Below are 125,595 nucleotides of genomic sequence, written 5' to 3'. Positions count from 1 at the left end.
GTGAAAGGGGCACAAGGCATATTTTCTTCAGGGGCACTGATTCGAGAAAGGGCACTTACCCCGGGGGGGGGGGGGGCAGCCAAATGTATTGCTGTACACATGCGTGACTAAATTATTTCCAAACACCCCTAGACGAGTTTTTATTTCTCTGTGTGCAAAATAACCCCCTACACAAGTTTCTCGCTGGCTTTATTTACACATTTTGGCCCCTAAACAAGTTGACGCCAGAATATGACCCCGGGGAAAAGCTTGGGGAAAAACATACCCTAAACACGTTTGGCTAGTCTTTAAAAAGGAAAAGCTTTGGAAAAAACATAACCTAAATATTTTTGACCCCACGATTGACCATTGACCAGTCTTTCAAAACCACCCTTTTTCTTGGAAATCGGTGTTTTTTATACCCTTAACGAGTGCACGCGCGGCCCTTGTCCAAAACTGAAACAAGAAGGCAAAATAATGAGCACTTGCTCAGACATAAAATGGGTCCTTCTCAGTTGAAAGGGGCACAGAACAGGTTCATGGGGACAGGGCCGTAGCTAGGGGGGGGGGGGTATGGGGGGGTGTGACACCCCCCCAACATTCATGGCAGTCGGCAAAATCATGTACCAGTTGGCAAAATGGAGGATAGGGGAGAAAAAGAAAGAGGGAAAGAAAGGAAGAGAAAAAAAGAAAGAAGGAGAGAGAAAGAAAAAGAAAGAAAGAGAGAGGGGGAGAGAGAGAAAGAGAGAAAGAGAGAAAGAAAGAAAGAAAGAAAGAAAGAAAGAAAGAAAGAAAGAAAGAAAGAAAGAAAGAAAGAAAGAAAGAAAGAAAGAAAGAAAGAAAGAAAGAAAGAAAGAAAGAAAGAAAGAAAGAAAGAAAGAAAGAAAGAAAGAAAGAAAGAAAAAAAAAGGAAAGAAAAATAGGGGTACTAACTTCGAAGAAGGTTACCACTTTTAGAGTAAAGACAACCAGTTGGCAAATCCAAGTCCATGTAGCCAGGCTTAGAGCCCTACTAGTCAGCAAAATACAAAGGACAAAACAGATGGAGCTATAATAACACACAAAGTAAGCCCCCGGTCCTCCCCCAATATAAACAAGCTTGTGAGTTTGCAAATTATACCACAATTATTGACGATTTAACAAACACATTAATTTTGTAAAATTAGAGGCAAGACTAGGTAAATAAATATGGGGTGGGATGAATTTCCAAGGTTTAAGTTGAATAATCAAAGCCAAAGTATAGTTGGCAAATTATAAAGTGGGTCTATTAAAGTGGCAGAACACTATACGCTCTACCAGTCAGCAAAGTGATGTACAAGTACTGCCCCGTTTCAGCTCTCAAAAGAAAAGAACACAAGACTTAAAAAACTGGTAACTCTGCAGTTGGCAAATTCATGAAGACAAGTCTACAACTTGTAGACTTGTCTACAAGTTTGTAGATGGCAAAAACACAAAAATGTTCTAAGTTATTTTTACTAAATTGTGTCGCCGAAGATTTTTTTTATATTTATCGTGTCAGAATGTGCTTGGGGTGGGGATGGGTGGGAGTGGGGGCAGGTTGGGGTTGCATCATTCCTGGTGCTCGCATTGTCTGACTAATGAAATATATAGTCCTGTTGTATTTTAAGTCCATGAAGATTATGCACCAAATTATCTCCTCGCACTTCAAGTTATTATTGTTTTATGTAGTGACATATGCTTTTTTCATGACTATATACTTAAAGTGATTGCCCACTTTTAAGGCCTTAATAAAACATTTCCAGTCTGTGCTTACGTTCGCATTAGTGTGGACCGATATATATATACCGGGCTGGTGTTAAATCAACACTGGCGTTTTTGCAGTGCACGAATTCCTAAAGACAGTTCTTAAAATGTCCCCTTTTCTGATCTAATTACAACAAATTTTCAGCTCGCGTTTCGCGCTCGCATCCCTTAATTAGTGAAATAGTAAATTCCTACAAACAAGCCATAGAATGCCCCTCTTCAGGTCTGAATTTTAAAAATTATCAGCTCGCGCTTCTCGCCCGCAATATTTCATTAGTGAAATACGTATCATGTTCATGATTACAATGACCACAAAAAGTGCTTTATGTACCAGTGTAATTCTAACAGAATCAGCAAGCGCTTGGCGCTCGCATTAGATGACTATGATGAGATACGTACGCACTTCATCAATTCCAAAAGATAGTCCTTAAAATGTCCCTTTTTAGGGTTAAGTTATACAAAAAATTTCAGCTCGCGCTTCGCGCTCGCATTGTTTGTTTTGTGAGACAGGTACGTATCATGATTACAAAACTTTGCTTATAATGTCCCTTTTTAGGACTGAATATCAAACATTTTCAGCTCGCACTTCGCGCTCGCATTATTTGATCACTAAGATACATATCCGTTTAATGGCACAGTCCTTAAAATGTCTCTATTAGGTCAGTATACCTGGCAATTGAGCGCGCTTCGCGCGCCCACTTAATGACTCAAAATTTTTACTGGTGCCCCCCCCCCCTGCCGTGACCCACGGTACGCCACTGTTAGCAGTAGCACTCTTGAAATTTTAGTTGAGACATCTTGCACAGAAGGTCAATAAAAAATTAACAAATCTTTGATTTTGATATCATCAATGCATATAGGGTATATCATTATACTGCAAGTAAGCAACTACAGCACACTAGCCTTTCTATTTTGATCCAAAATGTTTATTTTTATAGTGCAAATATTTTTGTATATCTTTGTATAATTTACCTTAAAGTATTCACCAAATGCCACTAATTCAATTCTAAAAATTCAAAATCTTTTAGCATGTGATTATTGTAGGGGGGCACATACCCCATCAGACTCCCCCTGTGCTCACGTTGGCGCTGTCACGCCAAATTTAGTTGGCAAATTTAGCTGGTACACCCCCCCAACAAAATGCTTCTGGCTACGGCCCTGCATGGGGACACTTTGCTTAGGTAAAATGGGGCACTGATACGAGAAAGGGTGCCTATAAGATGACAAAAGGGCAGCTGCTAACAGTATAAGACCGTCCTTCCCATGTATAAGGGGCACAGGACATATGTTCTTCATGCAGGGGCAATTCGAGAAAGGGCGCTTACAAGAAAGCAAAGGAGCACTAATTGCTCAGAAATAAAATGGGTCCTTCTCAGGTGAAAGGGGCACAGAACACGTTCGTGGGGGCACTTTTCTTGGGTAAAAAAGGGCGCTGATAGAATTAAAGGGCACCGCCTATAAGATGGCAAGGGCACTTGCTAACGGAATTTTTACATAACATATTGTGCCTCTCAGGGCACGGGCTGACTTTGCCCCCCTCCTGGATCCGCCAGTGCCTGAAAGTTTCGCTTTTTTATTGTTCCCCTCCCTTATTTTCTTCACTTTTTTCTCCATTTTTGTTTGCTAAAATATCTGTTTTTCAATTTCATCACCGTTTCATTTCTTTTTCCTTCCCTCCTTTTATTTTTCTAAGTCTTATCTTTATTGTATCTCCTTAATTTTCCCCTTTATTTATTTTGTTTACTGCCATTTTTTTTTTGGGGGGGGGGCGGCGATGGACATATTGATCCCACAATGTTGCTTTTTTGCAGACTTATATTTTATTGTTTTGTCCCACTTTCTTTTTCCTAATTTCTTCCTTCATTTTATACTTGTCCTCTAGCTCTATTTTTGCTATCCGATTGCTATACTGCCCGAGAAGGGGGGGGGGGGGGGGGAGTGTGACGTACCGTACGTACTCTAGTCCTGCCCGCAGCCCCGCATAATGATTGATTGATTTTATTTGGCAAGTCACCATAACATATAATATACAGTAGCATTAAAACAACAGGCTTGAACAGGATGACCCACGAAAGCTCGAAAGCTTATTTCCAGTGGGGTCCTCGACATACAGAATTAAGATAATAAAATGGTAAAATTAAACTATTTACATATTAAGAAAGTGAAGAAAAAAAATCAGAATTTACTATTACCAATAAATAAGATATATAGATAATATATACCAGAATATAACGAAGAAGAAGAAGAGGAGGAGGAATAGAAGAAGAAAGGGGAGGAGGAGGAGAAGGAGGAGAAGGAGACGGAAGAAAAGGATGAGGAAGAAAAATAATAAAGAGAAGAACAACACCAAAAACGGCGACAACAATAACAACACGAAGAGGAGAATAGAAGGAAGAGATCAAAGAAATAGAAATAATAGAAGAAAGGACATATCGAAGCTTCAATCAAACTATGTAAAATAAATAATAATACCTGGTAGAGAAGAGAAAAGAACGTGGTCAGTATTCAGGCTAAATCAACCGTATTACATATCATTTGCATCTTCTCTTTGACTCTCAAGTGAAAGATATTCTTTCAATTTCCTCTTAAAACGCAAAAAGTTTCCTATTTCCTTTATATCATTGGGAAGGGAATTTCAATGATTTATCAGCATTGTAATAAAAGGAGTTACCAATACTACCAACCCTTTCTGGTAAGCAAAAGTTGAAATGACTGTTTCTTGTATTATAGTTATGTAATTCGGTAACTAGATTAAAGTTTGATCCAATGTATGATTCGATCTATTGTGATAGATTTTATGCACGTGGTGCAAAATAAGCTGTTTTGATCTTTTGTTGACTTCAAGAAAACCTGCTCTAGAGAGTTCGGTGTATCCAACATGGGTTCTGGGACCAGAACAGTTAATGAATCTAACCATTTTATTCTGTATAATTTTCAACTTCTTTTTATCGAGTTCGCTTATGCCACTAAACCAAGCAGAGTTAGCATAGTCAAATAAACTCTGAATAAGAGCAAAACAAAGAATACGCCTTGCTTTTTGATCCATACAACTTTGATACCTGTACAGAAATTTCAAACGGGCATTCGCCTTTTTCACGATTGATTCTACTAAAGATGAAAATGAAAGGGATCTAGTCAACTCAATGCCTAAATACTTTACAGATTCTTTCCTCTGAATTATCTTATTATTGTATGATACTTCAAATTCAAATGAAGTTTTATAATTACTTTTAGAACAAAACAGAATGCTCTCGGTTTTGCCTAAGTGTAACGATAATCTATTATCAGTCATCCAATCGACACAAGTCATGTTGACAGCTGTTCGCTAAGTGTTTCCTCAACAAATTTTGGGTTGGAATTTGAACAAAGTAGTACGCTATCATCTGCATACAATAATAATTTACAGTCAGCTTTTATACAAATAGACATGTCATTGATATAAGTTGAAAATAGAATTGGGCCTAAAATACTTCCCTGTGGAACTCCACACGTTATAGGCATAATTTTGGAACGAATATCGCGAATAGCCACTACTTGATGTCGACTCGACACGTATAGGATTTGAACCATGCTACAGTAGCCTGGTTAAAACCCATTATTTGTATTTTTTTCAATAAGATGCCATGATTAACTGTATCAAATGCTTTTTGAAGATCTAGGAGTACCATCCCAACAAATTGTCCCTTAGAAATATTAGTTCTCAGATAATCAGTCAAGTGAATAAGGCATGTCTCAGTCGAATAGTCATGTCGAAAACCAGACTGATATTCGTAAATCATATAATTTTCTTTAAAATATTTTTCGATCTGAACACATACCGCCTTTTCTAGAATTTTGGATACTATGCTTAAAACACTGATAGGTCTATAGTTTTCAACAGCAGTTTTATCTTTCTTCTTATGAATAGGAGTTACTTTTGCAATTTTCATATCCTCTGGGAAAGTGCTAGTAAAGATAGATAGATTTATCAAAAAATGTAATGGTTTGTACAAACTCTTTGCTCCTTCTTTTAGAAATTTAGCAGGGATCAAATCTAACCCAGTGCTTTTTGATACATTTAATTTACGCAACTCATTAAAAATGAATTGATCACTAACAGGTAATAATTCAAATTTATCTTGGCTTATACCTTTTTTTTCATAAAATTCACGAATGTTCTCACTGTCTGCACTGAAAATGTCTTTGCAAGATCAAAGTATATCTACCAACGTAGCTGCGACATTTGTAAAATAGGAATTGAATTCATTGGAAATAGTTAACTTATCATGACATACGGTAATTCTCCGTCAATTGAAACGACTAATTCTTTGTCCTTTCCATTTTTCTTTTTTAATCCCAAACTTTTTAGATTCTGCCAAAGTCTTTTAGAATCATTTTTATTTTCTTCTATTTTATTTTGTAGGTATTCTAATTTGGCCTTTTTCACCTCTCTTTGAACCATATTTCTTAATTTCTTGTAATAATTACATAGCTATAATTTTCATTGCTAGTATTTTTCTTTTCGTTTATCCTTTTCTATTCATTATTATTTTTTGGTACCCTTGGCCTTTCCTTTCCCTTTTTTCCACCTTCCTCCAACTTTCCTCCCCTTTTATTCTTATCCCCGCCCCTCCCACATTTTGCTGAAAGTTAGACTTTTACGAAGCGTTTCGAGTATAGTATTTCAATTGAAGAAAACAAAAGTGACCCGGAAGAACATTGTCGTCATTTTTAAAGGGCGATTGATTTGTTAAACGCGAAAGCCGGCCGTGCGGTGAGAAAGAAAAACGTTGTTATTTCAGTTTTTGACACAAATCTCTGCTGTTTTCACGTTGAAATTGTAACAGCAATGCAGCTATGACAGCCTCGTCAGAAGATATAGCAGGATTGCCTCCAGAAGTAATTTGGGAATATCAGTTTCGGTTGATTTTAGTCGGGGATTCCACTGTGGGAAAGAGTTCATTACTGCGCCGTTTCTGCGATGGGAAGTTTGTGGAGGTATCCGACCCCACGGTGGGAGTGGACTTCTACGCGAGGCTGATTGAGGTGAATGTAAACCCGAAGACCAGAGTCAAGCTGCAGCTGTGGGATACAGCTGGACAAGAAAGATTCAGGTAACAAAAATAAATGGTTGAGACTTGAGAGTTCATTGAAAAAGAATGTCACATCTAGTATAAAAAGTCTAACATTCATGAATAATCTAGTTCTAGATCTAACAACAAACGTTAGGCCTAATTATGGCAAGAATATTAAGAATAAATACCGGTACCGGTACCGGTAATGTGAAATTATGAAGAAAAAAAATGAAATGATTAATGATTCGTGAGCATGATGAAGTTGACTGATTAAAAGAAAGAAAAGCAGAACACAAAGAAGTTTTGAAAAGTTGAATATAGATGAAGATCTAATCACAATTAAGTAAATTAAGCCAAGGCAGAAGAGATTACATGTATGTAGTTAATAGTAGAGTTACCAAAAGGTCGGCCGATCCACTGAGCAAAATTGCTATGGGCAAATGAAAAGCCAATTGCAAGTGCGTAAACAGTGTGCATTGCCACCATCGTCTGTTCTCGACGGCAAAAATGAGCATTGAAATGCTTTTCCTCAGCAAATTAGTTCATCTTAGTGAAAAAAATTAGGCCCTGTGTTTTTTATATTTAAATTTACTTATGTGGGATGAAGTGTCTTACCTTCATGTGGTATCGAAAGTGACGTTTGGAGGTTAAATCCACGAGAAATCCACAGAGTTTCGTCGCGTGTATTCGCTATGGAGAAAAATGCGTGCGATCGCATGCGTTATTGCAAGCTCGAGACGGCGCTGTTGAACTTGGTCTGGAAATTCATAAAAAATAAACAAAAATCCTTGAGTAGGCTCACAATAAAATCATAAAAAATATGCTTTATGGCTAAAACGGTAGTTCTCTTGCCCACACATATCATACTTGTTGTTGCGTAAGAAGTCCTTTTTTCATGATAAAAATATAGCAATAAATGTTTTAAAAATTATGTTTTCCACATGGAATATGTTTGAAACATCTATATTAGAAGAAAAATGTTTTTTTTTAATGAATTCAAACTAAAATGAAGTTTATACATGCCTGTACTTTTTCATACTACTCAAAAAACTAAATGGGCCGTCAATCAACGTTGGTTACCTCGGCAAGTAGGCGTGGTCTATCGTGAAGTTCGCTGGTGACGTACCTTTCTCGCTAGACTTTACTCAGCCGCCGAATTTAATTCATTCTCCGCGCACGTGCAACTGCAACTTATTATCGTCACTGCACTGCTGGTGTTTGCCGCATTGAGGACAGATGAAACAATTCAGATAGAGTTGCGCGTGTACAATGAGTGAAACAGCGCGATCGTTTCATGATCGAATGTAACAGTGTGCCTGTCGAGATAAAATTCATATGTCATGTTATTTTCTATCGTGTTTTATGCAACTGCAATTGATTTGTTATATAATTTTTTCTTTGATATTTCCTGTATATGTATGTATGAATTTTATTTGAAGTGAATGAATCATGCTGGTGTCCTTGCCATTGAGGACAGATGAAGATGAAACAACACTGATAGAGTTGTGCGTGTACAAGGAGTGAAACAGCGCGATTGTTTTATGATCGAATGAACAGTGTGCCTGTCGAGATAAAATTTATCTGTCATGTTATTTTCTATGATGTTTTATACAACTGCAATTAATTTTTTTTAAATTATTTTCTGTGATATTTTCCTGTTAATGTATGAATTTTATTTGAAGTGAATTATTATAAAGATTAATCCAAAACAAACCTAAATAATTGTCGGCTTCATTGTATTCGTGATGAACAAGTTAAGGTATCAAAAAATTATGCTAATTTTTTTATTTGAATGACTTTAAGTAAATTGGAATTGAAAAGGACGTTTAGTGTTTCCTGTTCAGTGCAATTTTTGTTTTCTTTTTTTCATTTCACATTCTCGGGATGCGAACCTCCACTATAATTATAATTAATGAATACCATTATAAACAAAAATATTTGAAAAATAAAGACTCGCAAAAATTTTAATACTAGTGCAACGGTGATTTTTTTATTTTGTTGTTTCATTTACTGGAAGGTACGACAGACAAATACCCGGTGTAGATCAAAATTTTGCTAATGGGGGGGGGGGACTACAATTTTTCTCCCCGATCTGCGCCGTAAAAAAAAAAAAAAAAAAATTCGCACCGCCAGCCAGTAGGAGGGGTTGCCGCCGCCCATAATTGGGTCCGGCACCTGGATCTGCCTATGGAATGGATGAGGAATAAGGAAAGGGGAGACAAATAAAGGTCCCCCCTCCCGTAATATATCAAATATTTGTTAGTGGATTTTGTCGTTCATTCTCAAGTGAGGACTTATTTTTCAACTTTTCCAAGGAATTTTGTGTATGGAATGATTTTTTCCTAGCATACTAGGTCTTGAATGCCCCCACTTTGGAAAATCCTGGATCAGCCCCTGTCAAAGTGTATATAGATGAAACTAAACTTGAATAGGGCTCCACATTAATGATTTTCAAAATTTAGCCATTTCCTATTTTCCCCGTTTAACACTGTGAGGTGAATAATTCAAATGCTTTCACCATCGCTACCATAGAAGGATCCAGGGGGCGGTCACCCCCCCCCCCTGTTGGCGGATTAAAGACCAAAAAATGGAGAAAGGAAGAAGAAACAGAAGGAAAAGAGAGTGGAAAAGGAAGAGGGGAAAAGGGAGGGAGAAAAGTGAATAAAATTAGGGAGGGGAGACTTTGATGATTTAAAAGAACATGCAAAATTGAAATTTTCGCTCGCGCTTCGCACTCGCATTGCTCATTTTCGATGAGTACATAATTATTGCTCAATAGGCTGATATATATGAGCTTGACATTTAAGCTTTGCAGTCAAAATACAAAACATATACTGTACGGTCAGCTAGGACATTGAACTTTCATTATTCTTTTTTATTTATACCTCGGTCACATTTGCTCTGCGGCGGCCGTACGGAGAGTCGAAACAGCCGTTTTATTCATTTTTATTCAAACCACCTATATTTAGCTGGCACAAAAAATGTTTAAACGACTGTTTTCTACTCGCCGTAGAAAAAGTGTGACCGAGGTATAACGAATCAATAAAAAAGTGCTTTGTAAAATATTCGTTTTATGATCTGAGTATCAACATTTTTAGCTCACGCTGTGCCCTAGCATTATTTCATTTGTGGAGTACCTATCCTCTTCATGTAGGCCCTATTCCATAAATTTATCAAAATATAACTTTTTAAGGTCTGATTGTCAAATCTTATCAGCTAGCATTGCACGCACGTGCTTAAATTGGTGAGTTATGTATACCTAAAATATATATAAATCAAAGTACTTAAAATCGCCTTTTCATGACAGTTTTTTGAGTAAGTTTATTAAATTAAAAATTTGCTCGCAATTGCCGTTCGCATTAATTTCTAAAAGTACGTTACCGGTAATTAATGCATCATATTCATAATTACAAAAGTGCTTATAATGTCCAGGGTTAACACTTTAATATCAACAAATTTAGAGCTCTCATTAGGCTTATTAGATTAGTAAATAAGATATTAATAACATTTCATTAATTCCTAATACCGTAATTAAGTTGTCACTTTTTCAAAATGGAAGATCGACATGTTTCTTTTTGCGCTTGGGAAGAGGAATCGGAAGACATTCATAATTATGATGAAAAAATGTCCTTAGAATGTCCCGGTCCTAGGCCAGAATAACTTCAGCTCATGCTTTGCATTCGCCTCATTTTTTAAGAGCAATCCATGTCCACTTTACGATTATTTTCCTGCACAGTGCAGTGCTTAATTTGACCTTTTCACATCGGAATATCCAATATTATCAGTTCGCGCTTCGCGCTCGCATTATTGATTTTCCGTGATAAAAAGTGTATTAAGAATGCACAAATTCTAGAACACGCATGTTTATTGAGACGGGCTGCTTATCCTTTATTGAAAACAGCATGCTTAAATTACATGTATCTCGCTTCAGATTAGAATATAAAAAAATTTCTTCTCGCTCTTGCATTATAAAATAATGTAAGACGGTAACCAATTACCCACCCTTTTCACGATTTAGAAAACATAAATATAAAATAGTGTTCCTTTTTAGGTCTATATATCTCAATTGTTATCCGCTCACGCTTCGTGCTCCCACTGTGTTCTGTTCATACACAAAGTGCTTGGAATGTCTATTTTTATGGTCAGAATTTCAAACATTTTAGCTCGAGCTTTGCGCTCGCATTATTTTGATTGAAATATGCATCGTCTTCTTGGCTAACTGTAAACCGCCATTAGCAAGTCCCTTTTCGATCAGGCCAGAACGTATATTTCTCTCTTTTCTTACTTACTTTTTTTTTTTGCTCCTTCGCGCTCGCAGCAATTTTAGTAAAATACGCATCTTGTTCCATTTCACAAACATTGCCCAGAATGTTCAATTTTGAGGATAAAAAACATGAAATTTCAAAAATATTTTAGCTCGCGCTTCGCACTTGCACTATAGGGGCTATGAGATTATTGTATATTGTGTTTTGTGTATGCTGTTTAATGAGAATAAAGAAGTGACTGTTTGGACTACCCCTATTAACTTTGAGCGGCTGATTGTGGAAAATACGGGTGCAAATATTTTTCGGCCCCTTCCCCGGTTTATTTCCAATTTGTCTAATTGCCAACTCGTCTACTATCGTTTGGTCCATCAGTTCGTCAACTCACCACATAGTCTTTTTTTTTCATTTAGTCTAATGCCATTCCGTCTAATGACCAGTGGACCCAAAAGCCATTTGGTCCATATACCATTTCATCTAATTGGACTATAAGTGTATTATTGTGCAAAATGAATGAAAATAAAATGGGTATTAGACCAACCGGTTATGAGACTAAATGGTCATAGACGAGATGGTTATTAGACGAAGTGATGATTGGACCAAATGGTTAATTGACCAATGACTGTTAGACGAAATGTTGATGGACAGATTGGCATTAGACTAAATGAAAGTAGACCATGTAATGAGTGGACAAGTTGGCCGCAGACGAATTGGCACCCCCCCCCCTATTGGCGATAGATCCGCCCATGCACTACTACTTCTTTCTTATCTCATTATGATCTCTCAGTTCCATATCCCCCCTCTCTCTCACTTTTTCTACGAGGACTCTTATATCGTATGCATATCTTCCTTCGATTTCCTCCCCCCTCTCTCTTTCCCTCTCCTGACTGCTGTTCCTTTATAGTTAATTCCCCTCTTTTCTCTCAAACCCCCTTTCTGTCTCAACATCTTTGCCCCCCCCCCTCGGCATCTCTCCCATTCGTGAATTTCATTCAATTATTCTACCCCTTTCAATATCTCCAACATGCTTCTATACTCCTCAATGTGCCATACACACCTTGAGAGAGAAAAAAAAAACCCTCAAGAGATATATGGGCAGAAATAGCATGGGTCAAAGAAAGAAGCATTAATGGTTCAAGATTATGGGATTCACAGAATTTAATGCATATGTAGAGTAAATACATGGTTATAATGTAGTAACATATTGATAATGGCAGTTAAAAGGAGGGTAATCCTTGTGACTTGGCCTTATAAAAATTTTGGCTCGCGACTTGCGCTCGCATAAACGGTTAAAAATATTACCTGATACATCATATTCATAATTACAAAAGTGCTTGAAATTTCCAGTTTTCATACCATGTTATCATCAGATTTCGCGCCTCATTAGGCATTTATAGATCAGATATTAATTTTAATGGCTAAATTGTCCTTTCTGTTTCATCTCGCTCTTAGCAAGAGGAATAGGAAGATATTCATCACTTTCATGTCCCGGTCCTTTGTCAAATCTATCAGCTCTTTATTAAGTGCGATCCAAATCCACCTCACAAAGTACTTGAGCTGAAATTGACCCCTTTTTCAGATCAGAATGTCAAATATTTTAAGGTCGCGCTTCGCGCTCGCTTTGATTTTCAATTTCATGTTAAAATATATATTCAGAATGCCTAGATTGTAGGCCTAAATCGGAAACACGCGAGCGCATGTCTATCTAGATACTCAACTTGTTAGTATTTCAACCATTATCCAGTTTCTGAAAAACAAAATTCTGCTAGCGCTTTGTGCTCGCATTTTTTATGTAGGAAGAACCCCTATTACTCATCCTTATTATACAAAACAGGAATAGAGTGTCCCATTTTTTAGGTCTAAATGTCAATTTTTTTCCGCTCGCGCTTCGCGCTCGCATTAATTGTTTTATAACGACGATCCTGTTCATGGTCACAATAATTGATTAAAATTGTCCATTCTTTATGTAGAAGTGTATAAAAAAAAATCGGCTCGCGCTTGCATTATTTTATTGTTGAAATATGTAACGTCTCCATGGCTAAGTGAAATAAGCACTCCTTAACAGGTACCTTTTTGATCAGTTCAAAACGTATACAAAAATCTTATGCTCGCGCTAATTTGCGCGAGCATTATTAAAGTAACAAAGATCGGCAATTTGACATCCTTTCCATGATGATTTAAAAGACATGACTAGACATGTCTCGTTTTTAGGTCTAAATCTTCCAATTTTGTGCTCGCGCTTCGCATCAATTGCTAATTGCAAAGTGCCTATGATTTCAATTCTGTTCGCACTTCGCGTTCTTAGTAATTATTTAGTTGCATACACATCTTTTTCATGATAAACATTGCCCAGAAATTTCAAACTTTGGGGAAAAAACATATTTTTTTAAATAAATTAGCTCGCACTATATAAAAAGGGTTATGATAGTATATATTTATGTTGATTTATAAGACAAAAGCTAAGAAGTGACATTTCTTCAAATAAACAAATATAAATCATATTCGCGCGGCCGATTGGGGAAAAATAATGGTGAAAAAAAATTTGCCCCCCCCCCCATTTGGCGAAAGCTGGATCCACCCCTTCATCCTATTTATTTCTCTCCTTCCGTCCATCTCTCCATTCTTCCAGGAGCCGCGGAACAGTTTTGAAAAATGTTTTTTCAAAACTTTTTTTTTGTATTTCTACCAATAAATTAATGAAAATAATGCGGTACAAAAATCAATGTCATTCTTCTTCCTGTTTTAAACTATATACGTGTACAAAAAACGCACCACCAGCTAAAAAAAAAAAAAAAAATTGGGGGTCACAACCCGAGCACCCCACTTCCCAGGGCCATATACAAGGATTCTAATTTATTAATTTTAACGAAAGCATGAGACATCATTTGTTGAAAAAAAATTAAAGAGAGCTATTAATGACTGCATGTGGTCCTACCGGTACGCTAGATCTGCGCACAAAACTGCTTTCATATGACACGCAAAAGGGATAAATCTTAGTGGAAAAGTGGGATAAAGCAAACAGAATTTAGAAACTGCCTTCGTTGGCGTTCAATAATATGGGTGGTATGATACAAATTCTGCTAGCTTATTCGTACTATTATTTCTGGCCATTGTACTTAGATCTATATTTTAATGTGGAAACATTTTTAAATTTTTTTTATGATACAAATCGAGCGAGGCAATTACAATGATATGGGGCAGAGTTCCAAGTCTTCATGCCCCAGACTGAATATATTTTGACATCAACTTACTCCAAAAACAAGTGTTATGTTTTATTTTGTATTATTCATTTTTTAAGTATAAGGTAAAATTAGAAGTCTCGGAGTGTCAGTTAATGCTGCAAAAGATGTATAAGGCCTACTCTTTTGCAGCACTATCCAGCTACCGCGGCGAGGACGCCCTCCGAGAAGGTAGCCATATCAAAACTCAAAACAAAAAATTCCACTTAGATTACTGGTGGATCCAAGGGGCATAATTATCGAGAGCCAAATTTGTAATTTGTAACATAAACATGCCCTTTTTACCCAAGCATGCCCCTTGAAAGTGAGGATATATATATATATATATATAGGTAAGTATATAGTGATATACTGCAATATCTAATAGTGCTCGACTGTGTAGGAGCTGAGTATAAATAATTTATTGGTTGGATTGCTTAACTAAGCTAGTCGTACAGACTGTTTCACCCTAAGGCTCATCAGCGACTGATTAGTATGAAGAACACAATTTTGGGACAGAATAAAGTATACAGAGCATGTGCATTAGGGTATAACATTGGGTTGACAGAGATGAAAGGGGTTACTGAAGGGGTACATGTGTATTGTTTATTACATCAGGGGTACTTAGGGGTCATTACTACATGTGAGGGGGGGGGGGGGGGCTGGTGGGGCTATCCATATCCAGCAAGGAGGAACTTTTTCTTATGTCTACAGGTAGACAACAGAAAAAAGCCGAGAAACCGAAAAGTGCAACTGCCGGAAAACAGAAGACTGCCCTCTACCAGGAAAATGCACAACAAAAAACGTGATCTACGAAGCCAAAGTTACCACCCCCCACGACGAAAAATCCTACATCGGACTGACCGCCACCACATTCAAAACCAGACATGCATCTCACAAAGCGTCATTTAAAGATAAAGAGAAGAGGCACAGCACCGAGCTCAGTAAGCATATCTGGAAACTGAAAGATGAGGGCACACCCCACAAGATAACATGGAGAATCGTACGCCATGCACAACCCTACTCTCCACTCACAAAACGCTGCAACCTCTGCCTATGGGAGAAATACTTCATCATCACAGCAAACAGAAACAACAATTTGAACTCTCGAACTGAACTCATATCTACCTGTAGACATAAGAAAAAGTTCCTCCTTGCTGGATATGGATAGCCCCACCAGCCCCCCCCCCCCTCACATGTAGTAATGACCCCTAAGTACCCCTGATGTAATAAACAATACACATGTACCCCTTCAGTAACCCCTTTCATCTCTGTCAACCCAATGTTATACCCTAATGCACATGCTCTGTATACTTTATTCTGTCCCAAAATTGTGTTCTTCATACTAATCAGTCGCTGATGAGCCTTAGGGTGAAACAGTCTGTACGACTAGCTTAGTTAAGCAATCCAACCAATAAATTATTTATATATATATATATTTATATATATATTATATAGGCCCTATTTTTTTTGCTTGTCAATTTTTAGGGACGAAATGACTTTGAATTTTTGGTAAAAACATTTTGTAATGCTTATCAAACTTGCAACGGGAAAATGTGCCCTCCATAGGCCCTGTCCCCCCTAAATCTGAGGTTGGGACCATTGGCAACGGAAAGAAAAAATTTAGGGGAGGGGGACCACCAAAATTTTGTGACAAGCCCCCCCCCCCCCAAAAAAAAAAAGGTTTATCAACCAAATTTTAGGGGAGACCCCATGAAATTTTTAGGGGGGTCCACTGAAATTTAGGGGGCACGCAGGAAAAAAAATTGACAAGCAAAAAGAAAAGGTTATCGACAAAAAAATTAGGAGGGGGGGGGGCGATTGTCCCCCACCTCAAATTTAGGGGAGACACGACCCCCCCCCGCTGCCTATGGGGGGACGTTGTTACCTTTTTTGGGGGCTAAATTTTTTTTTTCGGTCCCCCCCTTTGATAACCTTTTTTTGTCAAAAATTTTGGTGCCCCCCCTAAATTTTTTTGATTGCCGCCGCTAATAGTGCCCTCCCCCCTTTGGAAAATCCTGGACCCTCCCTTGCCTAGATATAGATGTTTAAAGAATTTATTATTTTGAAAGTCAGTGCCCCCGCCCCCCATGCTTTAGTTATCATGGCATAAAACTTATGTCATATCTAATCCTTATATCAGCAAGAGGTCAGAGCATACTATCCGTCACCAAACGACTGCATTTGAGCCATTTTTTTTTTCTCTTTTCTCTTCTTTCTATTTTTTGTTGTTATTTAATCATTGTTTATTTGGATAAGCTCGGATCCGAGACTAACTGGGACGGTGAACGCACTTTCGTTCGAGTTGTGTATTTGGGTAACAATAGGCCGAGGCGAGAAAGGACACGCCCACAATCCCTCGTTCAGTGCCGAGCTCTGTGCATACGTGTCGACGAAATTTCAAAATGAAATTTGTACACAAATCTGTCACAATTCGGACCCACTTTAGCCTCAGATTAACAGATAATTAGATCTCTTTGGAACACTAAAAGTCATTCACTTGGGTTTTTTTAATATGCTGATTCAGGTGAGGTACTTTTCAATGCTTTTAAACATAGATTTAAAAAATTAGATTTTCGTTTTGGGATCCCTATTAATAGTAGTTAAAAATTAGTGTGAACTGTGATGGATTGTAATTTCAAGTATTTTTTTTGTTAGTAAACTTTAATTAAGCCATGCCTTATTAATGCCAATGCCTGGTGCCAGAAACTTTAATTTATGAACTCTTGAGAAAAAAAGTGAAATCTGAAATGTCTGGTCTTAATTCAAATATTTTAATTTCTTTAAATAATTTGTTCTTTCTTTCCATTTTTTTCAGATCAATAACTACATCCTATTACAGGAATTCGGTAGGTGTGATGCTTGTCTATGACATTTCAAACAGACAAAGTTTTGAGAATCTGCAGGAGTGGCTGCTGGAAGCTCAGGAGAACGTTATCTACCCCCACAACACAACATACATGGTGGTGGGTCACAAAACGGACTTGGGAGAGGATATGAGAGAGGTACACAGAGAAGAAGGCGAACGCTTTGCCTTCGCCAACGGGATGAAATTTATAGAAACCTCGGCCAAGGCTTGCACTAACGTCGAAGCAGCGTTCTCGGTGATGGCAAAAGAGATCTATTCCAAATTGGAAGCAGGCGACCTGTGCATCAGGGAGGGATGGGACGGCATCAAGGGTGGATTCGCAATGCCACGGGAAACGTTGCGGCTAGAAGAACCTACGGAAAAACCCAGGATATGCTGCTAAGAATATGTTTATGTTTTATGTTATTTACGATAAAAATCAATAATTTGTTTTGAAATTATACTTGTGTGCATACAATCATTCATTGTAGTACCAACATGAGCAAGCAGTGTTAACCATTTGTAGAAAAATCCTCAAATTGCATTCATTGGAGTACCAACATGAACAAGCAGTCTTAACCATTTGTAGCAAAATCATCAAAATTGCATTCTTTATTGTAATGCTTAATAGAAGATTAAGAATAATATTTCATGAACAATGGAGTGAATTGATAAGGCACTATATGCTGGCATTAAATACATATATATATATCCCCTCCCCTAAATAAAGCAAATAAAATCAAACAAAATGTATACCGGTATATATATTTTTTCTTAATTGAAAAATCTGTAGTAATTTTGTCAAGAATGTTCTATGAATACTTTCATATAATGAAATGATAGTTAATAGAAACTTAGACAGTGTGTGTGATGATGATGCAAAATCCTTTTTATGAATCTTTCCTATTACCTGTAGGCCTATATGTATTTATACTGGAAGACATGTTTAAATATGATTTGGAAGAGAAAATTCAGGAAATTTAGCAGTTCATAAATTGAAGTTATACAAATGGTTAACACTGCATTTATTTACTATTGAAGTATAATTTTGCTATGTTTTGTACATACTGTACCTGTATTAGGGGTTTTTTTCTACACATTTATTTTGGTGTGTAGGTCCACAATCAATGTAGTGGCTTATACATGTAGTAACTGTACGTCTTTTTATCTACCCAGTCATAGCTTCGCCTAGATAAATAATTGCTAATGAAAATAACCACTTGAAGGAAATGGTACCCTGCTCATTGCTGTACAGGTAGTGTGAGTACTTACACACTGTAATATGTTTGACGTTTGTATGCAGAAAAAGAATATAATTATAAAAGAGGATTTTTGTTAAATCACAGGAAATGAATACCAGGGGTTATACATGTACACTTACAATTGTGTATGGCCCCCAAAATTTAATAGATATACACTGTATGGACAACTAAAACATTCCATGGATGGTTTGATCATTTTGTATTCAAATTCTTGATTCAAAACTGTTCCAAATAATCTAAAGTTTTTTTTTTAAATAAAAAAAAACCCCATATACATGTAGGCCTACTGGTACATATTTTGGTTTCTAAATCCATCTCGAACCAAATTCCAGATTTACACACCTGACACCATGAAATGAATACTCTAGTATTAAGTGGCTTTCTGATTTAGTTACACCTATCTTAATTTCCTTCAGCAAATTTTGCCATTGAGCTGACACGTTTCTTCAAAAGAAACATGTAATATGTGTGTGTAGATTTGTGGATATTCCAGACTTTCCAGCTCACTTGTCATCCATGTAAACGCAGTCAAAAGCGTAGTCCAATTTGTGATGTATTAAAAAAAAAAGAAAAACAGCGATTCATCCATTTAAGTCTGTACAGCGGTATGAAGGAAAGTAGTGCTTCGTGGTGTTTAACAGTAAGATGGAAGAAACCATAATACAGTTTGAAATGTTCATGACACCTGTGCTATCAATTTGCATTCTGAAACTATACATGTTCTGTTGAGTAAATTTGAAGTATTTATACCCAGTCACATTTCAGATGTACTGTATAGTGTGTACGTATCCATCCAGTGCATGCAATAACTTGCCGAATTATTCTAATGTACATGTACCCTTTCATTTACATTTTGAAATGCATCACGATTGTTCTCCTGGTGTACATGTGCATTCTTATTATTTCCATTTTAATTTTATCATCAACTTCAGTAGAAAGGCATTCTCCATCAATTATATTTTAAAATGGATGTACATGTCATTCATACACTGTATGCATATTTGCATATGCGTCGTGAGTTAGCCCAACCAGATGCCATGGTTACCCGTGACTGAGCTTCTTCCATGTATATTCTATATTCATATCCTTTTTTAATTGAAGCCAGGAGTATGTGTATGTCACTTTGCCAGGCATATTCTTGGTACATGTCTTTTATTAAAGGTCTGATGATTATGTTTTAAAAGCCTTGTAAAAAGATGAAAAGATTAATTTAATTTTTGATGCATATAGGTTTTTGCATTGTACGTGTACTTATTAATGATGATTACAATGCATATTGTGTGTTAGTATTTTATGTCATAAACCTGTATTGCACGTACATGTGCAAGTAGTGTTATTTTTAATGTCAGTTATTAGAGTGGTGTAATGCTTATAATTAAAGATGAAAGTGTTCAGTTTGGATTTAACAATGGGAATGTTTGCTGTTATATGAATTGAAATAAATGATATTGGTATTATACAATGATTTATGAAAATTGTGCAATACATACAGTTGGAGCAAAAAGTAATGTACAAACGGTTTATTCCCTGTAAATGATCACTTGCCAAGAACTTTGAACTCTTGACAGTAATATTTTGAAGAAATTAAACAAATGTGCAACCGTGACCGGTGATGTTTTGTGGAGTTGAGTTTAAATTAAAAACTGAATGCTTTACACATAATGTACAATGTACATCTAGAAAAGTTCATATTCAATGTTTGTGGTGAGAAATGATGAGCAAAAATATAATAATTTTGAATGTTTTACATGTACATGTACCTTTTAGTGTTTTAGCATTTAAACAAGTGTTTTTATGAAGCACATTTTTCACCTGAATAAACATGTATCAGTGGTCCTATTGGCAAGATATCAATGATTGTTTGATCATTATTCATGTTGCCCTGGTTACTTAAATAATTTCTCAAAATATAACATATTTTCTTGTTTAAAGTGAGCATTTTCATGGAATATTCCAGGTCTTCACTTTTGGCTCCAACTGAACGTGAACCATCCATAGGATAGTTGATCTGTATTTGTGCTTAAAAAGTATGTATTTATACCTTAGTCGTCAATATCTACCTTCTCGCATGTACCTTATTGCCTTTTAGGTTAACGTATGTGGGCATAACTGTATAATGTACGTAGGTTCATATTTAAAAATTTATTCAAAATTTGTCATGTACAGAGCAGGAAAGATGTAAATGCCACTTGATATTTTTGATGAATCAAACTTGTGTGAGTACATGTAGCTGAGCAATGCAAGGTAGACTGTGTTAACCCATTGCCGACTGGAACCAGATGGTCCCTGGACAAAAGGTATGGGAATTTTCACATTGATAAAAAAAAAATAGTATACTCATGAATGTAAATTGCACTTGTAGTAATGTACCAAAATGCAGAATGATAAAAATCAGTATTGCAGCAATTCTGTTTTCAACTGGTACTGAAATTGGGCTGTTCAGAAATTTTTTGAATTTCCTAAACCTTTCATAAATTTGATGTATATTTCATTGGAATGCCTACCTGTGTAACTAAATGTGAAACCATCTTAACCCCATGTGTATTAGAGTTGTAATTGTGAATAATAAGTAGATTTAAATGTTGCTATGATAAGGAATATTAAGGATAATTTCTAATTTGATAATTTTAACTCTTGATATAAATGGGATGCTTATATTTCATTTTAAAAATCACATCCGTACATGTATGTCGTAGAGATATAGCTCTTGTAGGAAGACAATCATGTGAGGTAAAATACCAAGTACGGTACACGTATGATTACACTCTTTTGCAAAGTAGTAATCCAAAAGCAGTGATCACGTCTTGGCATTCTGCCTGAAATTAAAATGAGGATGGATTACTCATTATTGTGTAATATTTCTAGTAAAGGTTAAAATATATTTTATATGCCTTATGTTTTAGAGCAATTATGTACAAATACTAATTGCTTCCTTAATTCAAATTAATACCCACAATGATTTTTAATCTAAATGGTAAATTCTAGGAGGAGTTGTGTATTGACATATTTTATGCCATCTAAGGGGGGGGGGGTGCACTTCCTAACTAAGGCAAATATATATTAGTACACCTAGCTCATTAACTTTACCAATTTAATTAGTTTTTTCCTTTGCCCCCCCCCTGCTCATGGTCACACAGGCTACATTGCTCAGAACAGAAAGAAAGAGAAGTCTCTAGACAGTCTTAAAAAAAGTCAGTATTTTCATACTGTACTGCACATTGTCAATTGAAACTTATAAAATGCTTGCATTGAAGTTTGTTTTGTGGAGTCACAGGCACTGTATGTAGTTCATAAACAGCTTCTCATCCTACAGTCAGTTTTACTTTCAGCTTAAATGTACACAAATGTACAAAGTAGTGATAAGAATTCTTTGCATTTGTTCTATTTTAAAATACCTTTGAAACTATTATTTTCTCTACCTCACCTGCTGCTTGTTATCTGTTAAAAAATGCATGCATCAAACTCTGAAAGTAATTTTTTTAGATGTGATCTATTTCACTTTATTCTTTTTGTTGTCTTTCTTGACAAATTATTTATGATATCCTGCTGCAGTATTTCATTTGTTAGAAGGTGTTTAGGACTTACATTTAAGTAGGACAAGAATGCATTTTCAATTTTTTGGTTTACTTTCCCCCCCATGTACATGTAGATTACTATATTGATTCTCTTATAAAAGTTGTGAACGAAAGTCAAAGTTATTAAGAATGCTCCATTTTCATTAAACTGAGGCTGAAATATAGTGTTGAGAATGTTTAATTTTAAATTCAATAGTTTATTGAAATTTGAATTGCATTTGATGATCATACTGATTTTATTACTGGCACATGATATGTGTAAATTCTATTTGATACAAAGAAAAACTAAAAGAAAAGTACAATCCTTGCCTATCCTGTATTAGAGCTACATGTACATATACCCACATAGTGTGTGTTTACTTCTGAGTTCAAATACTAGATTGTCTATAATACTACATGTACATGATGTCAACAAACCAGATGTACATGTACATGTACCTCTATGAAGCATATTGTTTCCTAGATTTTGAAAGGTGTTGCTATTATTCATGTACAAAACATTGTTTTTGTAGAGCATTTCAAGCCTATTTATTGAATTTCATTCCCTCCATCTGCCCATTGCAAGCCAACAACTCAAGAACACAGAGAAGTGAAGGGTTTGAATAAATTTTGAAGTTGACCCCCCCCCCCGAAAATAAAAATTACAGTGATTAATAGTTCAGGTCAGAAATTATTGCAAAATGACTTAAGTTTTTATACTTTTATTATGCATTATATTTGCCAATCTGAAGCAAAAATAAATACGCATACTATGATTGTATAGTTTTATTTGTTTTCATCTCCTCTGAAATAAAGACAAATGATATGATGCATGGATTTATGCTTAAACTGGTTAAATATTGATTGTCATTTTGAATCGGCAACTATGCATTTGCAACTGTAAGTATGTGATTCCCCATTCGATTTTTTTATTAAAGATTTTTCAACTACTCTTCATAATTTCATTTAAAGCTAGTAAATATGATTTGCTGCTTATTGCTTGTCATTTTTTATTTCATTTACTTGGAACTTTACACTTGCAAGGGATCTCAAGGCAGCATTTTCTGTGTGTGGGGAATGATTGCATTGGGAGATCTAGAATGGGACATGTGTCAATTTACAGATTTTTAATGTTTGATCCCTTTGATATAATATTGTTTTCGTCACTTTCCTGGATGTAAATAAGATATTTTTTAAAAACAGATGACACATTTTAATCTAATTGTATCATATTTCAGAAAAATATGATAAAGTGGTATTTTTTTTTAATTTGGTACCACTTTTGCATAGGTGGTTTTAAGTGCAGTTCAATATTACTAATATCATGTAAAAGTTAAAAGGTTTTGTGTGATATTTTTGAGGTAATGGTATATTGTTGTCTGGACTTGTGTGGTAATCCAATTCTTCCTATCATTTCCCCCCACTTTCCGCTTGCCCCAATGATAGAAATCACTGCTCTTGAGCTGAATATAGATATTTTCAATCAAAATACCGAGTTTTTACAAAGTGATCATTGCTAATATGTAACCATAGACTATATGTGAATCATTGTTAAGATGAAGATGCACCCATACCCCATAGAAGGAGAATGTTGCTAGTGTTCCCTTTAAGTTTAGCTCTTTTTTCTCTGTCAATTGGAGCATGAATTCCAGATTTACTTTACATATTGATGTGTCAACCTAATATCCTGTACAGAAATAATAAGCTGCAGTGTATAATAAGGGGACTGTGACACAAGACTTCATTGAACTGATTTTTACAACTGTGTGTGTAATGACTATAGTAATCAAATATGGACAGTTGCTAAGAATTGTGTTATGTGACCCAGGGCCCTACCAGTATTTAAAAATACAGTTTAAGAATATCAGTGACAAATGATCTGTGAGGAATTTGTCCTTGGCCAATCAGAGGGAATCATTTCAGTAGTTTATCACAGTAGCTAATAACTCACCATTTGATATGTTACTTTGTGAAACGGCCCCTAAAAGCCCCATGCACAAGGAATTCCATGTTTATAATGATCCTCATTCCTTTAATTCCCTGTACCACACACTTTGTTGAAGAGAAATATTAGAGATGATCACATTAAAAAAAAATGTTGCTGCTTTACTTACATTAATTACTGGTGATGCTTTATCTGTAAATGTAGGCAGGGAAATATTGTTAAAGGTTACAATTGCAAATAAAAATCAAGTGTGAAAACTCGACAAAGAATCTTTATACATCTCAAGCCCAAAACATGGTTTGTTTCAAAAGCAGCAACAATTAGGGTGTGTATTGAATAAATTTGGAAGGCTCTCTACTTGCATGAATATTTGTATATTACTAAAAAAATGTGGACATATTTGCTGTATGGATATTTCATGGGCTAGTTTATTTGCTTGAATTCATGATTGTTTAAAAAAACATTTTGATTTCAAGAAATGCAATTTACTCTGATCACATTTTGTAATTTATTAATTATTTTATAATGGTCTGCATGTGAACATGAATAACATGTTTTTGTTTTTAATTGCTACTTTTTGTTGGTGTTATGGGCGTATTATTTATGCCTTGTTCCCTTACATTAGGTTTTTTGCCCTGTCACTGCAACTTATATAATCATGTACAGTTATATTTACATCTTGATGTGCAGTATATATGATAATGTCAAAGTAAATTGTGAGCTAAACCAAATGTTTGTAAATTGATCCTGTCTTTTTTTCTTCTTTTAGACACGATTGAATGCCAGTGAGATGGAATCAGTGTGTGTGAGAGAGATAGAGAGAGAAGAGGGGAGGGAGAGAGGGGGGGGGAGGGAGGGGGAGAGAAAGAATGAAAGACAAAATAAAAGAGATAGAGAAAGAAAGAGAGGGGGAGAGAAAGGACGGAGGGGGGCAAGGGAAAAAAATGAGAAAGAAGATGGGGACGGGGGGGGGGGTGGATGTATTTCTTTGAAAGTGAATCCTCCCATAGAAAAGGAGGCTCCCTTCCTCCTCACAACTGATTTCTGAAGTATAGAGAGGACGATATTGAAATTCTTTTCAGTATGACTAGATACACAATATGTTGGCCTATATTCATCAGTATGCAAAATATGCACGTGAGAAGGTAATTAAGAACACCATATTCCTGAAACAATGGTTGTATATAGGCCTATATTTCTTATCACAAAGAGATAAAGTCCATATTTGGTTTTAAAGCATGATCCTTACATGATTAGTCATTGATACAATGTACGAAATGCGAGCAGTCTTGGGCATGACACATTTCTTCTACCCCGGCCCTGAACCCTATATGAACTTGAATAAATGAACAAATATGTTAATGGATAAGTAAATAAAAAAAAGTAGTGAATAAAGGAAGAAATGCAGCTATTCAGGCGAAATAAATTACTGAAATAAAAAATAAATGAATGGACTTAATATATTAAAGGTCAAGTCCACCCCAGGAAAATGCTGGCTTGAATAAATAGAGAAAAATCAAACTAGCATAGTGCTGAAAATTTCATCAAAATCGGATGTAAAATAAGAAAGTTATGACATTTCAAAGTTTCGCTCATTTTTCACAAAACAGTGGTATGCACAACTAGGTGAGTCAGTCGATGATGTCCATCACTCACTATTTCTTTTGTTTTTATTGTTTGAATTATACAATATTTCATTTTTTATAGATTTGACAATAAGGACCAACTTTACTGAACAATATAGTATTAAACAATGCTAATTCCACATGTTCAGGGAGGAATTAATCGTTGTATCACTTAACAATGAGGAGAAAATTAGAATATTTCATATAATAAAATACAAAAGAAATAGTGAGTGGATGACGTCATAGGCTCCTCATTGCATACCAGCCAGGATGTGCATATAACTGTTTTGCGAAATTAAGCGAAACTTTGAAATCTCATAACTTTCTTATTTTACATCAGATTTTAATGAAATTTTCAGTGTTATGCTTGTTGGATTTTTCTATTTTTATTCAAATCAACATTTGTTGGGGTAAACTTGTCCTTTAAGCATATATCAAAAAGAATGATGGACGGGTTGGTTTAATGAATGAATTACTACTGAGGGAAAATTATAAATAATGAATGGATAAATCAAAAGGCGCAAAATTAGTACAGGAATGAAAGAAGCTAATGATGGAACAATAATATATTCATAAGAAAGCTGCATGGGAGTGAAGACAAAATACATATTGAACGAATTTGACAAAATAATCTACATATACACATACATAAGTCTATCATATTTTTTATCGTATCTCAGTCATACAATGTGAAAGTATAAGCTAGCTTGCGAATGGGTAAATACCAAAAAGCCCCCCCCCCAAAAAAAAAAAAGAGAATAAAAAAAAAAAAATAAAATAAATAATCCCCCGGCTACAAACAAAATTAGTTTGAGCATGGACCTGGTTTGAGTCATGACCCCCAAAGCAAGGAGGTTTCCCATTTCCAAATAAAAGCCTCGATCTTTCGATAACACAACAAGGATATGAGATATATAATAGAGAATTTGAAAAAGGGATTTGGGAGCCTGTCTGAAATCGAACTCGTTTTTTTTTGTAGTCCGTAATTTGCTGCTTTGCTGGAAATTCAAACAGCAGTCAATTTCTCCATGCCTCAGAGCAGTTTTGCTGAGTGAACGCGAGTGTTTGTGCAAACTGGTGTATGCTAGCTGCGGAAAATGGCAATTGATTAAATTATGATGACCAAGAGCACTCGACGTTATGCAGCTCTCATGGCATATGTTGTAAAGACATCTTATTTTTTTTGGGTAAGAAGAAGAGAGAGAGAGAGAGAGGGGGGGGGGGGGGAGACTGATGAGGAGAGACAGAGAGAGACAGGGGCAGGGGCAGTGGGGGCGGGCTCGATTTTTCTCCTCCCAGTGCTCCAATATGGTTCCATTGCGAAAAAAAATGAAAAATATAGCAACAGTGGAAAGTTAAAGGGGAAGTTCACCGTCTGAAGAAATTGTAAAAATAGAAAAAAAAATAAAGATATTGGGGTTTGAGAGAAAATATTATAAAAAATTTAAGTTTGGGATTTGTGATGCCAAAGAGCAGCTGTCCCATATGTTTGTAATATATAATGCATAAATTTCAATTTTTCAATTGTTTGCGATGACTTATTTTTGTTTTCTTTTTGGGAACGGATGTGACATGATTTGTTTATTGATACACTGAAGGTGCGGCAAACGAACCATTTTCAATTTTCCGTGAATTTTTTTTTTTTTTTACTATACGATATGACATCAGCCTGACAATCAATTTCAATATTCTAATAACTCTTTTTTTTTCATTCTTTGATGGGTTTTTTGCAAACCTTCGGCAATATTTATTGTTACCTTGAACATACCTTGAAGTGCCACACTTCCATCTTCACGTAGATAGATATTAGTGTGGCAGGGTATAATACACAACAAAAAAAGTAAGTCCCCCCTTGAACAAACATCAATAATTTCCGAACCAATACGAGTTTTTGATATATTTTTACATGAGCGTGTAGGTAATTTTATGAGCTACCCTCTGAGTAAATGTTATGGATGTATTTTACGTCATGCTTCAGTGAGCACCGTCAGAAGGCAAAAATGTCACTTTTCAAAAGTCACAAGCCAAAAATCATGACTTTGATTCCATTTTATTGGAACTGAATCCACATTCTCATCATGAAAAATAGTCAGAAGGCTTGTAAAAGGTACTTTCTAAAAGACGATACATTTTTTTGGCTAAATTTCACGGTTGAATAAACACAAGTCCAAATTTGCTATAATTGGATTTTTTACACTTTTTCATCAATAAAAATGATAGAATATGATGACAGTTATTTTGGGGAAGAGTATCTTCAACAATATTCATCGTTTCACGGTTCAATGAACATTTATTGGAAACAAGAAATACGGTTTTCAAATATCATAGGCAAGTATTGTTTCATTTTGGTAACTGAAACTGATCTTTTATCAACTTTTTCGTTATTTTCATGACCAGTTAACACGCTTCAATGATTCAAAGGCGTTTAATTAAGCATTCACGCTTGAATGAACATGTGGAATGTGATTAGCTCCTTTTTACGTTATTGGAAAAAAATGCAATTTGTAACTATGGATATCTGTCACAAACCTCCTTGCATGGTTCATATGATTTGATTTTTATGAAAATCCCGATGTTTAATGCATCAGTGAGCACACAATATTCGAAAATTATGCAAATGAGAAGAAAGTTCAAGGCCTTGGCCCCACTCTGTGCCTATCGAATTGTTATTTTGGTGTGCGCACCTTTTGGATAGTGTTACTCTGAAGCCATGTGCGAAGTTTCATGAAATAACTGTTAGCAGAAGTAACAAAAACCGTCCATGAAACAAACCCCTTATTTCATATTTGTTAAAAGTTTGACTTCCTCTCTCATAGACTTGTGTACATTATGGGTGCATATGTTTAAGAATAAGTAACCCTTTATTCAATATGGTGGAACTTTTTTTCAAGGCTGTCTTTAGCAATGTCACTTGGCAGTAATGTTTATCAACCTATGGGCAGAATTCTGTGCAAAAATGAAATCGATTTGTTTATTTATGGATGAGTGAGCACGCATCAAAGTGGAAAAATGGGTATTTTCAATGTCACAGACTCATTTTAAAGGGTAATAAGGTGAATATTGGGGGCAAATTCGGTTTCAAATGTGACTTTAATTGCTGTTGTTTTTATCATCCATCATTTCTATCACCACACACTTTCCGAACTTTTAACATTTTCATGGTTGACCGAGCACATTCGAAAACTTAGGAATGAATACTCTTTATACTGCATAACTGTATTCTTTTCCTAACAATTTCTCATGATCAGTTTAATTTATGGACAAATCAGTGGTGGATCCAGAATTTAAAAATGGGGGAGGGGCTTATAATCGGGTGAGCCACCAACATTTTCAAATTTTAATATGACCTAACAAGTTGTAGAGGATACTACCAAAAACCCCTATGATGATACGTCACAATACAGGGGCCGCGGAACGGTTTTCAAAGTGTGGGGGAGGGGCTGAGACAAAAGTGGGGGGGGGGGGTGGGACTGACCATGCAAAAAATTACAATCGTATGGTAATTTTTACACTTTTGTACATGCTTTTGGAAAAAAGTGGGCCCCCACCCCGCTTCCGCGGCCCCTGCGATATTGTGCTCACTCAACCATGAACATACGATATCAAAATTGTGTGTGGAGTGGCTAAATGATGGATAGTAAAACAGCATAACACCATAAAATTCACCTAAAAACAACTTTTGCCCAACTTTGTATTTGCACAATCTGAAAAACGACTCTTGTGACTTTCGAAAATGGTCATTTTTAATTCAATCTTTAATTACTCATGCATGACTCAATCGATCAATCTCATTGTTCTCCGGGAGTTGCTTAATGAGTGTAGAAAACCACCTACGAAATATCATATCTCAAAATAACTCGGTTCAAAAGTTACAGCAATTTGATCTAGGGGGGACTTACTTTTTTTGTTGTGTATAGATCCCTTATTTTCTCCCTCTTTTTATTTTTCATATTGTTTCTTATTTCACCTTTCTTTCTTTTCTTTTATTTTTGCTCATTAATTCTAATAAATAAATAGATTAGTTTACAAATTTATGTAGTTATTAATTCATTTTTATTCATCTTTTTTTTTCCAACTATTTATTATTTTTTCATTTATTCATGGGGGGGGGGGCATATGCTTTAATTGGCTAATTATTCATTAGATATCTAACTTGATCACTCAATGATCGATATGATATCCTAACTTTTGTTCTATTCTTTTTTATTATCATTATTATTATAATAATAATAATAATAACGATAATGATGATAATAATAATAATGATAATAATAATCATGTTATAATCATTATTTTATTTTTTTATTGTTATTCATTTTTTTTTGGTTTTTTGATAGAGGGGGTGACATAAAGATATTTTGGTAAAGGGCCGGGGTATATTCCATCCTTTACCTTTATCCGAGATTCTGGAAGAGTGCTGATGATCCCAGCAGTCGTGCTTCCAGTTCAAGTCCTTCATCCTTCTCATTAGTTCATATGGGGTCACATAGATAAATTGGGGACATGTGAAAAAAATTGGTCATCTCGATAACGATATTATATTAATTTGGTCTAGATCATAATTGTCATTGATCTAAGCGAGACCCGGGGGGTGGGGGGGGGGGGGCAGTCAAATGTATTGCTGTACACACAAGTGGCCAAATTATTTCCAAACACCCCCTAAACGAGTTTTTCTGTGTGTGCAAAATCCCCCCCTAAACAAGTTTTTCGCGAGCTTTATTTACACATTTTGGCCCCTAAACAAGTTTTCGCCAGAATATGACCCCGGGGGAAAAAGCTTGGGGAAAAACGTTTGGCTAGTCTTAAAAAAAAAGCTTTGGAAAAAAAAACCATACAATACGTTTTTCACCCTGGGATTGTTGACCATTGACCAGTCTTTCAAAACTATCTCTTTTTTTTAAATCAGTGTTTTTGATACCCTTAACGAGTGCACGTGCGGCCCGTGTCCAAAACTGAAAAAAAAAACCCTTTATAAACGTGTTTTTTTGGTCACGCAGCCATGCATATGCATATTTGACTGCCCCGGCCCGCCCCCCCCCCCGGGGAGAGAGATACTGACTGATACTAATCAGGGGCTGCGGAAGCGGGGGGGGGGGGGGGCTGCAGTCCCCAATTTTTACAAAAACTGTGTTCAAAAACGTAAAAATGACCATATGATTGTGATATGTTTTGCATGGTCAGCCCCATATGGCATGCACGTTATCAACCCCCCCCCCCCACTTTGAAAACCGTTCCGCAGCCCCTGCTAATAATACAGATTATAAATATTTGTAATAGACCTATCTCTAGCTCTAATAAATCTGAGCTTTGAGTTTGATCTGAGTCATAGCTACAAAAAGTGTGGTCAGCCCCCCATTTATGGCTCATCCCCCCCCCCTTTGTAAACCGTTCCGCGGCCCCTGCCGAAAAAGAGATTAAGACTTAGTGGTAAGTCTGTATTATTAGAAACGCCACGGCTGAATCATGAATGTGGAAACTTTTGATATTCCACGAATATCAGCTCCATCTGACCAGGACTTCAGAGCAAACTACCTGCGAAAAGGTTTGTTATTTTCGATGTATGTTAAGTTCTAAATTAGTCGGTATTAAGTTCCATTCTCCAATACAGTCCCAGTCATATATATTCGTGTTGAGTCAGTGTGCATACTTTTTGTACAGACCCACATATACGCAATCCTGTTGGGTCTAACGTAAATACTCTTTGAGTGCTGAGCTGAGCACATCTTATTACTTTATTACCTTTATTATAGTAATGGTAGTAAAAATAATCCAAGACCAAGTCGAAACTGCGCTTGCACTTTGCAGTTGCAGTTGCACTTGATGTCTTGATTGAAGTTGAATCTTGAGTTGAATCTTGATTGATTTCTTCCAAATTCATGAACTGAATGAATTTCCAGGCAAAGTTTCTTTGACGTTGACTTTGCTATTTAACCTAAACTTTAAATTAAGTTTATTTTTTTCTCAGCATATATATCCATTGAGTGGAATCTGGAATTTGGGGCAATCTAAGCTATTTATGAAGAATAAATACCAATTTCAGTGAAAATATACAAAATTTACCCCCCAAAAAAATGATTGGTCAACTGAGGCTGAGCAACTAAAACTAGAGTTATTCTACTTTATTTCATGTCTCTACAACAAATGTTTTTATGAGAGTTAGAGTGAGGTGAGAGTGTGTATTTGCATCTTTCACCTTTGCTCTTTGTCAGTTTGTGATCAAAATTATTGCTTGCCAATGAAAATGCTGATATTTTCAGTAACACAAATTGGAGATTCTTCTCCTACAGTCCTACTACCAACAGCACTAGGATGTCGACCCAGTGCTTGGAGCCTTGGAATGTTCACTTTGCCCACATTCTCTGTCTTTTCAAACGGTTCACATTCCAATGTTGTCAAATCAATTTCTGTCCAAAAGTGTAGGACTTTCAAAGAGTAAAGAATTTGACAGAACAAGTAATATAAGATTTAGCATTGCAATTTAAATAAATATGTCACTTTTCTTTACAACATTAACACACAAACAAAAAGTAAGAAACAATAACAACTATATGTCTATGAGACAGATGGGTAGACATATACCTGGTTGCAAAAGAACCTGCAAGGTATTGGATAAGCACCACTAAAGCACTATACCCTTGTATCCAATGTTGTATAGGTGTTCCAGTTGTTATAACAGATGTAGCAGACAAATGGCCTGCATCACAATGGACTCTAGATGAGCTTTCAAGAAAGGCGGGACATAACAAGGCATTTATTAGGCAACAAACTGACAAGGAATCATATAAGGTATGCGTTGAGGGGGTAGATTTGGCAAACATATTTAACAACAAATGACATCCTACTTGGCATGCTGAAGGCAATGCTATTTAGGCAACAGACTGATATGCACGCCTAATTTAAATAAGTTTGCAATCCTATCAAGCCAATTGCATCGCTCATTTCTGACCACTATATGAAAATTGAACTAAGATATAAGATGGCTTGCTGGCCTGCCCTGGGGGTCCTATATCTGGTTGGTAAATTTACTAGGATTCAGCTTTGTACTTTTTGTGCTAACTACGGGTTGATTTATTTCAGCTTATTCATTTCATTCCTAATTATTTTCCACATTTTCAACATATAGAATTAAATAAATTTTGATTATTTATACTAAGTAATATATTATTGCCTGTCATAAGTTTATTGCTAGTGATTTGTAATAATCTAAATACTTTTTTTTGCTTTGGAAGTGTAACCTGTCTAGGCACATGTTTGGAAGATATCTCAGATATTGTGATTGATGCTTGAAGATGTCCCCACTGTCAGATCCTCCAAATCTAAAAGGGGTCCACCTTACAAAACAATGCCTCAGTCATACTAATGTAACCGACTCCAATTTGATCAATGGCATGCCATTGGAAAACAATGTCATAGCTCAGGGGTCTGTTTCATAAAACTTGTTTTAACAACAAATTTATAATAACAGTTAAAAGCTACTGAAATAATATAATCTGGTTGGCTGATTTGTTAGAAATTGTTTTCTGTTATTATAACAAGTCATTATGTAAGAGGACACTGGTCAGTCTGGAGTTGGTTTAAGTTAATTCAATGCAGATAACAGAAATTACGATTATTTATAAGAAACAAAGTGAAAACAGTAGTACTAACTACTTCTCTTTTCTTACGTATACTTTCTATTACAGGTTGGTAAATCATACAGCATAAGGGAAAGTCCCTTGAGGGAATACATTGATGACATCAGAGCTGAAAACAGCAGAGCGAGGAGTTCTTACCTGGCGGTGCAGAATATTCGCAGCACGTTTCCTGAGTTAGAGGTATACAATGAATATATTCTGATAGTTTCTTTGCCTTTTGGTGTTTTTGCTAATGTAAAGGTGGTATTGGTGGAGGATACTTGATTCATTTGCTATTTACTCCATTTAAAAGTTTATAGGGAAATTAATCACTTGGATCCATACTTGAATTATATTTGTTGTGGTTTGGGCAGGGATTACATTGAAGAATAAGAATATTTCATGTTCGTAGGTAATTAAGATATTTCTAGAGCAAATTGAGGGACTACAAGGGAAGGTTGCATAATTAGTTTACCAATGCTGATACAGATCCTTATTAATATATCAGACTAAATTGAAATTCCATTAATAAAAGTCACAGCTTTTTTTACCACAGCAAAAGTGACAGGATACAGCTAGTCTTCATATGCTGGCTCATGAAAGACTAGGTAAAACAAGTTAGTAACATCAAAAGCAAACCTTAGGAATGATAATTTACACCATCCTTATGAACAGTTACTACACTAGAAATGAGCTCTGGTCTTGAAAATACAAATCTAAGTTATTTTCCCACTGATTTAAACTGTCTTGGGGCCTATAACCAATAAAATCATACTGTATTTAATGGTTTCATACTTATAAGTTTTGTTTTCTTTATACTGATCTCTCCACAGGCAGATATCGACATACCCGGATACGTTGAAAAGTTACACGGCGGTCCATATCTCTGGATTGCCATGAAAGGACATTATGGTAATTATATAAATGTACAACATCTCCACACTATTTTAGCATTCAGATGATATACATGTATATCTCCGCTCCATTTTTGCATTCCATTTGAAACAATGTGACTAATTGAATGTTGAAGGCTTGCTTGGGAAAGTTGAATAATTTTAAGACACTTGTGGCTATCACCCAGTGAATTTGATCAAATGCTTGATCTGAAAATTTCTGCAACAGGCTCCTGCGCATAGAAATGCATGTATGGAAAACACACAAATGTTTCAGACATTTTGAGCTGATGTTTGTCATATTTGAATGTTTTTACAGTGGAAGAGCAGTCATTTGCATTGGATCCTTTATACTAAAATCTTTGTCCACAATGAAAATAAAAAAGAGCTTCAAAACTAATCATTGTTTTCACCATTCCCACAACAGTAGATTCTCTTTAAGTTTTTAACATACCATAGAATATGCTGCTCCATTGGCTGGAGCCCATTAGTCTGCTGTGCAAACCTTCACTTCCGTTACAATGACTTGTGTATTTCAGGCCCAAATTGAAACAGCAAGTTTAAATGTGCTAGTCTTTTGTGAAGACACACTTGATGATAAAAGTTTCAATCAGGGTCTCTGCCTGCAAACTAAGTGCCAGTCTGCTGCTTTGGCATGTTACCAGCAAATGCACTCTTCTTAATCAACTGAAATATTATTACTGTTTGATTTTGCCTTTTTATTCCTTACAGAATTCTGTCACTTTGATCCAGACGATGGTCTCCTTGTCATCTTGAATGGTTCTAAGAGGGTCAAGCTATATGGGTGTGACATTCAACCTTTGTACCCTAACCCGCTGGGGTCAAGAGGTCGTACTATTCAGGCACAGGTCAACTGTGACACACCGGACCTAGAAGCTTTTCCCAAGTTTAAAGGGGTGCAGTGTCACCAGTGTACTCTGAATGCTGGAGAAATGTAAGTATTCTCATTTCCAATAAATTGTTTATGAAATATGAAAAGTTATGAAAGCAAATGAAAGCAGTTGCAACAAACTCCAATTTCATGAGAAAGTCTGTAAAACCAAGGTTAATTGTCATTATACCTTCATAGATCTAGATCTTATACATTTCTGTTAACTGAAATTTGTGACATCATGAAATCTAAGCTTTATAACGATCATATATTCTTGCAGTTTCACATTTTCTCCATATATGAAATGATTTTAGTTCTTGCTGCAATCAATGTTCATTATATTCCAATTACATTTCCAAAGTTATCAAGCTGTCAAGTCAGAAAATCGCCTATGAAATAAAAATAAAAAATATTGGGGAAATTTTGTATTTCCCCAATTTTGTGGGTGCGTCGTGGTCTAGTGGTTCTGACTCTCGCCTTTCAAACAGAGGGTCGTGGGTTCAAATCCTAGCCATGGTGTGATTTCCTACAGCAAGAAATTTATCCACACTGCTGCACTCGACCCAGGTGAGGTAAATGGGTACCGGCAGGAAGTAAATTCCTCAAAAAAAGGTAGACTAATAAAGGAGCGCCTTGAGCACCTAGCAAGGTGGATACGTGCGCTATACAAATCCTGTATTATTTATTTGGTACCTTTTTTTGTCAAGTAATGCAAACTATTTTTCTTTTTCTCAGGTTATTTATTCCTGCTTTCTGGTGGCATCAAGTGACTTCTCTAGAAATGACCATCTCTATCAATTTCTTCTATGGGGATGCTGGAGACAATATCTACCTAACAAAGATTATGGTGAGATAATACATTTTTTTCCCTATCCATGGTAATGTGAAAGCTAGGGCTGCAAGATATGAAAATGATTTCATTATTATTGTGAATGTGAAATTCCTGTGGATAAACAATATTGGGTCCATGGTATAACGCCTATCATGATATTTTTTGCGATTGAGCTTTCAGCGTGTTTCAGACAAAAATTATTGCCTTGAGATGCAATAAGAGAAAGACATTGCCATTGCATAATTGTACTTCCTTCAAAATAACCAAGGACACACAGGAAAAGGTTCATTAAAGATGTCATTCCTAACTCATATTGTTATCTCACATCTCCATTCTGTCAGCTCTTTGTATTGATATCACAAAATATATCAAGCATTCCAGAGTATCACATAGCCATTTATACATGGCCTATGACCTGTAAGTGTTCTTGTGCTTATGAGATTCGCCAGCTTTTCCCAATCTTTTCAACAAAGTGGTGATGAATTTCCTAAGAACCTAATCACATTTTTGACAACCAATAAGCTTTTCATGATGGTGCTTATTAACAAGAATTTAAATCTATATGATAAAGATCATATTTTAACTTCAGCTGATGAAATAAAAATGGGAAGAGACAGATTGAGATTTGTTGAATGTTTCTGTGACTTTTGACTTTTTCCCCTTATTTTCTGATTTCAGGAGCCCATGAGATGGGAGGCCTTCTCCCACTGGTTCCTCAACATCGTGGAGCAGAACAGACCGTTTGAGTCCTTCCAGCGAGTCCTGGAGAACCTCACAGATAGCCTTAGGAGCTTCTTTCTCAAGACATGGCATGAGAAACCATCACAGGACCAGCTAGATAGACTAATGAAACTGGTCCTGGAACACCTGAACTTGGACTCTATCCCTGTAGGTTCAGTACGGACTAGTAAGCACCCGCCAGTGATGAAAATTAGGGGTCTACTCTGGCGGAAATGATAGATTATGGACTAATTAAGAGAGGCAATATTAGTACTGTCTGGTACTAGAACTCTCTCCATGGACTCTGCCCCTGAAGGCTCACTTTGGACTAGTAAACACCTGCCTGTGATGAAAGTCAGGGGTCCACTCTGGCGGAAATCAGGGCCCAGCCTTAATACAAGTTACGATGGATCCAATCAATCGTAACTCTATGGAAATCCACCAGGGTCATAATTTTTTCTACAGGAAATTTGCGCAATGTCTTTTGTAACCAAAGAGAAACACAGTGAATTTTTAAGAAAACGATGAATACATCATAGCTAGAAAATATTTTGAACAAACTTGCAACATAGATGTTGAGGTTGTTGAGCGTCCATAGTTGCGATTGATCGGATCAATTGCAACTCTTTGTAAGACGGGGCCTTGATGAATTCAGATGAGATGCAATATGTACAGATGTCATCTGCTGGTGGTTATTAGCTAGTCTGTCAACTTGGACACCAGTTGGAGTATCAGGATTGCCAAGTTAACAGCCCCAAGCATGAAGATTGCAGAATTGCCATTGGCTGATGGTGAAGCACTGTTGGGCTGTGGCAAATGATTATCTTGAAACTCAATGTATTAGCCAATGAAAGAGACATAATTGGTATTTTCAAGAACATCCACCTCACAGTTGTGAAGAATATTGTTAAAAAACTGCAGAACAACTCCTTTTAATTAAACATCAATATCAGTTCTGGTAGCGGTCTCAATTGGAGGTGAAACAAAATCCCAAAATTCAAAATCCGTAAAATGACCATACAAGCGTTTGTATGCATAAATAAAAAAATAATCAACAATCTTTAGATCAGTAGGTCTGGAACTCATTTCACAAAAAAGCTGCTATGATAGCAACTCTTGTTGGAATATCACCCAAGAGCCAATGAAAAAGCATAATTTTCTCTGTTGTCATGAAGTTGACATTTCAGTCAGTCTTGCTATCAGAGCAATTTTTTAATGAAGTGGAGCCCAGATTTCAAGGCTGTATGATCCAATTGTGATGAGTTGATATATATATTTTATGTTTGTAAAATTATAGCATCTGAAATAAATTTGAGATATCTACTTAACTTTTTTTTCCTTGTCATATACTTTACACTTACAAGCTTGTCTCAGTCTTCCATTTTAAGCAGTCACTCAAATGCCTCTTGATCCTTTCCCCACTCTTTTCCTCTTTCTCAGTTTTCTCTCTTTTATCTCTGTGAATATTTATTATAGTTCGCTTTGTATAAGTTGAATCAATTGGAACTAATGAGGCGATGAGTTGGCTAAATTAATTTATACAGGTGAAAACATAATGGAAAGTGATTAAAGACAGGTCTTATCAACATATCTTATTTTAAGACTGTTTTATCTCCAGTTTGTTTCACTAATGCAGAATTGACAGTTTTAATCAGTCATTCAAAAGGTTTCCCAATCAATATTCTGCCCGACAACCCGGACACCACAGGAGCAAACTTGCCGTTGGCATCTGCCTAGATTTTAATCATCCGTTGTACCATTATCATGTTTTTTTTTTCACCATGGGACAATCACACCATTGTAGATTGCCTAAATCTGCCCTCCATCTAGCTCAAATAGTCGGCTACCCTTGAGCACGTCTACCTCAAAGCATTATTTCAGACTATGCAAAACACGTGTGAAGTAAACTATGGTATTTATCATTTCAAGAAAATTTGTAATGATTGGAGTACCAAATGTGATGATAAATCAATCTAGTTATGGAGATTTGCATCACATTTGGCTCCTCATAGTGAAAACACGTTGGACTATTTAAATTGTATTTCAGAATACTTGGACAAAATAAGACAAAAATGTAAGATGAATTCTACTTACGGTAAATCTCTTGGAAGGACATAAATTTGTCCGGCAAATTACGACTTAGAAGAGGTAAATAACACATTCTTGATCTGTTATGAAAATTTTCTTTCACTTTGACGATTATTTGGCTTATGGCAGGTCTGTTTATGCACTCTACTGTATCTTCTAAGTGATGTTGATCTTACTGATAAGGTGATGAAGAATGGACAATGATGCTGAATGTTAAAGGCCAAATCCACACAAACAAAAAGTTTATTTTAATAAGTACAGAAAAATCAGACGACCACAGAGTACTGAAAATTTCATCAAAATCGGATGAAAATTGGATGTGTGAAGTTTAGACTTTATTTCACATCTGGGGGGTGTTTCACAAAGATTTAAGTATGACTCAAGAGTCGCACTGAAATGCCTAGCTGCATGCGTAAGAAAAGACATCACCGCATTGGCCAGATCATGCAAAGAGGACGCGCACCTCTGCGAATTGATCAATAAGATTGTGCGTTTCATATGTACGCGTTGACATTTAAGTGCGACTCTTAAGTCATACTTAAATCTTTGTGAAACACCCCGGATTTTTAAAAGATTTGTAAATTTCAGTGTTATAATTATTTTGTTTTCATTCTATTTATTAAACTTAACTTTTTGTTGGGAGGCCTAGACTTGACGTTTCAATTATGGTGATTGAAGGGAATGTCAACACTCAGTTAACTTATTTATTGGTAATTAGTGTAGTGCTAAAGAATTTCTTGCAGCAAGCAGGCAAACACATAGCAGATACAGAAAGTTGTTGAATGTCGAGAAGAAAATATGATGCATTTATTACAGAAATAAATTGAATGGAATGACAATAACTGACAAACTTATCCAACTGACCAAGGTTTTCAAAAAATGTCTCTTGATCAAAGAAAAGTAAAATACACATTAGGAAATAGTCTTAGTACAAGTACAATAAATTTCATATGGTTTGAAGACAAAAAAAAGGGAGAAAAATCACTGATCATTTTTTTTCTAGGATTGGGTAATGTGAATGTGTAAACTTTAGTTCAAATATCCTATACTTCTATAGGATAAACCAAAGCAATTCTTTTCAAATAATTAAGAAAATTGCAACGTGACATAAAAACAAGAGAATTCAGTATGGGACCATTTTATGATAGCTGTACACAATAAACGTCATTAACTGAGATTAACCTGTTACAGTCACTAACCTGGGATTCTTGGCCTATAAAAAAGCAAAGAAAATTGTTGGTCACCACATCCCTACACATTAAATTGACTTCTCTGATAGGATTTATTGTCAATCCATTGAGATATGAACAGTTTGAAAGCACTTTCTGTTTTGCAATACAAGATTTTAAAATTTATGACAAATCATACAATTATTGATGAAACATTTAGGTGATGATATATCAATATACATCTTTGTGTTGAAAATAGCAAAAAAAGAAAGGAAAAGTATACAGGAAAAGGTAATTTCAGATATCCCACATCGAAAAAATAAATGAAATCAAGACAAAAAAAATGCAAATTCAGATGAACTTATTTCAAGACTCAAACAGTCTAATGTCTGATTTCATGTTATTTTTTAAATTCCAAGAAATGAAACTAAATTTGCTCTGTGATTGACTGCTAAGCAGCTTTGTATAAAAGTGCTCTTAATTGATGAAAACGTGCTTATCCAGATATCTTTTGTCCAACCTCTATTACCCTTAGTTATCTCTTGGCCAGCTTCCTTTTTTTTTCTAGTTTACATCCTATCCACCAAAATGCCTCAAGTATTCATTTCATTTCAATTCATTTCAATGATAAACTCTCAAACAAAAGACACGATAACTGAAAATCATCTTTACCCAGGACACCATATAATAAATTTCAAATCTTATAGCCATTTTTTGACAGAATTGCTGTGGAACTCAATCATATCTAGGGAGTGTTTTTTCTCACAGTTGACAGTCGAGTGTGACTTAAGTTATGCTTAAAGGTAAAGTCAACCCCAGAAAAATGTTGATTTGAATCGATAAGAGAAAAATCAAACAAGTATAACGCTGAAACTTTCATCAAAATCGGAGGTAAAATAAGAAAGTTACAATGTTTTGAAGTTTTGCTTATTTTCCACAAAACGGTTATATGCAAAACTCAGTGATATGAACGGAGGAGTCGATGGTGTTCCTCACTTTATTGTTAAAATTATACAATATTTCAATTTTTACTAATTTGACAATATGGATCAAATTGAACGAACCATAAAAAGGAAAAACAATGGTAACACCAAATGCTCTGAGAGGAAAAAAACTTTGTTTCACATGGCAATGAGGAGAAAATTAGAATATTTCATATTTCATACAATTAAATACCAAAGAAATAGATAGTGCGTGACGTCATCAGTCCCCTCCTTTGCATACAGACCAGTATGTGCATATAACTGTTTTGTGAAATCAAGCGAAACTTAAAAATGTGATAACTTTCTTATTTTAAACAAGATTTTGATGAAATTTTCAGTGTTACGCTTGTTGGATTTTTCACTTTTTATTAAAATCAACTTTTTATTGGGGTGGACTTGTCCTTTTAATTGGAACAGGCACACAGTGTGCATAACCAATGCAACACAATGAGCCATCTGAGTATGATCTAATAACAAATATGAAAGTCAAAAGGGGCCTAAGCTTTCGATCATAGCAGAATCTTCGTCGGAGGCAAAAAAAAAATCAAATATTCATGAAATTATTATTGAAATATAACCGTAATGTGTTGCTGGTCCCAATAACCATTAGGATTTTTCCAACGGACAAAATGTAATACCATACATGTACCTTCAGAACATTGTACAATGTAGAGAAGTAATTTCAAAAGGATCATATAAGTTACTAATAACAGCGTGCGAATACTACATGTAACTTACATTCAATCCCCGGGGGGGGGGGGGGGGGGGGGGCCACTTCCATTCACGAGTGGATACCATGCGCGACCATAGGGTCTCGAAAAGCACCCTTAACACGTAATTTCCATATTCTGAAAATGCACCCCTTAACAAGTATTGGCGTGTGAAACCCTACCCTTAACAAGTATTGGAAACAAAACGATACTCTTGGCAAATATTCCCTGAAATGAACCCCTAAACAAGTACAGGAATGTTTTATTGTTACGGGTCCTTCGGTCGTCGGCTTTACCTTATTTGGTTTAGTACGACCCCACCTTCTACACCTCGCGCAAATCGGACTCTAAACACGAAGTGTTGGGGCAAAATGGACATCCTTTATAAAACATTTTAATTTTGTTTTATCATTCCCGCAAATTCGACCCTAAACACGTAATTTTCCTAGCGAAATAGACACCCTTTTTTCATTATTTTTGTGTTTTTGACACCCTTATCACGTTACGTACGTAACGTGCCCTATCGTGAAAAGGACATCCTTTTTACGTGTTTTTTGGGTCGCGCATGGTATCCACTCGTCAATGTAAGTGGCCCCCCCGGGATTCAATCTAGATGTTATTGACGTCAAAGCCACAATCTAGGATTATAATCAAGTAACTTAGTTGCAAACATGGAACGAATTCAACAAATAAAGCAACTATCATCAGGAAATTAAATGGTGGCACATAAAGTGGTTGTTGTTGAAGAGTTGCTTCCCCCCCCAGGAAGATGAAATCCTGGCTACGCCATCATGATGAAGAATGTGGGTTCGTCTGGTCTAAGATGGCAACCCTCCCTGGCTACGCGAGATCTGTTCTTTGAGTACCATGATACTAGCCCTCTGCTCTGCCGGAAGAAGGTTGATCTGCTCAGGTGATAGCTGTAACACTTGCATGATCAGGGCAGCCTACGAAAAGCAAATACACGTTAAGATATATTACTTTCCCACCCAAATTATTCAGGAGAATTAGAAAAGAAATTGCAGGGAAGTGTACATACTGATTCAAACCTTTCCTTTCAAAACAGTATTCAACACCATGCATTCATCACATGGCTTTTCTTTCAAAGAGCTTACAAACCTCACTATATAATGCACTATCACATTATTTGAGAAAAAAAAATATATATTACAAATAACTTCCCATTCTCCATGTGTGAATGGCTTAAAAATTCTACAGCTAAGAGTGATAATTATTGTAAGATAAAATAATGCATACGATTTTCATACCAGTGCTTTTTTTCATTTATGTATTCTTTTGCCTTTGAAATGCTCATTGTGCTCTCATGATGTAATGAAATATATGATAGATAGATTGAGTACATGATTGAGAATCCATACCTTTTCTTGATCTTGTTGAGTAGGCTGTGTCTGGGATAGGTTGATATTCTGGGCAAGCTGAGAAAGATTCTGGGAAAAAAAAATGAAACGACAAGAATATTTATACAGTGAAAACTAATTATATATCTCCGTTATGTGGAGATATGCGACTTCGGAAAAGTGTACTTTTAATTATACTTTTGATTTCACTGTACATCTATAATTCTAGTAGAAAATGTGTCATTGCTGAGAAATTAGAATAAGCATGGTATTCCTGCCAGGTGTAGAGTCTTTCCCCACACAATAGTATACACTGTACCACATGTACTTATTTGTGTTGGCAATCTTCAGTGTGCTTGTCTTTCAGATAAGATTTCAAAACTTAATGTAAGTTTTAAGAAATGTGGCAAGTCAAGATCTCTGATGAAGTGAAGTCAATCAACTTTGATTTGAATGACTTTTCATGAAATCATTGTTTGCTCCAAGTACAGGTAAACTTCCATTACGCAAATCCTCACCCACCTCAAGGCAATTTTCACACCAGGGCCCGTAACACAAAGGTTAGCGATTAATTGCTAAATGAAAAGGCCTATCAAGATCATCGTTGCATGCGCATTTAGCTCAGTAGACTGACGAGGAACCAATCAGAATTGCTCTTTCACACTGGCGATTAACCTCAAACCCGATTACGCAAAACGTGTTATAAACCTCTCCTAAGTCAAATTTTTCACAAGTCAACCACGAATCTGTGGTCCTAGAAGATTTGACTCCGGCAATGTTACCTGTTACATTAGTTCAGCTTTGAACTTTGATTGAACTTACAGATGCACTGAGGGTTGAGCGATCAGCTGCTCTTGGGTCGGCCATGCGTGGGTCACCACCACCACCACCACTACCACCACCACCACCTGCTGCCATTCCACCGGGCCTCATGCCCCCCATGCCATGGGTATCACCCCTCTCAAAGCCCCCTGCTCCGCCCGGTCCATCGGCTCGTGCTCCTGGTCCCCTGGGGTCCTGTCTCCGGGGATCATGGACCTCTGATGGTCCACCTCTTGGGCCTGGTCCCATACCACCACGGGTCATCTGCATTTCTGATAGAAAAAAAGAAAAAGAAAAAGAAGTAGGTTTTAAGTCATGGTGGCCTACAAAAATGGATAGTACAAGTTTTAATTAAATTGCACTTATGAGTTAAGTTTGTTAAGTCAATGATCTTTGTTTGAAGAGAAAAGTCCAATTGGCACAAGACTTTGAATATACGCCAATAAATGTACAAGGGGGTATCGCTAAGCAGTTTCCCTTTCCGTTAAGAGTTTCAAGACAGCAGCATAAAGAAACACTTAAGAACACAGCACAACATGCTACTCATAGTGTCGATATCACAGATGTGTGACAAAGAATTATGAACTACAAACATCTAAACATCTCTAAAATAGCAAGACACCTCTCATCATGTGTTTAAAAAAAAAAAAAATACAAATTTCGATTGATGTAAATTGAAAGTGCTTTTGAACTCACTTACTCCTTACGTCAAAGTCTGATGTATAGTATTTCACAACTCCAAGAAGATTTAACTGAAGGATACATGTAGTTAGAAATAATCCATCTTTAACTTACCTTGATTTATCATGTTTGGGCTCATTCCAGGTCCTCCTCCTCCTCCACCTGGACCCATGTTCATCCGACCCTGCTCCATTCCTCCATGCATCCTTCCTTGTGGACCCTGTCCAGGACCCATACCCCTGTTCATATCCGGCCCACCGCCTCGACCGACCTCATTCATACCCATCCCTGGCCTAGGACCTCCCATGCCCATTTCCTGTTGGCCCATGCCGCCGCGATTCATATCGCCAGGACCCATGCCGCCCCGGTTCATTTCACCCGGACCCATGCCACCGCGGTTCATTTCGCCTGGACCCCTGCCTTGATGGCCCATGTCTCCACGGCCCATCTCTCCTTGTCCCATTCCACCACGATTCATGTCCCCTGGGCCCATACCGCCTCTATTCATTTCTCCAGGGCCCATACCACCCCTGTTCATTTCTCCAGGGCCCATACCGCCCCTGTTCATTTCTCCAGGGCCCATACCGCCCCTGTTCATTTCTCCAGGGCCCATACCACCCCTGTTCATTTCACCCGGGCCCATACCGCCCCTGTTCATTTCTCCAGGGCCCATGCCACCCCTATTCATTTCACCTGGGCCCATACCACCCCTGTTCATTTCCCCTGGGCCCATGCCACCCCGATTCATCTCTCCCGAGCCCATGCCACCCCGATTCATTTCTCCCGGGCCCATACCACGATTCATTTCCCCCGGGCCCATTCCGCCCCGATTCATCTCTCCTTGGCCCATGCCACCACGGTTCATCTCTCCAGGACCCATTCCGCCCCGATTCATTTCACCTGGGCCCATGCCACCCCTCTGCATACCTCCCTGCATGTTCCTATCCTGTGGGCCCATACCACCCCTGCCCATATCTTGGTGTCCCATCCCTTGCGGACCCATCCCTCGTGGTCCCATGGGCCCCTGATTCATTCCTGGGCCCATATTAGGATTCATTCCTCTCGGCCCACCTGGACCCATCTGATGATCTGGTCTTGGTCCACCCATACCCATGCCTTGGTTCCCTCCCATCATTTGCTGGTTACCCTGAGGACCTGGTCCTTGGTGAGGTCCAGGACCTTGATTAGATTCAGGAGGGAACAGTGGTTGGGGTGCATCTGTTTGTCTGTGAAGCAAGGTCTGAAGCAAAAACAAAATTCAAGGAAGACATGAACAATCTGTAAAACTAATGGATAATTTGTTCTGTGTTGGTGTTGTGAGCTTGTAACGGTCTGTCAAACTTTAATTCAAACACTAAATGGAGTTTTACAAAATCGATACCGATTACATAATGTATAGTCAAATATTTTTTAAGGACAGATCCAGCACGAAAATCATTTCAAGTACTATGGTGTTGAAACTTGCAGCTGGTGACGAAATCATTCCAACAAAAACGCAAGCTGTCAATACCAAAATCTTAAAATCACAAAATATCTCAGAAGTTCATAGGTCCCTGTAATTATAATACCAACCAACTTTCATGACTGAATACTTTACTCACATTTATAATAAAAATCATGATCAATTTCAGACCTCCCAAATGATCAAACAGAAAAGTTAGGGTGATCTAGCTATTAAAAACGGAAAGGAGCATCACTGCCTTGGATTTGTTGCAAAATCATGAAAAAAACAAAACACCCCAACAGAGGAAGATCAGGGGAGCGTTTCATCAACATTTTTGTCCAACAAGTTGTCAGATCTTGAAATTGTCATAATTCAGATTCGTTCCCCCAAATTTAGAAAGGTGCGAAGGCTTGTGTTACTTGTACCACTGTCTCATGCCACGAGTCCATATGTGTCTCTTGAAAATGATCAAATATTTACAAAGGAACTTCTCTCACCATGGCAACATTTGGGTCCACGATGCGCATGACGACCTGGGCCTGAAGCAGAGCATAGGCAAGTTGAGGGTTCTGAAGGAGCATGTTACGAGCCTCAACTGGGTTGTTCTGAATCACAATCTTTAATTTAAAGAAAAATGAAAACAATGAATATCATCAGTTATGATGTCGTTTACTCTTGGAACTCCATTGACAAAACACTTGCTAGAGTACATGACAATATCCTTTGGAAGCTTTAATTGATCAGAGTCACTGGTTTATTGACCATTGCCCCCACATCTTTCATTACTACAAGAGGTATACAATTTGAACAGCATCTACAAAAAATACATGATACAATAACATAGGAAACTGACTTTCTATCTTTAATGGTTTTTTTTTTAAATATCAATTTTGCAATAATCATTCATCATTTCATGAAATTTTAATGTTTTCAAACTATGTACCATAAATAAAGTAACTATTTAGAATATGATGAGAGTAGGTTGATTACTAAGAACATTCTGTATCTGTACTGGACAACACTTAACGTTACAATAATAGATGATTTTTTTTCTGTAACATGAAAATTCTTGCACCAGGCAACATAGATATGTGGTTGAGCTACAAGTACAGTAAGGAGTTTTGAAAGACTTAATTTTACGAACAAACTACGGAGCAATATTTTTTTTTCACCTTCATTTGTTTCATGACCTCGTACATCTGCTCTGGAGGAAGGCTAGCCACAGCTCTAGAGATTGCTTCAGGGGCTTCCTGGGGCGCTACAGCATCACCATAAGGAGACTAAAATTGAAATGAGGATTATGAGTTCTCTTTGGCAATATCAGACAGCTATACATTCTCGAGTCTCGACACAACTTGCGGTTATATGGCAGAAATATTGTCAATGCTCTAATGCAGAGTAATAATATGCTGTACTTGGATAGTGCAAATCACTTCATCAACTTACATCTCTACATGAATATCTCTAGCCGTTTTTAATACTCAGGAATTTTTTTTCAGAGCTTTGAGACATAATGAAATTAGCAAAGATGCAAATTTTGAGCAAATCAAATAAAAAGTACCAGTATTTTTTTAAAAAGAAGTATTGTGAAAACAATAACAAGGTGGTTTTTATAGTTTTATAGTTTCCTAGATCACTAACAGATGTTTAAAAATATTCCCAACCCCCATAATCATTTAAGCTAATTAATGGTTTAAAGAAGGTTTTCAAAATGCACTTAAGGACGTTCCACAGTTATGTTTGTACGCATTATGATCTGCGCATAGTTTACACTCTGCGCGCTGACGTCACAATGGATGAACAGGTGATTAATTAGCTGCGGGTATGAGCTGATTTTTCTCATCTTCTGCACTTTAACTGCAGATCCGATACGTTATTTCATGAAGCTAAAAAATTGAATTATTCCATGGACCATTCAAAAAAAAATCTCTACAATTTCAAAATACTTTACTCTGCAGTGCTGCCAAGAATCACGAATATTACCCCGAGTTTGAATAAATGGTAGAGTGGTTTTGATTTTTTCTTCACATAGATACAAGGCATTCAGCGCATTTTTGGTGTTTTAAAAAGCACATTTGCTCTAATAAAAATGCTGATAGTTTAAAAACAAGCACATGAACCCCATTTTTTAATGTTTGTACCTCTTAGGTATACCCTCCTCTACAACTCTGCAAATTTTGGTGAAAATGACATGGATTTTAAATAAAGTGCAGCATTTGTTGTACGTTTGTAGTTTGTGGCTGAAATTTTACATTTTTTAGATTGGGATTTTGTTATCTTTTACGCCATTTTAAAGAACTGACAGTGCTGTTAAACTTAAAATTGCAAACAAATAGCACTTTAAATAGATTCTCTATTCTAAAGATACAATTATTAACTCTTTCGCGAAATTTGATGACTTTTTCATGTATTTTGACTGAGTAATACAGGTTTAAACTCATTGTAGTAAACTTGGGCGGTCTAAAAATGCCAAATTCTTTTGAATGTGCAATTCTAAAGAACATCAATTTGGGTGAACTTTGAAGCTCTATAGCAAAAATTCAAGCACATGGACCTATGTTAATTTTTGCATATTTCGAATATTAAGGTTCTTAATTATCTATGTGCAAAGTTTGGTGAAAATGACATGGATTTCACTTTAAATGTGGAACGTCCTTAAAGGGCACAAATGAAAAGGTCCAACATCATATGTTTTGGTTCATTTTCAATTTTTTTTTATTGGTGGTGGTAAAAAAGCAGTGGTGTAACCTCACTTTCCATTTTTTCCAAGTGGTGAGATTTAAAGACTTCTCAAACATTAAATATAAAGGGCTGAATGCACTCTAATTATTTACACCTCTCTAGCTTATACTTGTAGATAGATCTAAAGCGTTAAAAGACTATTCAGATTACTGGTGAAATCATAACATCTTTGACAAAAGCTTGGACTATTAAATCTAAGGGTCAATAAAAATGAGGTATTGAAACTTCTGTAAAATGGAGTTTTGAATGAATAAGACCAACAACCTTCATGACTGAGCATAGAACTGTTTATTATTATTATTATTATTTTTTTTTACAGTTGATTACATCTACCATAACATGAAAATAATCAAAAATGTTATGTTTCTAGAGTTGCAACTGTTTTAACTTTGCCATTATGGCAACTACCATGGTAACCTTGATTTTGATTGGCTGCTGAGCCCTGTTGCCATGGTAGTTGCCATAATGGAAAAGCTACAACAGTTGCAATTCTTGATGAAACAGGCCCCTGGACAATGAGTACTTACCTCAGGAGGAGGCTGACTCTGCTGCAGTGCAGCTAAAAGAAAATAAAAACAGAATATACATGTATTATACAAGTGGAATGACTCTGGCGGTCTCACCTGCATCATGGATTCAATATAGCAGCAGTGCTGACTTTGAAAACTACTATAACTCGCACAAGATGTTCAGTGATACTTGGTTACTCTTTTTTCCACCTTTTTATGAACTAGACCAATTACACTTTCAAATTTATGATGGTAATTCAACAGATACCCCCATTGTGGCCAAAGTTCATTGACCTTTGACCTTGGTCATGTGACCTAAAATGCGCACAGGATGTTCAGTGATACTTGATTACTCTTATGTCCAAGTTTTATGAACTAGACCAACATACTTTCAAACTTATGATGGTAATTCAACAAATACCCCCAATTTGGCCAAAGTTCATTGACCCTAAATGACCTTTGACCTTGATCATGTGACCTGAAACTCGCACAGGATGTTCAGTGATACTTGATTACTCTTATGTCCAAGTTTCACGAGTCAGATCCATACACTTTCAAAGTTATGATGGTAATTCAACAGATACCCCCATTGTGGCCAAAGTTCATTGACCTTTGACCTTGGTCATGTGACCTAAAATGCGCACAGGATGTTCAGTGATACTTGATTACTCTTATGTCCAAGTTTTATGAACTAGACCAACATACTTTCAAAGTTATGATGGTAATTCAACAAATACCCCCAATTTGGCCAAAGTTCATTGACCCTAAATGACCTTTGACCTTCATCATGTGACCTGAAACTTGCACAGGATGTTAAGTAATACTTGATAACTATCATGTCCAAGTTTCATGAATCAGATCAATAAACTATCAAAGTTATGATGGTAATTCAACAGATACCCCCAATTCGGCCAAAGTTCATTGACCCTAAACCTAAATGACCTTTGACCTTGGTCATGGGACGTGAAACTCATGCAGGATGTTCAATGATACTTGATTGACCTTATGTCCAAGTTTCATGAACTAGGTCCATATATTTTCTAAGTTATGATGACAATTCAAAAACCTAACCTTAGGTTAAGATTTTGATGTTGATTCCCCCAACATGGTCTAAGTTCATTGACCCTAAATGACCTTTGACCTTGGTCATGTGACATGAAACTCAGGCAGGATGTTCAGTAATACTTGATTAACCTTATGGCCAAGTTTCATGAACTAGGAAGTTATGCTGTCATTTCAAAAACTTAACCTTTGGTTAAGATTTGGTGTTGACGCCGCCGCCGCCGTCAGAAAAGCGGCGCCTGTAGTCTCACTCTGCTATGCAGGTGAGACAAATTGCAGGTATTTCATAAAATGAAATCAAGATAATATATTATGTAATGTAATAAGTTTTTAAACATAAACTTCATAGGAACACAATCGACCCTAGAAAAATTATTAATATGTACTTATATTTGATAATCTTTGTGAAGACAATAAAAGAATCATCATACATTCATAATTATGTAATTGCAATAATTTCTAGTCAAGTAAAGCAATAGTCTCTGAGATGAACATTTTGAAACTCTTTTACTTAATCAGTGATACCTTTCTTTAATAATTACAGTTAATAGGCCTTTGAAAAGCTGATAAATATTAATTTGCAATCATTTTAAACTGACGTTCAGGGATGCGTGGACAAGCATTTTTAGGAGGGGAAAGGGTTCACTTTATAAAAAGTGGATCTCACTGACAATGCCTCCCCCCCAAAAAAAAAGACCTTAAAGGTGGAATGGGTCAATATTTGCCTCTTAATTTCTTTGACAAGCAAAAAAAAATTAAAAATGGAAGATATTTGAAAGTTGATATCACTAAGTTAAATTTGCTATTTCGGGAATTAACTTTTCCAAGGAGTTCACCAAAACCCTGAATATCCCCTTTTTCTTATTCAACCCTGATACTTTATAGCGGTAAATACTAAAAAGCCAATTTGTCTACTGCAAAGTTGTCCACTCGCCACATGGTCTAAAGCCATTCTGTCTATCAACATTTCGTCTAACAACCATTTGGTCTAATCATCACTTTGTCTATTCACCATTTCATCCATGACCATTTCATCTCATAACCAGTTGGTCTAATATCCATTTCATTTTGAATTTTTCACACAATTAACACTTAGTCCAATTAGATCAAATGGTATATGGACTAAAAGGCTATTAGACAAACTAGTTATTAGACGAAATGGTGAGTAGACGAATTGGCAATTATACCATGTGGATAGTAGATGAATTGATGGTAGACCAAATGATAGTAGATGAGTTGGCAATTGGACGAATTAGCATTAGACGACTGGGAAATAAACCCTTTAGAGCTTTTGCTATTTAGATTGCATCAGAAGAAAAGGATACTCCCACAAAGAATAAACAGACGTTGTTAAACTCACTCTTTAGCTCCTCCCTGTTTTTCTCACTGGTAGCGTTGTCCACCCGAAGACTCCTCCCACTGAGCTCATAGCCATTCAGGTTCCTCATCGCAGAGAGAGCCGTCTCTTGATCCTGGTACTCGCAGAACCCATATCCCTTGGGTTTGCCGGTGTCCCGATCAAAGACCAGACGGAAGCTAATCACAGGGCCAACCTCTGAGAAGATATCTTTCAGTTTCTCTTCCGTTATCTCATATGGAATATTACCCACTGTAATCAAAATGACATAGTAACAGTAATTTTGTTGCAAGTGTTCCCACTGTGTACAGATCTACAGCAAAGCATGAAACGATTTAAGTTTATAGAACGGCAAAATTATGTGCAAAAATATATTATAAATAATGTCATACTTTGCCTATCATTTCTCTCATAACATCAACTTGATAATCATTAAAGGACAAGTCCATCCCAACAAAAAGTTGATTTGAATAAAAAGAGAAAAATCCAACAAGCAGTACACTGAAAATTTCAAAAAAATCGGATGTATTATAAGAAAGTTATGACATTTTAAAGTTTTGCTTTATTTCACAAACCAGTTATATGCACATCCTGGTGGGTATGCAAATTAGGAGACTGATGACGTCATCCACTCACTATTTCTTTTGTATTTTATTATATGAAATAGGCAATATTCTATTTTTCTCCTCATTGTCAAGTGAAACAAAGATTAATATCTCCCTGAACATGTAGAATGAGCATTGTTTAATACTATATGATTCAGTGAAGTTGGCCCTTATTGTCAAATCTATAAAAAATGAAATATTATATAATTCAAACAATACAAAACAAAAGAAAAAAGTGAGTGAGGGACATCATCGACTGTCTCATTTGAGTTGTGCATAAAACTGTGATGTGAAAAATAAGCAAAACTTTAAAATGTCATAACTTTCTTATTTTACATCCGATTCTGATGAAATTTTCAGCATTTTACTAGTTTGATTTTTCTATATTTATTCGAATCAACATTTTTCTGAGGTGGACTTGACCTTTAACAAATGTATAGAAATAACATAAAACAAACATGACAAAGAATTGGAATGACTGCAAGTTGTGTTAACATTGCGATTGGCAATATGGTAAAGGTATTCCAATATCATTACAGACTCTTCTGCAGAACATTGTAGATTGTAGAACGATCGCGAGCGGCGAGCCATCTGTGCAGTGACAGTGTACATGGAGAAAAAAAATGTTAAGACTCCTAAAAACAGAAGGTAGCAAGCTGTCTAAGCCTCTAGTCTAAGTATAGTCACGTATTGTATTACAGGACACTAAATGATTCCGGACGCGGATATTACTGCGTTCGAAAACAATTTCGTACCGTAAGACTTCCGCAATTTAATTTCACAGAGCAATACATAGAATAAGATTGCAAAAACATGGCGAAAAAATCAAACTTTTACCTTATTTATCTCTAAAATGACAGAAAATGCTTAAAATATCATATAAAATAGTTTTGCATTAACAATTGATATATTTTCTAACGGAAATATGGGCCTGATTTGCCGAATTTCAATCTCGTCCGCTCCTTCGATCGAATCGTGAGGTGTGGTGTATTGTGGGTGATCGTCGACGGCTAGTTCTCAATGTACCCGTGCGCGAGGTTTACCGTGAGTAGAGCCGTCGACGATCGCCGGGCAGCACATCGATAGAACTTGATGAACCGTGTCACCATACGAACGAGCATAATATTGGAAAGTTCCATGGAACGTGTAGCTAACAAGAAAAAATGAAATAAGTTATCAAACACGAATTTATTAGCAACATCTGCTCAGAATCAATATAAAAATGCAAACAAAACTTAGAATTTACTCATGTCATGATATGATATAAGAAGAAAAAAAATCACTCAAATTTGTTCTTACATCATTAATAATCAGGAATATCTTTAGCCGTCCAGCACGCGTCCGGAATCATGATGTAATTAGAGAGCCATGTAATTTGTCGCGCACGAAAATTATTAATAATTCAATTGTTTTTTCGTGGAGGGGTATGCGGCAAGTGCGATGCAAAGAAAATGGTAATGGTTGGTTAATTAAAATAATTTTTTATCATATTCATAATTTTCATAATATTTGGAATAGCAAGTGCGAATTTTTCTTGATTGTATTTCCTCTAGTTGTCATTTTAAAGCACTGAAATAAAGGTGTCCGGCAATAGGATACGCTGCCATACGTTTACGTCTACCGTCCCCGAGTCCAATTGCCGCCGAGCCGCGAGGGGAGCCGGCGGCATCGCATTCCCCGTATCAGTCGTCTACTCCTCGCCTCGGCCCCGCTATAGAAAAAAAAAAAAAAGTCAGCGGCGAGTTTCAACATCATCATTTTAGTTAATTCTGTGCAAATAATGGCTCATAAATTCCTTACCAAAGACAGAGCGGATGGATCTATCGGCAGCAGACATTTTGCATGTGTCAAGTCGTGGAAAAGCAAAGGTGAAAAGAGAAATTTTATAGAAGATTACAACGACTTCAACAAGCTTCGTCTTCAAGTTTAACATCGACGAGACAGCATGTAAAGTTCGTTGTGTAGCGCCATCTACAGTTCACTAGCATAGCAACTCGAGTAGGGTAAACAAATTCAGAATCAAGAACTAAAAATTGCTTTTCTACTGTAAGTATGATTAGTTTTACAATTTTTCCTGGAGAAATAGTTTGAAAGTTATTTTGTGGAACTGTTTCTCGGTTATTATCTTCTTGTGTGAAAGACATCTAACATTAATTCAAGGAGCTAGGAGCCTAACGTTAAATGTGCAAATTCCAGTTTGAGAAATGCCAGTCCCGTGCGTGCATTTATTTGTTTGTAGACTAGTCTAGACATATTACTACTAATACTAGGCCTAGTACTAGGCCTGGGTGTCTGGAGAAAAAAATTATTTTTCTTATTTCAATAAAATATCACATTTTCTCTGTGAATTTGAAATGCCGAGAAATGACCTTCAGACTGACAGAAATGTAACATTTTTGAAAAAAATCAAATTATTGGCTGCAAAAAAGAAAAATGAAATTAGGCCTACCCTAGGCTAGGTCAATTTTCAGCATTTTTCTGCCATAGATAGTCATGTAGGGGCCTAGTTAAGAAATGGACACACACAAATCCAAAGTTTTAGCTTCCGAGAGCTGTTATAAATTTATTATTAATGCCAAAAACTTGTCCATAAAGAGTCCAATAGGATTTTTTATGCTCTATCTGATGGTATGATTTTTATAAAGATTTGGAAACCAGATCACAATGAAAAATTGCGTCAAAGTGAAAAAAATTGTGCAAAACAGAAATTTCATTTTTCCATAGAAAACGCATGGAGAAATGGCAATCTCAACACACACAAAAATAAGGGTTTGCAATTTATCTCTAAATCCTTATTTAAAATGATCACATAAACTTGTCCTTACTGTCAAAAGAAGCCCCTGAATTTTCTCTTTCCATACATGCCAAACAGAAGTTAATAATAAATTCAGATCACATTTTTCTAGTAGCCTGAACTTCCCTGAAAAAATGTGCCATATTTTCCCCTAAATCAGCCTGTTTTATGCTGACACTTTTCAGTGTGGCTTCAGACACCCTAATATTACTGATCTCAAGTTTACGTTTGTTAAATTTTAGGGCCCAATCCACTCAAAAGTTCATTACATAATGAAATTACATTGAATATATAAACAAGAAAATTCTTACAAAATAAATGGTTGATCTGTTGATCAACAAATCACCTAATATAAATAAAAAAAAAAAAATAATAATGAAAAAGAGAATTTGTACCAAATTAATAGTTGATCTGTCAATTGACAGATCACCTAAATAGAAGTAATGAACATCTTGAGAGTAATGAACGATTGATTGGGAATGTTTTATAATTGTTTTGAAGTCCTAAGTTAACAAGTTAAAATATATTTTGCATATCAAGGCTCAACATTAACTTTAAAATCTTCATATAATATAATATAAAGAAAAACATTATCAATGAATTAATAAAAGTTTAAAACAAACTTCTAAAATACTAACTCTGCTGCCACGACCACTAAGTTACTTGTACTTTCACTATGTCTATGTGTATCTTGTATGTAAACCTTGTTTGCTGTTTTTATATTTTGCAAATTGATTTTTGGTAATATAATTTGTTTTATCATTGTAAATATGAAATGATTGAAAGAGAATAAATGAATTATATTGTTCCCAGGTTGTGTGGACTTAAAAAAAAAATCTAAACTTAATATCTAGACACACACTCGTAATGGTAAAGTAAATAAATTATGCATAACAAATTCAGATACAAAACAATAATTTTCCCTTTCTTTCTCTTTGAATCCCAAAACCTAGCGTATGGAGGGCCCAAATCCAGTTTATTTTTGTTTTCTCTGCCTTGCAGCATATTATAGCAGGAGAAAATCATGGATAAATATGCTGCAAAATTAGAACAATTCATAAAAGTAACAAACAAAAATAATTTTCAAAAAATATAATACAAAAAGAAAACAAAAATAATTAAAGAAAGAAGTGAAATAAGACCAAAAAAAATAAATGAAGAAAGAAAAAAGAGACAGGAAAAAATAAAAAAATAAAAGAAAAAAGAAAAACAAATGAACATGAAAGAAAAATGAATAAAAAAAAAATAAAAAAAATGGGGGAAAGGGTAAGAGAAGCGGGAAAAATTAAGAAGTCATAACAAATATTTTTTAACAGCTGTGGCAAAAGTCTATTCTGACTGGAATGCAATTAAAAGCCAAGCAAATAACTTTTACTTGCCTTTTTGGAATAGGGCATTTATATTTTTTATATCCTTTAGTTTGTATTATTATTTTTTTTGTCAGTAGCAACATATTCTTTAGTCAGGCAAAGTCAATGGGAAGAGGTATAAAGAGCTTAACCACTGTCAAAAAAAATGAAAGAGAAAAAATAACAATAAGGGAATGGCAAAAAAGTTCCTACCTGGAATAAAAATTGTGAGAAAAGCCCTTCCCTATATTTGCCAAAATGTTGGAAAATCCACATTTCATATCAATGAAATGCCTTCCCAAAGTATTTAATTTCTCAAGAGTGGGTTCAAAAGTCATTTAATAAACAATAAAGAAAGAAATTATCTGTTTGATTTTGGCTAGAAAAGACAGCTGCGAAAGAAACTAAGTATCAACACACATACAAATGCACATGTGGGACGGCAATGTACTCACCTATGGGTTTTTGTGTGTATTTAATAATTCAAAATTCTGTTTTTTTTAGTCTAAAGAGAGGTCATAATTGCTCCTTCGAATGCTTGCAAATAATCAGGGTACACAAGATTTTAGCAATATGGACTGTAGAAGGGTATTTCATTGGTGTTAAACTTAAATGCGACTTTGACTTAGATTTTCAAAGTTCTGTGGAAGATTTCTTAGCAACATTTTGTATGCAGCTCCTCAAGTCTGTAGGCTGCCAGTTGCAATGGCTTAGTCATACTTATGTATGGTTATGATAAATGCTATTACTACAACTACTACTAAAACTTCTACTTTATGAATTATTTTGAATAAATCAAATTTCATAATGAATTTATGTTGATAATATTATTAATGATGATGTCAATCTTCGTTATAATTTATCATTGTTTTTAGATGTCTTTTTCACTATTTGATACATTTAAAAATTCTGTTTTATTTCATAATCAAACCTTCTAAACATTCTACGGCCTTCCTAAATAAAGAGCATTTGTAATGAGCATCCAACGGGACTATCATTGGTCTTTATAATAGCAATGGCAACAAAGCAAGAGGATCTAGAAGGGCCACTCCCTCCAGCGGGGGTCAGTTCCCGCCCACTGAGAGATGTCATGGAGGGCATCTTTCAGGAGCAGAAGTATGACATCTTACTTCGAACCAAGGGTCACCTGAATCACAACCGCCTTGCGAAGCCCCCCGAGCTGGCAACCCACAAGCCCTGGGAGAGCTCAGGCAAGGAAGTACCCCTGCTGCTTGCTCCGAGCAAGCTACCTTCACCAAGAAGGGCTCAGGTAAATATGAAGTAATATCAATGAACTAGGAAACAATTATTCCTTACAACTCAATATAATAAAGCCTTATTGCTTTTTGTCAGAGGAGAAATGCAGACCTGCCAACCTCTGGGAATGAAAAACTGTATTCTGTGATAAAAAAAAAATGTATTTTTCCCCCCAAAAAGTGTATTTCATAATAAAATGCTTGGCGCACTCGCTCATCGCGGCGCTCAAGCTGCATGCAAGCTAAAATGCGCACTGCTCTTGCAGATGAAAAAAAACCCATTAAAACATGTGTATATCTTCACCCTGGTTTGAACAAAATGATTGAAAAAAAAACAAGTTACCTGAAATTACATTGATCTAATAACCATATTTGTGCACGTTTTATGAAATAGAGACATATAGAGATTATTTTTCTCAATAAATTACGATTTAGTTAAAAAAAAACAAAAAAAAACGTATTTTTCAAAGAAAAAACGTACTGCCGTATTTTGGTTGCAAAAACGTACTAAATACGGCTAAAACGTACTGGTTGGCAGGTCTGGAAATGGATGGGAATCTTACAGAGTACTTGTGAGGCCATAATGTTAATTGGAATTACATGTAGGTGTCTTTATTTCATCCATGGAAAAACAAAATCCAGCATCTACCACAGATGCATGCTTTATACCAAATTTCAGAGAATGCACCTGATTATAATTATGAAATAAATAACATTTCATTTTATGTACATTATGCAAAATGACTCACACCAGAAAGTGACAAAATTTGCCTTGATAAAGCAATATTTGTAACAAAACATTCAACATGTTCATTACCTACATAGCAATGTATTTTGGCCTTTCCTCTTACAGAGTAAAGAAGAAGAAATGGTACAGGCCTTATATCACTTCAGCACTGGGACAGCAGGGAGCATGCCCCACCCCACCCCAGCGGACTTGCTAACGGACCAGAGAACGGCAAAAACATCCTCCAGTAGTCCTCGCTTTGCTAGCAGAGCCCGATCCCATGGAGCATCCAATTCAGATGCCAGGGTGGATTCCCCAGCTTCGTACATTGACGATGGTGTTTGCATTGAAGAGCTGGCCATGCCCGAAATCATGCTCCCAGTCTCTCGACAAAAAACAACCCGGGGGATCTCGCGGACTCAGTCTCCCCCTCACAGGCTGCCTCCATTCGAGAAGAGGGAGGATAGGAGCGCTGGAGGGAGGGACTTGCATAAGCAACAATTCGTACAAAGTCATCTGGCTGGAATAACCAAAAAAGATCAGCTGAATAGGTTTCTGGACTTTCAGAAGAATGTACTTAGGAAAGAAGAGATGTATGAGAAAGGGGTCTTAACAGGAAGAAAGGCAGTTGAACATTTGGAGAGAAAATTATATGAGGTGAGGGACACCAGAAAGGATTTGCAATTGAAAAAGGATAGAAACTACTTTCATGATTATTCAAACTGTAGCTCATTTTATTTTATAGATGCATTTAACTATTGAGAATCTGTTTTCTTACCTTCTTTGCTCAGAAGTGATATTTGAAAATCAAGATGAAGTCAAATGTTTGGCATTATTATTTCCTTCAAATTAGTGAACATTTTATCAAATGATTCACTTGGCTTCATATCAGATATCTTCTGGATAGTGTTTCTTCTTTATATGCCAATAGGTACTTGTTATCTGATGCAAGTATCATTGATTATCTGATTTGAAATATAAATTTTGATTGAACATCCAACTTGTAGAAACTGCAGGAGCTGAGTGTTGAGACGAGGTTCAGTGCACCCAACTTCCATCGGTTGCAGATCTACAGTGATGTCTGGGATGAACTCATAGAAGAAACACCTACCTTTGCAAGGGTTCTCCAAGACATCAAGGTAAGATCTATCATAGATGAAGGGCTACAGGAAGCAGGCTTATTGGTCACTTAAGACACTTTGCTTGAGTAGGAATTTACAACCAAGCAAAAGTATTGCTTTGTATACTCTTTCTTTGTAGTACATGTTCTGCTAAAACCTGTAAATTATGAATGTTTTTTTTAAATGCATGGATAATTGTATGGAAGTGGAAATTTAAACCCATAACCATAGTCTTGAAATCATTGGGGTGTCCAGTCTTAGATAAAGAAAAAGGGGAAAAAACTTGCCCATCAGAAAAAAGTTCTGGATAGATGGGCATGACTGACTGAGACGGGGAAGGAATAAAATCTTATATCCTCTTTGCTATTTTGTCTAATGATTTATTTGAGACATATTTTTACTTCATTAAAAAAAAAATATAAGTATTGCTTCAACAACTTCAACAACAACAGCAACTGCAACAACAACAACAACAACAGCACCAACAACAACAATGGCAGCAATTTTCATTTTTGTTAGAAAATAGTATTATTGCTACAACAATAACAACAGTGCATGTAGTATTGCTTCAACAGTCATGACAATTAAGACCACATTTTTTCAGTTTCAGTTCTGTTTCAGTTCAATATTCTTTTCTTTGCTATGTTCTTTCCCCAATGTAGAGTGAGTTTGACCTGTACATGGGGTCCCTACTGGACACACAGCCTCACAAACACAGTGAGATCCTAAGCCAACAGGTCAGAGGACTGACCGCTAGTGGTGTGGTCCTGCCTGGTGAGCTGACCATTGGTCAAGAAGTGGTGAAGAAGATGGAGAAACAGACCAAAGATCTGCTTGAAGAGAATGAAAGGTAACGATGATATAATTTGAAGAGGAATCCAAGTCAAATAGAAACATTACAATTTTGCCCAACTTGTAGTGGAATGTAAGTCACCAGTCTATCAGTTTCATTTTGAATTATTTTGAATAAACGTCATGCTTGTTTGGTTTTTGGTCTTGACTTGAGTAGAGTGGAATTTGTCATTGATTATCGTGATACTGTCTTTTAATAGGTTTTTAATAAAATCATTACTTAAAATCATTACTGTATGATTTTGTTTCAGCGTATAATTCTGATCGCTCTATGATAATAGTTGTGAAATTCTCTTTTTGAAAAAGATTGTACTATGTTTTTACAAATGTTTTGCTTATTTGCTTGAAAAAAAAAGAAAAAAAAATAGGGTAAAAACTTTTTGTTTTACAACCCAGTACACCCACTTCATAACCTAAATATGCTCATATACATATGCATTTAAAAAGGTTGACATCTTTGCAAATATTCCTCTTAATATTTTTCTTGTGTTAATTATGTTTTAAATTGATCTTTATTGCTTACGTTTATATGCTTGAAGTGGATAAGTATTTGAAACTCAATTTGTATTTATCTGTACCATTTGTTATACAGTTTATGAAAAAAAATGCAAAATATCCCTGTACTTAGGACAATACATTACATATAAAATTTAAACTTGACTAATTTACTAATCATAATCAGGTTACGTGAGAAACTGCGACAAGAGCAATACGCAGTTGCCCGTCTCCCGCAAGTCATTGTCAACACTGACCCCTACGCCAAGAGTGCTAATTCCAAGGAGGAGCACATAGTCCTGGGCCATGGCGATCAGGTCCTGGAATACCATAACGAGATCCTGGCCTTGCAGGAAGAGATAGAGGAGCTGACCGAGGACCTCCACAAGCATCATGTTCCTCGGTCTATCTGCGATCACATGGAAGGCTGTTTGAGGGATACTGAGGCTGAGGTGTTGAAACTACTATCAACCAATGAGTACTTGGAGAAGACAATACAGGTGATTATTTTTTTGTGATTCTGAAGAGAAAGAAAGAGAGAGAGAGAGAGAAAGAAAAGGGGTGAAAGAAGTGTGGACAAAAGAGAGGCCTGGATTTTGTAAGTCTATATTTCCCAAAGGCTGTAATCCACATAAGGGGGAAAATAATCAGCTATGGTTGATCTTGCTCCACTAATCAAAATACCCTGGCGCTACCCCCGATTGACTAGTATGTGAAAGTATTTATAACAAGCCTTCTCTTTGGTACTTCATGACGTTCTGTATTAGTTTCCTTAAGGTAAAATATCAAGCATTTGTATAAAACGAGCTGAAAAGCACAACTAAAGAAATAACAGCTCAGTAAATATTATCACAAAGCATATATTAAAATCTAGTGAATGAAGTATGAGATGACAAATCATTGTCAATATGGAAGGAATTCAAAAGACTACACTCCCTAATTATCTATTGCTTTTTTTTTTTAGTCATTTGGGTCAAATCTATTAAAGCAAAAATACAAATTGTGAATATGTAGAAGTCAGATTTAATAGATATCTTATGTGAAAAGCGCAGATCTGTTTTAGAATGAGTGAATTTTTTTTCTCTCTTCTCACTTATTTTTATAGGCATTTGTTCAGATATATGCATTTCATTTTATTACGTGGTCACTAATGTATTAATCTTTTCATTGCAGGGTCTTGGGGTGGACGTCGATAAGCTTCTTGAGAGATATGATGCACCAGATACAGATATAAGGTGAGTTACCATTAGCTTATTATGATTATCAAATCATTCATCCATTCTTTCAGGTTACGATAAACCACATCCGTGAATCACAAAAGGATAGGTTCACCATTTTATGAATAAAGGGGGTTATTTTCATGAATGGTCAGGGTTTATGAGTACAAGGACTGACAATATTAGCCTACATATTAGTCTAATGATTTTAAAAAAGTATAAATTTAAGGGATGTTCTCAGATGGTCGAGCCGACCTTTTGCAAGTAACAACCTGCAACAGGGTTGGGCTCAATTACAAAGTAATTGATCAGTTATGTCATTTCCAAATTTTTAAAGGGAAAGTAATTGTAATTGTAATTGAAATTTAATTTAAATTACTGTCAATTACTTTTAATTACATTCAATACATAACTTTTATTACTCAATTTATTCTGGATTGCTTATTTCTCTTTTCCCTTTAAGTGCGTCTCACACTATGCGGTTCGTTGCGATCCGAATTTCAAATTAATTGTGATAACATTTGATATGGATAATCCAACTAATAAAATATTACGGATCAGGGTTCAGAATAGTGGTCGGACTACTGAAATCGAAATTCAGTCCAGTTAGAGCCTCCCTGAATAAATAAAAACAAATTCAATTCCAAATCGTAATGACATCATCATTAGCTGCAACTTGAAGCCGATTTGGACTATACTCCAACCATAGGGCTTGTCGAAAAGTAAAAATATCATTTTAGTTTCCTAATATGCCAAACTTTAACTCTTTGCACGCCACGTACACTATCCCCCCTGCGCCACATTAATTTTGGGGTGCCACATTCAGAGGGGGTTTGCGTGCACTGTCTTATTCAACTCGCAATAACTTTTTACTGGTTTGTCGTATTGAAAAAAATTGTGTAGCAAAGTTTTAGAGAAATTAATACTCTTGCCAATGGTATCATTATTGCTATGTATAAAATCATAAATTTTGAGAATTTTAACTTTACATTCTGTTTCCAATTTTTCGTTTAGGAGGGTATTTTGTACAGGTCTCTTATATTTAATACTTCCTAATGAAGGTTAAATTTCTAAGTTAGTCCATTGAAAAGATGTGTTCTTTAGCTTTCATTACATACCAAATCCATGTCTTTATGGTCACTATGAGCTAAGCAGTTTAGGATTGAAATGGGGCATTTAAAAAGAGTAAACTGACAATGAACTAAACTCTTCTATTGAAATTGACCCTGGCTACTTCTCAATAGACTTCCCGTCCTGGGAGACTTCCCATCTATTGATACTTTGATCCCCTTATTGTTATAGGGAGGTGGCAATTTGTATCATTCTTTTATTACAAGGAAAGCAGTGCAAGCTATTGAAAACTCATCGAAATATATCCTAAAGCAGTTAAAAAAACTCAATTTTACGCGAAAAATCTCTATGTAAACAACGTCGGCGAAAGCTATAACACGAAAGCTAGATTCGTAAACAATGCAATACACGCGTCGCTATTGTATGTGTGTGCACACAATTACAATTAAATGCGTTCCGTATGCATTGTGTGCGAACTGTGACTTGAGTCGTCGTTGGCAGTCCGCTGTATGTGCCGCGAGTCGTCCGTGGCGGGCAAAGAGTTAAATAAAATAAATTTACTTCTTAGAACTTTCATATTTAATGCAAAATGAGATTCTTGAAAAATTGCGTTCAATCAGATCGCATAGTGTGAGCCAGGCTTTAAGTTTACATGTTGTACGATATGATTTTTACAAATGAAGCATGCAAATCTACATATTTTTGAGAATGTCAATTAATTTTAGCATTAAAGGGAGCGATAGGCAGGTTAGGCAGGATCAATGCTCTCTAAACTAAATATTCCTTTTGTCAGTTTCTCTCTAGCTTGAAATAATGTTGAAATGGGTGCGCTACATACAAAGTATAGATTGATTTAATTTATGGCTTTTTAGAAAGTAATTGAATAGTAAATGTAATTGACAAAAGTAATTGGCAATTGTAATTGAAAAAAATGTAATTGAATGGAAAAGTTATCATAGTTGAACATTTCTTCAATTACAATAACGTAATTGAAGTAATTGAGCCCAACCCTGACCTGCGATGATTTCATAAAAGGTCAATTTACGGGATTATCACAGCCAACGGCAACGTGCTGCTTCTATTTGAGCCACCAATATGTTTATACTTGTTTATATAGCACCTAATCCTTCTTTATCCCTGGCGGCTGGCCTTAAGGCTTAGCCAACATACTATTACGCGCTTTGAGCGTTGCAAGGTACACATTTACCTCCCCAGGATCGAGTGCATCACCATGTGGTTTAATTTCTTGCTGAAGTTAATTATGCTTGGCTGAGATACAAATCCACGACCCTGTTTCAAAGTCTGGAAACTAATTCACTGGGCAACGATGCTCCACATATTATCATTGGAAAATAATCTAGTAGAAAAATTCTTGATCTTGAACTGGGATTTGTAACTATATGTAAGTTCGAGAGCAGTATCCTGCAATTTGGTTTCCTGGTTCTGGGGGTGTTGAGTGGAAATTGGTTAGCGATACACTTATTTTCTCTTTTTCTATATTTCAATATTTTAAAAAGAAATTATAGGAGAGCAATAGGCTTGGAATGAGGATGGAGGATACTTTGTATTGGGCAAAGTCATAGGGGAGGGGATAAGGTACCTTGTAAAAAGTCTGTGCTGCATCTTTTGGCTGAAATCCAACTATAAAGACACTTTACGTCTTTTCATCTTGGCTTTCCTGCATTCCCAATTCTTTTGTCTATGATGTTGGTTGAAATTTACATATGATGTTGGTTGAAAGATGCAGTTTTTACTTTTGACAAGTTACCTAAGGGCAACTCCACATGAGGTAAATTTAGCCACCTCCGCCCGTGGGAACAAAGCTGGAGTCAAGACATTGGATTACTACTACTACTACTACCATACACTTGTAATGTTATCTTACAGTATGTTTTTAAACAAATGATCTCATTTTCCCTTTGCAGAGCCATCTGGAAGAGCATCAACACTGTAGGGTCAGCACCATTTCCTGGTGTATTCTGAGTGTTCCAGGAGACATGCTGTCACCTGTCCCAAGATGCTGAGGTACTGACCATCTCTAAGGATTTGTTTTGAAAGGATGAATTGAACAGTGAGAACTCGATCATCAGTATGCATTCTCCATGTATTTCTGTTGCAACATCCCACCGACTCCGAACACTGTATTCTTAGCCATCTTTGGGATTATGGAGTATCCTTACAGCATTCCACGTAATGCAGCATGTGTTTACTAGAGCATTGACTGTATCAAGGAAACATGGTCCCTTGTATTAGCTTTAATGAGCAGCACACCTCACACTGACTCCAGAACACTGTATTCTTGGCCTTTTGTTTGTATTATCATCATTCCAACAGTTCATCTTGTTGTGGTTCATGAATTCTGAACTGCTTTTTGTAGAACCAATGGCAGCACACCTCACACCATGTACAGTCCATTCTTGGCCATCTTGTTAGGAATAGAGTATGCCTGAACATTCCAGAAGGTGCAGCATGAGATGACTAAAGCCGACCAGGGAACATCAAGTCTCATGGATGAATTCCACCTCAGAACAATACCCCAGCTTTATAAAATAGGGATAAAAACCTCTTCATTTGATCATGCAATGAGCCAAGTGCATTGCCATGTCAGTTCATACTTTATCTTTTGTTAAGCATACTTGAAGCCCCAGTTAGAAATTACCATAAATAACAGAACTCAACTGACTTGGTCAATGTTATTCAACTTTGAAAACCCTATAGGTAGCAGGGGCCGTGGAATAGTTTTCAAAGTGGGGGGCTGACCATGCAAAAAAAGTGCCCTGCTTCCACGTCCCCTGGGTAGTTAGCCTGTACTAGTTTTAGTCAGGTCACCACAGGCCAGTAGATTCGTGGCTACTTTTTTAGTAATGGTATATCCTGAAACATACATGCATTTTTGTCAGGCAATATCCTCTTTGACACCATTTGTCTAGTAAGTGTTCAATGAGCCATGTTTGAAGAAAAACAAAAACATTCCAGAAGAGAGTGCTAGATACCTTAAAAATTCAAAATTGAATTTTTACTATGGTTTTACTAAGGATTTTCTATGGATTTTTAATTGTATCCAAAGAAGAGTCAATGGCCACTTCAATGATTGGAATGATAAAGTTGGGATGTTAAGGCCCTTGAAACTTAGTCACAGATGTGTAGCGAACAGGTTATTGAAATCGTCTTCTTTCTATTTAAACCCACCATAAATATTTGTGCTATTTAATGATCTTCTAGATTGTTTTTTTTTCAAGAATGTATTTCATATGTACAGTATTTATAGTCTGCTGAGAGCATGAAGTGTACCAGAATATATTTTTTCTTGATTTTCATTTTTTGTCAAGCAATACAGTTCAAGAAAATGAAGCCTTCTGCACACCTTATGATCCAACCATATTGACTTTTGGAACAGTCAACTGTTGTGGATTTTTATTCACTGATTGGGTTAAAAACATTGGATATGACAAAGGTCTTGTGAACGAAATCCTGAACTTTGTCATGTGTTGTATATGTCATGTACTTATCATATGGATTGGATGAAACAGCTATGAAGAAAAAGTCTAATTTCTCTGCCAGAGGTTATAATTGTAAAAACACATGCAGTATATGGAATGAATTGGGATGATATGTTTGGTCCTTTGGCGAATTTTCAATTTTTGAATGACTAAATACTGATTTTCAGGTGCAATTGTTCACAGGGCTTCGTTTATACAACATGTCACTGACAAAGTTACAGCTAAGATTTAAAAAAGGTCAAATGGATGTTAACGAATGTCGTGAAGACAAGTCTTCACAAATTGTAATTTTTGTTTTCTAAAATCAGATAGGAGACAGATTTTCTCTTCCAAACTTCAGAGGATTTGGTAGCTAATCTCTTCCAAAGTGAATGATTTAGATTATTGAAACGGATTTTCAATTGTATCATAATCAGAGGTGAAACTCTTATACATTTATATTTATTCAATTATAATTATTGATTTATCTTCCAACCTCCAAGAAAAATGTATGTTACATATATGTTTTGTCAATCAAATTAAAATTATATATAGATTTGTGAATTGATTTCCTCTTTCATTCATGCATTTGCTCAATAGACATGACAAAATCAACCATTTTCATGGATGTCTGCTGTAGTGATGTTTATTAATGGAAATATGTACAATGATAATCACTTCTGTACATCTACACACACAAATTCAAATGAAATCAGACAATTAAGAATTTAAAATGAATCAGAAAATTAAGACTTTACAGTTTCATTTACAATCCTCAAGGTACAGCCACTCTGAGTATCCTGCACTACAAGAAAATGGAGACCACATAAAAATATGGAAGATCTTTTGTAGTCTAGGGCTTCACTGCTTAAAAGGTATTCATGCACATTTTAATTGGGGACATCAATAACAATTCAACTTTATACCGTGAAATTAATTGTATGTCTTGTAATTGTTTGCTGTACCAAACTGTGCCTTTTAATTATTGGGGCATGGAAACCTTGTTTGATATGCTGCCGAGTCCTGTTACATGTACATGGAGTTAATAATACATCGAATAGCCAAGTTACCATAACTATAAATTCTTAATGCATAATGACCCTGCTCCATTTCGTTTCAACCATGGTAGCTGCATGCTTTAAATTTTTGATCAGATTTTAGCACAACTGTCGGGTCATTTCTATAATACAGCACAAATTGAAAACTCAAATTAAAGGGCATATCAGAGGCCCGTTTCATAAAGATCTTATTACTATTGTAACTTTGCCATTATGGCAACTACCATGGTAACAGTACTCAGCAGCCAATCATAATCAAGGTTACCATGGTAGTTGCCATAATGGCAAAGTTACAACAGATGTAACTCTTAATATGAAATGGGCCCCAGAACTCCAAAGGTCAATTGGAGGGGAACTGAGCACAGTGGAAATTTCATCAACAGCCATGGCTTTGATGGCCTTCAATCATGGATAAATCATTGGATGCAATGGTGCCTGAATTGCAATTGATCCGATCAATCACAACTATGGACGGCCAGCAACGTCAACATCTATTACGCACGTTCGTTCAAAATATTTTCTAACTATGATGTATAATCTTGCATTCATTGTTTTCTTTAAAATTCACTGTGCTTCTCTTTGTTTTCAAAGCTCATGATGCAAATTTCCTGTAGAAAAAATTATGACACTGATGGATTTCCATAGAATCACGACTGATTGGATCAAACGTAACTCTTTGTAAGACGGGGCCCAGGACCATTTTAATACAAATTGTAATTAATGATTGTTACCACAGCGGGTGGGTGTTTAATAAAGCTGTTCGTAAGTTTTGAGTGATTTAAAACAAAAGACCCTAAATTAGGAACTAACCCAGCGCCAATGGAGATCAGGGCTCCGTAACACAAAGGTTTGCCATGAACTGCAAATATGAAAGAACCGCACTCATTGGCTCCCGGTCAGTATGTTAAACAGAGTATGCATGCAACGATGATCTTGATTGGTCATTGGTATTCAGCGATTGATTACAAACCATTGTGTTACGGAGCCCTGGGCCCCATCTTACAAAGAGTTACGATTGATCCAATCAATCACAACTATGGAAAGCCAGCAACGCCAACATCTAAAATACATGTTTCTTCAAAATATTTTCTAGTTATTGGTATATTTATACATTTACTGTTTTCTTGACAATTCAGTATGCTTCTCTTTTTTTTCAAAGGACATTGTGCAAAAGTCCTGTAGAAAAATTATGACACTGATGGATTTCCATAGAGTTACGATTGATTGGATCAATCGTAACTCTTTGTAATACGGGGGCCCTGGTGTTGACCGCTTGCCACAAGGAAGGATCACCAATCGTTCTTAAAGTCAGTCATAGCCTGCAAACAGGTTTATGAAACTCCCACCAGCAGTGATTCTGTGTAAATCAATATCAAGGATATCAAAATCTCACCATGAATACTCCGAACATTACTTCAGTGTGTCTCATAAAGCTCTCATAAGTTATGCATGACTGCTATCCTTCTCTTGTGCGAAATCAGATTGATGGGTCATAGAAAGTTAGATCTATACCAATTAGGTTAAAACAGAAAAAACTCATTGAGCACAAGGATTACCAGTCACTCGTAAAAGCATTTGGGCATTTTCACGGTAACTGACGTTACACGGCACAATTTTACACACCTTTTCACAATGAAAGGTGTAAAATTGTGCCGTGTAACGTCAGTTACCATGAAAATGCCCATTTGTAACTAACAGTTTTATGGTACATGTATGGCTCCCTTGAGGCTGAATTTTTCAAAAAGGGAATCAATTCATGATAATATTAATGAAATGTTTAAAAGTGAACTTAGCATCTGGATGCTGGTCAATAATTTCAAACAAAATAACCGAGTCTTGTTTATTACCATGTTCCCAACATGTGTAATGTCATGTGTAACTGATTTTAGCTCTATAAACCATCCTAAGAACCCAATTCTACAAGGATAGGATAGCAAGATACTCTTGTAACCTCAGTTTAAAGGGGTGCTCTGGGCTGAAGATTTATCAGATTTCATCGTAACTTTGTTATATCAAATAATGAAGTTATTGAATTTTAAATTTTTCAATATTTTGTGAAAACAGATCGTCATGAATATTAATTAGGTGGGCTGATGACATCTCCATTTTCCCTTTTCTTATGTTATTACATGAAATCACAATTGTTTCAATATTTTGATTCATGTGTGAATGATATGTCTCCCTTATAATGAAATAAATTGCAGCAATGAATATCTAATGCACTGAATCAGTTGTCAGTTTAACTGTTTTTTAATTCTTAGAGGAAAAAAAAGAATAAACCTAATTTCAAACAATAAAATACAAAAGAACAAGAGAGATATTTCATCATCAGTTTGCTCATTGAATATTTATAAAGACATTCCTAGAACTGTTTCATTAGAATAATGCAAATCTTTAAAATGCCATAACTTTGTTATTCATTGTCTGATTCTGATCGAATGATCAGTGTTTTGTCTGATTTTTCTTTATCTGTTCAAATCATATGATGTTAAACCTTGAGTACCCCTTTAAATGAATTAAATTATGAACTGGGACCAAAACTTACATTCTATAAAGAAATCAGATGAAAATAATTCATGCTTACACAAAGTAATATTCCAAGTCACAGCTTTTTACCTATGACTTTCGACTTTCTTTACATAACCGGGAGGGGGGGGGGGGGGATGTTGGTCACAAAGAAATAACTTCAAATAAGTGTGAATTAGAGTCGTGCAGAAATGCCGCCGTGCACATGATATGTTGTGCACAATCTTATTGATTAGTACGCAGTAGCGCGCATCCTCTTAGCACGAGTTTCTTTTGGCAATCTACACTTAAAAGCCGATTTATCAGCTCTTGTCTTGAATGGCTTCCGTTTTATGTGCCCACAGAACATGCTTTTCATCCGTATTGAACCTCTTGACTTGTTTACAATCTAAGCATGTCACTACCACGTGCTTCTGCCTACGACCTTTGACCCTGACAGTAGCAGTGACCCCAGGGATCAAAAGGGAACTGCACTTTTTGCATATAGTACGCTTGATATGAGGATCAAGTCTTAGCACGAGCTTTGCTGCTACATTCTTCATGGTCTCGATGTAGAACCTGGCCAGCTGAGTGTTCCCAGGGTTCTGTGCCAGGGTGCAGTGGGCTGCTTGGTACAGGTAGTTCATTCGCTGGTGACCCGCGTCACCTTTGCATCTTTTCACCATCCTCGGCAAGGCTGATCCTTCGAAGGTTCCGAATCTAAGGATGTCATCAAGAAATGCAGCGATAAATATGTACTGCAAGCCACTGTATCGTAACCTTTATATAGTTTCCACACCAATAAAACAAACTCCTACATGTAATACTATCTCGCTGTATTTCAGTTCTTACAATTCACAGCTGTCGAATCACCAGAAAAATTATCTAAGATATGGGTCCTTTGCTCAGTTTCCTAAAGTAGCGGAACTTCCGTCCTAGTACCCATATCATCTTCTATGATTGACAGTTCAACAGGACATTTTCACTAATAATTGGCTTCGTCAAATGCCTTCCTAGCTTTCTTGAGTTCTTCATTCATCAGTAGAAGCTGTTTGATTCTGGAATACTTGCGAGGGTCTTTCCTGATGAGAAAGATGATATCCTCTACTTGAACTCTGCCTTGTCGGCCTACCTGGGTTGACTTCAGGGTCTGATTGAAAAGAACATGAAGGAAGAGAATGAGATGCTGCATGGAATTATTATTTACTCTACTGCATGCAGTACTTTCCAAAAGTCAATAACAATTTAAAGTAATTTTAAGGGCGGATAATGCAAAACATGTATTGTACCTCTGAAAAGACAAGCATAGTCTAGTTACTAAAATAAATCTGTATAGTTCTTACAGACTAAAGAAAAAAGTTGGCAAGCTTTCCTGGGTAATGCATATCTTTATAAATATAATTTGAAAATTTATTCAAGTACATGTAGTTATTACTCTCTTGGCTTATTAAAGCAAAGACCGTTGCATCTAAATTACAGACATTCTAATTTAAAGGTCAAGTCCACCCCAGAAAAATGTTGATTTGAATAAATAGAGAAAAATCCAAACATAATGCTGAAAACTTCATCAAAATCAGATGTACATGTATAATAAAAAGTTACATTTTGAAGTTTCGCTTATTTTTCACAAAACAGTGATATGCACAACTCAGTGACATGCAAATGGGCCAGTCGATGATGTCCATCTATTTCTTTTGTTTTTTATTGTTTGAATTATACAATATTTCATTATTTATGTTTTTGACAATAAGGACCAACTTGACTGAACCATATAGTATTGAACAATGCTCATTCCACAAGTTCAGGGAGGAATTGGTCGTTGTTTCCCTTGACAATGAGAAAATTAGAATATTTCATATTTTGTATCATAAAATACAAAAGAAATAGTGAGTGGATGATGTCATCAGTCTCCTCATTTGCATACCGACCAGGATGTGCATATAACTGTTTTGTGAAATTATGCACAACTTTCTTTTTTTACATCCGATTTTGATGAAATTTTTAGCGTTATGCTTGTTTGATTTTTCTCTACTTACATGTATTCAAATCAACATTTTTCTGGGGTGGACTTGACCTTTAAATACGATGACTATTAATACCATCATTATCACGTTTAGTAGGCCTATATACTTGTAAAAATCTACCTTCAACATTTGTGGAATATGCACTTTATCCACACTCAGGGGTGTGAGTGGTCACAAATAAAAAGATCTGAAAAAAGCTGAAGAGTGTTGAAAAAGTCTGAAAAAGAAAGAGCTCCCATACTTTTTGCACAGAGGAAAGCCAAAAATAAGCTGAAATTAAGCTGAAAATAAAAACCAAAAAAAAAAAAAATCGGAAATCAGATAAAAATCTGAACTCTCACACCCCTGTCCACACTTCTTTCTTTTCTATTTATTTTCAAAAGCAACATGCATAGCACACTTACTATATCTGTAATAAAGCCAAGAACTAAATCTTCTAGTAGATCCACAGTTTCAGCATATGGGTTCTGATCATCACCAAAGCCATACATCATACATCTCACTGCACAGTAAGATTAAAGAAGAAAAAAGAACGAGATGTAAACATTGCTTTTTTGTAATATGATAAAAAAATATATATGGATATATGATTTATACTTTGATACCTCCTAGAGACTGGCAAATACTATCTCAATCTTGAAAAATTCAGTTCTCTCCAATTTGATATATATACATAAATAGACAAATATATATATATATATATTCCATATGCTGAAGCAGACTATTTCTATATATAATGTTTTAAAAGTATGGAATATCCAGCATATCCAGGTGGGGCAAGTTAGCCATGTGCCCTAGAGGATGTACATGTAAATTAGAAAAAAAAGGTGGATACATGACCTAAGCTTTAAGTTTATCTGCTAAATTGGGTTCTTCAGTTATCTTGCGAACTAAAACAGGATGGAAAGCCTGAAAAAAGTCTTACATTCTTTGTTGAAGAACCTTTTTTTCTTATCGGCACTCTCAGCAGGAATTTCTTGATCAACTTCCTGCCCATCGAAGTCCTGGGTATCCTCAGTTTCCTGTTTCAGGAGAGAATAATCAAAATGCAAACAAAAAACGTTTTCTATAAATGACAGTGTGATGCATGTGGAGGGAAAGATCCCATACTGGTACATGTAGATCTAGCTCTGTAATTTCAGTTCATCGGTGAACAGTAGAGGCGCTGGTCCAAAAATTGGGATTGTCCCAGAAACCAAGGACATCCTAATAAACCAAGACAAATATCTTGAAAAATAGAGACTGTCCTTCTTTATGGGGACAGCTTTTTTCTTTTCACTTACCCCTGCGGGATATAGACAGCAATTACAGGGATATAGTGTGCTAAAAACAGATTTAGTGACCTCGATTCCCCCAGTTCAGCGTCTATTTTTCATGACTTGCCATCTTCCAATTTAATCTTGTTATGAAACCTGATATGTCTAAGATTGGTATCGGCACTTGACTGGTGAATGAACTATCGTAGATTTCATGTTTGGAGAAATCTTTGAAAACTGAGACAGTCCCTGTGAACTTGGACGATCCCAATCTTCTGACCAGCGCCTCTACTGGTGAACTACACTGTCCAGCAAAAACGAAGGTCAATTTTTGCGCCTTTCCCGCATGTGTTGATGGCATTAATTAGATGTTATCACTGACTTAGCCTATTGTCCAGAAGGGTACAGCTTTAGTGTGTGTTGTCGGGATTGACTGCTTGCATGTGAAATAAGTTTGACATGTTGAATCGAGATCGATTCGAGGCACATGTGTCATATCAAATTACGGGCGCATTACTCGAGTTGGTATACATATGTAGAGTATCTGCACCAGTGTGCGGCCGCTTAAGGGTTTTTTTCCACCCTGCAACTATTTTGCACAAGCTATTTTAATCCATACATATCATATTAACAGGACTGATGGTTATTCCCTTTGTTATGAAAACTGGCCGATGGCAATTGCGGTGGTCAAGATTGACCACGACTTCGGACCAGCCATAGCTTTCTCCAAGGTACAGCCACTGTACCAAGAATGCTTTAAAATCCGTGTTCATCGGATGTAAATGGTTACATAACATCTTTACACAAACATATTTAGCATAAATACATCCTCACCTTTTGCATTATTTTAGGGTTGGATGAAGTTTTATCGATAAATTTGGGGCTTTTTGGACATCATTCTGAGCAGTCAACATCTTTTGCCTATCTGCCATTTTGATTTCGTGCTGTACATCTTCGAACGTAGAGGGCAGCAACAAAAGGCCGTGTGCTGCCTTCTATATTAGGCCCGTTTTGGGTACACATGTACACGCCCGGTCAAGTCAGTGCATGTGTACTGAATTCCATCACCGTGTACATCTGTATAAAACTTGCGTGGGAGTTGTAAACAAGTGAACAATTACTTAATTGAACACAATTCTATTACCATGCTGACAGCCTCACATTGATTCCAAGTTCTCAGACGCTGCACAAGTATTAATAACTAAAATTCCACTTTCATACCCACCCTTGAGGTTCTGTATTTGCGCTAGAATTTCACTCACAGTTTTTTATGAATGAAATCTGTCTTGGGCCCACCTGGGGCGTGGGCGTTCACGAAGTTTACATACGATGCAGTGACGTTATGATTGATAAAACAAGCTATGTGCTTTTTGCCGCGCCTTAATAGCTATTACTCGATTTCTATTTCCCTAAAATGAAACCATGTATAATTATGATGCCTATTCACCATTAATTTGAAGTTTATTTTGATCCTAATTCGAGTCTCACTCGTCTTTTCGTGCCGAGATAATTTGTGCGATGAATTCATGAATGGAATTTATAGTCATCGATCGCACATGCGCATTGTGCTTTAATCAAACCAGATCTAAATTGTTCTGAAAGGAAAATCAACGCCGGGATCAACGTAAAATAAATCTTGCGTTCATTAACAATATTTCTTATCATGACCATAGAACATTATTCAATCTTAATATTTTAACAATAATTTGCGAATGATAATCATTAATATGAATTTAGAGTTTGATGTAATTCAATTCAATTTGTATTACGTTTCCATTTTTAATGACGGACATCACGAATTCCGTAACGAGTGATGGGTGCACTTGTCTAAATAAAATTATATCATGTCAGGATTGATTTTCAAACATCGTCGTTGCAGAAACTCTTCTCACGATCGTAATATCATTATAGAATACAATTTTACATGACATAGCAGAGTAAGTTATTCATGAATGAAAAATTATGTTATCAATCGCGCATGCGCGATGTACTTCTTTATCTCGGAGACGTCCGGAGTACTTCCATATTCCAACTTAACATAACTTTGCTGACATTACCAATATTTTTAGTATGGCCTTAAAATTTTATTAAATCGTAATAATTTAACAATAATTTACATCATCATTCATATAAATTTAGAGCTCAATTTGAGACATTTGTATTTATTTCAGTCGAGTCAGTGGTCTGCAATTATCCCGAGTCTAAAAAGGATTATCAAAAATGTCATCAGGAGACTTTCAGGATGTTGCAACATTTTAATCAAAAACGATCGTTGATCATTTTACACTTGGTCAACACAATGAAAGTCTCACTCAAATGTATTGCGAAGTTATACTAACCTCGCACCATGAACCGCGTTTGGCAGTGGATTCCTAACTAGTGGGTCGCGCGTACTTTAAAAAATCATTAAAATATCACTTTTGAGACCAAAATTACTAATTTCCATACAGTTGCAATTTATTTTTCATTAGTAACTGGGGAATAATTTTTGTATTCACTAGAGCGCTCAAAAACTTGAATTTCGGGCATATTTTTGTGTACGCCCTCTATTGGTAGAAAGTAATATGGCAAGAAAATTTTATTTTTTTAATCTCTATTTTTAATTAAGAAAAAAATAATTTAAAGAATCAAATTTAATAAGAGAACCAAGTTGTATGACGAATAGGTGTAGGCCCTAATGGAAACTGTCAGTGTAAAAAAATCAAGCATTTGTCCCAAAGAAAAAGAGAAAATAAGCCAAACATTGCCACCCTTATTTTGCCACACATGGAGATATAACTGAGAACAAGGTTATATCATAACCTTGTTCATTGAATGAGTGACTTGGATAAAAAAAAACTTGCATCGGCCTATAAATATCATGATTTGCATGGATCGTACAAAATCCAACAAAATGAACAAACCTTGCAGCCTACGGGACATACGATAAAGTATAATTGTTAACTTCATTACCGTTACCAACCTCCCAAAGTAACAATATGAAATACTTTGATCCTGAAATATATATAGAAATATCATGGATCGTACAGTGAGTACTACTACTAGTGACTAGTACAAAATCCAACATTGTTGGCAACAAAAGTACAAAACCCAACAAATTTTGCAGCATACGGGACATACAATAAAATATAACTTGTTAACTTCATTACCGTTACCGACCTCCCAAAGTAACAATACGAAATACTTTTACCCTGAAATATAGAAATACATCTTACATAAATAAATGCGCAAAAGATTATAGTAAATAGTGCACTATCATTGTGACAAAACGAAAAACAAACCTCTGAATTGGAAGCAGCAGCGCTTGAAGATTCAGCCATTATTGTAAAAATGACGATAGAGGGCGTGTGTAACTGCAACACACACAGAGATACGATATGAAGAGTTTGGTTGCAAAAGAGGTTTGGATCATTCCGAGAAAAACAAGTTTTTTATTCTCACTTATTTTAATATTCTTATGAGAAACTAAATTATCATAATGTACTACCCTTTCATATGAATATAAAATTTGGTATAAAAGAAATCTACCTGTCCCCAATTTTTTTTCTATATATTAAAAAAAAAAAAAAATTGTGGACCTAACCCCTTTTGCAAGCAAACTGAAATGAATCCAATCTCTTTTGATTAAAAGTGATTTTGCATTGACACTTTTTATTCACGTTTTTTATTTAAATTTCAAATTTTCTTTAGTATCATCAGATCGACTTAAAATTTAGAGGTTTTGAGACAGAAAATAATAAAATTTATATTAAAAAAAAAATGGACCTAACCCCTTTTGAAAAATGAGCTCTTCAGAAAAGTTTGGTTGCAAAAGGGGTTAGGTCCACTCCAACTAAAAAATCATTTTTTAATTCTCCCATATTGCAATATTGTTCGGCGAAACTTAATTTCATGATACCCTACCATGAGAACATAAAATTGGGTATGAAAGAAATCTACCTGTCTTCACATTTTTAAAAATATTTTTTTTTCCAAAAAAAATCTCTGTGGACCTAACCCCTTTTGCAACCAAACTAAAATGGACCTAACCCCTTTTGAAAAAAGGTGATTTTTATTGGCCATTTTATTTCAGTTCTTAATGGGAATTTCAACTTTCCTTTGGTATGATCTTATAGAGCTACTAAAAATCTATATATACATTGAGACAAAAAAAAAAAAAAAAGAAAAGAAAAGGAAAAAAAATCAAATTTGATGAAAAATTGACCTAACCCCTTATGCAAGTGAGCTCTTCATATATAGGGCCTTGCTGCAACATAGGTCTGCATCATATGTTTGTTCTGTTTTTGTGTATGTTTAATGTATAAAATCTTTATTCAGATTGTTGTACACTTTCCAAGTATCAACGTAGGCACTTATTTTTTTGTATTGTCTTGCAAAATATAGAGGTATAAATATATATATTTTATTATGGGATAGCCTATATAATTCACATCTCTATAAACAAATTATTTTATATACGGTATCAATTTTATTATCTGCTCAGAACTTGAAAAGTCTTTCTGTTTGGATTTTTTCATCATACAATACCGCATTATTATACAGTAAATACAAGAGAAATGAACTTTTTTTTGTAAGTATTATGGGTTATGATAATCTTTGTTAAAAATGTATATCACAATGTATAATATTTCATTTGTTCTATTGCTGTATACATGTACTTCACTTCATTTTGTAAATTTAATTTATGAAAATGAAATGAAATATGTATGAAAAATGTGATATTATCTGAATAAAGGCTAAAAAGCATTGAAATGGTCATTGAGGTGACGTGGATAATCCACCTGTATGGTCTGCATCAGTGTCTCCTCAGATCTAAAACATTTTCCCCACAACTGAATCCCAAATTCCCCAAAAATTCAGAAATATTTTTTGGTAGTTTCAAGTTTGATTTTTAACAAAAATCGGGCAATAATACAGCCAGCCTATATTCAGTCCAAGTGACCAAAATCAAAGGATATAACATTAATTGTTCAACAAAATCGACGAAATGCGAGCGCGGAGCGCGAGCGGAAAATTTTGGGCTTCGTATCGAGGTAAACAATTCTTTGATAACATAAATATTAAAAGTTTCGCCATTTAATTGTTGTGTAATTGTAATTTTCGGATTACACGGAATTACCTAGAATTTTTTACTTACCCGAAACTTACCTGAATGATGATCCGGATTACTGAACCGGAATTTGGGTAATTTCCTTAGTGGAAAGACTGGTCTGTATGCAAGCTGTAAGCGCGCGGGGGATTAGTCAGGTGGAAAAAAAAAGAAAACCTGACTGAAAAGAGACTGCAGCTCTCCGTCTATATCTCGGTCTGCCTTGGCCATGGCCCCAAGGATTTGAAGCCTCGAAATCCTAAGGCATTTTTAAGGCATTTTCAAGGCATATATAAGAGTTTAGCATATACTCAGTTTTAAAAACATTTTTTTGGTGAAGACGATAATATGCTTATAAAAAGTTACAGCATCCCTTGCCCCATCAAAAGACCTTTGAACTAGTAAAGAACTAACAGTAATGTTTTTATAATTTTAACATGAAAAATATATCACATTAAACACAAATAATGAGAATGGGAGTTGAAACTTTTGAGTATACATATTTAATTTATTTCCATTTTTAAACCTATTACGATTCGTCGCTCACTAAACAAAAACGCAAATGCGAAGCTTAAACTGATTTCGATAGAATAAATCTGGAAAAAGAGAAGCACTTTTTTTTATAATCGTGCCCACATTATTATGCCACAAACATACAGGCAAATCTGCCCCCAAAAGATATTTTAATGATTATATAATAATTCGCGAATGGCATATCATAAGATAGGACTGTCTCAATATTCCCAAAGTAAAAGATAAAAATGCAAACACATCATTTCGCATTGATGGCTTGAATACGTACATTGTGAAGGCGTAACTGCTTTGGGTATATTTTCAAACATTTTCCCAGTTTTAGAATACCGAGTTCAACAACTTCTAAAGTTCAAGGTCAGTATTTGCTCTTTTTCAATAGAACAGCAATGGAGAGACATCTATTAAATATATATTACCCTGATTACAAGATAAAAGTTCATCCAAATGTTTGCGAAGTCCTTTGAACTGTACATTTATTTCTTTAATGGCCCATTAATTTGGAACAACCACAGTTATACATGGCCCTGGGAATCGGGCGAGTAATAATATGAACTTCGTCATTTCTCTACTAGATTGAGGTAGATTTAATTCATGTATGTTTCCCCTTTTTTTGTTTTCATTCTTGTTTTTTTTTGCAAGTGTTGTTTCCTGCCATAAACATGTAATTTCATCTTTGGCCGATGTATGATCAGTGAAGGTGGCATTCCGTATAGTCACCCAACCCAAGTTGGCGAAGTAGATCATGAAAACATAATCACTTTACTAAAATCTGGATATTGATACAATGTATTGTATTGAATGAGGATTCTTCAATGAACGATGCAAACAGAAAAAGATTCACCGTCCCGTACGTCATAATACGCAGAATTCTGGCCAATTACTGAGATACACCTCGCCCAAAATTAAAGCTTGTCCCAACAAAGTTTTATACTTCCCAGATGAATATTTTTGTTTCAACCAGTGATCAGTGATCTGATCTGCCAGGCAGGCCAATATATTGAGTTCTTCACATGATATTAGCTAAACATATCTAACTTATACCTTTATACTATTATACTTACTTATATCATTATACTTATAAGAGCATTGGCCTCATAATCGCAGGACTGTGAGTTCGAATCCCCACTCTGCCATTGTCTCTACATTGATAAAAAGGCCCGAGAGTGATATCTGTCGTCTATAACATCAGCCACTATGACTGATTAACCTAGACGCAAAATGTTTCCTATGTAATTGGTTATATACCCCTACCAAAAATAGTAGGAGGGACACAATATCAAATGTCCCCCTGCCTTTTTTTATGATGGAGAAAAATAACATCATTCACAAACGAAATAATAGGCCTACGTGTATTCTCTACTAAAATGACCTTACATTTTGGGCGGAACTTTTTTTTTTTTTTTTGCTTGACATTTTTTTTGGGGGTTAAAACGACCTTACAATTTGGGTGATAACCTTTTTTTTGCTTGTCAAACTTTCCAGCCCCTGCCCCCCCTACCTTGGGGACAGATTTCCGCCCATGGAAGACATTGCAATTTTCCGATAGCTTGAGGTTTTAAACCGATTGCTTATTATTATGCACACACCCATGTACTTGTAAATCTTTACCAAATGGCTCTTTGCCAAACTGTCCCATAAGCGTGTTTTATGATTTATTTAATTACAAAGCAGTCTTTTGAAAATTTATTTTCATTTATTACAGTAATCATGTTTGCTTTTTTATAGTTATCACATTTCAGCACCTAATCAATTGATGTATCCATAAGGCATCACAACACCAATAAATCATTTGGTTCGCGTATCATTAAGTTTATTTTATGATTACTGTTCTGCACAGAGCATTCTAAATGGTTTATGATTTGTATTAGTCGGGCCTTTTTGGTCCTTCGCCCCCAAAGAGAGCTTAACTCCAAGAACCTGTATCGCTTGTTATTATGCCCGGGGTCCCGGGTGCATAATCATAATAATGATACCCTTTTATCACCCTTTTATGGAGCGTTGTGGCCCAGTGGATTAGTCTCCGGACTTTGAAACAGAGGGTCGTGGGTTCAAATCCCAGCCATGGCGTAATTTCCTTCAGCAAGAAACTGATACACAATGTGCTGCACTCAACCCAGGTGAGGTAAATGGGTACCGGTAGGAAGTAATTCCTTTAAAAGCTGTGTGCGCTATGAACTAGCTTAGCCGGGTAATATAGGAGCGCCTTGAGCACCTAACAAGGTGGATATGTGCGCAATATAAATACCCTATATTATTATTATTATTATTATCAAACTGAAGGAATTAAACTGTCATTTTTTAAAATGGTAATTCGATCTTGCTGGGACGCATACTGTAGACATATTTTGGTAAAGATTTATTGAATATGAACGTTAAAAAGGGTAGCAGAAAAAAGTTATTATTAAACATTTTCTACTGGGCATACATGACAAAAATGTTTCAGTCTAAGTGAGCAAATATGAGGAGTGTCAGCAGTTTAGATTGTGAGTTGACACGGTTGAAAGTGAAGGCTTATTACATTAATTACTTATACTGCTCTTTTCCCATGCGGCCCAAAGGGCTCACCATGAAATAATGGAAAGAAATTATATAATATCAATGTAATAAAATATAACGGTCTTCATTAGGGAAATCCTGAACTTCCACTTTGTTGCAATGACTATTGTTTATATGGATTTTAAACAAAACATTGTATAACAATGAACAGATGAAGAATATAAAATGAAATTGGGACGGTGTTTCCAGTAAATTCTATGTTAATTCTTACCTTTTAAGTAGTAGTGCAGTTTTCTAACGGCTTAATTTGTATAACGTATATAACAGACACAGGTAACAAATGGGACCTTGCTACAAAATTTTAAAAGTCAAATAAAAATTGACCAATTCTTTTAAACAGTGTTAAAAGAATCGGGTCATCCTAACATCGGTAATGTAAGTGATGTAAGGTATGACTAAAGTTTGGAGCAGGTGGATACGACTACTGTCAACGCATCTTATCTAACATGTGTCATAAAAAATGCATCCAAATGTCTTATTTAGACTTGAAATTTATCTTAGTTTTGCAAAGAAAAAAAATATACATAATAGATTTGCTCTTAACCCTCCCATCGGGGGGGGGGGGGGGGGCACTTCCATTGACGTGGCTACCATGCGTGACGAAAAAAAAAACACGTAAAAAAGGATCTCTTTCTTCAAGATAGGCCACGTTACGTATGTAAACGTACGTAACCGCAATAAGGGTGTCAAAACAAGGAGAGAGTGATATCTCCTTGGTCAAAAACACTAAAATAATGAAAAAAAGGGTATATAAATTATTTCGCTAGGAAAACTACGTGTTTACGGTCCGATTTGCGAGGGTATAAAAAGACTAAACTACTTTATAAAGGATGTGCTTTTTGCCCAAACACTACGCGTTTAGGGCCCGACTTGAGCAAGGTGTGTGGGGCGGTATATACTAAACCCAATAGAAGTAAAGGTAAAGCCGACGTTCGGGGTCACGTCCGTGATATAACAATTAAGATATCGTTGTACTTGTTTAGGGGGTCAATTCCGCGAATATTTTTCAAGTGTATCGTTTTGATTCCAATACTTGTTAAGGGTAGGGTTTCACGCACCAATACTTGTTAAGGGTTGCATTTTCAGAACATGGACGATACTTGTTTAGGGTGTTTTTCGAAATTCAATGGTCAAGAATGCATCCACTAGTCAATGGGAGTGGCCCCGGGTCTTAAACACAAACTTTCAGGTATATGGAAAAAGATAATCATGGTTTTAAAACATTTGTTAATGTCTTGTGCTAATACGGTACGGTTATATAAGTCAGTATTCAATAAACATGTATAACTTACTCGAAGAGTACAAGAGTAACCAAAATATTATAGAGATCGGAGCAATATCAGTCACTGTTTGAGGGCTGATGACATGTATTAGCACATTGCACTTACAGTAATTAATGCCAAGTGATCAGATAAGTATTTCTGCAGACTCCCAAAACCCCCTTTAAAATGGTATTAAATAATTCAATATTCGAGTGTTTTCGTTTAACGTGAACAAACTGTCAAATAAAATATCGATATCAGGAAGTACAATGATGTAACTTCGATAAATTAAACATTTTAGAAATATGAAGTGTCGAATGAGATCAACATCAGACAACAAACCAGGGGGCATGCTGGACAATCAGGGTTTCGGGTGCGTCCCCGAATCGAGTGGAACGCCTCTGGCTGTCTCGCCTGCATTACGCGATTCAATATAGCAGCAGTAATGACTTTGAAAACAGCTATTGAATAATTATTCACAAAAAAAAACAACACTCATATGATAATGATACTGATAATGATAATACTATGTCCATTGACCCAACATGACCTTTGACTATATGATCATGTGACCTAAGACATGTGCAAAACAATCATTCATCTATGTTTCATGAACTACATGTGTAGATCCATAAACTTTTTAAGTTCTGATGACAATTCAACAAATACCCCCATAAAACATGGCCAAAGTTCATTGACCTTAAATGACCTTTGATCTTGGTCATGTGAAACACGCAAAGGATATTAAGGAATACATGGTTACTCTTTTGTCCAAGTTTCATGAACTAGATCCATAAAATTTCAAATTTATGATGACAATTCCACAAATACCCCCCAAAATATCAAAGTTCGTTGACCCTAAATGACCTTTGACACTAATCATGTGACCTGAAACTCGTACAGGATGTTTAGGGATACTTAATTGCTCCTATGTCTAAGTTTCATGAACTAGATCCAAATACTTTCTAAGTTATGACGACATTTCAGAGATTTCGATATTGATTCCCCAACATGGTCTAAGTTCATTGACCCTAAATGACCTTTGACCTTAGTCATGTGAACTGAAACTAAGGCAGGATGTTTAATAATACTTGATTACCCTTATATACAAGTTTCATGAACTAAGTTTATATACTTTCTAAGTTATGAGGACATTTAAAAAACTTAACCTTGGCTAAGATTTCAATGTTGACGACGCCGTCACCGCCGCCGTCGGAAAAGCGGCGCCTATAGTCTCGCTCTGCTATGCAGGCGATACAAAAATGTAAACAACATCAAAGATTACGATTATGGCGGCCATATCAACGTCAATACTAAGATTAATAATGTTGATGACAATGAAAATGATTATGATAATGATGAGAATTAAAGTAACAATATGGTACAAACTTCATTGCTAAGAAGTGTACCTTGTTCTGTTCGAAAACGACGTATTATAAGAACAAAAATGAACTAACAGAATCTTAGAGTACATATGACTACAGATATAAGAATTGTATAGGCCTGTTCAATGTTACTAATCACCACTATCACCGCCTCCATCACTACCATCACATCCACCACCACCACCACCACCATCACCCCCATCACCAACCCCATCTCCACCACTATCGCCACCACCATCTCTACCAGGAAAACCGATACCGCCAAGGTTGTTGTTGTTTTCGCATAAAACTTGGTCTTCATCAAGCGTGTTTACAGAGGTGAGGACAATTGCCTTTCCATTTTCCTCCTTTCCTTTGTCTTGGTCATCCGACTCTACCTTGATGATATTTTCGGTGTCTTCGCCTTGCTTCCGGTTTACAAATCTGGTGTAGACGATCTTACCGATGACCAGTGCGATGCCAAAGAGAAGCATTGACAGGAAAGATAAAGTTGGCGCCGAAGTAGCCAAATCTGCTTCCGGTGAAGGGTATACAGCTCTAAGGACAACTATAGCAAACAACCCGTTCTGAACCCCTGTCTCCATAGAAATGGCAACCACTTTATCGTTCGGAAGTTGCAGCAGTTTTGCAATAAATCCACCGAGGAATGCTCCACATACAGGTAGCAGGGAAGCAGCAAGGTAAACATATAAGGGGGACAAAAAGATATACAAAGTAAACGGAATCAGCAAGCCAGCAGATGCTAACATGACGACTGCTACAATGGGCTTCAAAATCTTCAAAACCTTGTCTTTGATTGATGGAAGCTTATACTTAAGCAAAATTCCGAGTAGGATAGGGGTCATGAGAATGGCTATCTGCATAGCGATCTGACCGTAAGGCGTTTCGATATTTTCTGATTGAATCAAGAATCTGGTATAGATGAATATATTCAAGGGCATCGTTGCCAAAGCCAGTGCGGTCGAACAAGCCGTCATCGTTACGCTAAGGGTGTAATCAGCGTCGAGTAGGATAGTCAGGTCGTTGCTAATCTTACCGCCGGGACAGCATCCCAATAGGAGGAGACCCAGCGCGTACCCAGTGTCAAGTCCAAACATCTTCACAATACCCAGCGATAGAGCGGGCATGACTACGAACTGACAAAAGAATCCGACGAAGATCGGGATTGGATGCTTGAAACAAATTGCGATTTCTTCGAGATCCATACTCGCTCCCATCATGAAGAATAAACAGACCAAAGGGATATAGAAAATATACTGGAGAATTCCCTGGATCAAAAAATTTCCGACATTAACCTTCACTATTAGAGATGCAAACTGAGTACTATTCGTAGATCCCACTGCTGACATAAAAACCCGAAGATTAGAAATGCCGATGTGTCGTCCTTTCAGAGTCACTTGAGCGGTCACAGGAAAATGGCTATCGTTATTAATTTCAAGTAGCACGAATGTCTGGTTCATAACTTCAAATGTGTACGAGTTTTCACTGTCGAAGAAAACGGAGACGGTGCCGTCTCCGTCGTAAGAAACTACTGAAACATTGATGATTTCATCTTGGCCTTCGAACATGACTACTTGCGTGACATCACCAAACGTTATGTTGATAGGCTGCAGCTCACCAAGCCCTGCATGTAGAATGCACAATAGGACACCAATGCTTGTACAGAGTGGAGTCGCACCCATGTTGAAGTGTCAAGAAGAATGACGTTCACAGAAATCTGTGCGGAAGAAAAAAACAACAACATTGTTGTATAACAATATCAATCTTAGGGCATTTTCACACTTGAATCTTGAATCATCATTGTAATGATGATTGCTATTGTTATCGTGACTGTGATTAGCGTCCGTGATTCTAATCATGTTCTAGTTGGTTTCACACGTGCTAAATATTCGTCATTAGCCTTATTTTTCACTGGCTGACTGGAATCATCATTCAATTTTTTACCGTTTGAAAGGGCGGTTAGTTAACTAGATGACCAAGGCCAATAAATCAAAGGGCCTTTTCAAACGTGAGTCTTGAATCATCATTGTAATGATGATTGCTATTATAATCGTGACGGTGATTAGCGTTCATGATTCTAATCATGCTCTAGTTTGGTTTCACACGTGCTAAATATTCGTCATTAGCCTTATGTTTCACTTGAATTATCATTCAAATTAGGATTTCTTAACCATGTGAAAGGGCGGCAATACCAATCGCTCATAGTAACTCAGATTGAAAAATATTTCCTCTAACCTTAATCTTTACGTTCATTATTTTTTTATCTTTGGTGGAATACATTGCTTTTTTGACCAATCATTTTTAAGAATTAGATTGTGATAGTGAACAGCTAACATACCATGCATACGGGTTGTTTTAACGTTTCAGGGACTGTGGAATCAATGTTCTGTTGTGAAAAACAAAGTGCATCCCCTCACAGACCTACTAAAGTCATTTGGACCAAAATGACATATTTAAGTAAGGTATGGAGGAAATCAATGCAAAACACATTTACATCAATACACGCACGCGCGCACACTACATACACGATTTAAAAGTGTTTCTAATTTGGATTCACACTCAAGCAATAAGATTAATCATTGCAACCTCATAGTCACTTACTTTGCTAAATACATGGCCCCCGGGAAGCGGGGGTGCTGAAGCACCCCCAATATGTTCCAAGGGGGTGCTGCGTGTATTATTTTCCATAGGCAGCACCCCCTGCAATTATGGTAGGTGTGTCAAATTGGAGAAATGTATTGAAAATGACCACCATTTTGTGTTGAAACCATTTTTGTTTGCTTATCAATTTTCTTGGGACCAAAACGACCTTAATTTCTCAATGAAACCCTTCTTTTTGCTTGTCAAATTTCTCGGGACCCAAATGATCTCCATTTTGTAGTGAAAGCCTTTTTTTGCTTCAGAGCACCCCAAGCAAAAAAAAAAAATGAAAAAAAATGTTCCCAGGACCCTGGCTAAAATGATATTGTCATATATATATATATATGTATATATATATATATATATATATACCAAACGAAAATCGAAATCATATACTTACCTGTAATTTCGAATCTTTGTCAACTACATGCCAAGAACCAACTCATGAAAATGTTGGTATACACCCCTACACCTTCTTATACAAAGGGGAGTCTACGATTTAGTTGGTATACTACGTGTTATGATTATTATGGTATATTTACTTATTTTATTGTCCTTGTCAATGTCAATCCTCATCTGCCCTGTTAAAAAGGTTCAGATTGTTCTTGTCCAAATGCTTTGGCTATAATTTCTTGTGTTTACTTAATACTTTGGCGTTTGGGTAAATATTGACAATAATCATGTTGATCTATTTTACATACATTCTATACCTACAGTAGGCTCATACTTGTGGCCTCTCTCTTATTGCGATGGCAGTTTGGACTGACTTATTTCTCGAATTATTTATTTTGTTGTGTTATGTATACTTGTTATGCCAATATGCAATGAACTTTCCATTTGGGTTCGATGTCCCTTACATATCAAGGTGCAAATGAGGGGAGAGTGTGACGTCAGATTGGCGTTGATGTAACTGTTTTGGAACTCCACTCGAAAAAAAAATCATGTATTCTTTCTAACTTTTTTTCCAAGGATGAAAGGCGCTTGGAGTTCTGGCAAAAGTCTCATGGGCCATGAATACGGAAAAAGGGTATCTCACTAAACAAAACAAGGAAAGTTCAACATGTGAGCAGAAAATGTTTTATATATTGACTTAAAAATTTCAAGCGCCACATAATTCGCTTGAACGGGTTTCTAAGATATTTGCTCCGGCGACAATTGATCCGCTGTGAATTCCACACACTAATGGAATCGCCAACTTCAACCCTGGATTTATCACTATACCCTATCACAAAACTCACCCTAAACCTAAAACAAGACCCTATTGCAACCCCAAACCTACATCTTAGACCACTAGCGTACCTACGGGGGATGGGGGGGGGGGGGGGGGCAGAGGGGGCAAACTGCCCCCCCTGACGAGTCACAACCCATCATGCAAGGGACATATCCCTGCCCCCCCTGACGAGTCTTGAAGACTTTTTTTTTTTTTTTTTGCTTGTCAAATTATTATCTGGTACGAAATCCTTCATTTGTGGTTAAAAACTTTTTTTTGTGGGGGGCTTGTCATTTTTTTTGGCGGACGAGATCCTTTATTTGTAGTTGAAGACCTTCTTTTTTTTTTTGCTTGTCAAATTTTTTGGCGGACGAATTTGCCCCCCCTGTGGAAAATCCTAGGTACGCCACTGTCTTAGACCAAATACAAAGCCCATAGCAACTGTCGCAGGAGCTTGAACAGGATATTTATCTCATTAAGCAATGCGATCGCGAAGCGCGAGCGGAATCACCCTGCTTTGGCCTTTTGGGTTTACCCCTTGACTCATACAACTTGACTTATATGATAATATATAGACTAACGTATCTAATACCCTCTTCACACTGGTTTTCAAATTTACCCGGGTGCACCGGGTTAATTTGAAAACCAGTGTGAAGAGGGACGGAGACATTGATATAAGCCCGCTATTTATTCATTCACAGTACAAAAGTTATCCCGGCACAGTCCCGGGATAAATTTCATGTATCCATTCACACTGCAGCGGGTGTTTTTTTGACCTCCGCTACAAACACGTGAAGGTTTGTGAAATCGTGAAAGACCCGCCTCTGATACACTGGTAGTTCTTAAGGGCGGGGAATCGAACCCACGTCCTTCAGATTGAAAGACGAGAGTCATAACCACAAGACCGCGACGCCCCCACATTATAGTGCGTATAAAAAAAACGGGACAGGTTTGAAAAGTCTATAAAGAAATTGTTTTAAATTATTATATCTATATTTTGATGTTAATAGGTGCTCTGATATCTTATCTTTAAAATGCAATTTAAAAAAATATATTTTGTTCATGCTTGAGCGAACATGGGACGTTTTTGTCGGGGGTTTAAAAAGAGGCTTGCGCCAAAATGGCAGAAATTAGAAATTTGATGATTAGACTTTTGGCCAATCAGCAGACTTCCTCTTAATCTTTTCATTATCTTTGCCATAATTTTCAAATAATGCTGTCAAATTTCATTTACAAATTTATTTATTTACCTGAATTATTTTGTTTTTCATTTAAACTTCTTTTACCTTTGAATTTTCCTTCATAAGTAAGAAAAGAAGACAACCCAAGTAAGAAGATTTGCATTATCAATTGGGAGAATTTGTAATTATTCAAATCCTTTCATTATGTGAAATAAATTATGTTATGGTACCTATAAAAGACATGAATCCTATTTTCAAGGGGTTATTGAATCCTTCAAGTTTAATCATGTGCTTGGCAAGACAAACAGGAAAGAATTCATGTCTTTCAATGGCAATGGTGTAGCCTATTGTGTCGATTTTGAAGGAGCAAGATAAGGCAGATCGGGTAAAATGTATTAAAAAGTTTTGAAGCGAGCAAGCAAAACATTTTCACTTTTTTAATCAAAATATCAAATTTTGTGATTTTGACATAATATTCAGAAAATGATATCATATTTCACTTTCTATGTTTTCTATGATTTTCCTTTTCTCTTTTTTTTTGGGGGGGGGGGGTAGGGCACCCCGAACCCCCACCCATCAGTCTGCCACTGTTCAAAGGCACCATAACCTTTGTAGCACACAATGAAAGGATTTGAAAAAAAATTGACGCTCTCCCATATTTCGGTTGAAAAAAAAAAGTTTTTGCTTAGAGAAGGAATTATTCAAAGCTGAAAGAGAACATATTAAAAACGAACAACAGAACTATTCAAGCAAATAAGTAGATTTGGAAACGAATTTTGACCGCATAATTCGAAAATTATGGCAAAGATAATGAAAAGGTTAAGAGGAAGTCTGCTGATTAGCAACAAGTCCGACCATCATATTTATCATTTTATGCCATTTTGGCGCAAGCCTCCTTTTTAACCCCAGACAAAAACATTCCGTGTTCGCTCAAGCATGAACGAAACTAAATTATTTTGATGGCATTTGAAGGATAAGACCTCAGAGCACCTATTGACACCAAAATATAGAGATCATAATATGAAACAAAGATTTTATAGACTTTTAAAATCTGTCCCGTTTTTTGGATACGCACTGTATAGTAAACATAATACAAGTGGTTTACCCCGGTGTTGTTGAAATGGATGGGTAATTGGAATTCCTACATTGATAATGCGAGCGCGAAGCGCAAGCAGAAAAGTTGTGATATTCTGATTTGAAACTTGATAACTTAAACACCTTTGAAATAATAAACCAGCTTTCAATAAACATGCGTGCGTGTCTTTTAGACTTAGACCTATAATCTGCATGGGCATTCTGAATATATTTTTTATCATGTATAATGCGAGTGCGAAGCGTGCGGTGAAAATATTTAATATTCCGATCTGAAAAGGATCAAATTATTAAGCACTAGTTCAAGCAATATATGTACAAAAACTGTGAGGTGGATGTGGATAGCACAAAAAAAAAGATGCGTGCGCGAAGCGCGAGGTGCTGTTATTATTACTATTTTTATCTAGGACCAGGACATTCAAATAACAGTTTGTCATCGTATGAAAATGATGACTGTATCTTCCTATTCCTCTTTCTAAACACGAGATGACAATTTTCGATATTCCATTCTGCAAACGGGGTTAATTTAATTATTAGGAATTTATGAAAGTGTTAATGTCTTACTTATTAATCTGATAAGCCTTATGAGACAAATTTTATTAAAAATTTAGGCCTGAAAACTGGAAATTTTAAGCACTTTTGTAATAATGAATAGAAGGCATGGGTTGATATATTTTTAACACTAAAATGCAAGCGCAAATCGCAAGCCGAAATTTTGTATAAACTGTCATGAAAAGTGTGAGCTTTAGCTTCCCATTTCCGCCATTTCGAAATCGGGCTACTAGTATGTCTTTGTCTTACGGTAATCCGCCGTAGTTGGAACACGATCCGCAGGCGGATTGTGTGCCTAGTACCGTATCTGCCAGGCACCAGATCCGCCGCTACATCGGCCGTTACGAGGCCGTAAATTAAACATGGGAATAAATACCCCCTTCTTACTTTTGTTAAAATTGACACCATTTTTTTGGGTCGCCAAAAATAGGGGGGGGGGGGCGGCTCGGCCTCCCTTGGATTCATGCCTGGGGGATGGTAAGCTTCGTAAATATATTATTGCGCCAAACGATTCAATCCTTGGATGCATAACCTCTATGATCTTTATCTGTTTGTATATATAGGGTATAATATCTCAGGAATTGAGTGAGATGGTAAAAAATGAGATTATTCAAAAGTTTACTCCAAATATATATGAAAATAATAAAGTTGTCATTTTTCCTCGATTAATCATCTAAGAACATGGTCAATGGTGATATCAACAAAATTACCATGATGCTCCTGAGTACACCCCTGGACAAGGTTCTTTTTCTTACAATGTTATAAGTTATGTTAATGATAATGTCTTTATAAATGAAAAAAAGTATATTCCCGAGAAAATCTGTTTTGATCGACTTCATCTACTACGCATTTTGCAAATGTCAATTTATCACCAACGATTTTTTAAATATCAAAATACTGAAACACTAAACTATTAAAATATTGCCGCGGTTACCTACATTCTGCATGTTGTTAGTTTGGAACTTTATAAAAAAGTACATTATGAAAGGATTAAATTCCCCTCTAGAAATCACTCGAATAAAGTTGACGGTATAATATGATATCAATAAACATCGCACAGTATGCCTTTGCACGATCAACTAGGAAATTCATTATGTTTATACTGACTGGGTTGGCTCGAGTGGTAATAACGATCTTCTTGGCGTGGGCCTGGTATCATGACATTCATTCTCGACATATACCTGCGTCTTTCGGTAAATTGACAATTCGTCTACTGCCAACTCGTCCACTCGCCACATGGTCTACTTTCATTTAGTCTAATGTCATTCCCTCCATCAACATTTCGTCTGACAACCGATTTGTCCAATCATCATTACGTCTAATCACCAGTTCGTCTATGACCATTTCGTCTAATAACCAGTTGGTCTAATACCCATTTTCTTTTCATTCATTTCGCCCAGTGAACACTTATCGAATTAGACCAAATGGTTTATGGACTTGGACCAACTGGTCATTAGAAGAAATGGTGATTGGAAAAATTGTCAATTAGACCATTCGGATAGTAGATGAACTGATGGTAGACCAAAGGATAGTATACGAGTTGGCGATTGGACGAATTGGCATTAGACGATTTGGAAATAAACTCTTCTTTCCCTTAGTCCACCCGACCCTCTTTTTCTCTATGTTGTAAAACCAGCTCTCTCTCTCGTCCATGTGCAGTTCGTTTCTCCCTACTTCAAATTCTATCTGTTATTTGTTGGGTCAAATTATATCTTATTTCTTCATCGTCAAAACATGAAAATTATTACAATAAATCTGTGTGTTAATGTCAATGAAATGTTCAAATATACACCATGCACATATTTGCTTTTTGCCACCGAAACACACAGAATGATAGTGCAGATATTACAAAATCAGTTCGTTTCTCCCTTCTTAAAATTCTATCTGTTATTTTTTGGGTCAAATTATATCTTATTTCTTCATCGTCAAAGATGAAAATTATTACAATAAATCTGTGTGTTAATGTCAATGAAATGTTCAAATATACACCATGCACATATTTGCTTTTTGCCACCGAAACACATAGAATGATAGTGAAGATATTACAAAATTAGTTAAATTACCTTGCATCAATCTATAATACTTATATTTGTTTATATTTCACTTAACACTTACTTTATTAGAAGTCTCTTAGCGCTCCTATGAATTCTATTTTTCAAAATATATAAAAACATTTCTTTGGAAAATTAAAGGAGGGTGAAATTAATAATATCATACTGAAGCCCACCCCTAATAAACCCCTAACCCTTCAGCCGTCCACACTACCCCCTCAAAACCGAACACATATACATATCGCACCACATTCAAACAAATAAATAAACACCCTTCCACCCACACACCCACCTTTAGCTTACACTTGTAAATATCCCATACGAATATGACAGACACTCACAAATCAACACATAATATTTACATGTCACTTATTTTGAACTGTCATGGGCGGAAATCTCTCCTTGAAAGTAGGGGGGACACAATTGAGTTTTCCGTTTTTATATTCTACAGAATTACTAACTCAAACACACACACACATATATATATATATATACAGATTTCGAAGAGGGGAGGTATTCCTAACTAAAGATAAAAGGCCTCAATAAATAATACGAGCGCGAAGCGCGAGCCCAAATATGTTGATATTTTATAAATTGTGACCTGGAAATTGAACATTCTGAACATATTTTTGTGATCATGAACTAGATTCGAACTTACCTAAACCATTAATGCGAGCGCAAAGCGCGAGCTGAAAGTTTTGGATTTTCCAACCTAAAAACTGGACATTCGTAACACTTTTTCAAATCATGAACAGGATAGGAATTACCTAAAAACAAGAAATTCGTAACACTTTTTCAAATCATGAACAGATTAGGAATTCAACTAAATAATAGATGCTAGCGCGAGCTGAAAATGTTTGATTTTCCAACCTAAAAACTGGACATTCTTAACAGTTTTATAAAAATAATGAACAGGATAGGAATCTAATAAAATAATGCTAGCGCGAAGCGCGAGCTGAAGGTTTTTGATTTTCCAATCTAAAAACTGGACATTCGTAACACTTTTTCAAATCATGAACAGGATAGGAATTTAACCAAATAATAGAAGCGAGCGCGAGCTGAAAATTTTTAATTTTCCAACCTAAATACTGGACATTCATAACACTTTAAAAAGAATATGAACAGGATAGGGATCTAAACAATTAATGCGAGCCTGAAGCGCGAGCTGAAAGTTTTTTATTTTCCAACCTAAAAACTGGACATTCTTAGCACTTAATAATGAACGGAATAGGAATCTAAACAATGAATGCGAGCGCGAAGCGCGAGCTGAAAGTTTCTTATTTTCCAACCTAAAAACTAGACATTCTTAGTACTTAAAAAAAAAATTATGAACAGGATAGGAATCTAAACAATTGATGCGACTGCGAAGCAAGAGGTGAAAGTTTTTTTATTTTCCAACCTAAATACTTGACATTCTTAGTTCTTTAAAAAAATATGAACAGGATAGGAATCTAAACAATTAATGTGGGCGCGAAGGGCGAGCTGAAAGTTTGTATTTTCCAACCTAAAAACTGGACAATCGTAATACTTTTTCAAATCATGAACAGGATAGGAATTTTACTAAACAATATTAGATTCGAACACGAAGTGTGTGCTGAAGATATGTCATTTCCGGCCTAAAAATTTGTATTATTAGCATATTTTAAAATCAAGGACAGGGTAGCTATCTAACTAAATTTTAATTAATGTGAGCGCGAAGTGTATCCTGATTTTTTTTAATTTTCCGACCAAAAAAGTCATCTTCTTTTCACCTTATAGCAATAAACAGGATAGTATCTGACTCAACCATATTACTGATGCGAGCGCGAAGCGCGAAATTATTTTTTATTCAGATCTGAAAACTGGATCTTTCAAGCACTTTTGAAATAAAGAACAAGCAGTTTATCTCAATAAGCAATGCGAGCGCAAAGCGTGAGCTATTTTTTTTAAATAAAGATTTAAACCTACAAATTATGAAAAAGATGGATATCTTCCTAAATAAATGAATTGATTTTATATATTTCGATCTAAAAAGTGAAAAAAGTTGTAAGCACGTTCTGAAATAAAGAGATGGCTGTGTATTAATGCAAAGCGCGAGCGATTTTTTTTAATTTTTATACTATGACCTGAAAGTTTTCTTTTTTTCCCAATTATTCCCCTCCCCTTCCATCATTTAATTTTCTTCCTCGTCCTATCTTTTTTTTATTTTTCTCCTCACCTTCCTATTTTGCGCCGCCAATAGGGGGCGGGCCGCCGCTTCGCCCCCTTGATCTACCTATGATGACCCCTCCCACGGCAGGAATTTTGTGTAAAAATGGAATATGAAAGTCTCGTTAATAGAGTATTTAAAAACAAATTTTGGGGGATTAAACATAGTTAAAATTCACTGCGAAGGATCAATCATAACTCATGAAAATTATTCTTTTTACTGAGTACGCGAACAATGAAAATATTCTTATATTCCAAGTAAATTTGGAATAAAGGAAAAATGAATTGGTTTAACACAGGTATGGTACATTCTCGTCTACCATCTATGCACTCAATTTACTTATAAGTATCCAGAGGCGATTTTCTTTTTTCGTCATTTTTATTAGTTATGAAATTGACAATGGCCATCGATGTCATCAATGTCATCACTCTTTGGCTGGCATATAGGCTAGATGCGAGTTCGAGAATAGTCGGGCCGGTATGCCTTTTCTTTTCCTATACAAGTTCTTAACAAAAACTATCTGTTTATATATATTTCGAAATTCGAGGATACATGTGTATAATTTCTATTTTGAATTATGTATTTTTTCCATAATAAAAGACCACAAATAGTAGTGGGGGCATTTGATATTATGTCCCCACTTTTCAAAATGGTAGGGGGACGCGCCCCCTGGGATTTCCACCTATGTGAACTGTGCGTACTCCCAGAAGACAATGTTATTATAAACGGTCTACAGTCTAAAACGTCGAACGCCTGATCAGAAGGCACGCGGTTGGTCCATTTTTTAAAATCCATCGGATCGAAGCCCCGACCTCCCGTTAATGAGAGCACTCGACCACTTGGCCACCTTCTGCACACTCCTTTTACTAACACCCACTCACTCACCGCACACAAGCATACCCACATACTTTTTTATAAACAAAAGAGCAGACGGCGGTAAAATAATGCCTGAATCAATTTCACTTATTTGATGGATCATTTAAAAAAACCAAATAAATGTAGATATATACCATGTGCAATATTAGTAAGCGCCGTGCCGGGAATCGAACCATGGAATTCTCACGTGTGATATAGGCACCTCAGTTAAAACACTAGTCCACGATACCCCCACACAAACAGCAACACAGTAGTTCACAGACCCTGCACAGTAAAAAAAAAATTATACAACGCTGTTTACTATGTTTAAACAGTTTAAACAAGCGTTTAAATCTTAAGCAACAAAGTTGAATTTTCAATATCTAATGTTCAATAAATTAAACATGATTGTTTAAACGGTTAAACAAATACTGTAAGGTTCACATAGTAAACAGCGTTGTATAAAATCTTAAACAGCGTTTTTACTGTGTGGGCAAACATCGCAAACACGTTCATTCACCCTTATATACCCGCCCCACACCCCCTTCCTCTCATTCACACACTCCCTCACGCACACCTTACATTAAACACTACCCACAACACGATTTAGACCCACAATCATACTCACCCACACATATCCTCCCTCAAACACATTAACCCGCAATCACCTACAAAGCGCACATTACTCATTTCTCATTCCTTATTCGGTTTGATTTTTCAACAGAACTCCCCATCTTTCCAAATTCACTTGCTTCACTCCACGAATTTATATATATATATATTATATACAAATATAAATGTGAGAAAGTGTCATGTACAAAAGCTTCCGAAACTCTTTTATTTTAGATACGTTTTGAAAGATCTATATGTATGAATATTTATACGCGCCTACCAATGCTCTCTCTATTCATTTCTTTCGCAACATATTTAAATAAAAGAGTTGACAAAGCCGTTGTACATGTATAGTTTCTCATATATACATACATACATATACATGTATATCTATATCTATATATATATATATATATATATATATATATATACCCACACACTCCTAGTGTATTTTTTTCTATTTAAAGGTTTACTATATTCGCGAGGATACGTTGCCATATAGTTGATTGACACACCTGATCATACCAATCTGAATAACTTCTAATAAAAAAAAAAATCTCTGTGAAATGGAATATAACGTTTAAAAACAGCATTCTTTTTGTGTTCCCCATGTTCCCCTTAATCCCAGGCCAAAATAATAACAAAACAAAACTAAAATTGAGGTTATGTTTGAAATGTTTTAATTGTCATTTATAACTTCAACAGATAGATGTGGCGATAAATCAATATCGATAGATAACAAACTTACTCCGTAGGGACAGGCTCACCTTACTTTAGTTATAAAGAATATTTTATGAGAGTTAATTGATTTATTGCAATGTTTAATTCAATGTACAGTATAAGTACTGTTCAATTAGCTCAAGAATTATACTGTAACATAAAAAGCATTTTAAATGTACACTTTCCATGATCTGGTACTCATTAATTAAGATAATGCTATTTGTTAAAATTCAAAACAACTGACATTAGATGAGGCGATAAAAAGCAAAACTGATAGAGTACTATTTTCATCATAATGTTGTCATAAAGATGCCGGGTAATGTGAAAATACTACGAAAAATCTGTTCCATGCATAACTACATAATTGTCTAAATAGTCTAGAATAAAATTATTGAAGAAATTATAATGACCCACAATGACTTACAAGGAGACTATGGTAAATATGGTAACTATGGTAACTAAGGTAACTATAAATAAAACGTGAAACTGGAGTGGCTTCTCAATACCCTATGACTCTAAACTTGTTTCAAGAGATTTGCAGAAATGAAAATCTAGGACCATGAGATGTTTTCAGAAACACATCCCCACACAACCAGTATCTGACATTTTAAGAAGACAATAAGAACTTCATGACTGACTCCCTCATTAGTCTTCTTCAAATGCTGGCAACCCGATGTTGCAGTACTCCCAGCGAGTATCAGGGTCGGTTGTGTAGCACCAGGCAAAGTCCTCGCGGTCAGGGTTGCGGCAGTAGTTGTGGTTACCCAGGCCAGCATCAGGGTAGTTATCAGGAGTGCGAGAGTGACCATGGGGACTCTGGGAAGTCCATGCCTGGCAGTCGAGTCCGGTCCTTGTGGTAGAGACGTATCCCCGGTAATCGATGCCATTTGGTTCCTCATAGTACTCAGGATCTGGTTAGAGTGAGAAAAAGGGAGTATGTTTAATCATTGACAGATGGGTCATTCTCGCAAAAACGTCGCAATCCATGAAAATCGCGACTCAACCACCTTTTGGCCCACGTCCCCACTTCCACGCAAGAACAACAAAGATAGCACATGTAAAAGGGCTGCACACGGCGTCCACTTTCAGTGACCAGTAAATCTTTGACCGGAATGTAAATGCAGATTACAAATGATTTTGTTAGAGACGTGTTAACAGACTTGCTCACATCTTCAAGCCCAAGCCCGGGCCCAAGCCTCACTGGTCACCAGGCACATTGGCCCAGATTCTGAAGTCAGGTTTAACTTAGACCATGGTCTAACTCTGCGCTAAAATTATGGGAAGCCAAAAGTGTCAATTTTTTATGAGGTTCTATGTTTCTTATGTGATCTTTCTTGATTCATTGATGGGGAAGACAATCATCTATTTATACTTCCAAGACAATTATGAATGATTGAAGAGCCATATAAGCTGAAATATGATATCTCAACTGTTAGTGATTTATGTAACAATTGGCTATCCATACTTAAACCACAGCTTTAAACCCGAGTTTAAGTTAAACCCGACTTCAGAATACGGGCTTTTGTGTTCTAATGGCCCTCCGTCCACGTTATTGCTCAAACAAAATGTAGCAAGACCGTGCAAGATATGATAATAATGATTTTATTTGCATAGCTTTATAAATAAAACTATTATTATTATCATATCTTGCACAGCGCTTCATACGTTGGTTTCTAACCGCTTTACATTGCAATTATTATTACCCCGGTCATAGGATCTATAATATTTCCACACATTAAGTGCACCACTTCCAGTTAAATACACCAAAATATAGCGGAAAATAATAAAAACTTAGCATTCTTTGTCCTACATGCGTTATCACAATAACGATATTAAAATCAATTGATATTAAGTTTGCAATGAATATGAATATGACGTTGTCCCTTAGGTGGAACACTGAATTCTTTCCAGAGGTTACATATGTATTCTGATTTGCCTACTACTTTTCAGTGATAAGAAAGTAAGTAATATTGAGCCACTGGCGTAAATCCTGTCCGAGCAGCGGGGGAGGGGGGGGGGGGAGGTGGAGATGATATACGATTAAAATATTGTAATGGATTTGTTGAGATATTATATAATGAATTACAGTAAATATCAATATGCGAGCGAGGGAAGCGAGCGACCAAATTTTCAAAAGTTGGAAGACAGAATAATGACCAAAAACCATCTTTCAAGGGGTGAGTAATTATGGGAGAAATGGAGCTAGTGAGCGTACAGGGTGACCCGTGAAAAAGTTGCTTCAGTCGTTTTAAATGATGTGCATATATTACAAAGGATGAAAAAGGTCAATTATCAATAACTTAAAATTTAGAAGAAAATGAAAAAGAAATATAAAATGAATATTCATTAGGTGGGCTGATGATGTCACATCTCCACTTTCCGTTTTCTTATGTTATTACATAAAACCATAATTTTTTCATTATCTCATACTTGTGTGAATAATCTGTCTCCCTTATAATGAAATAAGTTGCAGCAATAAATATCTAATGCACTAAATCAGTTGTCAATCCAATTTTTCTAGTTCTTGGAGGAAAAAAATTGAATAAACCTAATTTTATATAATACAATACAAAAGAACAAGTGGAGATGTGACATCATCAGCCCACCTAATGAATATTCATGACGACTGTTTTCACAAAATATTGCTAAACTTTAAAATTCAATAACTTTGTTATTTGTTATCCGATTTTGATGAAATTTACGGCATTTTGCTCAGTGAATTATATTTTATTTATTAAGCTATTCATACTTTCAGCCCGGACCATCCCTTTAAACAGTCCATATTTTGTTCAATGAAAACTTATTTGCTCACTCCAGTTAAAGGCGAGATGAAAATAAAACAAAGGGATCATGATTATCGGGATTACGGGTGCTTTATAAAATGATTATAGACCATCGCAGGCCACAAAATAAACTTCCAAAAAAATGGAAATAGCACAATGATGCAAATTAAAAGAAAAAATTGCAGACAAAATGAATAATTTTAAGATTATATTTGAAAATAACATTTATAATTTGAACAAAACTCATATTTGAAATATTTATTAGATTGTTATAGAATTAATATGATTTAAAGTCTCCTGTAAACGAATAAAATTGTAAGTGTCTGGCTAATATTGCTGTTCTAATTTGCCTCTATGTTTAATTAACAGCATTGATTTGGTCAATTCCATCACTAAATCATCGCACACTTAACTTGAAGTATAGAGTATGCCTATATTTTTTGTGCACATTATCCCCCGCTTCCATAAATGCTAGGATATTATTCAAATGATGCTTCGATATTGGTTAATGATAAAAGTTGTAACCATATTATTTTAAAAGTCGATGATATCTTACAATTCATAAATGGACGTATTATAACCTTACTCTTCTGATGCAGGGGATATAACATTTTGCAGTATGCTAAACGTAGTGATTTGTTATGACCAAAATCTTGTAAGATAAGACTGAGCGCGGAGGAGCGGAGCGACCGTGCGAGAAATTTAGCACCTTTTTAGAATGCAAAATTGGGCAAATTTAAGCACTTTGACCGCATTTAAAGATGGTTCCACGCATGAACAGTAGTATTAATCATTTAATTAATGATTGTTTGAAAAAAAAAATTGTTTCTGTTTTGAAAACTTGGGGAGGGGGAGGTGATTGTACATGCCATCCCCCCTCGCCGAAAAGTGTGTGTGTGTTTGTGTGTGTGTGTGTGTAGGGCTATACTATATTGTTTTGAAAAAAAAATAGTTTCTGTCTTGAAAACTTGGGGAGGGGGAGGTGATTGTACATGCCACCCCCCTCGCTGAAAAGTGTGTGTGTGTGTGTGTGTGTGTGTGAGGGTGTGCGTGTGTGTGTGTGTGTGTGTGTGTGTTGGGGGGGGGGGTTGGCTGTATCACCCAATCCCCCAGGATTTTCACCCGTGTACTGACCCCATTTTTGCGGAAAAGGTGTTCTATGAATAGACATGAATATTCACTTACCTGTGCATTGTCGACTGAAATCACCAAGGGCACAATATTCCCATCGGCGATCGGGATCAGTAGTGTAACACCATGCAGTGAAAGCCCTGTCAGGGTTTCTGCAGTGGTTGTGGTTTCCAAGGCCTGCATCCGGGTAGTTGTCGGGTGTCCTGCTGTGTCCATGAGGGGTCTGAGATGTCCAAGACTGGCATGTTTTACCGGTCAGAGTTACAGATAAATCCCCTCTGTAGTTCGTCCCATTTGGATCATCCGTGCATGCCGCTATAAAATAACGATTATATTAATAATGAAAAATATATAAACTACTTGTCTTAAACATCACAGCGTAAGCGTTTCAGTCAAACAACCGCGGTGCGTCCCACCAAGAAGGAAACTAGTTTTCAGAGATATATTTCACAATCATTAAAGGACAAGTCCACCCCAACAAAAAGTTAATTTGAATAAAAAGAGAAAAATCCAACAAGCAAAACACTGAAAATTTCATCAAAATCGGATGTAAAATAAGAAAGTTATGACTTTTTAAAATTTCGCTTAATTAACAGTTATATTCACATCCTCGTCGGTATGCAAATTGGCAGACTGATGACGTCACCCACTCACTATTTCTTTTGTATTTTATTATATTAAATATGAAAAATTCTATTATTCTCCTCATTGTCATGTGAAACAAAATTGTATTCCTCCCTGAACATGTGGAGCTAAAATTATTTAACATTTATGGTTAAGTCAAGTTGGTCCTAATTGTCAAATCTGTAAAAATTGAAATATTGTATAATTCAAACAATAAAAACAAAAGAAATAGTGAGTGAAGAACATCATAGACTCCCTCATTTGCATATCGCTGAGTTGGGCATTCAACTGTTTTGTGAAAAATAAGCGAAATCTTAAAATGTCATAACTTTCTTATTTTACATCTGATTTCGATGAAATTTGCAGCATTATGTTTGTTGGATTTATCTCTATCGATTAAAATCAACAATTTTCTGGGGTGAACTTGACCTTTAAACATGTTTTTGCAAACTTGAGTATCAAATTGATACTCAAATTTGCAAATCCTTCACGCATGGCATATTACATACAATAAATACGAGGCATAGGAAACGATTTGCGCATAATCTCGCGTGTGAATCTGAATCCAATCTCATTTCAGGAATCAGTGAGAGATACTTCACGAAGAATACAAAAGTTTAAAAGACAAGTCCACCCCCAAAAAGTTTATTTGAATAAAAGAGGAAACATTAAACAAGCATAACACTGAAAATTTCATCAAAATCGGATGTAAAATGAAAAGTTACGGCATTTTTAAGTTTCGCTTAAATTCACAAAACATGTATGTGCACATCCTGGCCGGTAGGCAAATGAGGAGAATGATGACGCCATCCACTCACTATTTTCTTTGGTATTTTATTATATGAAATATGAAATATTCTTATTTTCTCCTCATTATCAAGTGAAACAAAGATTAATTCCTCCCTAAACATGTGCAATTACTATTTTATGATTCAGCCAAGTTGGCCCTTATTGTCAAATCTGTAAAAAATAAAATATTGCATGATTAAAACAATAAAAAAATAGAAATAGTGAGTGAAGGACATCGTCGACTCTCTCATTTGCAAGTCACTGAGATGTGCATATAACTATTTTGTGAACATGAAAAATACGCGAAAGTTTAAAATGTCATAACTTTCTTATTTTACATCCGAGTGAGATGAAATTGTCAGCATCATACTAGTTTGAATTTCTATATTGATTAAAATCCAAATTTTTCTGGGGTGGACTTGGCCAATGGTCGAATAAGCGCGGTCTTCCTATCATGAATAGTCTAGCTCTAGACGATTTCAATTCTGTGAATTATATTCTCCGTCGTATCTTACTATCCCGTGCGTAAGCTCAAGCCGAGTGAGCGCGCAAATCCGAGAACCTTTCCGCCCGAGATTTTTTATTTTTTATTTTTTTTTATTTTCTTTTTTTCGGGTGGACAGGTTCTCGGATCGAATCAAGATGGAAAGTGTGCTATACAAATCTCATGTATTGATTAATTAATTGATTCATTTATTTCCACACTTCATAAAAAGAACAATACAGAATAAAGATGGTATTACAAAATACAGTACAATATATTCCGATGCATAAAGAAAACATACACTACACAAAACAATAAACCAAAATCTGAACACTTCTTGAATCAGACAAGAAGAGAAACAGTTTATGTAAATGTGGGGATCATTTAAAAAGTTAAAAACTTATAACATAATCCCAATTTTGTCAATAAAAGTTTGAGTTTTGCAGAGAAAGACTAGAAGAAAAAAAATGTAATTGAGGTAACTTAGTCTAGGAAATTAAAGTTTTTGTAGAAGAAATGTTTTAAGTTTATATTTAAATACATTAAGGGACAGAGAACTTTTGACATCTTCATGGAGACTGTTCCAGAATACAGGACCATTATGAATATTGACTTTCGGGATAAGGATAATTTCCCACATGATACACGGTAATCAGATTTTTTTTCGAGTATCATAATTGTGAATATCATAATTTTTACAAAATAAAGAATCAAAATTTATTGGAAGTAATTTCTTATAGTATAAATACATAAAGATACCAAGATTGTAACTATATACTTTATACACAGGCAATATTTTAAACTTAAGAAAGAGTGGAGCAGTGTGAGCTCTGAAACCAGAATAAGATATCATTCTGATTACTCTTTTTTATAAAACTAAAGTTCTATATAATAAATATTTATTTGAAGACCCCCAAACAATAATTCCATAATTGAGATATGATACAATTAAAGTGTTATAAAGCATTAAGAGAATATTTTGTGGGACAAATTCACGTAATCTATTTAAAACACCTATATTTCTAGAAATGAGGGAGTTTATCTTGTTAACATGACTTTAACATTTTAAATTATCATCAATGTAAATTCCAAGAAATTTTACACTCTCCACCCTTTCTACTTCAGTATCATTAATATATAATTTAACAGATTGTTTTATCTACATTGTTTCTACTGATGATCATAAAATTTGTTTTCTGAATGTTCAAAGCTAAATTATTAATAGAGAACCATTCCTGTACTTTACTAAGTTCAATATTCATATTTTGTTGTAAATAACCTATGTCACTGTGGCTAAAAATATATTTGTGTCGTCAGCAAAAGGAACAAATTTTAATAAATTACAACAGAGATGAAGATCATTAACATATATAAGGAAAAGAAGAGGACCGAGGATTGATTTTTGATAAAGTATATGAATATTGTTAAAATATGTAATTAGCCTAGTATAAATACTTTTCTCCAGCATTTTGGAGAAACATGATAATAAGGAAATTGGTCTGTAATTTGAGAAAACATTTTTTGGACCAGATTTATATACAGGAATAACTTGTGATATTTTACAAATATCAGGAAATATACCTTCTTGAATACATAAATTGAAAATAAAGCATAATGGTTTACATGAAATATGAATTGTCCTTTTTACAACAACATTTTCAACACCATCAATTCCTCGGGCTTTTCCATTCTGTAAACAATTGGCAATGTTAATAATTTCCTTTTCTGTAATTGGTTTGAGAAATAAAGAACAAGGCAGTGTGTTTTTTTTAGGTAAAAACTATAATCAATATTACCTCTTGCAATGTTGTTTGTGATAGTCCAATATTGGTAAAATATTCGTTAAATGCAAGTGCAATGTCATTTTCATTTCTGATTTCTATTTCATTATTTCTAAAAACTAAGATAGGCCTAAAAAAGATTATTATTATCATTATTATTATAAGGGAGGGTGATGGATTTCTCTGTGTTTGTGTGTGTGTGTGTGTGAGAGAGAGAAAGTGAGAGAAGGAGAGAGAGCGAGGGAGAGAGAGGGGGGGGGGGGGGATGTAGAGTAAGAAGAGAGAGAAAACTGCTAATACTTACGAATGCTAGAAACAACCCCGACAACAGCAGCGAGTGCTAGAAGCAAGAACAGTCGGCCCATGTTCACTTTCGAAGTCAAAGAAGGACTGAAATTAAAACAAAATGCACATTTGTTAAAATAAAAGATTAATAACTATGGTATATTATTCTGTAGTGGCAGATGAAGAATTATTCCGATGATAGTCCTTCCCAGCTATAGCTATTCTATTGTTAGCTCTTGCATGTCTAGGCCCACTTTGGCTTTTAAAAATTCTTCAGAGGTAAAAATTCTCTCGTTTTGAGGCACATCTGAAGTCAAAATTAAAAAAGTACAGAAACATGGCAAGACAAAGGGAAGAAATTATATGACATTTTATAAAGTCAAAATTAATATTAATCTTAGAGACGCATTGAGACTCAAATCATTTTAAGGGGCAAGACAAAAAAATTGCTTGTGGTAGAGATGGTGGAATAGTGAAATCACTTACTCTGCTCGAAAAGATTTGTTGAAGATCTGTTGTTCGTCCAGTCTCGCAGTTCAAATGCCTGTCGAATCTTCGATGTGATTCTGGAAAGACAGGATGCCTTCATTTATAATGTTCGAATTAGAAGGCGACCCCATACAGTATACCAGGCTTGAATTTCATTGGTCGACGAAAAGACTGAAGCCATCCATATCAGAAACCAATCAAATGTTACCGTGTGTCTCATCGCTTATCTGATTGGTCCAAATTGTCGCCAAGCCCGGCCCATATTTCGAAGGACATGAACACCATCCTCTTGAAATGCAAAGCGAACGCCATGATTGGTTCGGACAACCACACTTAATTATCCTTCTAATGAAGAAAAAAGTCCAGTCCTAGACGTCCCTGGATAAACAAGTGCATATCAAGGGACTGCTTCATTAAAACCATCGTCAGTGATTTTTACTGAATAAGCCTGCTCTGAGTCAATATCATTCAGATGCAAAGATTTAAGTAGCTTAAAACAAAAAGACTAATTGTTTCAAGAGATGCATACCAGGCCAGCAAGACGTATCTGGTTGTTCTGATGGGAAGCTGACCTAGACATATTGATACAATCCTGGCGTGAGATTAGGGGGAGCCTTTGAAACCGAATTTGCCCTCATTATTCACTTTATTACCCCTCAAAGTGAGTCTGTGACATTTAAAATGCCCCCTTTCCCTTGTTTGATGCATGCTCACTCATCCATGAATGAACATATCGATTTTATTTTTGCACAGAATTTTGCCCGTAGGTTGATAAACATAACTGCCAAAGGACGTTGATATAGACTGCCTTGAAAAAAAGTTCCACCATATTGAATAAGGGGTCACTTATTCTTAAACATATGCACCCATAGTGTACACAATGTCTATAAGAGAAGAAGTCAAAATGTTAACAAAAATGAAATGAGAGTTGGTTTCATGGACGGTTTTTGTTACTTCTGATAACAATTTTTTCATGAAACCTCGCACATGGCTTCAGATTAACACTATCCAAAAGGCGCGCACAACAAAATAAGCATTCGATACCGCACAGAGTGGGCCAAGGCCTTACACTTTCTTTCTTTCAAGTGTGAGAAAGATCATTTGCATAATTTTTCGAATATTGTGTGCTCACTGAGGCATATGACATCGGGATTTTTTTCATAAAAATGAAATAAAATGAACTATGCAACGAGGTTTGTGACAGATATCCATAGTTAGCAATTGCATTTATTGCAATAACGTAAAAAAGAGCTTATCACATTTCACATGTTCATTCAAGCGTGACTGTTTAATCAAACGCATTTGAATCATTGAATCATGTTAATTGGTCATGAACACAACGAAAAAGGGTGAGAAAAGATCATGAACATAACGAAAAAGTGTGAGAAAGATCATTTCAGTTACCAAAATGCAACAATACTTGCCTATGATATTTGAAATTCGTACACAGCAAAAACTGTGGTGTTAACCGGTGTACATAGAGGACCACATCAGTTATTTTACACCGGTGTTTAATTGGTGATGTTAGTTTTACACCTATATGTGTTATTACAACACCTATGGTTGATACATTTACACTCTTTGGTGTTATGTTCAATCTCTAGGGTGTTATTTTAACACCTCAGGGTGTGGTCCTCTATTAACACCAATTGGTGTCAGTTTTAACACCACAGTTTTTACAGTGTATTTTTGGTTTTAATTAAATGTTCATTGATCATTGAAACGTTGGACATTGTTTAAGATACTCTTCCCCAAAATAAATGTCACCATATTCGATCATTTTTATCAATAAGAAATGAGTTAAAAAATCTAATTATAGCAAATTTTTAACTTGTGTTTATTCAACCGTGAAGTTAAGCCAAAAACTTGTATCGTCTCTTGGAAAGTACCTTTACAAGCCTTCTGACTATATTTTATGATGAGAATTTGGAATTCGTTCCAATAAAGTGGAATCAAAATCATGATATTTTGCTTGTGACTTTTGAAAAGTGACAATTTTGCCTTCTGGCGGTGCTCACTGAAGCATGACATAAAATACGTCCATAACATTTACTCAGAGGGTAGCCCATAAAATTACCTACACGCTCATGTAAAAATATATTAAAAACTCGCATCGGTTCGGTAATTATGGATGTTTGTTTATAGGGAGAACTTACTTTTTTGTTGTATATATATATATATATATATATATAAATATAAATGTGAGAAAGTTTCATGTACAAAAGCTTCGGAAACTCTTTTATTTTAAATACGTTTTGAAAGATCTATATGTATAAATATGTATACGCGCCTACCATTGCTCTCTCCTTTCATTTCTTTCGCAACATATTTAAATAAAAGAGTTGACAAAGCCGTTGTAAATATATAGTTTCTCATATATACATTCATGTATACACACACACACTTATATATATATATATTTTTTTTTTTTTCCGGTTCGATTCCCGGCAGAGACATTTTTTCGGCATCACCAATTTTTCCAAAAGGGTAGATAGCTCTGGGGAACCTTGATTTAAGCAACGCCTACCATTGTTCTCTTCATCCATTTCTTTCACACAATATTTAAATAAAAGAGTTGCCAAAGCTGTAGTACATGTATAACTTCACACATTTATATATATATATATATATATATATACATATACACACCCACACACTCCTAGTGTATTTTTAAAAGTATATTTAAAGGTTTTTTTTATATTTGCGAGGATACGTTGCCATATAGTTGATTGACACACCTGATCATACCAATCTGAGTAAATTCTAATTAAAAAAAAAATATCTATGAAATGGAATATAAACGTATAAAAACAGCATTTTTTTTGTGTTCACCATGTTCCCCATAATCCCAGGCCAAACTAATAACAAAACAAAACTAAAATCAAGGTTATGTTTGAAATGTTTTAATTGTCTCTTATAACTTCAACAGATAGATGTAGCGATTTAAAATAATTATTAGAAATCAATAGCGATAGAATATATATATATATATATATATATATATATATATATATATATAAAGAATATTCTATGAAAGTTAATTGGTTTGTTGCAATGTTTAATTCAATATACAGTATAAGTACTGTTTAATTAGCTCAGTAATTATACTGTAACATAAAAAGCATTTTAAATGTACACTTTCCACGATCTGCAACTCATTAAAGATGTCGGGTAATGTGAAAATACTACGAAAAATCTGTTCCATGCATAACGACATGATTGTCTAAATAGTCTACAATAAAATTTTTGATGAAATTGTAATGACTCACAATGACTTACAAGGAGACTATGGTAAATATGGTAACTATGGTAACTATTGTGACTAAGGTAACTATAAATAAAACGTGAAACTGGAGTGGCTTCTCAATACCCTATGACTAAACTTGTTTCAAGAGATTTGCAGAAATGAAAATCTATGATCATGAGATTTTTTCAGAAACACATCCCCACACACACTGAGACAATAAAACTCCATGACTGACTCCCTCATTAGTCTTAATCAAATGCAGGCAACCCGATGTTGCAGTAGTCCCAGCGAGTACCAGGGTTGGTTGTGTAGCACCAGACAAAGTCCACGTTGTCCGGGTTGCGGCAGTAGTTGTGGTTACCCAGGCCAGCGTTAGGGTAGTTATCAGGAGTGCGAGAGTGACCATGGGGACTCTGGGAAGTCCATGCCTGGCATTCGAGTCCGGTCCTTGTAGTAGAGACGTATCCCCGGTAATCGGTGCCACTTGGTTCCTCATAGTACTCAGGATCTGGTTAGAGTGAGAAAAAGGGAGTATGTTTAATCATTGACAGATAGGCCATTCTCGCGAACGTGTCGCAATTCATGAAAATCACGACTCGACCATCTTTTGGCCCACGTCCCCACTTCCACGCAAGAACAACAGAGATAAAACATGGAAAAGGGCTGCGCACGGCGTCCACTTTCAGTAACCAGTTTATCCTTCAATTCAATTCAATTCTTTATTCAATTTCCATTCAAAACACAATACAAAGTAATATAAAGAAATTAGGGGGGGGGGGAGGGGTCCACTAAAAAGCAAAGCTTGTAAAGTGTGGATCCTCCTTGAAAATGAAGAAAATATAGTCGACTTAGCAGGAGATCAAAGCAATATATTGACTTGAAAATGTATACCTATGGAAATACGATTAAAATATTGTAATGGATTTGTTGAGATATTAAATAATGAATTACAGTAAATATCAATATGCGAGCGACTAAATTTTCAAAAGTTGGAAGACAGAATAATGACCAAAACCATCTTTCAAGAGGTGAGTAATTATGGGAGAAATGCAGCGAGTGAGCTAGTGGTTGATCCTTGAAAAAGTTGCTTAAGGTGTTTTAAATGATGTGCATATATTACAAAGGATGATAAAGGTAAATTATCAATAACTTAAACTTTAGAAGAAAATGAAAAAGAAATATAAAATAAGTATTAAACAGTCCATATTTTGTTTAATGAAAACCCATTTGCTCTCTCTGGTTAAAGGCGAGATGAATAGTAGTATTAATCATTAAACTGTTTAAAAAAAATAAAACTGTTTCTGTCTTGAAAACTTGGGGGGGGGGGGGGAGGTGATTGTACATGCTATCCCCCTCGCCGAAAAGTGTGGGGCTATATCCCCCATCCCCCGGGATTTTCGCCCGTGTACTGAGCCCATTTTTGCGGAAAAAGTGTTCTATGAATAGACATTAATTTTCACTTACCTGTGCATTGTCGACTGAAATCACCAAGGGCACAGTATTCCCATCGGCGATCGGGATCAGTAGTGTAACACCATGCAGTGAAAGCCCTGTCAGGGTTTCTGCAGTGGTTGTGGTTTCCAAGGCCTGCATCCGGGTAGTTGTCGGGTGTCTTGCTGTGTCCATGAGGGGTCTGAGATGTCCACGATTGGCATGTTTTACCGCTCAGAGTTACAGATAAATCCCCTCTGTAGTTCGTCCCATTTGGATCATCCGTGCATGCCGCTATAAAATAACGATAATATTGATACTGAAAAATACATAAACTACTTGTCTTAAACATCACAGCGTAAGCGTTTCAGTCAAACAACTGCGGTGCGTCCCACCAAGAAGGAAACTCTTTTTCAGAGATATATTTCAAAATCATTAAACATGTTTTTGCTATAAATTTGATACTCAAATTTGCAAATCCTTCACGCATGGCAAATTACAAACAATAAATACGAGGCATATCAGAAACGACTTGCGCAGAATCTCGCGTGTGAATCTGAATCCAATCTCATTTAAGGAATCAGTGAGAGAAACTTCACGAAAAATACAAAAGTTTAAAAGACAAGTCCACCCCCAACAAAATTTGATTTGAATAAAACGGGAAACATTAAACAAGCATAACACTGAAAATGTCATCAAAATCGGAAGTAAAATAAAAAAGTTATGGCATTTTTAAGTTTCGCTTAAATTCACAAAACAGATATGTGCACTTCCGGGCTGACCATGCAAAAAATCACAATCATTTGGTCATTTTTACATTTTTGAAAAAAAAAGTGGGGGGGGGGGGGGGGGGCTGAAGCTCCCTAGCTTCCCCCCGCTTCCGCGGCCCCTGGAATAAGCGCGGTATTCGTTTCACGAAAAGTCTATTTCTAGACGATTTCAATTCAGTGAATTATATTCTCCGTCGTACCGTTCTATCCCGTGCGTATGCTCAAGCTGAGTGAGCGCGCAAATCCGAGAACCTGTCCGCCCTGTCGGCCGGACTGGTTCTCGGATCTTAAGGCCCCCACACAGCTAACAGCATTGCCTGAAATATGCCTGGCGAGGCTGACGAAACGCATTTTTTTACAAAATCGTTTTCAAAGGTAACTGATAGTAAATCATATTCACCCTTCGTGTTTGGGTTCGTGCACCTTCTGAACTAACAGCTGCGATTATTCAGATTCGCGCGGAAATTTTGAACATGTTTAAAATTTCCCGACGAATTGAAAAATCGTTGGTCATCAGTTTGAATTCGCATCTCTTATTTAGTCTGCGGGAATCGTTCGTTTATCATGTTCATGGTTCGTGTGTAATTATCGCGCATAGACCCTCATCGCGCTTTTGTCCAAGTGGACCGATCTCGAAAGAACCCTTAACTATGTTAACGAAGTATTAAACGCGATGACACAAACATACAAGAACGCCCGATCCATTCCCTCGTCTCCGTTTCTAATCGCACGCCATATCAAACCATTGCTCACTGTTCGTTCGTCTTCCCTTCGCTCGCCTTCGGACATGTCGGATGCAATTTACTTAAAGAGGTGAACCGAAAAATCGATATCCTTCGTATGTCATATTTATCCTTAGCTTACCGTTCGATGATACAACTTGACAATAGTTACTGATCGCATGATTTGACGTAAATTTTATTTGAATTCGTTGGAGTCGCGTGCATTTTTTCCATTCGTCACCCTTCGTCCGCCTACATTCGGGCAGATGTGAGGGGGCTTTAATCAAGATGAAAAGTGCGCTATACAAATACCATGTTTTATTATTATTATTATTATTATTATTCTTCTTCTTCTTCTTCTTCTTCTTCTTCTTCTTCTTATTATTATTATAAAGGGAAGGTGATAGATTTCTGTGTGTGTGTGTATGTGTGTATGTGTGAGTGAGAGAAGGAGAAAGAGAGAGGAAGGAATAAGAGAGAGAAAACTGCTAATACTTACGAATGCTAGAAACAACCCCGACAACAGCAGCGAGTGCTAGAAGCAAGAACAGTCGGCCCATGTTCACTTTCGAAGTCAAAGAAGGACTGAAATTAAAACAAAATGCACATTTGTTAAAATCAAAGATTAATAACTATGGTATATTATTCTGCAGTGGCAGATGAAGAATTATTCCGATGATAGTCCTTCCCAGCTATTTCTATTTTATTGTTAGCTCTTGCATGTCTAGGTCCACTTTGGCTTTTAAAAATTCTTCAGAGGTAAAAATTCTCTCGTTTTGAGGCCCATCTGAAGTCAAAATTAAAAAAGTACAGAAACATGGCAAGACAAAGGGAAGAAATTATATGACATTTTATAAAGTCAAAATTAATATTAATCTTAGAGACGCATTGAGACTCATATCATTTTTAAGGGGCAAGACAATAATAAAAAAATATTTTCTTGTGGTAGAGATGGTTGAATAGTGAAATCACTTACTCTGCTCGAAAAGATTTGTTGAAGATCTGTTGTTCGCCCAGTCTCGCAGTTCAAATGCCTGTCGAATCTTCGATGTGATTCTGGAAAGACAGGATGCCTACATTTATAATGTTCGAATTAGAAGGCGACCCCATACAGTATACCAGGCTTGAATTTCATTGGTCGACGAAAAGACTGAAGCCATCCATATCAGAAACCAATCAAATGTTACCGTGTGTCTCATCGCTTATCTGATTGGTCCAAATTGAACGCCATGATTGGTTCGGACAACCACACTTAATTATCCTTCTAATGAAGAAAAAAGTCCAGTCCTAGACGTCCCTGGATAAACAAGTACATATCAAGGGACTGCTTGATTAAAACCATCGTCAGTGATTTTTACTGAAAAAAGCCTGCTCTGAGTCAATATCATTTAGATGCAAATATTTCAGTAGCTTAAAACAAAAAGACTAATTGTTTCAAGAGATGCATACCAGGCCAACGAGACGTATCTGGTTGTTCTGATGGGAATCTGACCTAGACATATTGATACAATCCTGGCGAGAGATTAGGGGGAGCCTTTGAAACCGAATTTGCCCCCATTATTCACTTTATTACCACTCAAAGTGAGTCTGTGACATTTAAAATGTCCCCTTTCCCACTTTGATGCATGCTCACTAATCCATGAATAAACATATCGATTTTATTTTTGCACAGAATTTTGCCCGTAGGTTGATAAACATAACTGCCAAATCACGTTGATATAGACAGCCTTGAAAAAAAGTTCCACCATATTGAATAAGGGGTCACTTATTCTTAAACATATGCACCCATAGTGTACACAATGTCTATGAGAGAAGAAGTCAAAATTAAAAAAAAAATGAAATGAGGGTTGGTTTCATGGACGGTTTTTGTTACTTCTGAGAACAAATTTTTCATGAAACTTCGCACATGGCTTCAGATTAACACTATCCAAAAGGGGCGCACAACAAAATAATCATTCGATACCGCACAGAGTGGGCCAAGGCCTTAAACTTTCTTCTCATTTGCATAATTTTCGAATATTGTGTGCTCACTGAGGCATTAGACATCGGGATTTCTTTATAAAAAATGAAATCAATTTTGATTTTGATTTTGATGAAATCAAATGAACTATGCAACGAGGTTTGTGACAGATATCCATAGTTAGCAATTGCATTTATTCCAATAACGTAAAAAAGAGCTAATCACATTTCACATGTTCATTCAAGCGTGACTGTTTAATTAAACGCATTTGAATCATTGAATCATGTTAATTGGTCATGAACATAACGAAAAAGGGTGAGAAAAGATCATGAACACAACGAAAAAGGGTGAGAAAAGATCATGAACATAACGAAAAAGGGTGAGAAAGATCATTTCAGGTACCAAAATGAAACAATACTTGCCTATGATATTTGAAATTCGTATTTTTGGTTTTCATTAAATGTTCATTGATCCGTGAAACGTTGAATATTGTTTAAGATACTCTTCCCCAAAATAAATGTCATCATATTCGATCATTTTTATCGATAAGAAATGAGTACAAAAAATCAAATTATAGCAAATTTTAACTTGTGTTTATTCAACCGTGAAGTTAAGCCAAAAACTTGTATCGTCTCTTGGAAAGTACCTTTACAAGCCTTCTGTCTATTTTTTATGATGAGAATGTGGAATTCGTTCCAATAAAGTGGAATCAAAATCATGATATTTTGCTTGTGACTTTTGAAAAGTGACAATTTTGCCTTCTGGCGGTGCTCACTGAAGCATGACATAAAATACGTCCATAACATTTACTCAGAGGGTAGCCCATTAAATTACCTACACGCTCATGTAAAAATATATTAAAAACTCGCATCGGTTCGGTAATTATGGATGTTTATTTATAGGGGGACTTACTTTTTTTGTTGTGTGTATATATATATATATATATTTATATATATACAAATATAAATGTGAGAAAGTTTCATGTACAAAAGCTTCGGAAACTCTTTTATTTTAAATACGTTTTGAAAGATCTATATGTATAAATATGTATACGCGCCTACCATTGCTCTCTCCATTCATTTCTTTCGCAACATATTTAAATAAAAGAGTTTACAAAGCCGTTGTAAATACATAGTTTCTCATATATACATTCATGTATACACACAAACACACACACACACACACATATATATATATATATATATATATCTGACGGTCAATTGGATCGGGGTCGCCCTAGCCACTAACCCGTCTCTGTGGTCTAGTGGTTAGGGCACCGGCGTTCAAAGCTGGGGGCCCGGGTTCGATTCCCGGCAGAGACATTTTTTCGGCATCACCAATTTTTCCAAAAAGGGTAGATAGCTCTGGGGAACCTTGATTTAAGCTACGCCTACCATTGTTCTCTTCATCCATTTCTTTCACACAATATTTAAATATAAAAGAGTTGCCAAAGCTGTAGTACACGTATAACTTCACACACACATATATATATATATATATAAATACACCCACACACTCCTCGTGTATTTTTAAAGTATATTTAAAGATTTTTTTAATATTCGCGAGGATATTCGCGAGGATACGTTGCCATATAGTTGATTGACACACCTGATCATACCAATCTGAGTAAATAAAAAAAAAAAAATCTCTGTGAAATGGAATATATACGTATAAAATCAGCATTCTTTTTGTGTTCCCCATAATCCCAGGCCAAACTAATAACAAAACAAAACTAAAATCAAGGTTATGTTTGAAATGTTTTAATTGTCTTTTATAACTTCAACAGATAGGTGTGGCGATTTAAAATAATTATTAGAAATCAATAGCGATAGATAACAAACTTACTCCGTAGGGACAGGCCCACATTAATTTAGTTATAAAGAATATTCTATGAAAGTTAATTGGTTATTGCAATGTTTAATTCAATGTACAGTATAAGTACTGTTCAATTAGCTCAATAATTAGACTGTAACATAAAAAGCATTTTAAATGTACACTTTCCACGATCTGCAACTCATTACAGATGTCGGGTAATGTGAAAATACTACGAAAAATCTGTTCCATGCATAACTACATGATTGTCTAAATAATCTACAATACAATTTTTGATGAAATTGTAATGACCCACAATGACTTACAAGGAGACTATGGTAAAAATGGTAACTATGGTAACTATGGTAACTAAGGTAACTATAAATAAAACGTGAAATGGAGTGTCTTCTCAATACCCTATGACTCTAAACTTGTTTCAAGAGATTTGCAGAAATGAAAATCTATTATCATGACATTTTTTTTTAAACATATCCCCACACACCGAGTATCTGGCATTTTACGAAGACAATAAAACTCCATGACTGACTCCCTCACTAGTCTTAATCAAATGCTGGCAACCCGATGTTGCAGTAGTCCCAGCGAGTACCAGGGTTGGTTGTGTAGCACCAGACAAAGTCCACGTTGTCCGGGTTGCGGCAGTAGTTGTGGTTACCCAGGCCAGCGTTAGGGTAGTTATCAGGAGTGCGAGAGTGACCATGGGGACTCTGGGAAGTCCATGCCTGGCATTCGAGTCCGGTCCTTGTGGTAGAGACGTATCCCCGGTAATCGGTGCCACTGGGTTCCTCATAGTACTCAGGATCTGGTTAGAGTGAAAAAAGGGAGTATGTTTAATCATTTAATCATTCTCGCGAACATGTCGCAATTCATGAAAATCACGACTCGACCATCTTTTGGCCTACGTCCCCACTTCCACGCAAGAACAACAGAGATAAAACATGGAAAAGGGCTGCGCACGGCGTCCACTTTCAGTAACCAGTTTATCCTTCAATTCAATTCAATTCAATTCTTTATTCAATTTCCATTCAAAACATAATACAAAGTAATATAAAGAAACAAGGGGGGGGGGGGTCCACTAAAAAGCAAAGCTTGTAAAGTGTGGATCCTCCTTGGAAATGAAGAAAATATAGTCGACTTAGCAGGAGATCAAAGCAATATATTGACTTGAAAATGTATACCTATGTAAATACGATTAAAATATTGTAATGGATTTGTTGAGATATTAAATAATGAATTACAGTAAATATCAATATGCGAGCGACCAAATTTTCAAAAGTTGGAAGACAGAATAATGACCAAAACCATCTTTCAAGAGGTGAGTAATTATGGGAGAAATGCAGCGAGTGAGCTAGTGGTTGATCCTTGAAAAAGTTTTAAATGATGTGCATATATTACAAAGGATGATAAAGGTAAATTATCAATAACTTAAACTTTAGAAGAAAATGAAAAAGAAATATAAAATAAGTATTAATCAGTCCATATTTTGTTTAATGAAAACCCATTTGCTCTCTCTGGTTAAAGGCGAGATGAATAGTAGTATTAATCATTAAACTGTTTCTGTCTTGAAAACTTGGGGGGGGGGGGAGGTGATTGTACATGCTACCCCCCTCGCCGAAAAGTGTGGGGCTATATCCCCCATCCCCCGGGATTTTCGCCCGTGTATTGAGCACATTTTTGCGGAAAAGGTGTTCGATGAATAGACATGAATATTCACTTACCTGTGCATTGTCGACTGAAATCACCAAGGGCACAATATTCCCATCGGCGATCGGGATCAGTAGTGTAACACCATGCAGTGAAGGCCCTGTCAGGGTTTCTGCAGTGGTTGTGGTTTCCAAGGCCTGCATCCGGGTAGTTGTCGGGTGTCCTGCTGTGTCCATGAGGGGTCTGAGATGTCCACGATTGGCATGTTTTACCGCTCAGAGTTACAGATAAATCCCCTCTGTAGTTCGTCCCATTTGGATCATCCGTGCATGCCGCTATAAAATAACGATAATATTGATAATGAAAAATATATAAACTACTTGTCTTAAACATGACAGCGTAAGCGTTTCAGTCAAACAACTGCGGTGCGTCCCACCAAGAAGGAAACCCGTTTTCATAGATATATTTCACAATCATTTAACATGTTTTTGCAAATTTGAGTATCAAATTGATACTCAAATTTGCAAATCCTTCACGCATGGCAAATTACAAACAATAAATACGAGGCATATCAGAAACGACTTGCGCAGAATCTCGCGTGTGAATCTGAATCCAATCTCATTTCAGGAATCAGTGAGAGAAACTTCACGAATAATACAAAAAAAAAAATGTTTAAAAGACAAGTCTACCCGAACAAAAAGTTGATTTGAATAAAACGGGAAACATTAAACAAGCATAACACTGATTATTTCATCAAAATCGGAAGTAAAATAAAAAAGTTATGGCAGTTTTAAGTTTCGCTTAAATTCACAAAACAGGTATGTGCACTTCCTGGCTGGTATGCAAATGTGGAGAATGATGACGCCATCCACTCACTATTTTCTTTTGTATTTGATTATATGAAATATGAAATATTTTCATTTTCTCCTCATTATCAAGTGAAACAGAGATTAATTCCTCCCTGAACATGTGTAATTACTACTATATGATTCAGTCAAGTTGGCCCTTATTGTCAAATCTGTAAAAAATAAAATATAATATAATAAAAAAAAAAAAAAAAATAGTGAGTGTCGGACATCGTCGGCTGTCTCATTTGCATGTCACTTAGATGTCATATAACTGTTTTGTGAAAATATACGCGAAAATTTAAAAGTCATAACTTTCTTATTTTACATCTATGTGTGATGAAATTTTCAGCATTATGCTAGTTTGATTTTTCTCTATTGATTAAAATCCACATTATTCTGGGGGTGGAGTTGGCCAATGGTCGAATACAGGGGCAGCGGAACGGTTTTCAACGGGGGGGGGGGGGGGGGGCTGACCATGCAAAAAATCACAATCATTTGGTCATTTTTACATTTTTTTACACGGTTTTTCAAAAAAAAAGTGGGGGGGGGGGGCTGAAGCCCCCTAGCTCCCCCCCGCTTCCGCGGCCCCTGGAATAAGCGCGGTATTCGTTTCACGAAAAGTCTATTTCTAGACGATTTCAATTCAGTGAATTCTATTCTCCGTCGTTTCGTACTATCCCGTGCGTATGCTCAAGCTGAGTGAGCGCGCAAATCCGAGAACCTGTCCGCCCTGTCGGCCGGACTGGTTCTCGGATCTTAAGGCCCCCACACAGCTAACAGCATTGCCTGAAATATGCCTGGCGAGGCAGACGAAACGCATTTTTTTTTACAAAATCGTTTTCAAAGGTAACTGATAGTAAATCATATTCACCCTTCGTGTTTGGGTTCGTACACCTTCTGAACTAACAGCTGCGATTATTCAGATTCGCGCGGAAATTTTGAACATGTTTAAAATTTCCCGACGAATTGAAAAATCGTGGGTCATCTGTTTTAATTCGCATCTCTTATTTAGTCTGCGGGAATCGTTCGTTTATCATGTTCATGGTTCGTGTGTAATTATCGCGCATAGACCCTCATCGCGCTTTTGTCCAAGTGGACCGATCTCGAAAGAAGTCTTAACTATGTTAACGAAGTAACGCGATGACACAAACGTACAAGAACGCCCGATCCATTCCCTCGTCTCCGTTTCTAATCGCACGCCATATCAAACCATTGCTCACTGTTCGTTCGTCTTCCCTTCGCTCGCCTTCGGACATGTCGGATGCAATTTACTTAAAGAGGTGAACCGAAAAATCGATATCCTTCGCATGTCATATTTATCCTTAGCTTACCGTTCGGTGATAAAACTTGACAATGGTTACTGATCGCATGATTTGACGTAAATTTTATTTGAATTCGTTGGAGTCGCGTGCATTTCGTGCATTTTTTCCATTCGTCACCCTTCGTCCGCCTACATTCGGGCAGATGTGAGGGGGCTTTAATCAAGATGAAAAGTGCGCTATACAAATACCATGTTTTATTATTATTATTATTATTATTATTATTATTATTATTGTTATTATTATTATTATTATTATTATTATTCTTCTTCTTCTTCTTCTTCTTCTTCTTCTTCTTCTTCTTATTATTATTATAAAGGGAAGGTGATGGATTTCTGTGTGTGTGTGTGTGTGTGTATGTGTGAGTAAGAGAAGGAAAAAGGGAGAGGGAGGAAGAAGAAAGAGAAAACTGCTAATACTTACGAAGGCTAGAAACAACCCCGACAACTGCAGCGAGTGCTAGAAGCAAGAACAGTCGGCCCATGTTCACGTTCGAAGTCAAAGAAGGACTGAAATTAAAACAAAATGCACATTTGTTAAAATCAAAGATTAATAACTGTGGTATATTATTCTGTAGTGACAGAAGAAAAATTATTCCAATGATAAACAAGTAGTCCTTCTCAGCTATTTTTATTTGTTAGCTCCTAGCTCTTGCTTGTCTAGGCCGACTATGACTTAAGAGGTAAAAATCCTCTCTTTTTGAGGCCCATCTGAAGTCAAAATAAAAAAATTACAGAAACTTGGCAAAACAGAAGGAAGAAATTATACGGCATTAAAGTCACAATTAATCTTAGAGACGCATTGAGACTCATCATTTTTAAGGGGCAAGAAAAAAAAATTGCTTGTGGTAGAGATGGTGGAATAGTGAAATGACTTACTCTGCTCGAAAAGATTTGTTGAAGATCTGTTGTTCGCCCAGTCTCGCAGTTCAAATGCCTGTCGAATCTTCGATGTGATTCTGGAAAGACAAGATGCCTACATTTATAATGTTCGAATTAGAAGGCGACCCCATACAGTATACCAGGCTTGAATTTCATTGGTCGACGAAAAGACTGAAGCCATCCATATCAGAAGCCAATCACATGTTACCGTGTGTCTCATCGCTTATCTGATTGGTCCAAATTGTCGCCAAGCCCGGCCCATATTTCGAAGGACATGAAAACCATCCTCTTGAAATGCAAAGCGAACGCCATGATTGGTTGGGACAAAGAGTGAAACCACACTTAATTATAGCCTTCTAATGAAGAAAAAAGATCCATTCCTAGAGGTTCCTGGATAAACAAGTGCATATCAAGTGACCGCTTCATTAAAACCGTGGTCAGTGATTTTCAATGAAAAACCTGTTCTGGTTCAATCATTCAGATGCATAGATTTCAGAATTTTGAAACAATAGTCAATGAAAAGACTATTTGTTTCAAGACAGTGGCGTACCGTGGGTCACGGATTTTTTTTGGGGGGCACCAGCAAAAATTTGAGTCACTTCGTGAGCGCGCGAAGCGCTCTCAGTTGCCTTGTGTACTAACCTAATAGAGGCATTTTAAGGACAATGCTATTAAACGGATATGTATCTCATTGATCAAATAATGCGAGCGCGAAGCGCGAGCTGAAAGTTTTTGATATTCAGACCTAAAAAGGACATTATAATAATTTTTTTTTCTAATCATGATACACTGTAAAAAATGAAGTGCTATTAGCACTTACATTGCTTGTATAGTGACTGCACTACGAGTGTTGATTTTCTAGTTCAAATTTAAACTAGAAAATCAGCACTCGTAGTGCAGTCCCATTACAAGCACTGGAAGTGCTAAATTAGCACTCCTTTTTTTTACAGTGTACGTACCTGTCTCGCTAAACAATGCGAGAGCGAAGCGGGTGCTGAAAATTTTGTACATATCGACCCCAAACAGGGAGATTTTAAGGACTATATTTTAGGAATCCATTAAGAGTATACATATCTCACCATAGTCATCTCAGCGAGTGCCAAGCACTTGCTGAGATGATTTTGTTAGAATTACATCTAAATATATGAAGCACTTGTAGTCATTGTAATCATGAATATCATACGCATCTCACTACTCAAATATAGCAAGCGTGAAGCGCGAGCTGAAAATTTAGATAATTCAGACATGAAGAGGGGCATTTTTAAGCTTGTTTGTAGGAATTCACGAATACCATACGTATTTCACTAACCAAGTGATGCGAGCACGAAGCGCGAGCTGACAAATCTTGATATTCAGATCAGACAAAGGGACATTTTAAGAACTGATCCGTATTCATGTAGAGCAGACATATGTCACCAATCCACTTTTGTGGACGTAATCATGGAAGGAAATGTTTTATATTAAGACCTTAACATGGGGCAATCACTCTAAGTAGTCATGAAAAAAAGCATATGTCACTACATAAAATAATAACTCGAAGTGCGAGGAAATATATTTGGTGTATATTGACTTGAAAACGGGAGGTTTTAGTAAAGCAGGATCGTATATCTCATTAAACAGACAATGCAAGCACCAGGAACTGTGAAGACATAGGCCCTTAGAAAATTATGTTTCATAAAATTTCGATAAAAATGTTTCTATGTAATATAACATAACAAAATTATAATGTAACATTATAATGAATAATAAGTTCTTCTTCCCACTTCGTTTCTCTTCCTTTCTCCCTCTTTTGATCCCTTTCCCATTTTTTTTTTTGGGGGGGGGGGGGGGGTCACGTGCCCCCTTGCCCCACCGCAGTTAAGCCACTTTTTCAAGAAATGCATACGAGGTGGGTGTTCACAATCCTGGCGAGAGCTCAGGGGGAGCCTTTCAGGGAGGGTCTTAAAATGATTTTCACCCAGTAATTTGGTATTTCACGTTGTCGAGAGTATTTTCAATAGCTCATAACATTTATTATTGAAAATCACTGTCAAATCTCTGTCATGAAACCTCTCCAGGTTCTCTTTACTAACCATGTTCACTGAGAAGCATTGATCCCACCACTGACAAAGTCCCGCCCGCGTTTTTTTGTCAGCACTTGTGCACCCGACGCGAGAGGGCAGTGGGAATGACAATATAAGAGGCTTTGAATCGGATTACAAGTCTTGGACTTCTATTTTTTTAGAATCTGGCCTCAACTTAAAAAAAATCCTTTGAATAATCGTTATAGGAGAGACTCGAAACTGCGTCCATAATATCGACTGCACGCAGGATTGGCTAACTGATTGAGCCACACTAATCCAGCTGATAAATGGGTCGGAAATTACGATATATGCCCATGAATCGTGTCCATGATATTAATTTTCACGAGGTGTAGTCTGTTATATCGTCATTTCCAGCGTTCTCTCGCATCAGATGCACAATTACTGACGATCCCCCCAAAAAAAAAGAAATCTCGTTCCGCCCATCCACTTCAAGTTGAAAACGAATCAGGGGCCCGTAACACAAAGCTTAGCAATGATCGTAGAACATTTTTCTACGTTTGATTGCATTGGCTACAATGTACAATCAATCGTGAAAATGAAGCGTACGATTAATCGCTAAGGTTTTGTGTTACGGGACTCTGGACCCTGCCTCACAATTCTATCGATACTGACATGTTCATGATGTAGTCTCTACTGATGCAAGAATTGCAAGCTGATGAATATGCCCCTATATGAGATTTTTGAAGTTGATCATGTTGATAGGACATTTGCTATTGAAAAATGAGTCTAAAAGACTAAAGTAGCTAGGAACGGATGGACTGGATAACTAATATCGCTTTCAGTAATTTGCTGGTCCAGACCAGGCCTGTGCTAAGTATAATACATGTATTTGAGTTTATAAATGCCCGGGCTGAAATAGCCAGCAGGATGCCCGGGCTTTTTGGTGCTGCTTTTATGAGCACCAGATCATCGTAAAAGTCGATGACAAATTTGTTGATAATTAAATGCTAGTTGTAAATACGTTTAGTTACAGTTATATATTAGCTTGACTTGTTGGTGTGGAGTATTGACAAATTAGCATCTTCTTGAGTTTGCGCTTGAAAATATTAATGCTTGGTGATTCTTTAAAGTCATTTGGCAGTGAATTCCAATACACTGGTCCAAAAAAGACGAAATAGTTTTTTGCTAAAAGAGTACGGGTTGGGGGTAGATGATAACAATTACGTTGTCTCGTTGGGTAATCATGTATGGAGGAGTTTTTACAAAACATATTTTAAAAAAATTGTGGGGAGATCATTTTTATTTAGTTTATACATAAATTGGGCGAGTTGGAAAAGATATAAATCACTCACTTTAAGAATATTATTTTGGAAAAAAGGGACATCTGTGTGTGATCTGAAATGAGTTTGAAAAACTATTCTAAGGGCCTTCTTCTGCAACAACAGTATCCTTTGTAATTGTGTTTGGATTGCACAACCACATGCCAAAATGCCATAATTAATGTATGGTAATATTAGTGTATGATATAATGTAAGTAAAGTGTGAGATGGAAGAAAATATTTGAGTTTGTTAATAATTCCGATGTTTCTTGAAATTGTTTTGCATATATTATCAATGTGTGGTTTCCATGATAGCTTATTGTCAATAATAACACCCAAGAATCTGGTTTGTGATACCTTTTCAAGAACGGTGTTATAAAAAATGAGATTGTCAGGTAATGTATGTGTTTTATTACTAAAAAGCATATAATTCGTCTTTTGCAGGTTAAGTGATAGTTTATTCGCTTTAATCCAGTCAGTTGCATGTATGAGTTCAGAGTTTATAATTCTCACAAGTTGATTTGCGTTATCATGAGAAAAGAAAATATTCGAGTCGTCTGCAAACAGTATGAATGTTAGTAAATTTGAACTTTTTTTAAATGTCATTGATGTAAGTAATAAAAAGAAGATGGCCAAGTAAGCTACCCTGAGGTACTCCGCATGTGATAGGAAGAGTAGAAGAAGTAGCGTTGTTAACTGATACGAATTGAGACCTATCTGTTAGGTAACTCCTGAACCACTCCAAGGCCTTCCCCCTAATACCATAAAAAGAAAGTTTATAAAGAAGTATTTCGTGGTTAATGGTATCGAAGGCCTTGGAGAAGTCCAGGAAAATACCAACAGTATGAAAACCTATCTATGGAAGTAGTGATTTTATCAATAAAAGACAGAATTGCATGTGAAGTGCTATGATTTTCGCGAAACCCAAATTGTGAGTTAGAAAAGATATTATGTTTAAGTTTTTCGAGAATTTTAGATAATGAGGTGAGTAATGAAATAGGGCGGTAGTTAGAAACAAGTTGATTGTCGCCTTTTTTTGTAAAGAGGGATGACTTTGGCTATTTTCATGAGACTAGGTACTTTCCCTGTGTTCATAGAAATATCTAATAAGTGCACCAAAGGATCGACGATAGTTAAAATAATTTTCTTGAGTAGGAAGTTAGGAATGCTATCGAAACCTGGGCTCTTCTTAGAGTGCAGATTGTTAACAATATTAATAATTTCTCCTGTGTTGGTAGGATTAAAAAATATAGAGTTAGGGTTTGGGTTGTCAAGAAAACTGTTAAATGATTTATGTGTTAATGGGATTTTGCTTGCCAGATTGTTGCCAATATGAATTAAACTCATTTGCTATTAAGTTTTTGTCATCGATGATTGTATTGTGTGTTTTTATTTTTGATATAGTGGAACTTTTATTCTTTTTGTTTAACGCACCATTTATAATTTTCCAAGTATTCCTCATATCATTTTTGTGCAAATCAGGTTGGGAGGTATAATATTCTTTTTTGGCAATACGAAGTAAAGAAGTAAGTGTGTTTTTATATGATGTATATTTAGAACGGGATTTGTCGCTTGGTTTGGATATGTATTTATAGTATAATTTGTTCTTTCGGTTGATTGATCTCAAAAGTGATTTAGTAATCCAAGGGTGGAGTGGGACCTTTTTATAATTTGATTTTCTGTTGATAGTAAAAGGAACGTGAGTATCTAGAGAAGATGTTAATTTGGAAATGAAGAAGTTGTATGCGTCATCAACGTCTGTGGATTAAAAAACACTCGACCAGTCTGTTGTATTTAAGTCATTTCAGATTTCATTTAGAAAAAGGCAGGAATATTTTATTTTCATACCGCGGACTTTCTGTTGTATTTCCTCAATAAATTTATCCACACTGTGCTGCACTCGACCCAGGTGAGGTGAATGGGTACCCGGCAGGATTAATTCCTTGAATGCACCAAGCGCCTTTATCAGCTGGAGTTACAGTCGGGGTAATATATAGTGCGCCATTGAATAGGAAACTAGATAATTCGGCGCCTCATAAATGCTATACAGTGCGTATAAAAAAACGGGACAGTTTTGAAAGGTCTATAAAAATTGTTTCAAATTATGATATC

At 36.1% G+C, this 125,595-nt stretch overlaps 7 protein-coding genes and 1 long non-coding RNA gene across 12 annotated transcripts; 3 read left to right on the top strand and 5 right to left on the bottom strand.

Moving 5' to 3' along the window:
* The first annotated feature begins 16,569 nt into the window (after positions 1 to 16,569).
* LOC129258959 (uncharacterized) lies at positions 16,570 to 24,617 on the top strand. Its single transcript, XR_010293372.1, has 2 exons — positions 16,570 to 16,804; positions 17,096 to 24,617. It is a non-coding gene; the product is annotated as an uncharacterized LOC129258959 (long non-coding RNA).
* Positions 24,618 to 30,881: 6,264 nt separating this feature from the next.
* Positions 30,882 to 38,634, top strand: LOC129258960 (bifunctional peptidase and arginyl-hydroxylase JMJD5-like). Its single transcript, XM_054897214.2, has 7 exons — positions 30,882 to 31,053; positions 32,167 to 32,297; positions 33,194 to 33,325; positions 33,958 to 34,036; positions 34,750 to 34,972; positions 35,645 to 35,756; positions 36,420 to 38,634. Exons 1-7 carry the CDS (start codon positions 30,975 to 30,977, stop codon positions 36,696 to 36,698), a joined length of 1,035 nt encoding a protein of 344 aa, XP_054753189.2. The 5' UTR covers positions 30,882 to 30,974; the 3' UTR covers positions 36,699 to 38,634.
* Positions 38,635 to 42,137: 3,503 nt separating this feature from the next.
* On the bottom strand, positions 42,138 to 53,946 carry LOC129258961 (cleavage stimulation factor subunit 2 tau variant-like). Its single transcript, XM_054897215.2, has 9 exons — positions 53,792 to 53,946; positions 51,390 to 51,638; positions 48,986 to 49,017; positions 46,889 to 46,996; positions 46,214 to 46,333; positions 44,387 to 45,512; positions 43,592 to 43,863; positions 42,791 to 42,859; positions 42,138 to 42,358 (listed from the first exon to the last, which is right to left on the bottom strand). The coding sequence occupies exons 1-9, from the start codon at positions 53,922 to 53,924 to the stop codon at positions 42,230 to 42,232; spliced, it is 2,238 nt and encodes a 745-aa protein (XP_054753190.2). The 5' UTR covers positions 53,925 to 53,946; the 3' UTR covers positions 42,138 to 42,229.
* Positions 53,947 to 53,962: 16 nt separating this feature from the next.
* Positions 53,963 to 67,291, top strand: LOC129258962 (uncharacterized protein C6orf118-like). Of its 4 annotated transcripts, none has more exons than XM_054897220.2 (8): positions 53,963 to 54,037; positions 57,099 to 57,404; positions 58,244 to 58,774; positions 59,125 to 59,256; positions 59,901 to 60,088; positions 60,773 to 61,085; positions 61,759 to 61,820; positions 64,799 to 67,291. In XM_054897220.2, the coding sequence occupies exons 2-8, from the start codon at positions 57,150 to 57,152 to the stop codon at positions 64,854 to 64,856; spliced, it is 1,539 nt and encodes a 512-aa protein (XP_054753195.2). In that variant the 5' UTR covers positions 53,963 to 54,037; positions 57,099 to 57,149; the 3' UTR covers positions 64,857 to 67,291. The 4 variants fall into 4 exon arrangements, 3 of the variants coding, with proteins under 3 accessions (XP_054753195.2, XP_054753194.2, XP_063954524.1); XM_054897219.2 differs by having other exon boundaries at positions 53,965 to 54,037; positions 57,148 to 57,404; XR_010293371.1 differs by lacking the exon at positions 53,963 to 54,037 and having other exon boundaries at positions 57,065 to 57,404; positions 64,799 to 65,645; positions 65,850 to 66,916.
* Positions 67,292 to 69,730: 2,439 nt separating this feature from the next.
* Positions 69,731 to 76,554, bottom strand: LOC129258963 (transcription initiation factor TFIID subunit 13-like). 2 transcript variants are annotated; one of them, XM_054897221.2, is made up of 4 exons: positions 76,477 to 76,554; positions 72,865 to 72,961; positions 72,344 to 72,441; positions 69,731 to 71,065 (listed from the first exon to the last, which is right to left on the bottom strand). In XM_054897221.2, exons 1-4 carry the CDS (start codon positions 76,513 to 76,515, stop codon positions 70,901 to 70,903), a joined length of 399 nt encoding a protein of 132 aa, XP_054753196.1. In that variant the 5' UTR covers positions 76,516 to 76,554; the 3' UTR covers positions 69,731 to 70,900. The 2 variants fall into 2 exon arrangements, with proteins under 2 accessions (XP_054753196.1, XP_063954525.1); XM_064098455.1 differs by lacking the exon at positions 76,477 to 76,554 and adding an exon at positions 74,030 to 74,148.
* On the bottom strand, positions 70,239 to 70,601 carry LOC129259486 (ribonuclease P protein subunit p21-like). Its single transcript, XM_054897769.2, has one exon. It carries the CDS (start codon positions 70,599 to 70,601, stop codon positions 70,239 to 70,241), a length of 363 nt encoding a protein of 120 aa, XP_054753744.1.
* Positions 76,555 to 78,781: 2,227 nt separating the features above from the next.
* Positions 78,782 to 86,784, bottom strand: LOC129259487 (ileal sodium/bile acid cotransporter-like). The gene has a single exon (XM_064098942.1). It carries the CDS (start codon positions 85,701 to 85,703, stop codon positions 84,153 to 84,155), a length of 1,551 nt encoding a protein of 516 aa, XP_063955012.1. The 5' UTR covers positions 85,704 to 86,784; the 3' UTR covers positions 78,782 to 84,152.
* Positions 86,785 to 97,675: 10,891 nt separating this feature from the next.
* LOC129258965 (apolipoprotein(a)-like) lies at positions 97,676 to 120,227 on the bottom strand. Its single transcript, XM_064098997.1, has 12 exons — positions 120,138 to 120,227; positions 119,683 to 119,768; positions 117,167 to 117,427; positions 116,003 to 116,250; positions 115,227 to 115,240; positions 112,158 to 112,243; positions 110,200 to 110,460; positions 108,996 to 109,243; positions 105,928 to 105,941; positions 105,019 to 105,104; positions 101,091 to 101,351; positions 97,676 to 98,033 (listed from the first exon to the last, which is right to left on the bottom strand). The coding sequence occupies exons 2-12, from the start codon at positions 119,741 to 119,743 to the stop codon at positions 97,768 to 97,770; spliced, it is 1,806 nt and encodes a 601-aa protein (XP_063955067.1). The 5' UTR covers positions 119,744 to 119,768; positions 120,138 to 120,227; the 3' UTR covers positions 97,676 to 97,767.
* Between the last annotated feature and the right edge of the window lie 5,368 nt (positions 120,228 to 125,595).

Source organism: Lytechinus pictus, chromosome 4, assembly GCF_037042905.1.
Source record: "Lytechinus pictus isolate F3 Inbred chromosome 4, Lp3.0, whole genome shotgun sequence".
Taxonomy (NCBI): domain Eukaryota; kingdom Metazoa; phylum Echinodermata; class Echinoidea; order Temnopleuroida; family Toxopneustidae; genus Lytechinus; species Lytechinus pictus.
This window is presented reverse-complemented; position numbering and strand designations above follow the sequence as displayed.

Coding starts and splice junctions, on each gene's coding strand:
- LOC129258962 (XM_054897220.2), top strand. CDS start 57,150: ATGGCAACAAAGCAAGAGGATCTAGAAGGGCCACTCCCTCCAGCGGGG. Junction 59,257..59,900: donor GGGTTCTCCAAGACATCAAG/GTAAGATCTATC, acceptor TCCCCAATGTAG/AGTGAGTTTGACCTGTACAT. Junction 61,821..64,798: donor GCACCAGATACAGATATAAG/GTGAGTTACCAT, acceptor TTCCCTTTGCAG/AGCCATCTGGAAGAGCATCA.
- LOC129259487 (XM_064098942.1), bottom strand. CDS start 85,703: ATGGGTGCGACTCCACTCTGTACAAGCATTGGTGTCCTATTGTGCATT.
- LOC129258965 (XM_064098997.1), bottom strand. CDS start 119,743: ATGGGCCGACTGTTCTTGCTTCTAGCACTCGCTGCAGTTGTCGGGGTT. Junction 116,251..117,166: donor TTTCAGTCGACAATGCACAG/GTAAGTGAATAT, acceptor CACTCTAACCAG/ATCCTGAGTACTATGAGGAA. Junction 110,461..112,157: donor CGGGGTTGTTTCTAGCATTC/GTAAGTATTAGC, acceptor GTTATTTTATAG/CGGCATGCACGGATGATCCA.
- LOC129258961 (XM_054897215.2), bottom strand. CDS start 53,924: ATGTTAAACTTGAAGACGAAGCTTGTTGAAGTCGTTGTAATCTTCTAT. Junction 46,997..48,985: donor AGAGTCAGCCTCCTCCTGAG/GTAAGTACTCAT, acceptor TTTCAATTTTAG/TCTCCTTATGGTGATGCTGT. Junction 42,860..43,591: donor GCTCAACCCTCAGTGCATCT/GTAAGTTCAATC, acceptor TTTTTTTCCCAG/AATCTTTCTCAGCTTGCCCA.
- LOC129258963 (XM_054897221.2), bottom strand. CDS start 76,515: ATGGCTGAATCTTCAAGCGCTGCTGCTTCCAATTCAGAG. Junction 72,442..72,864: donor AAGGTTCTTCAACAAAGAAT/GTAAGACTTTTT, acceptor CTTACTGTGCAG/TGAGATGTATGATGTATGGC. Junction 71,066..72,343: donor TTGGCTTTATTACAGATATA/GTAAGTGTGCTA, acceptor CTTTTCAATCAG/ACCCTGAAGTCAACCCAGGT.
- LOC129258960 (XM_054897214.2), top strand. CDS start 30,975: ATGAATGTGGAAACTTTTGATATTCCACGAATATCAGCTCCATCTGAC. Junction 31,054..32,166: donor AGCAAACTACCTGCGAAAAG/GTTTGTTATTTT, acceptor AATGTTGTATAG/GTGTTCCAGTTGTTATAACA. Junction 35,757..36,419: donor TCTACCTAACAAAGATTATG/GTGAGATAATAC, acceptor TTCTGATTTCAG/GAGCCCATGAGATGGGAGGC.
- LOC129259486 (XM_054897769.2), bottom strand. CDS start 70,601: ATGGTGAAAAGATGCAAAGGTGACGCGGGTCACCAGCGAATGAACTAC.